The following is a 136,799-nucleotide window of genomic DNA, read 5'->3' as shown; positions in this document are numbered from 1 at the left end:
TAGCACATTCTTTCTCTGACCTGAAGACCCACTAACAAGGTGGGAATGAAGAACAAAGTAGGAACTCAAGCAACTCATAGCAATAATACCACCTCCTTAAAAAATAGGCAGAGGTCCTGAATAGACATTTTTCTTTTTCTTTTCTTTCTTTTTTTTTTTTTTTTTCAGACAGAGTCTGGCTCTGTCGCCCAGGCTGGAGTGCAGTGGCGCAATCTCAGCTCACTGCAAGCTCCTCCTCCCGGGTTCACGCCATTCTCCTGCCTCAGCCTCCCCAGTAGCTGGGACAACACGTGCATGCTACCACGCCCAGCTAATTTTTTGTATTTTTAGTAGAGATGGGGTTTCATTGTGTTAGCCAGGATGGTCTAGATCTCCTGACCTCATGATCCGCCCACCTCAGCCTCCCAAAGTGCTGGGATTACAGGCGTGAGCCACCATGCCGGGCGGAATAGACATTTTTCAAAGGAAGACATAGAAATGACCAACAGATGTATGAAAAATGCTCAATCTCACTAATCATCAGAGAAATCCAAATTAGAACCACAATGAGATACCATCTCACACCTGTAAGAAGGGCCATTACTTGAAAATCAAAAGATAAATGTTGGCAAGGATGCGGAGAAAGGGGAACTCCTGTACACTGTTAATGGGAATGTAAATTAGCATAGCCATTATGGAAAACAGTATGGAAGCTCATTAAAAAATTAGAATTAAAATCAGAGCTACCATCTGATCCAGCAATCCCACTACTGGGAGTACATCCATATCAGTCTGTCATAGAGATGTCTGCACCCCCAAGTTCACTACAGCACTATTCACAATAGCTAAGACATGGAATCAACCTAAGTGTCCAAAAACAGAGGAATGGATTATTTATTTATTTATTTAGAGAGAGCGTTTTGCTCTTGTCACCCAGGCTGGAGTGCAATGGCACAATCTCATCTCACTGCAACCTCTGCCTCCCGAGTTCAAGCAATTCTCCTGCCTCAGCCTCCCAAGTAGCTGGGATTACAGGCGCATGCCACCACACCCAGCTAATTTTTGTATTTTTAGTACAGACGGGGTTTTGCCGTGTTGGCCAGGCTGGTCTCGAACCCCTGACCTCAGGTGATCTGCCTGCCTCAGCCTCCCAAAGTGCTGGGATTACGGTCGTGAGCCACCGCGCCTGGCCGAGAATAGATTTTAATGTTTTCATCACAAAAAATAAGTATGTAAGTAAACTATATCTTAATTAGCTCAATTTAATCATTCTACAATGTGTACATATTTCAAAACGTGTGTACTATAAATATATAATTTTAATTTGCCAATTAAAAAATAAATTAATGCATTAAAAAAAGAAGCAAGGATATCAGTAGTATAAATATTACTAAAATTGTCCTGGAGTTATTAACCAATGAAAGTAGGCAAGTGAATGAAATATAAAATATAAAAATTTTAAATAAATTACATTCAAAATTATCTTCCGATGATGGGCTTGTATACAAATAAAACCTAGAGAACTGACAGAACTGACTAAGAATTATCACAAGCAATAAGAAAAGACATAGAATTAATTTTTTTAAAAGTCATTTACCCGCAAGTAAACAACACCAAGTTAAAAAAGATGATGGGCCAGGCGAGGTGGCTCACACCTGTAATCCCAGCACTTTGGGAGGCTGAGGTGGGCAGATCACTTGAGGTCAGGAGTTCGAGACCAGCCTGACCAGCGTGGTGAAACCCCGTCTCTACTAAAAACACAAAAATTAGCCAGGTGTGGTGGCGCACGACTGTAATCCCAGTTACTCGGGAGGCTAAGGCAGGAGAATCACTTGAACCTGGGAGGCGGAGGTTGCAGTGAGCTGAGATAGTGCCACTGCATTCTAGCCTGGGCAACAGAGTGAGACTCTGTCTCCAAAAAAAAAAAAAGATGATGGAAGAAGAGACTCACTTCTGCAACAGCAGCAAAAAAAGATGAAAGATCTAGTGATAAACCTAACAAGATATATACAAGGCCTATTCTTTTTTAAAATTTAAATGTGCCAGTTGTGGTGGCTTACCCCTGTAATCCCAACACTTTGGGAGGCCGAGGCGGGTGGATCACGTGAGGTCAGGAGTTTGAGACCAACCTGACCAACATGGTGAAACCCTGTCTCCACTAAAAGTACAAAATTACCCAGGTGTGGTGGTGCATGCCTGTAATCCCAGCTACTCGGGAGGCTGAGGCAGGAGAATCACTTGATCTGAGAGCCAGAGTTGCAGTGAGCCGAGATCACACCATTGCACTCCAGCCTGGGTGACAGGAGCAAAACTCAGTCTCAAATAAAATAAAATAAAATAAAATAAAAATAAAACAAATTTAAATGCTACTGAGGGACTGTGATAAAAACTGCCATTTGTTCCTCATGTCCCATCAAAGGGTATAAAGTTTCAGATAGAAAGGAAGAATAGGTTTTGAGATCTATTGGACAATACACTGATTATAGTCAATAATAATGTATTATCTATTTCAAAATACCTAAGAGAGTACATTTCAAATGTCTCACTGTAAGAAAAAAAATCAGTAATCAAGGTGATGGATATGTGAATTGGTTTGATTTAATCATGCCACATCGAATACATATATCAGAACAACACATTGTACCCTAGAAATGCATATAATAATGATTTGTCAGTTAGAAAACTGTAATGCAGCTCCTATGTTTTAGCTGGGTGTATAGACAACCAGAATTAAAACTGCTTTGCAAGCTTGCTTGTAGGTAAGTATGACCTTTAGGCTAAATGCTAGAGCACAGGGTTTAAGTAAAAGTGGAAAGTACTAAGGCTAGGAGAGGGCCTTAAAGACAGGAGGTAGGCCCCCTCCACTCTCTTCCTCCAGGCTGAGCATATGAAGGTGGAGCTGGAATAGCCATCCTGCCTGTAACGTAGACGCTGTGCTGAGGATGCTGGAGTAACAAAATGGAAAAATCTGGGTCTCTAAGGATGGTATGGAGCAACCATGGAGCCCTAGACAAACCTACATTCATGGGAAAGTGGCTCTTGTTTAGGATTTGTTAGTTGGTGCTTTCAATCAGTCACAGCTGAACTTAATTTTGATCCAGAGCCCCAATAAAAGACTTGAAATCAAGACAAGCTGACTCAGCTGTGTCCTTCTAAAATTACTCCTTTTTAGTTTGCTGATTTCACACCAATTATCAACTCCCATCCCTCCATCTCCCCATTTCTCACAAGAATATTTATTTCTATTTTTATTCTATTGTCTTTGAAAACATTTAAAAACAAATAACAATTTCTTAACTCATCTTCATGACTCAAGAATCCATCTTCCATATTGCTCTAAATTATCTTCCTAGATTAAAAATTTGACCCTAAGGCTGGGCGCGGCAGCTCACGCTTGTAATCCCAACACTTTGGGAGGCCAAAGCGGGCAGATGACGAGGTCAGGAGATCGACAGGATCCTGGCTAACACGGCGAAACCCCGTCTCTACTAAAAATACAAAAAAATTAGCTGGGCGTGGTGGCACGCGGCTGCAGTTCCAGCTACTCGGGATGGTGAGGCAGGAGAATGGCTTGAACCTGGGAGGCGGAGGTTGCAGTGAGCCGAGATCACGCCACCGCACTCCAGCCTGGGCAACAGAGTGAGAATTCTGTCTCAAATAAAATAAAATAAAATAAAAAATTTGATCCAGCCAGTCTTGTGTCTGAGATTATTCATCAGTGTTCCACCATTTACAAACTTCTTAAATCCTTCATCACCCAGCCCTTGGCTTTGTCTTCCACTTTCCCTCCCAATCTACCTATATGACCTCCCCGAGATTTCATCCAAATAGAATCCCTGATGGCCAGGCATGGCGGTTTACACATGTAATCCCAGTTCTTTGGGAGGCCAAGGCAGTCAGATCACTTGAGGCCAGGAGTTCGAGATCAGCCTGAGCAACATGGCGAAACCCTGTCTCTACTTTAAAAAAAAAAAAATAGGCATGATGGTGCACACCTGTAATCCTAGGTATGTTGGGAGGCTGAGGCATCAGAATTGCTTGAACCCAAGAGGTGGAGGTTGCAATTAGCTGAGATTGAGCCACTGCACTCCAGCCTAGGTGACAGAGCAAGACTCTGTCTCAAAAAAAAGAGAATCCTTTCCCAGTGCACCGGGCTCTTCATGCCTCTGTGGCTTTGCACACAGTTTTCTCTGCCCCATGCCTGCTCTGCTCTGAGTCACTCACGTATGCATTGCTCTCAGCTCATGCTAGTAACACTTCTAGGAGAATCTAGGAGAAGCCCTCCCATGTCTCTCTCTGCCCGCCCTAAACTGAGCAGATGACCCTCCTTCATAGTTCATTTCTGGATTTCCTTACTACCCTGCTGTAATTCCCAAATACAGTAGTCTCACCTTATCCATGGCTCTGCTTCCCTCAGTTTCAGTTACTTGCAGTCAACCCTGGTCCAAAAACAGGTGATATAGTACAATGAGATATTTTGGAAACACATTAACATAACTTTTATTACAGCATATTGTTATAATTGTTCTATTTTACTTTTATTTATTGTTAATCCTTTACTGTGTCTAATTTATAAATTAAACTTTTTCATAAGTATGTAATGTATGTGTAGGAGAAAACATAGTATATATGTGTTTGGGTACTATCCACAGTTGCAGGCATTCACTGGGGGTCTTGGAACGTCTCCCTCGAGAATAGAGGGGAACTATTATATCCCAAACATTGGTTTTTCATCCCTCTGCCCCATTAGAACATAAACTCCTTGAGAACAAAGACTGGACCTTGTTCATATTTGTATTTCAATAATAGAAACAATTGGGGTGACATAGTCAACTTTTAAAACAATTATTGAGCTAATTAATCAATCTCTAGAGCAGTTATTTTCATACCTGAGAATTCACAGGCCAATGTAGAGTACTGCTGTTCTCTATACCTAGTGTGGGAAATACTACCTTCAAGTTACATAGCATCACTTTAAATGATCAGTGAGCATTAGTTCAATTGTTTAAAAATACAAACACAAAAAGGCTGGGCGCGGTGGTTCACGCCTGTAATCCCAGCAATTTGGGAAGCCGAGGCGGGGGCGGATCATGAGGTCAGAAGTTCGAGACCAGCCTGACCAACGTGGTGAAACCCCGCCTCTACTAAAAATACAAAAATTAGCTGGGCATGGTGGTGCATGACTGTAATCCCAGCTCCTCGGGAAACTAAGGCAGGAGAATCGCTTGAACGCGGGAGGCAGAGGTTGCAGTGAGCCGAGATCACACCACTGCACTCCAGCCTGGGCAACAGAGCGAGATTCTGTCCCCCTCCCCCCGCAAAAAAAATATGAACACAGGGCCTAGTGTGGTGGCTGACACCTGCAATCCTAGCACTCTAGGAGGCTGAGTTGGGAGAATCACGTGAGACCAGGAGTTTGAGGTCAGCCTGAGCAACATAGCAAGACCCGAACTCTACAAAAAACAATTTAAAAATTAGCCAGGAGTGGTGGCATGTGCCTGTGGTCCCAGCTACTCGGGAGGCTGAGGTGGGAGGATAACTTGTACCTGGGAGATTCAGTGAGCTGTGATGGTGTCTGAGCTCTAATCTGGGTGACAGTGCAAGACCCTGTCTCAAAAAAATAAAAATAAAAAACACAGAAGCTAAAACTGAATAGTAGTAATGGGACATAAAGAGGTCACCCAGATAATCATGAACAAGTCTATGGGTTTTTAAACATTATCCAAATAAATTATTCAAGTATTTGAATATTAATTCGACATCCAATTATTATACAAATAAACATAATGTTGCATATCCCTTAAAAACATAACTTTCAATTTGAAAAGCAGGTTAATTATTATTTTTCTTAGAAGTCATATGCCCCTTATCCCAGAAAACTGCAAACTTTGCAGGATGTATGTGAACATGGTTTCATAAATGCCTCAACCCTATCATGAACCTGAAGTTAATTCCCACTTTAATGAAATTTCCTAAAATGCCTTCATCTGCAGCTTACTCTGGGAGGTCAGGCTAATTTAAATATTCTAGAACACTTGCCTTTCATCCAAAACAGAATCACTGCATGGCCAAGGAACCCTTAGGAAGCACACCAGTGAGTTTAATAGCCTCTTCAATTTTACTAAACTGCCTATGACTACCTGAAAGATTACCTCCAAGGCTAAAACCCCTGTGAGGAATTTTTTTGTTCCAGGCCCAGGCTGACTGGACCTTTGGCTTGAGTTTAACCCAGCTTCTCTGCAGAAATTCTTCCAAAGACACAGAAAGCGTTAAGCTCCTTGCTGCAGCTGTCCATCAGTACTCACCTCCAGGCCATTTGAGGTCTAACTGAGAAACTCAAAAGCTGAACAGTCTCTGGAGTAGAAGTGTGGAGAACCTACCCAAAAAGAAGTAGTTTACTCCCATGATGTTGGAAAACTTTTTAAGACATGAGATTACCACTGGGATTCTCTACAGACACGGCATCAGTGCCTCTTGGCTGGTATTTGCAAGGCCCACACTTTTTGAAATAAATTACCTAGTTAGAAATAATGTAAGAAAAAGCAAAACTGCCTCCTAGAAGAGTCACCAGAGGAGTGTTCAAAATTAATGCTGGGTCTCTTTGGAAGAAAGGAACCTCAAAAATGTGAAGGAATATTTTGACAGTTAACATGTATCTAATTACAGCACGTTTCAAAAGAGGAATCCGCATTTTACACAAATAATTTTCACAAATAAAATTACTCCTGCCGGGTGCGGTGGCTCACACCTGTAATCCCAGCACTTGAACCCAGGAGGTAGAGGTTGCAATTAGCCAAGATCACACCACTGCACTCCAGCCTGGGCGACAGAGACAAAAAAAAAAAAGAAAGAAAGAAAGAGAGACAGAGAGAGAAAAGAAACAGGAACATGTATATGTAAATGTTAAAAGAAAGCAAAATTGAGTGAAAAGAATGGGTACAAGTTATGGCTACATAAAGGAAAAAATGTGGAAAGACAAGAGAAGGGAGAAATTGAAGTGCAATAAAAAACAAAGTGACATAGGACAATAAACAAGCATTCATGCTAAATGTATCTTACTTCAGGATGCTATACAAAATTAACAGAATCCCAGCACTTTGGGAGGCCGAGGCGGAAGGATCACAAGGTCAAGAGATTGAGACCATCCTGGCCAATATGGTGAAACCCCGTCTCTACTAAAAATACAAATATTAGCTTGGCGTGTTGGCGCACACCTGTAGTCCCAGCTACTCGGGAGGCTGAGGCAGGAGAATCACTTGAACCCGGGAGGCGGAGGTTGCAGTGAGCCGAGATCATACCACCGCACTCCAGCCTGGCGACAGAGCAAGGCTGCGTCTCAAAAACAAACAAACAAACAAAGAAATTAACATAGGCTGGCCCTTTAAGCAACACACATTTCTTTCTCACAGTTCTGGAGTCTGGGAGGTCCAAGATCAAGGCCCCTGAAGATCTGGTGTCTGGTGAGGGACTGCTTCCTGGCTTGCAAACAGAGAGAGAAAAAGACAGAGAGAGAGAGAGAGAGAGAGAGAGAGGAAATTTATTAGGGGAATTGATCCATGTGATTATGGAGACTAAGAAGTCCCAAAATAGGTTTTGTACAAGCTGCAGAACCAGGGAAGCAGGTAGCATGGCTCAGTTCAAATCTGAAGGCCTGAGAAACAGGGAGACTGATGGTATAATTCTCAGTTTGAGGCAGAAGGCCTGAGAATCCAGGGGGCCACTGGTGCAAGTCCCAAAGGTGGGAGAACCTGGAATTCTGCTGTCCAAGGGCAGAAGAAGTAGGCGTCCGAACTCCAGGAGAGAGAGAGATGAATTCGGCTTATCTCTGCCTTTTTGTTCTACCTGGGTCCACAGCAGATTGGATGGTGCCCACCCACATTGGTGAGTACAGTTCTTCCTTACTCAGTCCTTTGATTCAAAGGCCAGTCTCTTCTGGAAACATCCTCTCAAACCTACCCAGAAATAATACTTTACCGCTATCTGGATAACCCTTAACCCAGTCAAGCTGACACCTAAAATTCACCATCACGAACATACAAATAAATATATATATAATGGAGAAATCCAAGTAAATTCTATGAATGGTACTGGTGTACTTACATTCAATGTTAACACTGGGAGAGGCTGGGGGGAAGGGTTCAGAGGACCTTCCTATTCACTTCTTTGGAAAACCTCCTGTGAATCTATAATCATTTTTTTAAAATATGAAAAATTTAATAAAAGGATTTTCTAAGTATTATAAGCTAATCACTCTAAGCACACCTTTATGGATTCTACAGACATCATTCTCTTAGGTATTCCTTTTTCTACTAATTCACATTTTACACACACAAAATTCAAGAAGGTGACACTGTGCTTCAAGAAAAAGGACATTCATATGAATTTTAATGAAGTTTACAAGACTGAGAAATGTCTTCCATATTTTAATGCCTCATTTTTTTCAGATGAGAAGTGATGTTCACCATTGCAAAAATAATCATATGGCTCTTACTCAAATTATTTTTATCAGACAAATCAGAAGTGGAAAACCAACTTGTGGTCAGAAAACCAATGGCTGACATGTTCAGTGGGAAGTCCTATTTAAGCGGTTGGAGTCACCCTTTTAAGCCTATTAAGCAGAATCTGTATTCACTGCTGTTAAGCTCACTTATCCTAATTGATAGAATTTGAGTGTTAAAGGAACTCTGGTTACCTACTAGTTCGATGAGATTTAACATCATATTTTTAAACTGTCATAAGACCAACTGTGCAGTGTGATGAGAGACTCTTTAGACAGATTAGAGCATCAGAATAGAAAGACCCAAAATAGACTCAAGTGCTATATGAGCAAATAGTAGAAGATAAAAAGCATATCTGTACAGATTTGTCGGGTTGCTTAATAAATGGTGTTGGGATATGTTTACCGTTAAGATACAAAAAGAAAAACAATTAAAAGGTATCGGTCCCCCACCTTCCTGCAGGCGTAGGGGAACATGGTAATTCTGCTCCATACAGAGAAAATAAATAGGAGGACTAGGCAGGGGCCACAATAACATGAGGGCTCATAATTTTGGATGCTTTTAAGAGAAATCTCTATTTTTATATGAAGTCTTCCAAATTTTAGCTGTTGGCAACTATGTCAAATATTTTTAAAACAATGTGTGAAATGAGCTGTATTTAGTTTCCCAGCACTGCCATAGGGAATGACCAAAAACTGGGTGGTTTCAAACAGCAGAAACTTCTTCTCTTATGGTCTGAAGTCAAGAAGTCAGAAGTCAAGGTATTGGCAGGGTTGGTTCCTCCTGGAGACTGGGGGAGAATCGGTTACCTGCTTCTCTCCTAGCTTCTCGTGGTTGCCGGTAGCCCTGGCCTGTAGACGCGTCAGTCCAGTCTCTACCTGCTTCATCCTGTGGCATTCTCCTCTCTGTGTCATCTGTGTTCAAATTTCCCTCTTCTTATGAAGACAGTGGTCCTTGGGTTACGGCCCACCCTATTCCAGTATGACCTTATTTTAACTTGATTACACTTGCGAAGACCTTATTCCCAAATAAGGTCACATTCACAAGTACCAGGGGTTAGGACTTAAACATATTCTTTTGGGGCTCGCGAACCCACTATGCAAGCAGAACAATCTGCAGGCCCAATCCGATCTAGGCCACCAGTTTACATTATCTATTTGGTGGCAAAATAAATTCCAAATAGGTTAACATCTTTTGTATTAAAAAGCATTCGAAAAAATATTTAGCTAAATGGTTGTACGCTCAAGGGATACAAAGGAACTTTATAAGCATAACTCCAAAATGCAAACTTTATACAGAAGATTGATAAATTTGACAGATTTAACCACAAAAATATAAATATTTCTCTACATTTATATTTTTGTGGTTCTCTACACACAATTAGACTTTCTTTCTATTAATTTATAACCCTCAAAAGAAAGATTGGCATAGGACTGCAATAAAAAATTAACAAAAGAGGAAAGTCAAATATTCCATAGGGATATGAAAACATGTTGAATGTTAGCAGTTATCAATGTGCCACAAACGTGAAAGCAATAATAAACCTTTTTCTCCCCATAAAGTTGATCAAAATTAAAAATAAATCAACAAATGTTCCCAGCGATAGCAAGAAGGTAGGGAGATAAAGGGACCATCATCATACACTGCCATTAACATTTAAATTATCTAACCTTTCTAGGGTCGATTTACCATCTGGTATCAAAAGCCTTAAAACTGTTCATCCTCTCTAACCAACACGATTTTTCTTCTAGACATATACCCTAAGTAAATAAGTGAGGAAGAAAAATGTTTGAACAAGGCTATTCATCTGTATTAGCTTGGGCTGCCATAACAAAATACCAGAGACTAGGTGGCTTATAAACAACAGACGTTTATTTTCTTCCAACTCTGGAGGCCGGAAGTCTGAGATCAGGGTGCCAGCATGGCTGACCTCCCAGCGAGGGCTCTCCTTCTGGCTTGCAGATGGCAGCCTTCTCATTGTGTCTTCTCATGGTGGAGAGAGAGTCTTCCTCTTCTTATAAGACCACAGTCCTGTTGGATTAGCATATAGTATGCCAGACACTCTTCTAGGAATGAGAATAGAGCAGATAATAAGATTAGAAAGGCAGTCCCTGCCCCCAAAGTGAGTTCATTCTAGGAGGGGGACAGATTGTGTATATGATGACATTTTTGTTATTTAAAAATAAAAGGGTACATACGTAGAAAAGCACATACATCATATTTATATAAAAATTGGAAAGAACAACAACTAAGATGTTAACTCTCTCCCCTGGTTGGTGAGATTATAGATATTTTTTCTTTTGTAAATCTGTATTTGTATGGCTTCTTTTTGAAATAAAGAATGAAATAATGCTTTTAAAACAGAGAAATATATTTCTACATCTCCTTTCCCTTTTTGTACATTAGAGGAAAGCACAGTTCTAATATTTACTCCAATTTTATTTCAAATTTGTAGTATCACTAGAAATAATAGAATTTTCTACCAGAGAAGCACATGCTTTAGGGACCTATCCCATTGACCAGTTTTAGCTCATATAAAGTCACTGAACACAGGCTGGTATAACTAGAAGCAGATCGCTGGGAATAGGTAAATCTTTCTTCTGAGAATAGAATTCAATTTGTGGTAATGACTGTGTGTTTTCACTGGCCCACAAAAAGCCATGAGGTTACCTTTGGTACTTGAAGCCTTTGATTTAGAGGCAGGTCTATGCCTACTTTTCCCAAGGGAAAGGGAATGCTACTTTGGCAAGGATTGTGGAAATGAAGAATGTTGATTGCTAGGAGCAGAAAAGTCAATGAAAAAAAAAACAATGGAAGAAAAGAGTGCAAAGTAAAGGCTATTAATGAAAGGTATCAAATCTAAAAGTATGTGGTAAGTGGACCAATTAGTGGATCATCTCTTAGATTGGCCCCAAAAAATAGTTTTTTGTGTTTTTGATTTTTGGGGAGGGGGAACAGGGTCTCACTCTGTCATTCAGGCTGGAGTACAGTGGTGTGATCATAGCTCAGCCTTGATCTCCTGGTCTCAAATGATACTCCCACCTCAGACTCCCAAGTGGCTAGGACTACAAGCATATGCCACCACAGTCAGCTAGTTTTAAAAAGTTTTTTGTACAGACAGAGTCTCACAATGTTGCCCAGGCTGGTCTCAAATTCCTGGCCTCAAGTGATCATCCCGCATTGGCCTCCCAAAGTGCTGGGGTTACAGGCATGAGACACCATGCCTGGCCCCAAAACTCAGTTTTAATGGATGATCCGAGAATGAGTCAAAGGACAGCTTTAATTCACTCATCTATACTCAGATGACTGTACTCAGAGAAATAAGAATAAAGAAACAAAAGCAAAAGAAGCAGCAGACATTCACCCAGAAATCTGCGTATTGTCAAATTTACAGAATTATGTAATAAAATATTAGTTTGGCTTTCACCAAAAACTGGATCAATTGTTTGTACTGATATAGATACTGATGTATACTAAATACAATAGAAAGTTGCGTAATAAGATGTAACCGACTCACATTCATGGATTATGCATTGTATAAATGCTTCATTGTTAGCAGAACCAAAGCTTCCCAGGAAAATAACTTCCAATTCCCTTTGCAATAAAATCCTACTTGTATATATTAAGAAACTTCTCAGACCTTCATTCTCTTTTGAATAACCTGAAAATAACTTTATTATTTTCATTTTTCTGCATTTCTTGTGTGAATTTCCACTAAGCTGAATGAAACAAATCATTTACTTCTCAATAGACGTGAGACGACCAATTGTTATCTCATATAAAAGGAAAGACTACATGTTGTTGATATCAAAGGCATTCAGGTTTTGGAAGTTATTTGTGAAAGTTTAAAAGAGGACAAAATAAGAAATTGCTACAAAAATCAACCAAGTTCATTCAGTTCCAGTGCATAATCACTGATCAAGTATCTGTTTTGCACTAGGCATTGTACTGTGTTCACAGAATTCTAAGATGAATACGATATATTCCCTCTAGAAGCATATGTATTAGTGGGTAAACAGACATGTAAAATAAATAAACATTTCTATGTAATGCACAAGTGCTACGATAGAGGCATCAGTTGAAATTGTAAGTATTCAAATAATGGAATTTTAAAAATCCATACACAACACATTTTCAATCAAACAAGAAGCAAGGGAGATATATAGTGGTTTTTTTTAAGTACTTGTAATAGACTGAACAATGGCTTCCAAAATGTCCATGTCCTAATCTCTGGAAGCTGTGAATATGTGAGGGTACACGGCGGAGGGGAGTTGCAGATGAATTAAGGATGCCAATCAGATTGCTTAAATTAGGAAGACTATCTTGAATTATCCAGCTAGGCCCATGTAAACATCCTTAAAATCTTTAAAAATGAAAGAGAAAGACAGAAGGAGTCAGAGTCAGCCAGAGGGTTATGACTATGAAAGAAAGGCACAAAGAGAGGTAGCACTGCTGGCCTTCGAAATGGAGAAAAGGACCACGAGCCAAGGAATGCAGGCAGCATGCAGAAGCTGGAAACACAGTGGAGACAGAGTCTCCCCTATAGCCCCCAGAAATGAACGTGGCCTGGACTTCTGTCCTCAAGATCAGTTTGATAATAAATGTGTGGGGTTCTTTTGTTTTTGTTTTGCTTTGTTTTGGAGACAGGGTCTCATTCTGTCACCCAGGCTGGAGGGCAGTGACACGGTCTCGGCTCACCGCAACCTCCACCTCCCAGGTTCAGGCGATTCTCCTGTCTCAGGCTTCTGAGTAGCTGGGATTACAGGTGTACACCACCATGTCCGGCTAATTTTTGTATTTTTTTAGTAGAGACAGGGTTTCACCAAGTTGGCCAGGCTGGCCTCAAACTCCTGGCCTCAAGTGATCTGCCCGCCTCAGCCTCCCAAAATGCTGGGATAACAGGTGTGAGCCACCACGCCCGGCCAGATGTGTGTTGTTTTTAAACACTAAACTTACAGTAATTTATGACAGCAGCAGCAGGAAACCAACACAATACCCAAGAGGGATGAGATCTACAGGATTCTATTTAGCATCCTAAGAAGTTTTCTGAATTTAAAATTTCTGAGGTCATGATCTACTCTAAGTTCTTTTTCACCTTTTTCATTGTGAGCTTTTGAAGGAAGCAAGGAGAGCATGGGGAAGGGAAGGAGAAACTCATACGTGTGTCCTAAGTACTGAGTGCTGAGATGGGACTCTTCCCCTAGATTATCTCATTGGATCCTCACAGAAAGTCCTGGAACGATGATTTTATTGTCCCATCTTCACAGATAAAGAAATGGAGATTCCGAGCATTAAAGATACAATGCTGATACACTTCTCTCAGACTGCAAAGCCCTTGCTCAATCAATACGCCAGGCTACTGCAAATAAAATCCTAGGCTCCAACACACCGTGGGCTCAGGGGCCTAGGAAAGACCACCATCCTGCCCAAAGGCCTCCTCAGTCTTTTGGTAGCAAAGACAAAAAGAGACTATTTTCTATTTAAATACCATATCTCATCAATACTAGGATTCACCTTTGACATAGTTTGTGATATGGTTAAACTGTGTGTTCCCACCCAAATCTCATCTTGAATGGTAATCCCCGTAATCCCCACATGTCAAAGGAGAGACCAGGTGGAGGTAACTGAAACATGGGGGTGGTTTCTCCCATGCTGTTCTCATGATAGTGAGTGAGTTCTCACAAGATCTGATGGTTTTATAAGAAGCTCTTCCCTTTTCACTCGGCACTTCTTCCTGCCGACTTGTGAAGAAGGTGCCTTGCTTCCCTTTTGCCTTCCGCCATGATTGTAAGTTTCCTGAGGCCTCCCCAGCCATGCTGAACTGTGAGTCAATTAATCCCCTTTTCTTTATAAATTACCCAGTCTCAGGCAATTCTTCATAGCAGTGTGAGAACAGATTAATACAGTTTGGATACTTGTCTCCCCAAATCTCATGTTGAAATGTCATCCCCATTGTTGGAGGTGGGGCCTGGTGGGAGGTGATTGGATCATGGGGGTGGATGGATTTCCCATGAATGGTTTAGCACTATCCTATTGGTGCTGTCCTCACCGTAGTGAGTAGGTTCTCATGAGGTCGGGTTGTTTAAATGTGTGGCACCTCTCCCCCACTCTCTCTCACTCCCGCTCTTGCCATGTGAGGTGCCTACTCCCCCATGTGATGAGCCTGATCCCCCTTTGCTTTCTGCTATGATTGGAAGCTTCCTGAGGCTCTGACCAGAAGTATCTACCGGTGCCATGCTTCCTGTACAGGCTGCAGGAATGTGAGCCAATCAAACCTCGTTTCTTTATAAATTACTCAGTCTCAGGATTTTTTCTTTTCTTTTTTCTTTTCTTTTCTTTTCTTTTCTTTTTTTTTTTTTTTTTGAGATGGAGTCTCACTCTGTCGCCAGGCTGGAGTGCAGCGGCACGAAGTCGGCTCACTGCAACCTCTGCCTCCCGGGTTCAAGCTATTCTCCTGCCACAGCCTCCTGAGTAGCTGGGACTATAGGAATGCACCACCATGCCCAGCTAATTTTTGTATTTTTAGTATAGACGGGGCTACACCATGTTGGCCAGGATGGTCTCGATCTCTTGACCTTGTGATCTGCCTGCCTCGGCCTCCCAAAGTGCTGGGATTACAGGCGTGAGCCACTGCACCCAGCCTCAGGTATTTCTTTACAGCAATGCAAGAACAGCCTAATATAACCCTCTTTTCTGTCTCCTTTTTTTTTTCTTTTGAGGGAGGACCTCACACTGTCACCCAGGCTGGAGTGCAAGTGGTGCAATCTCAGCTCACTGCAACCTCTGCCTCCCGGGCTCAAGCGATTCTCCCACCTCAGCCTCCCAAGTAGCTGGGACAACAAGTGTGCATCACCATGTCTGGCTAATTTTTGTACTTTCTGTAGAGTGAGTATTTCACCACATTGCCCAGGCTGGTCTCAAACTCCTGGGCAAAGCAGTCCACCTGCCTCAGCTCAGTGCCACAAAGTGCTGTGATTAAGGCATGCACCACTGTGCCTGGCTTTGTTTTTATTTTTAATTGAAATTACAATGCATCTTATGTTCATAATGCCTTGCAAGTATAATTGAAAACATTTTTTCCTTCTTAGTGATACGTATAATTACAATGTGTTTTACAATGGAGACTTCTCAGGGTCAGTGAGTTAGCATAGAATGCATCCCTAAGCTAAGCACTGGACTGTTTTCAATATCAGGAAACATAAATCCCTTGCCCTGCAGCACAAAGAATATGGTCACCCATTTTTTAAAATATCAACCCACTAATCAAAATGTGGGTGTTTTTTCTCAGAATTTACTCTGTGCTAAGCAGTGGGCAAGAATCCTTAAAAGGTCACAAAAGAAATGGAAGATGGAGCCTCTACCCTCAAAAAACCCACATAAGAGGTAAAACTAACATGAAAAGTCATATGACGTATGACATACTTAGGGCCCTAACTGTGGCAGCAACTACGCAGGGGGATACGATCGATTACATCCGCATTGTGTGTTTTCATTTTGCTTTGTTTCTTATTTTGTTTTTGTTTTTAGTATAGTCTCATCATCAAGCTTACTTCATTAAACTCATTAAAAGCTTATGTAAAAATACTTTCAGGCAGGGAGCGGTGGCTCAAGCCTGTAATCCCAGCACTTTGGGAGGCCAAGGTGGGCGAATTACCTGAGGTCAGGAGTTCAAGACCAGCCTGACCAACATGAAGAAACTCCATCTCTACTAAAAATATAAAAAATTAGCCAGGCGTGGTGGTGCATGCCTGTAATCCCAGCTACTCAGAAGCTGAGGCAGCAGAATCACTTGAACCTGAGAGAAGGAGGTTGCAGTGAGCCAAGATCACGCCATTGCACTCCAGCCTGGGCAACAAGAGCGAAACTCTGTCTCAAAAAACAAATACATACATATATACATATATATATATATATATTTTTTTTTTTTAATGAAATAACAGTGTAGTGACTAAGTTAGCATGAAGTAACTTAGTGTAGTGACTTGACCTGTGTCCCCTGATAAGATGTTGAAGTCCTAACCCCTGTGCCAGTGAATGTGACCCTATCTAGAAATAGGGTCTTTGCAGATGTAATCAAGATGAGGTCATACTGGTTAGGGTGGGCCTTAAATCCAATGACTGACATCTTCAGAAGAGAAAAAAAAGGGAGAACTGGATGCAGAGATATGGAGGAGGCATGAAGAAGATGGCCCTGTGAAGATGGAGGCAGAGATCAGTGTGATGAAGCTACAGGCCAGGAACACCAGGAATCACCAGGATTCACCAGAAGCTACAGAAGGCAAAGAAAGCTTCTTCCCTGGAGGCTATAGTGGGAGCATGCCCCCACCAACGCCTTCATTTCACATTTCTGGACTCCATAATGGTGAGACAATACATTTCTGTTGTATTAAGCCACCAAGCTGATGGAACTTTGTTATGGCATTAGGTCTGAGAATGGCCCATAGAGATAACCCACGTGAGACTGATTAAAATTAAATAAAGTGTTTTTGAAAGAAAACACTTAACCTCAAAAATAAATTTTTAAAACCTAAGGGACATGACTCAACTCTTAGAAATATCCAAATAGCAGAAAAAACCGTGAAAATCACACAAACAAAAATGAAAAATTCATGTAGATGTGAATTTATCCAAAGTAGGAAAAACAAATTGTGCAAAAAATAAAAAAAATTTAAACAATAAATAAAAAACTCCAGGGTGGTACCAAAAAAGAGCTCTTCCTCGCCTAAACTCAAGTACACATTAAGTCAGCAAAAAAAAATTTGCAACTATAGCAAACTACATTAAAAACTAATGCAGTCTTTTTTTTTTTTTTTTTTTTTTTGAGACGGAGTCTTGCTCTGTCGCCCAGGCTGGAGTGCAGTGGCGCGATCTCTGCTCACTGCAAGCTCCGCCTCCCGGGTTCACGCCATTCTCCTGCCTCAGCCTCCCGAGTAGCTGGGACTACAGGCGCCCGCCACCATGCCCGGCTAATTTTTTGTGTTTTTAGTAGAGAGGGTGTTTCACCATGTTAGCCAGGGTGGTCTCGATCTCCTGACCTCGTGATCCGCCCGCCTCGGCCTCCCAAAGTGCTGGGATTACAGGCGTGAGCCACCGCGCCCGGCCAAAACTAATGCAGTCTTATTAAAATTATATAAAGCTATATAATGAAACTATAGTTTTGCTAAACAATAGAGAATTGCTAACAGAAATTTACTGAGTATCTGCTACTTCTTTCTGGAATGTAGAAATGGAAGCGTATATACTCAATTTTTTAAAAAGGAAGAAAGAGGCTGGGCGCCGTGGCTCACGCCTGTAATCCCAGCACTTTGGGGGGCCGAGGCGGGCGGATCACGAGGTCAGGAGATGGAGACCACCCTGGCTAGAACATGAAACCCCGTCTCTACTAGAAAAAAAAAATGGAAAAAATTAGCCGGGCGTGGTGGCGGGCGCCTGTAGTCCCAGCTACTCGGGAGGCTGAGGCAGGAGAATGGCGTGAACCCGGGAGGCAGAGCTTGCAGTGAGCCGAGATGCGCCACTGCACTCCAGCCTGGGTGACAGAGCAAGACTCCGTCTCAAAAAAAAAAAAAAAAAAGAAGAAGAAAGAATTTTAAAGTAATACTGTGTGCTAAAGTACAGAGAGAGCAATATTCTAACGTGCAGGTGCGTGCAAAAACAATGCAGAATATTGGGCTAGTGCTAAAGAGAGACAGAGAAGTGACTGTAGCAGTGTCTGACAGACCTCTTACCTTATTATTATAAATACATAACAATATTTTTCCAATAAATCACAAAAATGGCTGGGCCAGCTGCAGTGACTTACGCCTATAATCCGAGCATTTTGGAAGGCCAAGGCAGGAGGACTGCTTGAGGCAGGATTTTGAGACTGGCCTGGGCAACATAGTGAGACCCTGTCTCTACAAAAAAAAAAAAAAAAAAAAAAAAAAAGGGTATAAAGTGCCAAGATACAATTCACGGAAAAAAAATTTTAACCATTAGATTCATTTTTTTCTAAAAGCAAAACCTCTGATAAATACTTGACATGCCTTAAGAAATACCGTGAAGATAATTCATCAATTAAATGTTTGAAAACATAGTAAAGCCATCATCAATCTGGAATTAATTCTGAGTGACTCAGAACTAGTTGGGACTATGAACATGGTGGAATACTAAGATGAATGTGAAAATGTCATATCAGAATATCACAGTTTAAACTAGAGCTACTTAAGTCTTTATGTCTCCCTAGACCATATCAGCATGGACATTCATGGAGGCACAGGAATAATAAAATTCAGCTGTCCCCACCTCTGTCTCCTGCCCTTGACATTACTAGGATTACTAGGTTCTTTCTTTTTTCAAGCTGTTCCATGGGTTGATTCACTTGTCACCCAAACATCCATGACTTCATTTCATGTTTGGTGGTTAAATGTGTTGTTAAACATTTGCCGATAATTTTTAGCTGTCCAAACTCTAGAATTACATGTGCAACATTTGGCTCTGAAACTCCTGCTTGGCAACCTTAAATCACCACCAAAAACAAGTCAGCCAGTTCACATATTATGGCTTCTGGGCAACGAAAAGATAGACAGGTAGAATCTGGAGGATGTCCAGCCTAGGACGTCTTAATTTCAAAAAGGTATTTAACATGGTAATGCATTAAGGTGCACTTAAAGCCACATGGACAAATCCACCCAGTTAGTGTTAATCAGCCAGAGAAGTGAGCCAGAATTCTGTACTCAAGCCCATCCTGCTCAGAATTTCAGTTAATGACTTAGATGAAGATTTACAGGATGATTATGTCAAATTTGCAAAGGAAGCAAAAATCAAGGCCTGGCGCAGTGGTTCACGCCTGTAATCCTAGCACTTTGAGACCAAGGCGGGTGGATTACCTGAGGTCAAGATTTCGAGACCAGCCTGACCAACATAGTGAAACCCCATCTCTACTAAAAATACAAAATTAGCTGGGTGTGGTGGCACATACTTTTAATTCCAGCTACTTGGGAGGCTGAGGCAGGAGAATCTCTTGAACCCAAGAGGCAGAGGTTGCAAGGCTGAAGTGAGCCGAGATCGCACCATTGCAGTCCAGCCTAGGCAACATGAGTGAAACTCAATCTCAAAAAAAAAAAAAAAAAAAAAAGGCCAGGCGCGGTGGGTCACACCTGCAATCCCAGCACTTCGGGAGGCTGAGACAGGCAGATCACATGAGGTCAGGAGTTCAAGACCAGCCTGGCCAACATGGTAAAACCCTGTCTCTATTAAAAATACAAAAATTAGCCAGGCATGATGGTGGGTGCCTATAATCCCAGCTACTCAGGAGGCTAAGGCGGGAGAATCGCTTGAACCTAGGAGATGGAGCTTGCAGTGAGCCGAGATCATGCCATTGCACTCCAGCCTGGGTGACAGAGCAAGACTCCATCTCAAAAAAAAAAAAAAAAAGAGAGAGAAGTATAGAGGAAGGCACCCGAACCAACTGTACCTGGAGAGAAGAAACTGAGGGACAAAAACTAGCAATAGAAATGCATTATTATTAATATTTAGCAGCAATAGTAGTGATAAGAATAGTAAATATTAGTGATTAAAATAGGAATAAAGGTAAAGTAGAAAATTTAAGGTAAAAATATTCAATTGCATAAAGACAAAACTTGAAGAAAACTAAAAACTTACATTTTTTTAATGTAGGTTTAAAATTAACTACATATTACTCAGGAATGGAAAACCCCATAGTGTGTCCTCACTGATATGTGGGAGCTAAGCTATGAGGACAAAAAGGCATAAGAAAGATACAATGGGCCGGGCACGGTGGCTCATGCCAGTAATCCCAGCACTTTGGGAGGCCAAGGTGGGTGGATCACCTGAGGTCGGGAGTTCGAGACCAACATGACCAACATGGAGAAACCCCATCTCTACTAAAAATACAAAATTAGCTGGGCGTGGGTGGCACATGCCTGTAATCCCAGCTACTAGGGAGGCTGAGGCAGGAGAATCACTTGAACTCGGGAGGTGGAGGTTGCGGTGAGCCAAGATCGCGCCATTGCACTCCAGCCTGGGCAACAAGAGTGAAATTCTGTCTCAAAAAAAAAAAAATGATACAATGGACTTGGGGGACTTGGCGGGAAGAGTGGGAGGGAGGCAAGGGATAAAAGACAACACATACGATGCAGTATACACTGCTCAGGTGATGGGTGCACCAGGATCTCACAAATCACCACTAAAGAATTTACTCATGTCACCAAATGCCACCTGTACCCCAATAATTTATGGAAAAAAAAAATCTACCTTTAGCTTAATGTGAAGACTCCTCAGAAAACAGCAGAATAATGGGAAGCTCTAATTTTTATATTAAATAAAAATATGTGCTATTCATTTTGCTATTTAAAAAATTAATTACCTATTTAATATGTACCATCTCCATGTCATACATAGTTTTTTTCGAAGTAAGAGTTTTAGGATATATTCATAGAAGTATAGTTTATTTATTGGCTGGGCGCGGTGGCTCATGCCTGTAATCCCAGCACTTTGGGAGGCTGAGGTGGGCGGATCATGAGGTCAAGAGTTCGAGACCAGCCTGACCAACATGGCGAAACCCCGTCTCTCCTAAAAATACAAAAATAAGCCGGGTGTGGTGGTGGGTGCCTGTAATCCCAGCTACTCACAAGGCTGAGGCAGGAGAATTGCTTGAACCCAGGAGGCGGAGGTTGCAGTGAGCCAAGATCGCACCATTGCACTTCAGCCTGGGTGACAGATTGAGACTCCATCACAAAAAAAAAAAAAAAGAAGAAGAAGTATGGTATATTTGTTAAAGGTAGTATAGAGTCATTATGTTCAGTATTCCTCAGAACATGTTTTCTGTTGTAATCACCTGTTAAGGAAGAACACTACCAAACTGTAGTGTCTCTAGAAGTGCATCGACAGCATTGAAAAACACAGATTTACAGCCAACAGATACCTTGAAGATCATAATTCCAGGATAAACAAATTGAGACTATTGAGATCCTATAAGACTGGAGTAATACTACCTGTATTTATTGGCGTTTGTTGCTAAAAAGGAATACGTGGGACTGGGTAATTTATTTAAAAAAGAGGTTTATTTGGCTCATGGTTCTTCACACTGTACAAGAAATGTGGTGCCGGCATTTGCTTCTGGTGAGGCCTCAGGAAGCTTCCAAACATGGCAGCAGGCAATGGGGGAGCATGTATGTCACATGGTGAGAGAGGAGCCAAAGAGAGATGCCAGGCTCTTTTAAACCACCAGCTCTCCCGTGAACTAACAGAGTAAGAACTCACTTATTACCAGGGGGAAGACACCAAGCCATCTGTGAGGGACCCACCCCTCTAACCAAACACTTCCCACCAGGCCCCACCTCCAACACTGGGGATGACATTTTAACACGAGCTTTTGAGGGGACGAACATTCAAGCTATATAATCACCATTATACACAAGCTTACCTGGAACCCAATATACTGACTGGGTCACATAAAGAATATGTATAGGAATTAAGATTGTTCAACCTAAAAAAGGAAGACCTAATGGTGGGGTGCTGAAAGTAGAAAGCCTGTTAAATGAATAGAGGAAAGATTTCAGATCAGCAGGGCAGACAGTAAGAACTTTACACTGGTAAGGATTGTTGGCAATGAGAGTGATAAATCTTTCAATGAGGGAGAGACTGAGGTCACCAGGAGTGTCCAGAGAATAAATGATCACTACGGGGAATGCTGCAAATGTCCTCACAACACTCAGTAGAAAAGTGGATGCAATCAAATTGGCAAATTCTGAATTTCACAAAACCCTGGGGACTGACCTTAAGTCACCAGCATTTTATGTTTGCACAGTAAGTACATTTACAAAATGAATCACAAAATGATATACAATTATCACCATTTCACTAAATATAGATATTTTAGCACCAGAACTTCAGCTCAGAATAATGGACTGTCCTCTAAATTGTCCTCCGAATAGAAATAATTTGATTTGATTGTTGTCATCCAACCATAAATTGGTAAAAATTTGTTCACTGTGGCAGACACTCTTCTACAGTGTGACATGAACTCTCCTCCCATAGAGTGGCAGGGTCTGTGTTCTTTGCGTTCAGCCTGAATAGAGCTTTATGACTGTCTTTACCAATAAAGCATGGCTCAATGGAGGCTCTATGACTTCTGAGTCTAGGTCATTAAAAAAAAAAAAAAAAAAAAAAAGATTTGGTAAACACTAGGCTTGATGACCTCTCATTCCTCCAAGCCCAAAAGGTCATAATTCACTCACAGATCGCCTATTGCAGATCTGAAATGGTGATTCTGGTGTTCACAAATCCCTCAAAGATTTGACGACATTAATCAGCCCTCCTGACTGATTCCTGTGATGATCAATCCATTGAGATACTTTTGGCTGTAAATACAGTTAGCCCTCCATATTCTTGGGTTCTGCATCCACAGATTCAAACAACCACAGATCAAAAATATTTGCGAAAGAAAATGCATGGTTGTGACAGTACTGAACATGTACAGACTTTTTTTCCTTAATCATTATTCCGTAACAATACAGTATAACAACTATTTACATAGCAATTATATTGTATTAGGCATTGTAAATAATCTAAAGATGATTTAAAGTATACAGGAGGATGTGCGTAGGTTGTTATGTGCAAATACTGCACCATTTTATACCAGGGACTTGAGCATCTGCGGATTTTGGAATCCGAGGGAGGTCCTGAAACCAATCCCCCGTGGATACTGACAGACAAATAAATATAAAATAAATCCTAATTAAAAATAACTTTGGCCGGGTGTGGTGGCTCACACCTTATAATCCCAGCACTTTGGGAGGCTGAGGTGAGCAGATCACCTGAGGTTAGGAGTTCAAGACCAGCCTGACCAAGATGGAGAAACCCCGTCTCTCCTAAAAATACAAAATTAGCCGGGCATGGTGGTGTATGCCTGTAATCCCAGGTACACGGGAGGCTGAGGCAGGAGAATCCTTGAACCAGGGAGGCAGAGGTTGCGGTGAGCCAAGATCGCACCATTGCACTCCAGCCTGGGCAACAAGAGCGAAACTTTGTCTCAAAAAAAAAAATAATAATAATAATAATAAAATAACTTTAAGTGAATCGTATTATCTCACCTAACAAAAAGTCCTATTATGTGACATAAAAATAGGTGGGGTAGTGGGTTGCAGAATGGTTTTATTAAACAAATCCACAGCAACTTCAAGGACTCAGATTCTCTCCACCATTCTGTTGGGTCATTACCAGCTGTGTTTATTTTTTGACCCAAAGACTCCTCCTCTCAACTCCCCCAGAACTGCCATGAGCCTGTTCCCCAGAGACAATGTGATCATTATCATTACAGCTGACTTAGACTCACCAGGACTTATGCTTGGGGGAAATAGGATCACTGTCCCTGAGAGCCTGGCCATGGATAGGAAAAAAGGCCCTGATCACATTGGGGTTCTAGTACAAAAGAAGAACTTCCTTGAAGGCAAGGAAGAAGAAAAGAAGGGCAATGGCTTCTCCACAGTCGAAAGGAATTCCCTTAAGTTTAAGGATTACTTCTCATTCAGTATGGCACTGTGAAAAGTGCTCCTCTCAAGGGGTCGGACAGAACTGTGTTCAAAACCCAAATCAAGCTGGGCGCAGTGGTTCATGCCTATAATCCCACCACTTCGGGAGGCTGAGGCAGGAAGATCCTTTGAGCCCAGAAATTCGAGAGCAGCCCGGGCAATATAGTGAAACCCCATGTCCGCAAAAAATAAAACATTGCCGGGTGTGGTTGTCCACATGTCTAGTCCCAGCTATGCGAGAGGTTGAGGCAGGAGGATCACTTGAGCCTGGGAAGCTGAGGTATTGAAACCGCCTTTGCAAAATTATGACTGAGACACTGAGACACTGAAAGAGATCTAACTTAACTGACTCCACCTTGCTTCTAACCTCCAAGCTGTCCTTGTTCATTCCTGGGTGTAGGCTGAACTAACTTTGGGAGAAATTTAGTTTATAGTTTAAACAAAGACGGTAGCAGCCCTTTCCTAAAGCAGACCTCCTTCTTGTGTGGGGACAAGATTGTAAGACTAACATTAGCCACAAGATTAGAAATTATGGTTTCGAAGCCATGCAGCTGGAGGCTACAAGATTCTGACCCTCCCTAAACTGCTCCTAAGATCAGTGCTTGAGATATTTTGCAGACACTGCACTTGATGGATCAGCTGGCACCACCCAGATCAATAAACTGGCTCATCTGATCTTGTGCCCCTCTGCCCCACCCAGGAACTGACTCAGCGCAAGAAGACAGCTCCAACTCCCTGTGGTTTCATCTCTGACCAATCAGCACTCCTGGCTCACTGGCTTTCCCCCATCCACCAAGTTATCCTTAAAAACTCTGCTCCCCGAATGCTCAGGGAGACTGATCTGAGTAATAATAACACTCCAGTCTTCTGCACAGCCAGCTCTGCATGAATTACTCTTTCTCTATTGCAATTCCCCTGGCTTGATGAATCAGCTCTGTCTAGGCAGCGGGCAAGGTGAGCCCCTTGGGTGGTTACAGTTGCAGTGAGTCATGATTGTACCACTGCATTCCAGCCTGGGCGACAGAGTGAGACCTTGTCTTGAGAAAAAAAAAAAAAATCCCAAATCAGCCACTTAATGAAAAGGCTCATTCTCCTCACATGCAAAGCAGGGATAACAATAACCACTTCCCATGTGCACATCAGGACTCACTGAGGAGCCAGGGTTACCGGCATCCACTGCCTGCTGATTATGCTGGGGTGTTGCCTGCAGGGAAGTGCTTTACATGCATCGGCCCAGAGACTCCCCACATCATGCAGGAGGTAGGCGCTTTGTTCTTTTCTTTTTTTTCTTCTTTTTTTTTTTTTTTTTTTTTTTTTGAGACGGAGTCTCGCTCTGTTACCAGGCTGGAGGCTGGAGTGCAGTGGCACGATCTCGGCTCACTGCAAGCTCCGCCCCCCCGGGTTCAAGCGATTCTCCTGCCTCAGCCTCCCGAGTAGCTGGGATTACAGGTGCCTGCCACCATGCCCAGCTAATTTTTGTATTTTTAATAGAGACGGGGTTTCACCATGTTGGCCAGGATGGTCTTGATCTCCTCACCTCGTGATCTGCCCACCTCGGCCTCCCAAAGTGCTGGGATTACAGGCATGAGCCACAGCACTCCGCCTGGTGCTTTGTTAGTTTCATACTGCAGATAGTAATCCGAGGTTTGGAGAAGTAATACAAGGCTTGCTGAAGGTCACACAGAGCAAGGACAGAATTCATTCTGACTCCAGAGCCCATGCAATGTCCAGGAGCCCCCACCGTGCCACCTTTTGAATGCTCATCTGTCTGCACTGCACGCAATGCACTGCCCTGGCCATCTAGGCTCGAGGTATCTAAACCATGAGAGAGAGACTGAAAGAGAAACGGCAGCACATCGTCAAGGAGTCAATTCCATTTTAAAACACTGACTGTGTGTGACAGCAAGGTTGGACAGCTCCATGGGGACACAGAGGGCCTCAGACACACGCCTGCCCTCCTAGATCTTCATTTAATTCTATGAGTGGCCATGGACAGATGGCATAAACAATTTTATATCTAAAAACTTCAAAGCTAATATTGTCTGAGATTCATATTGTGAATATATATCCTCATTTTTACAGAGAAATCCTGAGGCTCAAAGACACTGAATGACCTGCTGCTTCACACACAGGTGGTCAGTGTTGCCAAAGACCAGGACGAGCAGTCCAGGCAGCTGTCACATTTCCAACATGTGGAAAGCCTCGCCAAAGCATGAGCTCTGCTGTCTCCCTTCCATGCAGCGAGGCCACACGAGGCGGACGCAGATTTGTTCCAGCAGCTTCACCAGGGAATAAACAGCAGGCATAGGTACAAATAAATAAACCTCAGGCTTGAGATCCTCTCTTTATCCAAAATCAAACTCCAATTCTTTTCTTTCCTTTCTTCCCTGGGGCCATCTTGGTGTCGCCCATCTGCCTGGGCCAGAGGCCCGTACTTGTTCCTGCATTGCCAGGCCATTTGGTAACACGAGGAGCTGATGCCCCTTTCCCTCCTGTTGTTTTTTGTTTTTTGTGTTTTTTTTTTGTTTTTTTTTTTTTTGAGACAGAGTCTCATTCTGTCACCCAGGCTGGAGTGCAGTGGCACGATCTTGGCTCACTGCAACCTCCACCTCCCAGGCTCAAGCGATTTTCCTGCCTCAGCCTCCCGAGTATCTGGGATTACAGGCGTGCACCATCACTCCTGGCTAATTTTGTATTCTTAATAGAGATGGGGTTTCACCATGTGGGCCAGGCTGGTCTGGAACTCCTGAACTCAAACCATCCACCCGCCGCCTCGGCCTCTCAAAATGCTGGGATTACAGGCGTGAGCCACCGCGCCTGGCCTCTCCTGTTGTACCTTGTCAACCCCAGTTGCTGCTAAGCTAGCCTGTCTGTTTCTTCACTGTTTTCTTTACTTATGTCTGCTCTTCTAAACGTAGACAAACTTTTATATTTTATTTTCCTCCCCAGTTGTAAATAGCAGAATCTGGACAAGAACTCAATATTTCTATTTCAGATTACACACTCTTTCTATATTACTATGAAGCTTCAAGATATTTTATGCGGCTTTTGTAAGAAACATAATCCTACTAACATTGACTGAGTACCAGGCCCTCTGCTAGGAGGCAGGGAAACTGCATACAGCAACTCCAGCACCATCCAGCCTCGAGGGCGAGGCAGACTCGTAAGTGGGTGATCATAACAGCGAGTGCTAAATGATATATTGGGAAAATCACAGAATACTGTCGCAACACCCAGGGTGTGCTCTCACCCATCTTGAGAATGAGGAAGAGTTAACCCAGAACAAAGAAAGGGTAGTTGATGTTTAGTGTTTGGGCAGATGTATTCCAAGCAAAGGGAACATTATTGGTAAAAGAAGAAAGGGGATTGAGAGCCCAGAGTCTTCGGAGAGCTGTAAATATTCTGTCAAGGCACAGAAGCGAAGTTTGGAGTTTATGCTACCGACAATGGGAATCTCTAAAAGGAGTTCAGAAAGATCTGAAAATAGACTCAAAGATTTCTTCAACAAAAGGAGATGGGTGTCTGAAAATGATGAAGATGTGGTCCCTGACTCCAAAGAGCTCATCACCTACTGGGAGAGACAGATATGTAAACAAATCATTACAGAACAATTTGTTTCATTCTAAATGTAGCACACAAAAAGAGCTGGGGACAGTGAAGAGGAAGCCGTCAGCGCTGCCTGCGGAGAAGAAAGGAAGGCTTTGTGTAGGTGACAACTGAGCAAGATGACAGATGAGTGGGCGGAAACCAGTCCTAGCAGAAGGGGTGGACCCTTGGGGCGGGACCAGGAAGGGCACCTCCAATTCATTACCCAAGATTAAATGAATGGAACATTCGCCGTACTCTTTAAATTTCAAGAATTTCTTTTCTTTCTTTCTTTCTTTTTTGAGACGGAATTTTGCTCTTGTCGCCCAGGCTGGAGTGCAATGGCGCAATCTCGGCTCACCGCAACCTCCGCCTCCTGGTTCAAGCTATTCTTCTGCCTCAGTCTCCCGAGTAGCTGGGATTGCAGGCATGAGCCACCACGCCCGGCTAATTTTGTATTTTTAGTAGAGATGAGGTTTCTCCATGTTGGTCAGGCTGGTCTCAAACTCCTGAACTCAGGTGATCCGCCCGCCTTAGTCTCCCAAAGTGCTGGGATTACAGGCGTGAACCACCATGCCCGACCTAAATTTCAAGAATTTCTATTGCAACTCCTTTGCCTCAGGAATTTGTCCCCTTCCTAGTGGAGATAGTGAATGTTAAACTGTAACCTACATATCTCTTCTCAAGGATTTTGAATGTTTGTTTGTACAGAGAACACTCCATCTGGTATATCCCAGAAACAAAAGGAGCTTTTCAGTAAGATTTTCAGTGCACGGAAGCCGTGTTCATTTCTAGAGACTGCATTCTCAGAAGCTTTTCGCCCTAAGCACAAAATCAGAGGCAAGTAGGAGGAGTGGGGCTGCACCTGAGTGCAGCATTGCTGTACCCATCCTGTTTCCCAGACAAGCAGATTCAAAAATCAAGTGTCTTATTCACTGGGGTTAGAAAGAATCTATTTTTTTCCTTTGGCAGCATCAAACATCAGAAATAATTCCACTGAAAAGAATATTATACCTAATGTATTCTACTTAAAGTCCAACAAATACATTAAGAGCAGAAAATTGTAGGATACAAGATTCTCAAATTTTCAGTAATACAGCTCAATATCAGTACACAAGGTGAGGCCTTATGGACTGAAGGGTTGTGTCCACCCAAAATTCATATGTTGAAGCCCTAACCCCCCACTGCGATGGTATGAGGAGGTGAAGCCCCTGGAAGATGATTAGGTCATGAGAGAGAAGCCCTTGTCAATGGGACTAGTGACCTTGCCAAAGGGACCCTAAAGAGCTCTTATGCCCTCCTTCCTCTTGTGAGTGCACAACTAGCCGGCAAGCCAGAAGAGGACCCTTATCAGAACCTGACATTGCTGCACCCCAATCTCAGAATTCCAGCCTCCAAAATCGGAGAAATATATTTCTATTGTTTATAAACCACGCTGGGGTACTTTGTTGTAGCAGCCAAAACTGACTAAGATGAGAGGCCAAAAAAGGTGCTTTCCCTATTAACAGCACGACTCTGCCCGTGCTTACAAAGAACTGTGGTTGAAATGGATTCAGCTTTACAACATCTGCAGAAGGCTAAGTTACGTGCGGCAGTAGTGGTGGAAATGTTGAACTAGGAACTGTATTAAGGGGTTGAAAGTAAAGGGATGAGCCATAATTTATTCAGGAAAACGCAAATAAAAGTAGTGGAAATAGCAATATTCATGAAAAGATAATATGGCGTTTAATTTAAAAAGTCAGAGAGTGACTTGGTAATGATAAAAAAAAAGCCATGAAAAAAATATTATCGTGATGAACCTTTAGGTACTAAATAGCATAGTGGTAAATATATATGACAAAAACTCTGGTCTGGCCTGGTGGCTCACGCCTGTAATCCTAACATTTTGGGAGGCCGAGGTGGGTGGATCACTTGGGGCCAGGAGTTCGAGACCAGCCTGGCCAATATGGTGAAACCCCATCTCTACTAAAAATACAAAAATGAGCCAGGTGTGGTGGCACATGCCTGTAATCCCAGCTACTTGGGAGGTTGAGGTGGGAGAATCGCTTGAATCTGGGAGGCGGAGGTTGCAGTAAGCTGAGATCATGCCACTGCACTCCAGCCTGGGCGACAGAGTGAAACCGTGTCTCAAAAAAAAAAAAAAAAAAAAAAAAAACAACTCTGAGAATACACAGATAATTTAGTGTAACTGTGATCACTGCAGACTGGTAGTTCTTACTCTGAGCAATTTTGTCCTCCCATGAGACATTGGCAACAACTGGAGACATTTTTGGTCCTCACAAATTGGACAGGGTGGAGGAAGGTGCTACTGGCAGCTGGTGGGTAGAAGCCAGGGGTGCCGCTAAACCCCTGAAATGCCAGGACAGCCCCACAACCCACACAGAGAAGTACATGATGCAAAATGCCAACGGTGCCAGGACTGAGAAGCCCTGGTCTACAGTATTGTATTATATACTTCTCTCAAACTGACAGGTCAGGTAGACTCTCTCTATATATTTGTCTGTGTGTGTGTGTGTATACATCTATATATGTTCGAATATGTGTGTGTGTGTGTGTGTGTATATATATATATGAAGCTGGACTTAGTGTACAGAGATAACTTTCACCCTGCCCAAAATATCATTATAATATGTAGATGTATATAAACATCTATACACACGCGCACATAAATATATATTCAAATATGTATGAAGCCGGACTTGGTATACAAAGATAACTTTCTATTCTACAAAATATATGTATTCTCTCCTATTTAAAACCTTTATGATTATATTTAAGCTTGATAGCATGTTTTAACTTAACATTTATTGTAAGTCAAACACAACTTTATACTGATCAGCATAAATTGGCTAAAAGTTTTTTATTTCTTGAACATTACCAAATTCGATCTTTTTAAAAAGTAAGATAAAATGCCGATCTGAACTTTTAAAGGAGGAAACCTGATGAGATACAGGTTCCCATTTCTCAAGACCTGGCATTGTGGAATCTGTCAGAAGTTACGAACTGGTGCAGGGATGATGGAATCTACCAGGAGTTAGCCAAGTTCTCATAGAAGCAGAGGGAAAGGGGGAAATTCAAAGGGTGTACGCTTAGCCGGGCAGGGTGGCGGGCGCCTGTAATCCCAGCTACTTTGGAGGCTGAGGCAGGATAATTGCTTGAACCCGAGAGGCGGAGGTTGCAGTGAGTCAAGACCGTGCCATTGCACTCCAGCCTGGGCAAAAAGAGTGAAACTCCGTTTCAAAAAAAAAAAAAGGGTGTGAGCCCTGGTCACACACGGATGCTGTGGGACAGGGACAGTCATTTAACTTAGAGACCATCCTACTTCTTAAACACTATCTGTTATCTGTTCTCTCCAGAATCGGGCTGACAGGGACTACAACAGCTGTTCCCTGGATAAGGTGCCATTAACCTTTACATTCAGCTAAACACTTCCAAAGAGCACTGATGCCCAGACGTACATGCACTCAGGGAGCAGTGGGGGTTGGAGAATGAAGGCGTGGATTGCTATAGACATCTTATTGCTGTGGCCTGAATGTCTGAATGTTTAGTTCTTCCCATACTGAAATCCTAACCCCTCAAGGTGATGGTATTACGAGGTGGGCCTTTGGGAGGTAATTAGGTCATGGGGGTGAAGCCTTTGTGAATGGGCTTAGTGCCCTTATTATAACAGAGCCCACGGAGAGCTCCTTGCTAGCACCACATGAGGTTATAATCAGAAGGCACCGTCTATGAAACAGGAAGCAGGCCCTCACCAGGCGCCAGATCTGCCTTGATCTTGGACTTCCCAGCTTCCAGCAATGTGAAAAAAAGTTTTTGTTGTTGTAAGCCTTCCAGTTCATGGTACTTTGTTACAGCAGCCTAGTAAACTAATAGACGTGGTGAAATCAATTCACCTCCAAGCTGACCTGGCTTGGTGCTTCCTAATCATGAATGGGATCTCTGGTTTTCTCCAGTCAAATTTGAGGCTATTCTCACTCAGAAGCATTTCATCACGTATCTTCCAGGCTATAACTTAATTGATAGGTATAGATGTATTTCCACTAACAAAACTGCTAACTTTGGGGAAGGAAAATGCTAGAGTCACCTTAAGCCTCATGCTTTTATCAGACAGACACATTAATCTGGGTCTGTGTACAAAAATTGCTTCCCACACACTCTCTGGAGTCTCAGAGGACCAGGGAAGGAATCTGGCAGGAGACAAGCAAAAGGCGATACACAGTCCACAAAGTGGCACAGGGGTTCTTCCGGCCCTGAGGCCTGTTGACATCACATTCATCATCCCTACATGCCAGGGCTCTGGCGGGCTATGGAGAATCCTCTGCGAGAGGGAGGATGTTTGCACGAATAACTTTCCTTTTGAACTCTTTCGACATTAGGACCTTATGCCAGGCTGCCTCATTTACCAAACACTTAAAAGATCAGGACTGAAGCCGTAGAAGGGGCTTCACTGGGAAGATGTGTCAGCCACACCGTGCAGCTATGTTGCAGTGTAGTTGCATGAGCTGTCCCAGATACCAAGTATGGAAGTTAAAAAAATTAATAAATAAAAATAAATGAACAAATCAAAAGGAGTAGGTGTGGTGGGGAGGGAGGAAGAGCAAGCACATGGATCATGCACTTTGGGAAGAGAAAATAAAAGAGGAATGAGTTTTCTTTTATCAAGGAAATCTAAATGACATGTTCAAGACCGTAGCAACCAATCTAAGTGTTTCCATTCTCCAAACACACAGATGGACCCTGGAGTGAGAGGGTGGAGACAGCAGTAAATGTGTTTTTCTGTCTCGTTGGAAATGTTTTTCCCGTTGATCTAGCAACACTGTTACATCGGTACAAATGCCCACAACCTTAGGAGAGTTAGGTTCAGGCCCAAAGTCCATTTTCTTGGTTAATCATTATCCAGGACTGTTTAAACCAGGCCATTAAGCTATAACGTAACATGCAGCCACCTATATGCTTGGATATCTGTGTAGTCTGAAGTGCCCTTTCCTTTGCATTTCCTTAAGTATCGAATTAATTTGCCTTTAGAGAATGAATTGATATTTTTAAGCCTATTTGATTGTTGGGTTTTTTACTTAAAAACAGTCTTTATTAAAATAGTTTTATTAAAAAACATAGTGGCAAAATTTCAAATTATTTCAAAACGTTTCATGCTCTACTTCTCTGTTCCCAGCTCTGCTCTAGTCACCTCAAAGAGATTCAGTTTGACTTCACATTTTTTGTAGGCAGATGTATCCACCAGCTGACACTGAATAAAAGAGCCCTTTCAGTTACTGTCCCTCTGGGCCCAATGGTAAAGTCACCAGTCCCATGAACTGGTCACCTCCCTAGTGAAGCGGCTACGTTGTCTGGGGTCTATACCCCGAGGTTCGTCATTGCACGACAGGAAAATGTAGGACATGGACACACACAAGGAGTTTAGGAGCAAATGTTTAATAGGCAGAAGAGAAAGAAAAACAGATCTCTCCATAGACAAGGGGGTCTCCCAGTGGAAAGGACCAGTCAGGTTTGAGGAAGCCGTGTCTGATTTACATAGGGTTCACAGATTGGTTTGATCAGGTATGACGTTTAGATAGTGTGTGGGGAAGGCTGGTCGCGCCACGATAATTTTATTATGCAAATGGGCTTTCCAGTTGATGGGTGCCATCTTATCTGGTCTTTACTGCACATGTGACTGACAAAGGGAAGGGAGGATGGCGCCGCCATCTTGAACATGTCTACTCCCTAGTTCCTGCAGGCATTCACTTGCCTGTCCCTCTGGGCCAAATGGTAAAGTCAGCAGTCCCATGAACTGGTCACCTCCCTAGTGAAGTGGCTACGTTGTCTGGGGTCTATACCCTGAGCTCGACTTCATAGGCTGCTCTTTATTAAAAAATGATCTGGGCTGCTTTTCATGAAAAAGAAAACAAAGCCTTACTGAAGACTCCCATACCTTCGTTATCTGCCTAAGTGATTTCTTTTTAACTCTTGTATCATTAGCAAGGAAAATGTCAGCAAAGAGGAAACAGGAATACGCAGCAGAGTGACAATTTGCACTAAGATGAGAGCAAAGTTTAACCAAATGGAAAAGCCAAATCATTGGTTACAACTTTACTTTACAGTGGAGATTACAAGTTCTTTTCATTTATCCAATTAACCAAGTGCCAAGAGGGTGTTAATAAAATTACGTTGAATTATTCTGAAGGGTACAGAGTTGTACTCTCTGGTACAACTTTCCCTAGATGCCTAGGTTTACAACCAATTTAGACTAAAACTAATTTTTTTTTTACTTGCACTTTACTTAATTCAGCACCTAAATAGGATGTACATTTGCTACTTAAGAAATACCAGAGGTCAGACGCGGTGGCTCACACCTGTAATCCCAGCACTTTGGGAGGCCAAGGTGGGCAGATCACTTGAGGTCAGGAGTTTGAGACCAGCCTGACCAACATGGCGGAACCCCATCTCTACTAAAAATACGAAAAAAAATTAGCCAGGCGCGGTGGCGGGCGCCTGTAGTCCCAGCTACTCGGGAGGCTGAGGCAGGAGAATGGCATGAACCTGGGAGGCGAAGCTTGCAGTGAGCGGAGATCACACCACTGCACTCCAGCCTGGGCGACAGAGCGAGACTCCGTCTCAAAAAAAAAAAAAAAAAAAAAAAAAAAAGCAAAAAGCCAATCACTTAAAACTTTTTTTTTTTTTTTTATCATCGCCTCTGACCCCTGGAGAATTCCACTGTAAATTAATATCTCCTTTTTACTTTTTCTGTTTTCAAGCAGAAAAAAAAGAAAATATAAAACCAACTTATTATTTTTATTAGTTTGATATACAAACCCTGAATATGTACAATTATAGATTATTTATAAATGTTTAAAGGAGAATAAAAATTACCCTCATAGCCCAAGCATAACAATGTTTTTATTTTCCATGTTTTCCCATCTTCTTGTCCATGGTTAGTTTCAAGAGTCATATAAATGCAAGTTTATATTCTGCTTTTTTTCATTTGAAATCATAACAAATATTTTCACAAATATCCACAGATATAATTTCTACTTCTTGTATAATGGTGACTTATTTCTCTACTAGATATTTTGTTTACTCCTGAGGTTTTGGTATTGCACATAGGGCTGTAATTATTATATCTTTATGCTTACAGAACAGAAATATTTTGTTGCGTTTGCTGTTGTTTTTTCGAGATGGAGTCTTGTCTTGCTGTCACCCAGGCTGGAGTGCAGTGGCATGATCTTGGCTCAGTGCAACCTCTGCCTCCCAGGTTCAAGCAATTCTCCTGCCTCAGCCTCCCTAATAGCTGGAATTACAGGCACGTGCCACCACACCGAGCTAATTTTTGTAATTTTAGTAGAGATGGGGTTTCACTATGCTGGCCAGGCTAGCCTTGATCTCCTGCCTCAGCCTCCCACCAAAGTGCTGGAATTACAGGCATGAGCCACCTTGCCTGGCCAGAACAGAAATGTTTAACCAGAGATTAACCTTGTCACAAAGCTGTCACTCCAGTAATTGTGTGTTTATGTGTGTGTGTGTGATGTTACTCTGAAAAAATTTTAATATCCCTTCTATCCTTAAATTCCATGATTCCCTCCATCATCAGAAAAACCTCAAGTGATCTCACTTAGATACCAATCAGACAACTGATGTTCAAACCAGTGATATTTACAATAGAATTGTTCAAAATCAGGGATAGCAAGGATTCCAGGATCATGAAGACAAAATCAGAGCACAAGCTACTCTCGCTATCAGAAAAGACAAAAACAAACAAACAAAAAAGGACACCTCTACTAGGCATTTCAGACACAACATCCTAGATGATGAACTAAGTTGATGTCTAAGCTTCATAGGCCCACTATGGACCTGCACTATCTCTGGGCAAAATAGGACATTTTGAAAAGGCCGTCTTGATTGTTTATCTCCAGTGAATCAGGAAGAAGGAAGGAAGAGAGAAGCCTCAGTATCAGATAGAACTTAGGGTACTAAAGCTTCGAGGTGGATGAGTACATATACAAAAGTTCCTCTGGACATGATTAGACACTCTGAGATTCTGCTTTTCTGTGTGACCCAAACAGCACTGGGTTTGAATCTACCAGGAGACAAAAACCAGGCTGTGTTTGTTCTGCTGAGCAACTGTCTTATTCTAGGGAAGCTATAAATAATAAAAGATATAATTTGTAGAATCCCATTATGTTATCATGTCACTTCAATTCATTTAATCCTCACAATTACCCTAACAAGGAGTTTGTTAACCTGTTTTTGTGACATCCATCTACACTCATCATGTTGAGAATGAATTAAATTCATCTTCTCTGATAAACCTGCAGCCTATCTGGATTAGGGGGAAAAAGGAAAGCAAACTCAGGCTCATCCATACTGTGACTTGCAGGGAACTGTGAGTAATCCACCAAAGAAACAAAGCCAGATAGAGTAGTACATTTTCTAGATAAACACAGGTGTCACCTGACCAGATTGGTGATTTACAAAGATGAGGCTGGATGCAGCATAGGGAATAAACTAGAGAGGAGGAGGAACTGTTAAGAGACTGCTGTCTCCTCTGTTCTCTCCATTCACATCTAGTTTCTTATTGCACAATGACCCCGGGCCATTTGTATTACCCACCTGAATTTCATAGTTAACACATCTGGAAACAAGCTTGTCATTATCCTCAGGGAATCGTTTGTCCCTTGGACTTCCTAATCTGCGTCAGTGGCCACATATATCATGCTCTTAGTCACAAAGGCTCAAAACCTCAGAATCGCTCTTGGCTCTCAGCTCCTCCTTGCTTCATCCTCTTTCAGCCTCTCGTCAAAGCCTGGCTGTCTGTTCTTTCATAATAAGGTTCTTTATTTCAACTCCTACTGTTACCAAAACTTCTCTAAGTTTTAAACAAATTTGAAGGGGTGGCTGCTTCTATATAATGACTCTGGAAGTCAGAAAGAGGCAATTATTGCAGAGAACTCCAAAATAGACCCAGAGCTCACAACCCAGCCTTCTCCTTTGCACAGCCTCCTCCTTTGCTCATCTGAGTCTGCATTTTGCCTGATATGTATTTTAACTGGCTCCATAAGAAGACAAGGGGAGAAGAGGGAAGGAAAATGAGGGGGAAAAATGAGACAAACTCCCTTGTAAATTGACTGGGACCAAATTGATCCTGGAACGTTCTGTCTGAAGCAGGATAGTTTGTCTCCATCAGTGCTTTTGCGCAACATAAATTGAGTGTCTTTTTTAAGCAATTTTTTTTTGAGTGTTTACAATGTGTTTGGCATTGTTCTAAATTTGCTATATATTAGCTCATTAATCCTCAAAAAGCCCCTATAAGGAAGGCACTGTTACTATTCTTATTTCACAGATGAGGAAACCAAGGAGCAAGAAGCTTAAAAAGTCACCTGTGATCACACAGCTGATAAAAATAAAACTAGAATTTGAGCCAAAAACCTGCGTTTCAAGTCCTGAGCCCAGCACCCAAGTATCATTCTATTATTGCGCTAGTTCCTGAAATTTACATGACTCTCCTGCAGCCTCCTCTCTTCCTTGTTAAATCAAGTTTAGCCTAAAGCTGCCTCCGTACATATTTTAAGTTTGGCCTAAAGGTTTTTCTGTACATTGCAAACTATAACAAGTGGAGTTGTAAACAGACAGACTGTAGCCTACTCTTGTGCCAGTCACTGAGTTTTGGCCAATCAAATGTGGTCAACTGTTCAAACCATCTTCAAATAAGGCAAACACCAAGCTGTAACCAATCCCACTGTTTCTGTTCCTCACTTCCATTTTGTGTATGTCACTTTCCTTTTTCTGTCCATAAGTCTTCTGCCACGTGGTTGTGCTGGAGTCCCTGAGCCTACTTCTGGCTCAGGAGGCTGCCTGATTCACCAATTGTTCTTTGCTCAATTAAACTCTGTTAAATTTAATTTGGCTGAAGCTTTTCTTTTCTTTTCTTTTTTGAGACAGAGTTTCAACTCTTGTTGCCCAGGCTGGAGTGCAATGTCACGATCTCAGCTCACCGCAACCTCCGCCTCCAAGGTTCAAGCAATTCTCCTGCCTCAGCCTCCCGAGTAGCTGGGATTACAGGCATGTGCCATGACGCTCAGCTAATTTTTTGTATTTTTAGTAGAGACGGGGTTTCTCCATGTTGGTCAGGCTGGTCTTGAACTCCCGACCTCAAGTGATCCACCCGTCTTGGCCTCCCAAAATGCTGGGATTACAGGCGTGAGCCACCGCACCTGGCTGAAGCTTTTCTTTTAACATCCTCCATCTCCCCTACTTCTGGGCTACCTTGTTCACCTGCCTCCACATCCAGACGTCATTCAGAAGTGATGACTCACTCTCTCTTTGATCATCTGAACTCCTGTAGCAATTTATCTCTTAGAGTACTTCTTACTTTCAGTCTGGTATAACCTACTCCTATCCTCCAGCCCTGGAGGTACCTCCAGGTGTTTCTAGGTGTTCTCAAAAAAGGAACCACTTGTACTTACAATGGAGCCTACTGTCAGCAGCTCCCTCAGGCAAGGCACCCCCTCCCCACCTAAAGCAGGACTCTTCTTGGCTCAGGGTTCCTTGCTCTGTCCCCAGGCGGCTGCATCAAAGTGGCCAGAAGAAGCACTTCCCCTTTGATCCATTCATCCAGGGGCTAACCCTGTACCACTTGCTACTCTGGCCCTGGGGATACATTTGTGATCACAACCAGAAGAAAATTCCTACCTGAAGAGCTTTCATTTAGTAAAGAGTCAGGTAATAAATATAAGAATAAAGAAAATACGTAGTATGTTAAAAGACGTAAGTGCTATGAAGAGTAGTAAACCAGGGTAAGAGGATGGAAATGCCTTTGGGGGTAGGAGGAGTTGCAATTTTAAGTCAGTGGTCAGGGTGGACCTCTCTGAGATATTTAAGCAGGAGTGGCAGGAAGTGAGAGAGCTGGCCAAGTGGATATGCTCCAGGGAAAGGGAAGAGCTGATGCCAAGCCCTGCAAGGGAGCCCCTGGGTGTGGTGGAGGCCGGGGACATAGGGACAGTGGAGAACAGTATGGCCATGTGCACCCTGGAAGAACTGCTGCTCCAAGTTAACTAGGTAGTCATTGTAGGGTTTCAAGGACAGGAGTAACAGGACCTAAGTTTTAAAAGGAATCCCAGCACTTTGGGAGGCTGAGGAGGGTGGATCAGTTGAGGTCAGGAGTTCGAGACCAGCCCGGCCAACATGGTAAAACCCTGTTTCTACTTAAAATACAAAAAGTAGCTAGGTGTGGTGGCGGGTGCCTGTAATCCCATCTACTCGGGAGACTGAGGCAGAATTGCTTCAACCTGGGAGGCGGAGGTTGCAGTGAGCCCAGATCGCGCCACTGCACTCCAGCCTGGGTGACAGAGTGAGACACTGTCTCCAAAATAAATAATAAATAAATTAAATAAATAGGATGACTTTCCAGGCAGGAGTGCAATACCACTTGCACTGTGTGCTCAAGAATGTGAAATAAGACCCATCAACTGGTTGCAGGTTTTTCTCCAGCCATGGCCAGCTGTAAATGTGTAGGTAGAAGTAAGTGGAGGTTTGGATTTGCTAAGATGGAACAAAGAAGGGAGAGCAGTAAGGAGTCTGAGGGTGTAAGATCCTGCAGAGCACTCAGAGAATATTTTTTGGACCCCAGTGTGGGCTGTTAGGGCAACAATTCTTCCCACTTCTATTTTGATTCCTTTTTCCCCCTAGATCCAGACAAGTACTTTGACCCAGAGATGAAGTCTATCAAATTTCCAAGTGGTACTCAGAATCTCAATCTTCCTCTAATGATTACATTTTGTTGCAGATAAATATGTTCACTTTGCTGCACATGTTTAATTTTCCCTACAAGACTGCAAGTTTTGAAGGGAAGAAGCGCTAATTCTTATTCATCTGTTTCCTCTCAGCAGAGGGTCTCTCTGCACTGGAATCACTTGGCAGCTTTTACAAATCATGATGTCTGGGTCCACCCCTAGAGAATTGGCCTTGAGTGCAGCCTGGGGTACTGGGCTCTTAAGAAACCTCAGATAATTCTGATGGGCACCAAGGATGGAAGCCTCGAGACTATATTATAAAGCAATGTCTCACATATAGAAGGTACTTAATAAATAATTGTTGGGAAATATTAATGAATGGGCCTGGGAAACAGCTTCTCAGCTAGCCTCCTGAACTCAGGTATATTTTTCTCCAGTAAGTCATCTTAGACGCTCCCTTCTGCAAAACGAAGCTTCCTGGAATTCACATTAAAACTTCTGCCTCAAAAACATCCTGCATTTCTTTATCATCTGCAATAGTGGCTCCCACACTTTGGTCCACAGGCTGGACCATCTCAAGAACTTTAAAATATGGCAGGTTCTAGGGCTTCAAACCTCATGGAGTTTCTGATGTAGTCACTGAGAAGCCCAGAAGTCTGCATTCCTATCGGGCTCCCTTCAGGATCCTCATATATACTACGAGGGTGAGAATGCTCGATCTACAAGATAAAACCCAATCTCCTTCCCCGGTTGTCAGATTTCTCCACCATACATTCCTATCCGATTTACAATCCTTTATTTTTGTATAATTCCAACCCAAATCTTCTGCCACAGGAAAGGAAATTAACCCAATGTTCATTATGGTGCCTTTACTTCCTAATTTTGTTCATGTTGTGCCTTCACCTCAGCTGACTCTTCATCCCTCTATGCCTGTCTCAAACTCATTCATTTTCCTGGACCTGATTCAAATCCTACTACTTCCTCCACAAGGCCATCCAGTTCATTACAGCCCAGTGATGTAACCCATCTTTGCCTAACCAAAGCATCACTTACTGGCGTAATTACTGCCTTTGGTTTAACTTGTTATGAAATAATGTGTTGTGTGTCTAATGAAGCTATTAGCTTCTGTAAGATGAGGGTAATTCTTCCATACCCCTTTGTATCCTAACTATAGTAAGACAGTGAATGGATGAAGGAGTCTATAGCATGTACAAAAATTTCCTTAGCATTTCCTCAAGTCTTTTTTTAATTGTCACAATTGAATTATCATAAAATGACTTCAACTATCTTTTAGGAAAGGCATAGCTATCATAAAATGAAGCTGTGAAGGTAAGTTGTGTTTTGTTTGTTGTGTTTTTAATGTCTACCCTGTGATAATCACTATGTATGAGGTACCACAGATAAGCTAACACACCTTAGCTATTGCAATAAAAACTTTTTTGTAAACAGTAAATGTGAATTGGGTCACATATGCTTTCTGGAGCTTTTATTTTATATTCTCCTTGAGCAGTATTAGTCATTTTACATATTGTATTTCCACTAATTACACTTTCTGGTTCCTGTAATCCAAAGAATGCTGCTAATATTTTTCATTTCTGATTCTATGAAAATTTTAAAAGAATTTTAAGGTTTTTATTGACCTAATAACTCCGCAGTGTTCCACTGTAATAATACATACACCCTTGTTTAGGGGCTTAGCAGGATTTATAAAAGTCTAACTTTTTAGCTGTGATAGAATAAAAAACACCCAATTTAAAGGCTTTTAGTGTCATAATGGGAAAAACACACTACACATCACTATTTACCCAGGGGCTACTAGGGGACCAAATCTCTATTTTATAGGAAGATTTCTGGAGGAAGTTTTTATTGTATTAAAGGCTACTGTGCACAGAATGCTGTACAGATTTCTATTCTAGTTTTACACAAAGGTGATACTCGCAATCTATTACACATTATTACCTATGTCGATGAAAAGAGTCAAACTCTGTAAAATGCCTGAAGAGATTTATTCTGAGGCAAATGTAAGTGGCCATGGCCCGTGACACAGCCCTCACGAGGTCCTGAGAACATGTGCCGAAGGTGGTTGCGGTGCAGCTTGGTTTCATACATTTTAGGGAGGCAGGAGCCATCAAACAAATACATTTGAAAAATACACTGGTTTGGTCCAGAAAGGCAGAACAATTTGAGGGAAGTGGGGGCTTCCAGGCTGTAGGTAAATTCAATAAATATTTTCTGGTTGACGATTGGTTGAGTGTCTAAAGACCTGGGATTAATAGAAAGGAAAAGTTCAGGCTAAGAGGGGGAGACAGGCTGGGCACGTTGGCTCACACCTGTAATCCCAGCACTTGGGGAGGCTGAGGTGGGCAGATCACAAGGTCAGGAGTTCGAGACCAGCCTGGAAAATATGGTGAAACCCTGTCTCTACTAAAAATACAAAAACTAGCCGGGCATGGTGGCAGGCGCCTGTAATCCCAGCTACTCAGGAGGCTGAGGCAGGAGAATCCCTTGAACCCAGGAGGCTGAGATCACACCATTGCACTCCAGCTTGGGCAATAGAGTGAGACTCTGTCTCAAAAAAAATAAATAAATAAAAGATTGTGGAGATCAAGTTTCTTTTGAAGTCTCATACTGGCTGCCCTTAGAGAATAGATGACAAATGTTTCCTAATCAGACCTTTAAAAGGTGTTAGACTCTCAGTTAATCTCTTCAGGATTGGGAGGGCCTGGAAGAAAAAGATCTAGCTATGTTAATAGAGATTCTTTACAGGTGCACATTTTCCCTCACAAAGGATGGCTTTGCAGGACCACTTCAAAATATGGCAAAGCAACATGTTTTGGGCTAAAATAATTTTATTTTCTTCTTTGTCACATAATGTTATGCCAGAGTCAGATTGGAAAGTAAAGTCATGATATATAGGGTTAAATAAAACCCATCTGATGAGAATTTATGGTTTGGAGGGCATGAGTCTCCAGACCCCTTAAATAGAAATCTGAGCAAAATAAAAAAAATCAGAGTTTAGTCCTCAACTATAAACTTCCTGAAAACAGAAGTCATAATTTTCTTGTTTAGTGTTTTATCTTATTCAGTGCTTAACACAGGGCTTGGTCATAGTAGGTATGCGATGAACATTGGTTGGCTCACTGATTGTTAGGCATCGGTGGGTAAGAGCCAGAGAAGAGAGGGACAAGACAAGGAGGCGGCACGTGAGTGGAGACTGTGATTATCTCAAGTCCAGCTACTTGCATTTTACGGGCAACCAATTACAAATTGGCTTGACCATGGCAGCTGGAATGTACTTACATCTTTGTGTGAACTTTGAAAGCAGAATATTACATGTAAGTTGAGGAATCTGGATTCTAAGCACTTACCAGTTAGCTGCACAATGAAGAAAACTCTGTGTGCGTGTGTGTATACATGCATGTGTATGTGTGTGTACATGTGTGTGCGTGTGTGTGTGAGAGAGAGAGAGAGAGACAGAGATAAATCACTAGTCACAGAGTACTATCTTTGCTGAATATAAACAAGTTTAGGATGTGAAAGGTGGGCCCAGATAGCTGGGTTAAAACAAAGAAGGAGAAACAAATGGGTTGCCAACTTTTTCTGCACAAGAAAGAAAGAGGCATGTGGATAAGTAGAAGGAATGACCGAGAAAGGAAGAGAGAGGAAAGTCTAGCCAACATGCAGGAGGCTGGAGGGAGCTTCCTGTGAGAAATTCCAAACAGCAGGAAGGCTGAAAGCCTTTGGAAAGAATGTCTACTATTCAGCTTTAATCCCCATGGTTTGCTGTGGCATAAGCCTCCCCACTGCATCCCCAAACCTTCAGTGGTCGGCTGCAAAGAAACTTGCCTGCCTTGGGTCATGTACCCTCAAGGAAATGAACTACCAAATGCAGGATGATGGAGTTAAAAAATAAAGCAAAGAATAGAGGCAGGGGCTAAGTTCTATAGGTGGGGTGGTAGAAAAAGAGAACAGCCAAGGCATCGAAAAATGAGTCATAAATGTAAAATGATCCGCAATCAGGTGAGCAGGACCTGTGAGGCAGAGTGGTCTTGATAATGTAAACATCCAGGATTTGGCAGAAAACTTGGCCTTTTAATAAATTGGGATAGGGAATCACAGCTTATTTTATCAACATCTGGAAGGCAGAGTGACCTCAAATGCCAACTGGGTTCCAATTCTTTAGCTTCCTCCTCAAATGCCTGATCGCTGAAGATGTCCAAGTGCCAACCCTCAGAGCCCTGATTTTAAAAATAAAAGGCCAGTATTTCTCATGCATATCATGAGGCATAAATATTTAAGAGGGAGGTTTTTGTGATTTTACGGAGTGTTTTCAAGTTCTTTGCAACTCTGAACAAATGCTTTCTGCTCATTTTATAACCAGTTTGTTAGTGAACAAAATAGAAGGACTTCTCCGGAGTTTTAGATCTTTCTATCATAATCCTCAGTATCCTAATGTTTCATTCATTCATTTAATAAGTACACATTTAGCATCCACTGGACTGGAAATTGTTCTAGATATGAGTAATGAGCAGAAAACACTGCTTGCCCAAAGGGAGCTTAAGTCCAGAGCAATAGTTCCAGAACTTGGCTTCTCATCAGAATTGTCACAGAGCTTCACAAAAAGAAAGTCTCCAAAGAATCCACGCAGACCTACTCTACCAGGAATCTCCTTTCCATCCCTATACTTTTTGATTTTTCACTAAGCAAGAGTGGGTAGGTTGAGGAACAAAAACAGGCCAGATGGGGGAAACGGAACAGGAAGAATGCCATGACCACTTTCCTGGAGCTGTGATTCCAGCACATTATCTGAGGATTGGCTGAGTTCAGGCTAGATCTTCTCAAAACCCTGCCCATTAACCACAGCGAGATAGCATTTCATACCCACAGGATGGCCTCACGAACACGACGGGTAATAACGAGTATTGGCAAAGATGTGGAGAAACTGGATACCTCAAACATTGGTGGTGGGAATGCAAAATAGTGTAGCTACTTTGGAAAACAGTTTAGCAGTTCCTCAATGAGTTAAATATGGAGTTTTCATATGACCTAGCAATTCCACTCACAGCATACACCTAAGAAAAATAAAAACACATGTCCACACAAAACTTTGTATATAAGTGTTCATATCAGCATTATTCATAACCAAAAAGAGGAAAGAACTCAAGTGTCCCTCAACTGTTGAATCAGTCAACAAAGTGTTGTATATCCACGCAATGGAATATCATTCCGCCATAAGAAGGTACTGATAGATGCTGATAGATGCTGTAACATGGATGAACCTTGAAATATTACATTAAATAAAAGAAGAAAGTCACAAAAGCCCACATATTAATGATTCCACTTATATGGAGTGTCCAGAAGGGGCAAATCCATTAGAAAGAAAGGAGATTAGTGGTTACTAGGGGTTGTGGGGAAGACAGAATGGGTAATGGCTGCTCATAGCTATGGGGTTTCTTTTTGGGGTGATAAAAAGGCTTTAAAATTAGTGCATATGTTTGTACAATCTTACGATATACTAAAACCACTAAATTATACACCTTGAAAGGGTAAATATTATGGCATGTGAACATCTCAATTAAATACATACATTAAAAAATTTTAATAGCATGATAAAAAAAGAAAAACTCCTGCCTGCCCATGCTATGGAGGAAGCATTGGATGGGGAAAAGAAAGTTCTTAAATTATGAACTCCTAGATTTTGAGGGCATGGATTATGTGTTATTCATCCTTGTAAGAACAGTAATTATTATGCTTCCTAGCCCATATACTGCTTCTGTTAGGAAGGTTCATATTATCAATTAAGAAAAATGAGACTCAGACTCACCTAACTAATAAAGGAATTATTGGTCCATTTGACTGAAAAAGTGCAGATTTTACTTCAGGTAAAGATCGGTCTGCAAGGACCCAATTTCTTTTCATGCCTCAATTCTGTTCTTCTTATAAAACTTTGACCCATGACTTGATTTCTTCTTGTTCCTAAGATGATTTCCAGTAATTTCTAGAGCTACAAACTTCCTCATTTAAGTCCCTGGTAGCCTACTCAAAGTCCAGGAAGTGATAACCGATGACCTTTACTGTGCTGACTTTGGTATTTCACCATAATAAAATGAATCACTGAATCCAGGAGGAGAATGTAAAAAAAAAAAAAAAAAAAAAAGTTAAGGAGCAAAGCTAAATTTATTTCCTTGCCAGGCAAAAGAGAGTCCCTCATTCAAGCATGGCTAAAAGAAAAAAGAATGGATCTACAGAACCAAGAGGGTATTTATTCTACATTAGAAAGGATTCTAGGCTTTAAGTACCGATCATTTTTTGGAAGGGTAGAGGAGAACATTGAAAATTCCTCTTTTTGATGTGATCCATTTTTAAAACTGATGTGACAAAGTGCCACATCAAAGAGACTGGTTTTCAAAGAGATCTCAGGTGAGATATTTCAGGCTCTGTTTGGCTCATGTGGCACTTTACCATGTGCAAGCTTAGGGCTTAGCAGTTTTCTTTTTTTACAATGATAAACACATATTGTTCTAAACCAGTGAGGGTCCATCCTTGGGTACTGGGTGGGGCCAATCCCACCATCATGGCTCTCTGTGAGAAGAAAGAATGAAGAGATGATTGTTGGAGAGGTGGCCACACGCACCGCACTCTCTGTGAGGGCTTTGCAGCATTTACTCAGAAAGACAGTAAGACAATAAGGACCACCTTGACAACACGTTCTAAGGGAGAAAGTACTAAAGACACTAGGATTGTGTGAAAACCCCCAGGCCTCTTGGAGAGGGTTTTCTTGGCAAAAGACAACTATAAAATGTGCCAGGTTTTTTTTTCCTTCTTCTCTTTTTTGAGACAGAGTTTAGCTTTGTCGCCCAGGCTGGAGTGCAGTGGCATGATCTCTGCTCACTGCAACCTCCGCCTCCTGGGTTCAAGCCATTCTTCTGCCTCAGCCTCCTGAGTAGCTGGGACTACAGGCACCCACCACCACGCCCAGCTAATTTTTGTATTTTTAGTAGAGATGGGGTTCCACCATGTTGGTCAGGCTGGCCTCAAACTCCTGACCTCAAGTGATCCGCCTGCCTTGGCCTCCTAAAGTGCTGGGATTACAGGTATGAGCCACTTCACCCAGCTAAAATGTGCCAGTTTTACCTGAAATAATTTATTCAGTAATATATTCACCCCCTCCCCCACCACCACAAGCACTTTACTTTCTACATGTACAGATCAACAACTTAAAAAAATATATATTGAAATGCTGTCAAGTCAACAAGAAATTCTTTATTTGTTAAATCAGGATAATCAAGAGTTCATTTTCATAGGAAAAATTCTTTGTGTTGGCAACAGCATAAGACATCCTAAAGCAAGAGACTTTCTCAGGGAAAATTGTCCAGAGCAAATTCCAAATGAATAGAGCTTCACCACCAAAGGAGTATAAACAACCCAAATCTTCCATCTCCAGATTCTACAACAGCTATCTTGCCTCCTGTTTCCAAAATTGTTCCAAGTTTAAAACTGATTTCTCAATTATTAAATTTTTTATAGCATGTGGCAGACACGCTGAGAGTTAACAAGTATGTTCTCATACTGTGAGAGAAGGCCATTCACCAAGCTTCAGAATCAGATAACGAATCTTGTCTTTGCTGCTCATTGGCTATAAGGCTGGAGCTAACTGCCTAACCTCTGTCCTGTTCCCTTAAAATGCTGGTGACAATATCTTCCTAAAAGGGTTCCCATGAAGATCAACTGAAATAGCAATGCCTGTAACACACTTAGTCCAGTGTCTGGAAAAATCATTCAATAAATATTTGTTCCAGCCTAGCCAACATGGTGAAACTCCGTCTCTACTAAAAATACAAAAATTAGCCGGGCATGGTGGCACATGCCACCTATCTCAGCTACTCAGGAGGCTGAGGCAGGAGAATTGCTTGAACCCAGGAGGTGGAGGTTGCAGTGAGCCGAGATAGCGCCACTGTACTCCAGCCTGGGTGACAGGGTGAGACTCCATCTCAAAAACAAACAAACAAACAAAAAACAACAAAAAAAAATTGTTGCTATTGTTGTAACAATTCATAGAAAATGTGTTCCAAATACTTGAAATGCAGCCATTAGTTACTGAATACCCCCACATGACTCTAAATGTATATAGCTGAGAACTGAGGTAGAACCTTCCTCATTTATCAAATGCAAAAACTGAGAATAGAAGACAACATACCAATACAGGTAACACTATGGCAAAAGAAAATCCAAATTCCTGCCTGGTGCAGTGGCTCAGGCCTGTAATCCCAGCACTTTGGGAGGCCAAGGTGGGTGGGTCACCTGAGGTCAGGAGTTCGAGACCAGCCTGGACAACATGGTGAAATCCTGTCTCTACTAAAAATATAAAAAAATTAGCCGGGCGTGGTAGTGGACACCTGTAATCCCAGCTACTCGGGAGGCTGAGGCAGGAGAATTGCTTGAACCTAGGAGGCAGAGGTTGCAGTGAGCCGACACAGTGCCACCACGCTCCAGCTTGGGCGACAGAGTGAGACTCTGTCTCAAAAAAAAAAAAAAAAAGAAAATCCAAATTCCCTTGTATCAATTGTCTAGACAAGCTAAAAGTGACAATTCATAGGAACATTAATTCTCAGAGCCAAAAGAGAACACACTGACTAACCCCAGTGTGTAACTGACACAACTATTAAGGCCCAGAAAGTCAACAGAGGCCGAACATCAGGCCAAATATTTATTTACTGACCTAGTTATTTAAAACAGATCTCATAGCCTCTTCATAAAAGCAATAATAATAGCAAGCATGTATATACATTGAGAAACAAAAATAAAATCCTAAGTCCCTCGACTGACTGAACAGACCCCCTCTTGGACAATGGGACTCCAGAAAAAATTTAAAAACTGAGTTCCCAGCTATGACTGGGTAGGAGGTAGGACATGCCTAGTTATATCCAGTTCCTCAGTAACTACCATTATACTTTCTTTCCTAAGGGTTCAACAGAAACCAGCCCTTTCTAAAGACTTGCTGAACTCTGGCACAGCAACTGACCAGCATTCTTTCCTGATCAGAGACCAGTGAGCGCACTAAATGCCTTCCTGTACCTGCTTCACCTTTGGACACATAGGGCCTAATCATAATACATTTAAGTGTTAAGTCTCCATCCCAAAATCAACATGGGATGCAGGTAACATGCTTATTTGCTTACTACACGTGTGTACCCCCTTCATGAATATTCATATCTTCCCCAGTAACCTGTTGAATATGCACACGTGGTCAGCCCATTCAGCATAAAGTCCTGTCTCATCCTTCCCTTCTTTGAAGTGCTTGCTTTTGGCTTCTGTGGGAGACTTCGCTTCCCAGATGGTCAGCCTGCAACTTACAACATCCGGGCGCAGTGGGTCACACCTGTAATCCCAGCACTTTGGGAGGCCAAGGCAGGTGGATCACCAGAGGTCAGGAGTTCAAGACCAGCCTGGCAAACATGGTGAAACCCCGTCTCTACTAAAACACAAAAATTAGCCAGGTATGGTGGCACACGCTTGTAATCCCGGCTACTCAGAGGCTGAGGCAGGAGAATCGCTTGAACCCAGGAGGCGGAGGTGGCAGTGAGCTGAGATTACACCACTGCACCCCAGCCTGGGTGACAGAGTGAGACTCCGTCTCAAAAAAAAAAAAAAAAAAAAAAAGAATAAAGCTCTCCTTTCCAAATTTATAAATCTCATGATTCTTCAGTTGACAACATATACATTATATATATATGTGTGTGTTTGTGTATATGTGTGTGTGTGTATATATATATATATATATACACACACACCTATATGTTAGGTTAGTGCACAATTGCAGTTTTTGCTACTTAAAAGTAATTGCAATTTTTGCCATTAAAAGTTGTATGTATTTTCCAGGCACTGTTCTAAGTACTTTCCACATAGTGATTCTCTTTTCCATGTATTTACTTATTCCATATATTGGCTTGATATATGAATTTCCATATATGGACTCCATATATTGACTCATAGTATTGATGACAGCTCTTACAGAGGACAGCACCATGCAATGAACAGTCAAGAGTAGCAACATGACAGGATTGGGATGCAAACCCTGGCCATGTGTACAGTGTCTGTGTTCTGCTATTACATTCCATGTTCAGCATGGCCCAATATGGGAGCCACTAGTCACATGTGCCCATATTTAAAATTTGAATTAGCTTAATTAAAATTAAATAAAATTACAAACTCACTTCTTCAGTTGCACTAGCCACAGTTCAAGAGATCAATAGCCACATGAGGCCTGTGGCTTCTATTGTACAGAACAGATATAGAACACTTCCATCATCACAGAGAGTCCTATTGGACGGCAGTGGCATAGACAAAGCCTTGTTGTCTGTGCTCCTAACCATGACACTTTACTGCCTCGTGGACTCTAGCAGTGTACCTACTTTGCCTGTCTATTGTCATAGTTTCCCTTGAATTCAAAACAAATTCAAAAAATTTTTCATTCTTCTATTGAACAAGTAGTTTACTTAAGGCCTACATTTTACCCCCCTATTCAATACAACATACCAAAGGTGGCAGACAGGAAACACGTTCCCTGCCATTAAAAATTGAGAATCTACTTGAATAATGTGAGTGAATTCTCTGGTGCCTGCCACAATGGGGTGATGCTCTATTCCAGTGGAACAAATCCACGAGATCGTAGAAAGACATGATTATTACAGGCAAATTTAACTACTAAAAAATTACTTTCCAAATATTCTCTTGCACTCTTATGGCTTACGACTTTACATTTCTCCCGCAGAATCACTGACCCACATCATGGCTCAATCTATTTCATCTGACCAGAGCCTGTGTAAGTAATCTGTGACTCACCTGAAGCACTGTATTGTTTGCTATATTACAGGACCTTTTCACTAGATGTGAAATGAAATCATGGAACCCAAATACCTCCTACATACTTCCTGGCTCTGATGCTCTGTAACAGTGACCCCTCTGGGACAATGATTTTATATCAGAGTACGCCCAAAGTTAAACTCAGGTAGGAGACAAGAGAGAGCGACCACAGGCACAGGTGTGAGGCAGAGGGCAGAAAACTGAGTGTGGACAAGCCAGACCTTGCGTGCAGTCCAGTTGCACCATGTTTGTGGTCTTCTACACCTAGCCAAAGCCAATAAACCCCCAGAAGTAAAAGGAAATCTTGATGACCATCAATTTCTTTCCATCAGCATTTTTTCTTTCTACTCCTCTTCTTTACATCTTCCATTCTTCTACTTTGTTTCTTCTTTTTTTCTAACTTCATCATCATTTTAGACCTGAACGTGGTACCATGGTCTTTTCAGCATTCAAGCTTTTCATGATCTATTGAGAATTAGGGAAAGTATTCTTCCTTTAAAATTCCTTTCCTGCCTCCTTCTCCACTTCCTTTTCCTATCTTATTAAGAGTAGCTACCATAATGGGAATGGGGAACTTATATGCTGCAGCTTTATGTACTGTGTTTTATTCTTATCATCTCATTCAATCTTAGAACACCTCAGCTGGTAGGATTATAAGACACTAGCCAGTAATAATGTGAAAATATATTAACACTCAAGAAAAAAACGAAAAAAACAAGCAAAGATTTTTCATTTATTTATTTTTTTGAGACGGAGTCTTGCTCTGTCACCCAGGCTGGAGTGCAGTGGCACGATCTCTGCTCACTGCAACCTCTGCCTCCCAGGTTCAGGTGATTCTCTGGCTTTAGCCTCCCAAGTAGGTAGGATTACAGGTGCGCTCTACCACACCCAGCTAATTTTTGTATTTTAAGTAGAGATGGGGTTTCACCATGTTGGCCAGGATGGTTTCCAACTCCTGACCTTAAGTGATCTGCCCACCTCGGCCTCCCAAAGTGCTGGGATTACAAGACTGAGTCACCACGCCTAGCCAAGCAAAAATATTCTGATGACTAATCTCGTAAATAGTTTCTGATGCAGCAGGCGTAGTCATTCAACTTTACTTTTCTTTTCTTTTCTTTTTTTTTTTTTTTGAGACAGAGTCTTTGTCCCCCAGGCTGGAGTGCAGTGGCACAATCTCAGCTCACTGCAACCTCTGCCTCCCGGGCTCAAGCAATTCTCCTGCCTCAGCCTCCCAAGTAGCTGGGATTACAGGCATGCACCACCACGCCCAGCTAATTTTTGTATCTTTAATAGAGATGGGGTTTCACCATGTTGGCTAGGCTGGTCCCAAACTCCTGACCTCAAGTAATCCGCCCACCTCGGCCTCCCAAAGTGCTGAGATTACAAGCATGTGCCACCGCGCCTGGCCAAGCAAAGCTATTTTGATGACTAATCTCTTAAATAGTTTCTGATGCAGCAGGCATATTCATTCAACTTTAACTTGCCTCATTTCACCTACAGGATTGACTTTCATCTGTGAATGAAGATGACTTCCACTGAATCTTTAAAAAAATCATATTATAAACACTGATTGTTGTAGCTCTGTTAAGCTTAAACTTCCTACATTTCTCCTTACAAGTTTAATAATGTATTTTTTAAAGGTGTGGGTAAATACAGGCTCCATAATAATATCTACAAATGAACCTTTAGCATATCCATTCTTCAAATGCCTACAGCCCTTGGATGCTAACAGCCTCAGATAGAATCTGAGTCCCGCCTATGTTTGCCAAACAATCCTGGCTTATAGGGTAATTGAGAAATCTCCGGAACTATTTTCATTATTCCCTCAGACTAGATCTGTCCTCATGTAAGTATTAAGGCTATAAACAGTTTAATTTTATTTTTTTCTTATTAGCTTAATCAAATGTGCCATGTGAAAATTATTCTTGTGGGATGAACAGATATTTGATAAAGCACATATAGTAATTTTTAATTGTAGATCTTGGTGATGGGCATATGAATATTCACTGTATAGTTCTTTCAACTTTTTAAATTTGAACGTTTTTAAAGTAAAATGTTTAAAATCTCCTTTGTAAAATATTTATCATATATTCTACAGATATTTATTAACTCCTGCTGTATACCAGGCACTGGTATATGATGGGAAAGGAGCTTACAGTTTAAGGCAACAATCCTGCAGAACTGGCTTATGTTGAACTTGGAACCCAAAGCTGAGGAACAAATATTCTTTGTCTTTTTTTTTTTGAGACGGAGCTTTGCTCTTGTTGCCCAGACTGGAGTACAATGGCGTGATCTTGGCTCACTGCAATCTCTGCCTCCCGAGTTCAAGTGATTCTCCTGCCTCAGCCTCCCAAGTAGCTGGGATTACAGGCATGAACCACCACGCCCAGCTAATTTTGTATTTTTAGTAGAGACAGAGTTTCTCCATGTTGGTCATGCTGGTCTCAAACTCCCAACCTCAGGTGATCCTCCCACCTCAGCCTCCCAAAGTGCTGGGATTACAGGCGTAAGCCACCATGCCTTGCCCATATATTCTTTTAGTTGAAACAGGAAAACCCCTCTGAGCCTACCCAGCCTACAGGGGTGAGGGTCCCCAGTTATGTGCCTGTTGATAGTGAGCCAATCGAAGACTTTGAACAAATGATTGAAAAGCCAATCAGAAAGCTCCATTACCCACTCCCATATCCTCCACATCACTTCCAAAAGTCCTACCCGAAGAGGGCATACCACCCAATAGAACACTGACCAACCAAATATTGGCCTAAGGCTTCCTCATTTTATTCTGCAAAACCCACTGTCCTTTCAAATCTCTTTGAGTCTCTACCAGTTTCCTTCCTTGCAATTGCAGCTCACTCCTTTGCTACAGTAAGCTCTGAATAAGTAGCCATTGATGAACTCAACAGGCATCTTCATCCTTTTGATATTCCTCAACTATAGTCATCTACATGTTTAATTGAAATCAGTTGTGACAACTCTTCAAAAACAAATACGGTGCCTACATTTCTTTTCTCTATAATTCCATACTCCTTTGTACTGCAGTCTGCTTCTAACAGGGAAGGGGATCAAGTTACAGGTAGCTTGCCTAGAATGGCATATAACCCACTGTGCCTCCTTGTTCGAGAAGGTCATCTATACTGTGATTTTCCAGGCGAAAAATGTTGAGGACCACTGAGTATTCAACTTGACGCATCTATGGGTTGGTGCCTATATTTTGAACAAAATAGAATCAATTGCTCTGCGATAAACTGAGTTTCTCCTGGAATCTAGTTAGTGAGATCAACAGATGAAACTAGAGAGCTGGATTTTACACCACTTGTCTCTTAACAAGGACAGCAAATACATGAATTGTGCTTAATATATGCCACTGATACTTAACAGAAATAACTCACATATTCACAACAGCCCCAGGCAAAGCAGGCAACATTATCCTCATTTTACAGATAAGAAAACAGAGGCACAAAAGTGAACTTCCCCCAAGGTCACAAAGGCAAGTGACAGAACCAGGTTACAAACTCAGACAGTCAGCTTCCAAAATCTATGCTCTTATCCAATATGCTACACTTCCTCTACTTAGGGTTTTATATTATTTAAGGCATTTATTTCTATGAATGTCAGGGGAAAAAACATTAGCATAAAAAAATTACCAACTACTCTCTCCTCAATGGGACTATTCTGTAGCTTAAAAAAAATAAGATACCCTACATAAGCAATGACAAGGTAACCATTTATGAATGCCTGACTGGTAGCCTGGCTGTGGGGCTTCATCTTTTATTAATATGGAAGGGGAACACTGCTTTCCTTTGTATGGCCTTATAAAGATTTACTTAAAAAGAAAACTGCTTCATATACTAATATCGGAATAAGATTTGGTAAAGTTCAATCATAACTCTTGGGACACAGACTTCTCCACATGATTGGCACAGAAGGAAAAGTGCCAATTCTGCTTTTTTGCTAATGTATTTGGTCAATTCCTGAGATAGTCATTGTGCTCTGTTTCACGAGGAGCAAAGTTTTTATGCTTTATAGCAGATCAAAGACTCTGCCCTTTTCCTCTAACTTTCCTGCTCAGCCAATTATTTTCCACTTTCTGTCATTTAGTGGTAAGCACACGCTGAGCAAGAACTTCCATATAGAAGCAGGCCTAGCTGCACTAAATATACTGGATGTACTGGCTTCTCTACCTACATCTTAAGGGGTAGAAAAGTTAACCACCTGTGTTCATATGGCTAGTTGTCATAATAAATGTAAAGAGAATGTCCCTCCCCATTTCTATTCTGGAAAATGGCAATTTATTTTATACCTAGCTCAACATCATTAAAACAGAGGCAATCATTTTATTAGGAACCTTGAAATAGTTGTCTTAAGCCCTTATCAGCACATGTGATAGGCCTGGACAGCTTACGGAATTAGGGCAACTAAGGAAAACTGAAGGTGTCTAACTGCTACTTAAAATACATGTTAATGTTTCTCATAATGCAGGTCTGAGGATAAATAAGTTTTCTCACCTTTTGTTTAACTATTTTACCCTCTTTTGGAAAGTTATTTTTAATGGAAATAGAATTCTGGGTTGACTTTTTCTCTTTAAGCTCATTAAAGATAGTCCGTTGTCAGCTGGGCACGGTGGCTCACGCCTGTAACCCCAGGACTTTGGGAGGCTGAGGTGGGAGGATCACCTGAAGTCAGGAGTTTGAGACCAGCCTGGCCAACATGGCAAAACCCTGTCTCTACTAAAAATACAAAAATTAGCCAGGCCTGGTGGCGCCCACCTGTAATTCCAGCTACTCGGGAGGCCGAGGCTGGAGAAGCTCTTAAACTGGGGAGGTGGAGGTTGCAGTGAGCCGATGTTGTGCCATTGCATTCCAGCCTGGACGACAAGAGTGAGACTCCATCACAAAAAAAAAAAAAAAAAAAAAAAAAAGTCCATTGTCTTTTGGACTCTATTGTTTCTGATGAGAAGTTAGCTGTCATTGTATTGTTGTTCCTCTGGAAATTATGTGTCATCCTCTCATTCCCAGAAGCTTATAAGGTTTTTCTCTTTAAATAGTCTGATTATGATGTCCCTAGGTATAGTTCTCTGCATTTATCCTGCTTGGGGTTTGTTGGCTGTCTGGGATTTGTAAATTATTATTTCACCAATTTTAGGTAATTTTTTATCTTTTTTCAAATATTTTATCCTTTTCTTGCTCTCCTCTTCCTGTAGGACTCCTATTTGAGTTTTGTTAGACTGTTTGATAACTTCCTAAGTATTACTGAGGCTCCTAATTTTTTCCAACCATTTCTTCTGTAGGTCTTCAGAATATAATTTCTATTGATCTACCTTCAAGTTGACCAACTCTGACAGTTTCAGTCTCCAATTTGCTGTTAAACCTATGCAATCAAGTTTTAAATTTCAGATAGAGTATTTTTTGGTTGTAGAGTTTCCACTTGATTCTTTTTGGGAGTTTCCATTTCTCAGCTGAGATTTCCCATCTGGGCACACTTCTATTGTCTTCTTTTTTCCTACAGTCTGGCCTGGGGTCCCTTGTTCCAGCTTTTTAGCATTACTGATAATTTTTTACTAGATGCTGAACATTGTGGATGAAAAATTTTAGAAGCTCTGAACTATTATTACCTTCCTTCAAAGAGGGTTAAGTTTTCTTGTTGAAGGAAGGCTAGGTAACGGATTCCTTTGAAACTTGGTTGTAGGCATTGTTAAGTCTGGCCTATTTAAGTTTTCCTTACTCTTCTGGCACAGCCACCCTGAGGTCTTGATTTAAAGCTTAAGTGCTTACCAACCCCACTCTACTTGAACTCCAGCAACTGTCTCCCCAGCATTTCATAGCTGCTAATGTCTCTGTTTGGCTCTTCAGCCTCCCTGCTGTTGTTTTCTTCTAAGATTCTTTTTTTAGGCTTTTTTTCTTTCTAAGGTTCTTGAAGTTTTACTCTTTGCATGAATATTTTAAGGGTCCAACAATGGCCAGGCGCGGTGGCTCACGCCTATAATCCCAGCACTTTGGGAGGCTGAGGCGGGCAGATTGAGGTCAGGAGATTGAGACCATCCTGGCTAACACGGTGAAACCCCGTCTCTACTAAAAATACCAAATATTAGTCGGGCGTGGTGTTGGGCGCCTGTAGTCTCAGCTACTCGGGAGGCTGAGGCAGGAGAATTGCTTGAACCCAGGAGGCGGAGGTTGCAGTGAGCCGAGATCTCGCCACTGCACTCCAGCCTGGGCGATGGGAGCAAGACTCTGTCTCAAAAAAAAAAAAAAAAAGAGTCCAACAATGGCTTGAGGGAAATTGTATGAAATTCCTTGTTTTTTGTTATTTTTTGTTGTTGTTGTTTGTTTGTGATTCCTCACTTTCTAAGGTTTTGTCCCTCAAGTTCAAGATACTTTGATAGCTCTACACACTGGCTGTTGTCCCTTTACTTGCTAAGACTGCCACTTTCAGCTTCAAGTCTTTTCATGCATGCTGCAGTTTGGAAAATGTGCTCGGGGAAAAACCAGGGTAATCGTGGAGCTTCCTCCCTGGGTTTTCTGTCTGGAGCACTGTAACCCATCAAGTCCCGCCTGCCTAAGTTGGCTGCTCCCCAGTGTTTTCTTTATGTTTCAGATGTAGTGTTTTAGGTGGGATGGTTAATCAGCTACAAGATGGCTTTTCACAGCCAGAAGTGGAAGTCATAATCTGACGTTTGATATGCCATGTTTATTTGTTTACATGTTTATTGTCTTTCCCTCTCTTCTCCTAGCACCCTCCATCAGAATGTCGACTCTGTGAGGACAGGCATTTTGTTCAATTAATATCTCCTCATAAAAGGCGCTCAATAAATATTTATTGTATTCAGTCATCAATCACTGAAATCCAGAACAAGGGGAAGTAAAACCTATTGATACCGAGAAATGACAGGTAAAATAAAATTCAGAGTGATCATATGGTAGTCACTTAACAAAATGTGAATTTTGTTATGCTTTGTATAACCTCATTGTAAGCAAGACAAAACTTGCCTCCAATAAAACCAAGTCTTCTGTGGGAAGCTGAGACTAGCCCTTGCTTTCTATAGTGAGGCTGACTCTGAGGCCCAAGATCTGATCTTGAAAGGAAAATCCATCTTCAACAGCTCAGGCTGTTACAACAAAATACCATGGACTGGGCACCTTACATAACAGGAATTTATTTCTTATAGTTCTGAACACTGGAAGTCCAAGATCAAGGTGCCAGCAGGGTCAGTGTCTGGTGAAGTCTCTCTCCTTGGGTTGCAGATGACTGTCTTCTCGCCATGTTTTCACATGGCCTTTCCTTAGTGTATACAGGTAGAGAGAGAGAGAGAGAAAGCAAGTGAGAGAGAGAACACCCATGCACAAACATGAGTGCACTCTGGTGTCTTTTCTTATTACTATTATTATTATTTTTAAAGATAGGGTGTTGCACTAAAACCCAGGCTGGAACACAGTGACATGACCATAGCTCATTGCAGCCTTGACCTCCTGGGCTCAAGCAATCCTCTCACCTCAGCCTCCCAAGTAGCTGGGACTACAGGCACACACCACCATGCCCGGCTATTTTTTATTATTATTTTTAATAGAGACAGGGTCTCACTATGTTGCCCAGGCTGGTCTTGAACTCCTGGCCTCAAGTGATACTCCTGTCTTGGCCTGGGATCCCAAAGGGCTGGGATTACAAGTGTGAGCCACTGCACCTGGCCCGTGCTCTTCTTGTAAGGGCACTAATCCTATTGGGGGCCCTACCCTCATGACCTCATCAAACCCTAATTACCCCCGAAAGGCCCCAGCCCCAAATACCATCACATGGGTGTGTTAGCGCTTCAATATATGAATTTTAGAGGGACACAAACATTCAGTTCATAACAGTGAGGGTGGATCAGATCCCAGCTGGTGGTTGGGTGGGCCACCTCAGCTTTTTAACCTGAGGTCTCTTGTCCTATTTGTGTAGCCCCCGACTCCTCTCTTTTTTCCCATTCAGTTAGATATTTAGTTGTAGTATTTCTGCATGGTGTATATGATGTTTTAGTGGTTTAAAAACTGTGCACACTTTGGGAGGCCAAGGTGGGCGTATTACCTAAGGTCAGGAGTTCAAGACTAGCCTGGCCAACATGGTGAAACCCCATCTCTACTAAAAATATAAAAAATTAGTAGGGTGCATTGGCACGCGCCTGTAATCCCAGATACTCAGGAGGCTGAGGCAGGAGAATTGCTTGAACTCGGGAGGCAGAGGCTGCTGTGAGCTGAGATCACACCACCATGCTCCAGCCTGGGCAACAGAGCAAGACTCCATCTCAACAACAACAACAACAACAACAACAACAAAATGTGTACAAACCCAACCATAACCAAGAGAATTTTGGTTTTCCTTTATTATCTGAGCAGGCAGACTTACTCTGGAATGGAAAACATTCCTGCAGTTAATTTGTTTTTGCTCTGCTCTTGCCACCTTAAATCCAGAAGTCCTCCAAACCTAGCACAGCTTTTTTCTATCTCCAGAAATAGCATTTTTAATAATTCTGTGTTGCATTCATTCAGGTTGTTCCAGTATCTAACAAAATTTTCTTTCAAAAACAAGACTTTTGTAGTTGTTAAAGATTCAATTCCAACGTATTTCCTACAGCTGTCACATTCAAATAGGTTAAAGGTAAAAAATATATATAAGTTGCTGAAACGAATTCTACTGAAGTTTAAAATCTACAGCCTCTTTTTCTTCTTCTGGTACAGCAGTGCTTTTTCTTATGGGTTTCCAAATGAAGCCATTTTAATGAAAAAAAAATGCCAAGGCACAAAGCTGAAATGTACACCAATACTTTGCTTTGCTGTGACCTTGGAGCTCTCAATAAGTGTGTCTGCATATCCCTGAATAATTAACAAAATGGGTTTTTCATGGCTTTGATCACTTTCTAAGCTGGTCTCTTGATTTACCTAGGCAATGGCCTCTTTTTCATATGAGAATGCCTCTTCAGAAGGCAACAAGATTGTGAATCCAAACTTTGATCTATATCCTTTGATTATGGGAAAAATATGAATGTAATTTACTTATTAGAAACCATGTAATTTTTGAAGCCTCAGCTGGCAAGTACAGCCAAGGTGTGGTGTGTAGTTTATATTTATATATATGCCTTCAGGGTCCCACTCAAAGAGTTCTCACTTCCTAATCCTAACTACATATTTCCCTAGTAATGATAGTTGATGGCTGGTTTGTGATTGCTTTAAAAAGTGATTTAATTTTCATCAGTTTTTTTTTTCCTTACTCCTAAGGAAGTAGTTTTTCCCTGTTTAGAATTTAAAGACAATTGGTGGATTCCAGAAATTCAGCAAATGTCAACTAGAAAGGGAAATTTGAACTTGAGCTTTAGAACAATTTGAACTGAATATTTTTTTGTTTTGTGACTTATATACTGAAATACCTACACATTTATAGTGTTTCAAGTCATTTGTGACTTTTCAAGCTATCTACATTTGCCATGTAATGCGAAGATTAAGTGTGAAATCTGCATTTAACTTAATTAATATGTGTTATTAGCTCAAGGGCACGAAAGAGTTCATCTACAGACATCAAATATGTAATATTTATCAACTACTAAATTGTTATCCTTCATCACTAATTGATAGAGCCTTAAACTGTAACACTGTTGTTAAACTATTTGAGTTGAAAGGATTTCCCTCTCTATAGGAACTGGGTGGTAAGCCCTTAGCAGGGTGGGAATATATTTCTATTGTTCCCTCAGGAAGTTAAAATGCAAGACATATAAATGTTCATATGACTAAAATCTCTTAGGAAGCTCTGTGTAAAAGCAATAGATGTATTTTTTTCAATTTCATTTCCATATTAGCCTTAGGGTGAAAATTCAATTTTAATATCTTAATGTTTATTTCTATTCAGAACTTGTAGAAATGAATATGTCTGGACCCAGAGGTTAAGAATATAACTAAGGTAAATATAAATTTTAGTATGAAATTTTCGGTTGCATTTCTCACTACCTGACAGTTTAGGATTTTTAAAAAAATCTAAATAGATTATAAAATAAAGTTCTGGGGCAAATTCCCTAACAGCCCTGGTCTTTCCTGATACTGAATCAGAGATTATAACTTTATAGCACTCATTTTGGCAATTAATCATAGACTGCTTAACTGTTCACTGTATAACTGTCTTACCTTCCCAAAAAGATTATAAAAAACTTAAAGCGGAAGATGGCCGAATAGGAACAGCTCCAGTCTACAGCTCCCAGCGTGAGCGACGCAGAAGACGGGTGATTTCTGCATTTCCAACTGAGATACCAGGTTCATCTCACTGGGGCCTGTAGGACAGTGGGTGCAGGACAGTGGGTGCAGCCCACCGAGCATGAGCCGAAGCAGGGCGAGGCATCGCCTCACCCCGGAAGCACAAGGGGTCAGGGAATTCTCTTTTCTAGCCAAGGGAAGCTGGGACAGATGGCACCTGGAAAATTGGGCCACTCCCATCCTAATACTGTGCTTTTCCAATGATACTAGCAAATGGCACATCAGGAGATTATACCCTGTGCCTGGCTTGGAGGGTGCCACGCCCACGGAGCCTCTTTCATTGCTAGCACAACAGTCTGAGTTCTAACTGCAAGGCAGCAGCAAGGCTGGGGGAGGGGCGCCTGCCATTGCTGAGGCTTAAGAAGGTAAACAAAGTGGCCAGGAAGCTCAAACTGGGTGGAGCCCATCTCAGCTCAAGGAGGCCTGCCTGCCTCTGTAGACTCCACCTCTGGGGGCAGGGCATAGCTGAACAAAAGGCAGCAGAAACTTCTGCAGACTTAAATGTCCCTGTCTGACAGCTTTGAAGAGAGTAGTGGTTCTCCCAGCATGGAGTTTGAGATCTGAGAACAGACAGACTGCCTCTTCAAGTGGGTCCCTGACCCCCGAGTAGCCTAATTTGGAGGCACCCCCCAGTAGGGGCAGACTGACACCTCACATGGGCAGATACCCCTCTGAGATGAAGCTTCCAGAGGAATGATCAGGCAGCAACATTTGCTGTTCAGCAATATTTGCTGTTCCGCAGCCTCTGCTGTTGATACCCAGGCAAACAGGGTCTGGAGTGGACCTCCAGCAAACTCCAACAGACCTGCAGCTGAAGGTCCTGACTGTTAGAAGGAAAACTAACAAACAGAAAGGATATCCACACCAAAACGCCATCTGTACGTCACCATCATCAAAGATCAAAGGTAGATAAAACCACAAAGATGGGGAAAAACAGAGCAGAAAAGCTAGAAATTCTAAAAATCAGAGCGCCTCTCCCCCTCCAAAGGAACACAGCTCCTCACCAGCAATGGAACAAAGCTGGACGGAGAATAACTTTGACAAGTTGAGAGAAGAAGGCTTCAGATGATCAAACTTCTTCGAGCTAAAGGAGGAAGTTTGAACCCATCACAAAGAAGCTAAAAACCTTGAAAAAAGATTAGACAAATGGCTAACTAGAATAACCAGTGTAGAGAAGTCCTTAAATGGCCTAATGGAGCTGAAAACCATGGCACGAGAACTACGTGACAAATGCACAAGCTTCAGTAGCCGATTTGATCAAGTGGAAGAAAGGGTATCAGTGATTGAAGATCAAATGAATGAAACGAAGCGAGAAGAGACGTTTAGAGAAAAAAGAGTAAAAAGAAATGAACAAAGCCTCCAAGAAATATGGGACTATGAAAAGACCAAACCTACATCTGATTGGTGTACCTGAAAGTGACGGGGAGAATGGAACCAAGTTGGAAAACACTCTGCAGGATATTATCCAGGAGAACTTCCCCAACCTAGCAAGGCAGACCAACATTCAAATTCAGGAAATAGAGAATGCCACAAAGATACTCCTCGAGAAGAGCAACCCCAAGACACATAATTGTCAGATTCACCAAAGTTGAAATAAAGGAAAAAATGTTAAAGGCAGCCAGAGAGAAAGGTCGGGTTACACACAAAGGGAAGCCCATCAGACTAACAGCAGATCTCTCGGCACAAACTCTACAAGCCAGAAGAGAGTGGGGGCCAATATTCAACATTCTTAAAGAAAAGAATTTTCAACCCAGAATTTCTGATCCAGGCAAACTAAGCTTCATAAGTGAAGGAGAAATAAAATCCTTTACAGACAAGCAAATGCTGAGAGATTTTGTCACCCCCAAGCTCTTGTAGGCCTACCCTACAAGAGCTCCTGAAGGAAGCACTAAACATGGAAAGGATCACCGGTACCAACCACTGCAAAAACATGCCAAATTGTAAAGATAATCAATGCTAGGAAGAAACCGCATCAACTAACGAGCAAAATAACCAGCTAACATCATAATGACAGGATCAAATTCACACATAACAATATTAACCTTAAATGTAAATGGGCTAAATGCTCCAATTAAAAGACACAGACTGGCAAACTGGATAGAGTCAAGACCCATCAGTGTGCTGTGTTCAGGAGACCCATCTCACATGCACAGACACACACAGGCTCAAAATAAACGGATGGAGGAAGATCTACCAAGTAAATGGAAAACAAAAAAAGGCAGGGGTTGCAATCCTAGTCTCTGATAAAACAGACTTTAAACCAACAAAGGTCAAAAGAGACAAAGAAGGTCATTACATAATGGTAAAGGGATCAATTCAACAAGAAGAGCTAACTATCCTAAATATACATGCTCCCAATACAGGAGCACCCAGATTCATAAAGCAAGTCCTTAGAGACCTACAAAGAGACTTAGACTCCCACACAATAATAATGGGAGACTTTAACACCCCACTGTCAACATCAGACAGATGAACAAGACAGAAAGTTAACAAGGATATCCAGGAATTGAACTCAGCTCTGCACCAAGCAGACCTAATAGGCATATACAGAACTCTCCACCCCAAATCAACAGAATATACATTCTTCTCACACCACATCACACTTATTCCAAAACTGACCACATAGTTGGAAGTAAAGCACTCCTCAGCAAATGTAAAAAACAGAAATTATAACAAACTGTCTCTCAGACCACAGTGCAATCAAACTAGAACTCAGGATTAAGAAACTCACTCAAAACCGCTCAACTACATGGAAACTGAACAACCTGCTCCTGAATGACTACTGGGTACATAATGAAATGAAGGCAGAAGTAAAGATGTTCTTTGAAACCAATGAGAACAAAGACACAACATACCAGTATCTCTGGGACACATTTAAAGCAGTGTGTAGAGGGAAATGTATAGCCCTAAATGCCCACAAGAGAAAGCAGGAAAGACCTAAAATTGACACCCTAACATCACAATTAAAAGAACTAGAGAAGCAAGAGCAAACACATTCAAAAGCTAGCAGAAGGCAAGAAATAACTAAGGTCAGAGCAGAACTGAAGGAGATAGAGACACAAAAAAAACCCTTCAAAAAATCAATGAATCCAGGAGGTGGTTTTTTGAAAAGATCAACAAAATTGATAGACCACTAGCGAGACTAATAAAGAAGAAAAGAGAGAAGAATCAAATAGATGCAATAAAAAATGATAAAGGGGATATCACCACCAATCCCACAGAAATATAAACTACCATCAGAGAATACTATAAACACCTCTATGCAAATAAACTAGAAAATCTAGAAGAAATGGATAAATTCCTGGACACATACACCCTCCCAAGACTAAACCAGGAAGAAGCTGAATCCCTGAATAGACCAATAACAGGCTCTGAAATTGTGGCAATAATTAATAGCCTACCAACCAAAAAAAGTCCAGGACCAGACAGATTCACAGCCGAATTCTACCAGAGGTACAGGGAGGAGCTGGTACAATTCTTTCTGAAATTACTCCAATCAACAGAAAAAAAGGGAATCCTCCCTAACTCATTTTATGAGGCCAGCATCATCCTGATACCAAAGCCGGGCAGAGATACAACAAAAAAAGAGAATCTTAGACCAATATCCCTGATGAACATCGATGCAAAAATCCTCAATAAAATACTGGCAAACCAAATCCAGCAGCACATCAAAAAGCTTATCCACCATGATCAAGTGGGCTTCATCCCTGGGATGCAAGGCTGGTTCAACATGCGAAAATCAATAAACGTAATCCAGCATATAAATAGAACCAAAGACAAAAACCACATGATTATCTCAATAGATGCAGAAAAGGCCTTTGACAAAATTCAACAGTCCTTCATGCTAAAAACTCTCAATAAATTAGGTATTGATGGGACGTATCTCACAATAATAAGAGCTATTTATGACAAACCCACAGCCAATATCATACTGAATGGGTAAAAACTAGAAGCATTCCCTTTGAAAACTGGCACAAGACAGGGATACCCTCTCTCACCACTCCTATTCAACATAGTGTTGGAAGTTCTGGCCAGGGCAATCGGGCAGGAGAAAGAAATAAAGGGTATTCAATTAGGAAAAGAGGAAGTCAAATTGTCCCTGTTTGCAGATGACATGATTGTATATTTAGAAAACCCCATCATCTCAGCCCAAAATCTCCTTAAGCTGATAAGCCACTTCAGCAAAGTCTCAGGATACAAAATCAATGTGCAAAAATCACATGCATTCTTATACACCAGTAACAGACAGAGAGCCAAATTATGAGTGAACTCCCATTCACAATTGCTTCAAAGAGAATAAAATACCTAGGAATCCAACTTACAAGGGATGTGAAGGACCTTTTCAAGGAGAACTACAAACCACTGCTCAACAAAATAAAAGAGGACACAAACAAATGGAAGAACATTCCATGCTCATGGATAGGAAGAATTAATATCATGAAAATGGCCATACTGCCCAAGGTAATTTATAGATTCAGTGCCATCCCCATCAAGCTACCAGTGATTTTCTTCACAGAACTGGAAAATAAACTACTTTAAAGTTCATATGGAACAAAAAAAGAGCCCACATTGCCAAGACAATCCTAAGCAAAAATATAGAAGCTGGAGGCATCATGCTACCTGACTTCAAACTATACTACAAGGCTACAGTAACCAAAACAGCATGGTACTGGTACCAAAACAGAGATATAGACCAATGGAACAGAACAGAGCCCTCAGAAATAATACCACACATCTACAACCATCTGATCTTTGAGAAACCTGACAAAAACAAGAAATGGGGAAAGGATTCCCTATTTAATAAATGGTGCCGAGAAAACTGGCTAGCCATATGCAGAAAGCTGAAACTGGATCCCTTCCTTACACCTTATACAAAAATTAATTCAAGATGGATTAAAGACTTAAATGTTAGACCTAAAACCATAAAAACCCTAGAAGAAAACCTAGGCAATATCATTCAGGACATAGGCATGGGCAAGGACTTCATGTCTAAAACACCAAAAGCAATGGCAACAAAAGCCAATATTGATAAATGGGATCTAATTAAACTAAAGAGCTTCTGCACAGCAAAAGAAACTACCATCAGAGTGAACAGGCAACCTACAGAATGGGAGAAAATTTTTGTAATCTACTCATCTGACAAAGAGCTAATATCCAGAATCTACAAAGAACTCAAACAAATTTACAAGAAAAAAACAAACAACCCCATCAAAAAGTGGGCAAAGGATATGAACAGACACTTCTCAAAAGAAGACATTTATGCAGCCAACAGACACATGAAAAAATGCTCATCATCACTGGCCATCAGAGAAATGCAAATCAAAACCACAATGAGATACCATCTCACACCAGTTAGAATGGCCATCATTAAAAAGTCAGGAAACAGCAGGTGCTGGAGAGGATGTGGAGAAATAGGAACACTTTTACACTGTTGGTGGGACTGTAAACTAGTTCAGCCATTGTGGAAGACAGTGTGGTGATTCCTCAAGGATCTAGAACTAAAAATACCATTTGACCCAGCCATCCCATTACTGGGTATATACCCAAAGGATTATAAATCATGCTGCTATAAAGACACATGCACACGTATGTTTATTGCAGCACTATTCACAATAGCAAAGACTTGGAACCAACCCAAATGTCCATCAACGATAGACTGGATTAAGAAAATGTGGCACATATACACCATGGAATACTATGCAGCCATAAAAAAGGATGAGATCATGTCCTTTGTAGGCACATGGATGAAGCTGGCAACCATCATTCTCAGCAAACTATCGCAAGGACAAAAAACCAAACACTGCATGTTCTCACTCATAGGTGGGAATTGAACAATGAGAACACTTGGACACAGGAAGGGGAACATCACACACTGGGGCCTGTTGTGGGGTGGGGGCAGGGGGAGGGATAGCATTAAGAGATATACCTAATGTAAATGACGAGTTAATGGGTGCAGCACATCAACATGGCACATATATACATATGTAACAAACCTGCACGTTGTGCACATGTACCCCAGGACTTAAAGTATAACAATAATAAAAAAAGAAAACATACACACACACACAAATAAGTGGTAGCCAACATTAAAAAAAAAATAAAAAACTTAGCGTAAGGTTATAACACTGCCATAATACCTAGTCTCTAGGACTTAATTACTTCCTTTAAAATGTTTCTAAAATTAATCATAATTTTTAGTATGACGTTAGCAGGCACATATGCCAAAATTGCTCACAACAAAGATACAGGTGATTAGAAAATTATTGAAGTCTTTCTTTTCCTTAACTTGAATTCTTAAAAATGATGTCTTTTGGCTGGGTGCGGTGGCTCATGCCTGTAATCCCAGCACTTTGGGAAGCCGAGGCAGATGGATCACCTGAGGTCAGGAGTTCAAGACCAGCCTGACCAACATGGTGAAACCCCATCTCTACTAAAAATACAAAAAGTAGCCAGGTGTGGTAGCACGTGCCTGTAATCCCAGCTACTCGGGAGGCTGAGGCAGGAGAATTGCTTGAACCCGGGAGGCAGAGGTTGCAGTGAGCTGAGATTGTGCCATTGCACTCCAGCCTGGGGGACAAAAGCAAAACTCTGTCTCAAAACAAAAAAAAGATGTCTTTTTAAAAATCTAAAATGCATATATATCTTAAATTCATATCTTTCAAAGGGAACCATGCAAGTTTCTAATATATATATACATGTATATATGTATATGTATACATATATGTATACATATATACATGTATATATGTATATGTATACATATATGTATACATATATACATGTATATATGTATATGTATACGTATATGTATACATATATACATGTATATATGTATATGTATATGTATATATGTATATGTATATACACACACACACATATATATACACACACACACATATATATGTGTGTGTGTGTATATATATATATATATTTTTTTGAGATAAGGTCTCGCTCTGTCTCCCAGGCTGGAATGCAATGGTGTGATCCCAGCTCACTGTAGCCTCAACCTCCCAGGCTCAAGCAATCCTCCCATCTCAGCCTCCCAAGTAGTACCACCAAACCTGGCTAATTTATATATTTTTTAATGGAGTTGGGGTCTGGCCATGTTGCCCACGCTGGTCTCGAACTCCTGGGCTCAAGTGAACCTTCTGCCTCGGCCTCCCAAAGTACTGGGCTTATAGGCATGAGCTACTGCACCTGGCCTCTAATATAAATTTTAAAACGAACAATAATAAAGGACAATTGTCATCACTCATGGCCATATCTGAGTATTCTGGATTCTATAATCTAGAGAAATTTAGGTTACTGAACATCAAAATCACAAAGAGGCCACCTAACCACTTTTACTGGTGTTCTATAGGGTGGGAAAAGGATGTGATACAGAAGAAAAAAATAGCTAAAGCTTTTTGTCTCTGGTTTTGGGAGATAAGTAAAGAAGAAAGGGAGTCTGGTATTTATGTCTCTCTACCTCTTGGTTCCCACATTTCCAGGAAGATTTGATGTTTTAGAACAGCAGTATGCAAACTGGGGTAAGTACATGAAAGTCTAGAGGTTAAATACATGTAAAGTTCTCTTAAGTAAGCAGGTATGGATAGTTTAAAAGAATTAGTTCTCAGATCCTCAAGTACCATGTCTATTCTCTTCTGAAAGTGATCTTCCTGAGAATGTTCTTGGGGAGACATCATTCTGGTTAACTCTCTCTTCACAAGTATCCTTCTCTGTCACTCCATTGCTATGACATGCCATGTAGGCCACTGGCCACACCATACCCCCACAAATCTCAGCTTTGTTCTGGAGACAGATTTCCAACCCAGAATACTACACACAGCCTAACCAGTAAACAAATAGACATACAAATGAGTGGAATAAAGAGATTTTAAAGCATTCAAACTAAAAAAGAAAAAATAATCATGCACTTTTTCTCAGGGACCTATTGGAGGATGTGCTCCAACAAAAAGAGGGAGTAAACCCAGAGACAGGTGATCCCCAACATAGGAGAAATATGAAGGGAATCCTGGGAGTGATAATAAGATAACTCACTAAGTATCACCGGGAGTGATACAAAGAGTAACTTAAGGATATCTTAAGGTTAGTAGCTATAGTAGACTAGAGAGAAATCCATCCAAGTTCAAAGGAAAAAGCATGAGGACAAGTAGGGATGTTTCAAGAAGAAAGAAAAATGGATAGATTATCTGTTGTGTTTCAATGTACTGAGAAATAATTTCCAATTCTGATGAAAACTTCAAAGATGACCAATACATAGAAAATTAAGTGAATGAAAAACATGTGACAAATAATGAGACTGCAGTTGTACAAGAAAAGTTATACAGGAAAAAATAATCATAGCACAATATATGTTTTAGTTATAAAAATATTTACTGGCTTATAATAATTTGAATACCTCCAAGAATTGGGATATAACACTTTTGGGAGAATGAGAGAAGAAACAATATGTATGTGTGTGAGTGTGTGGTTATATAAAAGAATTAAAGCATTACATTTATGAAAGTTAGTCAACAGTTAATGCCCTAATGCTAAGGTCTAACCTAAACAAGAAAATCCAGAAATAGTAGTTTACACTGGTAATAGAGCAAGAAGATTTTAGAAATCAGATAGGGAGCTTTGAGTGTGATAGGCAGAATAATGGCCCCCAAACATATCCACATCTTAATCCCCAGAAACTGTGAGTATATTGCCTTTTCTGACAAAAGGAACTTTGCAGGTGTGATTAAGTTAAGGATCTTGAGATGGGGAGATTATCCTGGATTTATCTAAATGCAGACAATCTAATCACCTGAATCTTTCACAGCAGGTTATCTTTTCTGGCTGAAGTCAGGAAGAGGGAGAAAGATGCAAAGTCTGACAAGAGTTGGACCTGCCATTGCTGGCTTTGAAGATGAAGGAGAGGCCCTGAGCCAAAGAATGTGGATGGCCTTTGGAACTTAGGAATGGGGAAATGAGGATCTCAGTTCTACAACCTCCAAGAACTAAATTCTGCCAGCAACCTAAATGAGCAAGTAAACAGATTCTCTACAAGAGTCTCTAGGAAGGAACTCAGTGCTTTGAACATGTACATTTTAGCTCAATGAGACCTATGCTGCACTTACCATCTCCACCCTGTCAGATGATACATCTGGGTTATTTGAAGTCACTAAGTGTGTGACATTTGCCACAGCAGCCAACAGAAATCTGTTGAGGTACAGTGAAGAAGAGATATTTTAAATTTTGTGGTACTTTTTACATGAATACATTTGTTTTAAATATGTAACAGTTTTAAAACTTCAGTAAAGTAAGAATTTATGGATATTTTCTTGATGCGATTAAAAATATTTAATTAAAACCATCAGCCTCCTTCTGGCTTCTCTTCCATCAGGTACATTTACACATGAATTCTGGTGGCTTATGTAGTCCATGAAATGGGAGAAAGGACCCTGATTCCCAGTTCATTTTGATGTTCCCCTAAGCTTATACTGACATAGCTGTTGTGGTTTAAAGTTGTGGTTGCAAAGTTTTTGACATTCCTACTACTAAGGGGGTTATGAGCCCTTCCCTTTTATCTGGGCTGGCTTGTGACTGAGTTGACCAGTAAATAGTACCTGTGACCGTAGAGGACTTCTGTTGTAGGTTATAAAAGACCATGGTGCTCTGTCTCATTCACTCTTGGAGTCCTGAGCCACCATCTACAATGTCTGGCTGCACTGAGATCATCATGCTGCACAAGCCACATGTAGGTGCTCTGCTCAACCAACCCTCCTAAGTGGATTCTTCAGCCATCTTTGACCAGACACATGCACAAAGCCTTCCTGTGTAGGAAACTATCTTAGAACCCTCCAGCCCAGCCCACCTGTCAGCTGAATAACACTGAATGATCTTTGCCAACCCTTCTTAGAACAGAAGAACCACCCAGCTGATCCCTATCCAAATTCCAGACCCACAAAATCAGGAGATGTAATAAATTGTTGTAAGTCAACAATTTAAAGTTTTGGGACAGTTTGCTATGTAACAATAGATGCCTACAATATAATTTTATTAGAGGACAGGTTCTGATCATGGCTTTCACACCCTTAACATCAAATCTGGCCTTGGGGATCTTGGCTGAGCTCCAAAAGCCATGGTATTTGGTTCTCTATTGGAGGACAGGAGCCAGTCCCCAACCAAGGTCCTGTACCTGAAGACACTCCCAACTCTTGGTCTCATAAAATCCAACTATCTCCCCAGGAAGGGCCACTTTCTTTTTGCACCCCCAGAACAAAACTTGTTTCCCCTAATGTGCCTCATAAAACAATATTAGCTTTCCTCTAGGTCAGGGATATCCAGAACTCAAGGACTTCGAGACCAGCTATCTTGCTTAACAAAGAAAAAGGGGAAATTTCTCGTGGTTCCATGGTAGGAAAAATGCTACCACCAATAATCAACCAACTTCTCACCCCTGTAAAACAACATGCCTTATTCAGTGGTGGAGGGTTGAGGCAAAGAGGGGGTGTTTAAATGTTACCGTTAAAAAAATAATTATTGGTTACTTATTGTAGTGTAGCCAGAGAATGTGGGTTTCATATTTTGTAATTTTTAGAATCTGCTGAGATATTCTTTTTCTTTGAGACAGAGTTTCTCTCGTTGCCCGGGCTGGAGTGCAATGGTGCGATCTCGGCTCACTGCAACCTCTGCCTCCCAGGTTCAAGTGATTCTCCTGCCTCAGCCTCCTGAGTAGCTGGGATTACACGCACCTGCCACCACGCCCGGCTAATTTTTTTGTATTTTTAGTAGAGATGGAGTTTCTCCATGTTGAACAGGCTGGTCTCAAACTCCCGACTTCAGGTGATCCGCCCACCTCAGCCTCCCAAAATGCTAGGATTACAGGCATGAGCCACCGCACCCGGCCTGAGATATTCTTAAAGTCCTAAGATATGATCAGTTCTTTACGTCTTCCAAATGTTTATATTAAATATATATATGAATATGTTTTAAAATACCTGTTAATTACATTATTCAATTCTTGTAATAATAAACACTTGCATAGTATTCACTCTGGGCCAGGTGCCGTTTCAGAAATTTTAGATAAATTAACTCTTAAGTGAGAGCCCTCTGAGGCTGGAGCTGTTACTACTACCGCAATAAACTTAATCAGTAAAGTTAAGGCAGTGAGAAGCTAAATGGCACTGCTAGTAAGTGGCAAGGCAAGGGTTTACACTCAGGCAGTGTTATTTATATTCTAAAGGCCATGTGGCTTATGTAGACTTTATTTCAAGCCACTTACGTTATTTTGAAAGAGTTATAGCATGCCATATTAACAAACAAAAAGTTTTATTTGCTGACAACCCTAGCTAACTCTCAATGCTTAACATATTTATGATATTTCTCTCCTCTGCTACTTCTAGTTACTCCATTTTTGCTTACTTTGTAGAAGTTGTTTGACAATATTGCTGACATTTAAGTATTCTTGTATATTTCTTTATATTGGTGATTTCCTTATTTCGTTTTTTCTCCTTTGCTGCCTTTTTATTCTAAAGGTTTAAGAGTCAAAAAATGACTAGATTGCCTTAATTACAATGGTTTGAATGAGTTAGTTTGGTTTTCTTTTTAAATCTGTGTTCTCTTTATATCCTAGCCTAGTTTCTGGGAGGTGCAAGGCACTGAGTGACTCATTGGGACCTGCTGAGTCATTAGAGAGAGTGCCTGAGGGACAGAGGCCAGACTGCAACTTAAGCTATCTGGAATCTTACCTCTGCTGTCTTACTGGCTGTCTACATGGGGCTACATTTTAACTATGGCTTACAGGTAATCATTTAATGTCATGTCCTTTCTATCTTTCCCCCTCTAAAGTGGTAGTAATCATCCTTTATCTCTCCATCTCTCCACCAGGATATTGCAAAGATTAATTATTATTAAAAACAAAATGAAATTATCAATCCCTTCAGGAATATGTTTGCTGTATTAATATAAGAAACTATTTTCATGGTTTCCTTGATTTTTATAGCTGTGCTTATTGTGCCCCTTCTCAATGAAGGAGATATTCCAAATTTCTCCCAGACAGAAACTGATTTAAAATCGATTCAGTGGCTGAAGAACCCTGTAATTGTCCCAGCGGGTTCTTACTCTGCCAGGTAAATATTTCCAAGAACTAACATGCTAAGTTTGAGACTGGTTATTCATAATATAACTGTTAAGAGTTGTATTGTCTTTGAGTTTCTTTGGGGTTACCTTTCTTGAATCCCTATGATTTTGTGCATCCCACTCATCTGTGTCAGTGTATGTTCTTCAAGACTGAGGGATACGAGACCTGGCAGGAACAACCTACTTGCTAAGGAAGGACATTCAATGTGTACTTAATAAGATGTTCAGAGGTAGATTTTCCCAGACTGGTCATGGGTCCCATGCTCTTTCTTTCCTTCCACTCCAAATCTGCAGCATGTTTAGTTTTTGTCTTTAAGTTTCATGATTCATGGCCACCCAATCATTGCCACACTTCTAGACAGCAAGTCTTTACCTGACCCTGTACACGTCAGGAGTGGAGAGACTGCAAAGATGGCAAGAGAAAACTCTTCTCCCAGGCCTGTCTCCTTTCATCCAGGAATGAAAATCTCTCTCAGTCTTACATCTATTGAATCTCATGGGCTTTCTGGCTCTGCAAGGGTGGCTGGAAAAAATGAGTATCTTGCTTTTTCAGCATCTATATTGAGAGGCAGGCAAGGAAAAGGTGGATGAAGACCAATTAACCGAAGTGTCTGTTACAACTAACAAATTCTTTTTCTCTTTTCCTCTCTTCTACTCCACAGAAATCATTGCCTGTCAACAGCCTCCACCCCCACCTCCCCACCCCCACTCTTGGGAATGGACTCTGACAAACTCACCATCAGGAAAGTTGATGTTTCCCATCTAGGATGGAAGAATGGGATTCTGAACTTTGTCACTGTTTCTGAAACGTCATCAGCTCCTGTAATTGCATGGTTGGGACAGATCTATTTAAATTGCTTTGAAGTTTTCCCAGGAAATTCCCACAAAATTGTGCAACCCAAGGAATTGAGGTGGAAAAAATGGCACTGGCATCAATTTGCTTCTCACCACGACCTTGTGAAGGAGGCAGGTAGCCACTCATATTTATGATTTAAAAAATGAGGGATCAACAATTAAAGGGGTAACAGTTCTAGGTGCTTGGACTATTAGTTTTATCAAAAACACAGTCGGTATAGGTTCATTGACAGCTGGCATTCATCATCTGAAATTAGATCCCCCTTTGAAATTATTCTTTCTCTCATTTTCCTTGCTTTTACATAGAAGTTTTTTCTTTTTTTTTTCTGTAAATAGTTAGATAATGGCATGGGATGACACTGCAAATAGGCAATATACCATACAATCAATTCCATGTATTAATTCCAGAACAGTTTCCTCATTAATGGAAATACAGGATGCATTCTGGTATCATTATTGTTGACATTTCTCTTTGCTTTTATTATATTCAATAAAATATTGTATTCAACAGCTTACCTCAGAGAGAAGTTTGATGAGATTTGATTGTCCTTTAGTTTTATCTTTATCACCAAGACAGGACCCAAAACCTGTCTTCCTCCTAGTGTGGCAGGGCTGTTGCAATGAAGCACACAGACAACAAACACATCTTTCTAAAGCTCTCCTTCATCTGAAAGTAAAGATGACAACTTGATATGAATAAAACCCATAGAATTTTGGAAAATTTTGATGTTTCTCAATCTGCACTCTCTGATTGGGATTGATTTAACTGAGAGTAACAGAAACGTTGACGCTGCTTAAACAAATAAGAGGTTTATTTATCTTGCAAACACTATGAAGGTATTCATTTCAGGGCCCAGTGCAGCTGCTCCAGGGCCAGCTCATTTGACCTTTCAGCTTTTCTGTCCTGCATGTGTAACTGCTGAGCATCGGAGAGTTACATTAGCAAGCCAGGAGAAGAAGAAGAAAGATGAAGAAGGGAGGATAAGTGGCTATAGCAGGAAGTGGAACATTTCCAGAAACCCCAATAAATGTATATCTTGCCTGAACTACATCTCACAACCATCTTTAGCTGCAAGAGAGTCTGGTAACTGTAGTTTTTTCACTGGGCACACTGCCATTCCTGTAAAAATTACAATTTTCTTAATGAGGACGAAATAGAGACATGATGTTGCCTCAGCAACTAGCAGTGTACACCACACCCATCATCGCCAGGCAAAGTGTAGTGTCATGATTTCATTTGTTAGTCATCACTTTCAACATCTATTGCCATAGTAAACATAAGCCAAAATGATTAGATATCAAAAACTGATCTACCATATTATTTTGTTTTTCCAATAAGTAATAGCAGCCTTACTCATTCACCTTTGAGAAGAAGTTTATTTTATAGGCACAATTTTACATGTATTTCTATTTTGGGGTGTGGGAGTAAGTAAAGATCTGTGTCTTTGTTTGGGCTGCTGTAACCCAAAGCCATACACTAGGTAGCTTATAAACAACAGAAATTTCTTTCTAATAGTTCTGGAGGCTGGGAAGTCCAAGATCAAGGCACCAGAAATCTGGTGTCCATTGAGAACCCACTTCTTGCTTCATAGATGGCACCTTCTCTAGGGGCCAATGAGCTCTCGGGGGCCTGTTTCATAAGGGTGCTAATCCCATTCATGAAGGCAAAGCCCTCATGACCTAATTACCTCTCAAAGGCCCCATTTCCTAATACCATCACTTTGGGTATTAGGATTTCATCTTTTGAGTTTTGGAAGGTGTTAAACATTCAGTCCATTTGGATAGTAAAGTGAGCTTGAGAGGGACAAAACTCACTGGATTGTCAAAGGGGTCTTGGATTCACCTTGGGACTGCTGTGTTTCCCTGCTACACTGTCTGAGCACCTTGGCTTTACCCTTTAGAACCAAGGCCCCTCAACCCTGACTAAACCTGGAAACAATTTGAACTCAAGGCTGAAAAACAGCTTCTGAGTCAATGGGTGGCCTATTTTGGGCTCTGCCTGACTTAGCTGTCTGGCTGTGTCTGTAGGAACACTCTTGATGGCGTCATAGGCAACAAGTCAATGGTGTATTTAAACAGAGCTGGAGAAGTGCTCTATGCACTGCCTGGTTACATCATGACTCCAAGGCTCTTATCCCAGGAACTTAAATGAAATGGGCATACCAAACCGATGGACTCATTGTGGACTCAGCCTATTGCAACTATGTTACAAATTTGAACTTTTTTTTCCTTCTAGTTTTTTTTTCCTTCAAATCTTTTATTCTTTTCCTCTATTTAGGTTTTGTCTTAGAAATCTTATTAGAAATTTCAAGTTGGAAAGACTTTAAAAAGACCTTTTCCAGCTCCCCACCTGCAGGAATCCTAGGGCACCACATCCACATTTTTCAAATGTGGACACCTAAAGCTGAGACAATCATTATCTCACAAATCTGCCAGTTTTGAGTAACATGTAAGAAAGGTATTTCTTATTATTACACTGATAGCTTCAACTGGAAGATTTCATAATCTCATACCCACAGGGAAACTCTAAAATCCTATTTAACAAAATGACCAAAAAACCTGACGCACTGAGTGGGTATTACATTGCTGGCTCATCCCTTTTGCATCAGCTTTATTAATTCAGAATTATGGGATAGCTTAAGAGTCTCTATTAGAAAATTTGGAGAACTGTGTAAGAAGCATAGCAACAATTCTGTGTAAAACCTGAAGGTTTTCATGGGGTGTGAAAAAGAAAAAACTGAACAGTGTCATGTGCGTTTCTGTCACCTTTAAAATTAAATTGTCCTATGAGGACATACATCCTTATAGGGATCACTGAACATATTCTTCCTCATTTTCAACAGTGAAACAGGTTGTATCTCCTCCCTTCCTTTCTTCTTTCTAAGGCTTATGAGAATTTCAAGGAGGAGCGGTTAATCAATTTGATTTGGGATAAGGAGAGAAGACATTGTGAGATAAGGCTTGAATTACCTTTGGAGAATGAGTATTGAGTGTCTGGTTGGGTGGGATGGGAAAGATTGAATAAAGACAGATGAATAAATGCAATAATTTTTCTTGACTCTGCTTGGGTGGCTAAGTCATGATTACTCAAGCCACTATTATGCAAAGTAAATATGCAGCCTACAGGCAGCCACTAGTGTTCATACTTCTTTATCCCTTACTTTGGGGAAGGCAAAGCATTTGTTACTATTGACTCTGTATCTGCTGGTTTGAATCCACAGAGCTAGAGGCCTTTCAGGGGCTTGAACATCGCTAGATTTTTGTATCCACAGGTGGTGGTTGGGGGTGGGGAGGGTAGAGGGTGGTCCTAGAACCAATCCCCTGCAGATACCCAGGGACGCCTATATATTCACCTTGTGACCTAGTGTAATTAAATCCTAGTGTCCCTGGATGCCACCATACTAGACCCATGAAACCGAGTGAGAGATCCGGAAAAACCCTTATATCCTTATCTGTGCTTCCTAGAGCTTTCTTGGTGTGGGGAAATCCATTGCTTGTGATTACAAAGTGAGTCTTCCTTTTCAATTTAATTTTTGTTTTTGAGATGGAGTCTCGCTCTTTCGCCCAGTTTGGAGAGCAGTGGCGCAATCTCGGCTCACTGCAACCTCTGCCTCCCGGGTTCAAGTGATTCTCTTGCCTCAGCCTTCTGAGTAGCTGGGATTACAGGTGCACAACACCATGCCTGGCTAGTTTTCGTATTTTTAGTACAGACGGGGTTTCACCATGTTGCTCAGGCTTGTCTCGAACTCCTGACCTTGTGATCTGCCCACCTCAGCCTCCCAAAGTGTTGGGATTACAGGCATGAGCCACTGTGCCTGGCTCAATTTAATATTTACCCTGTTTGTAAGCCATAGTTAACCAAGGACAGGATTTGACAGCCCACAGTTCTCTCTAGGCAAGACAATTGGCCCTATTCATAAACCCTGATCTAGCAAGCTCTGCTTGGCTCTTACTATGGAAGGGAGCCTTTCCCTCCTACGACTCCTCCAAAACTGGTCAAGGTGAGACTGCCTGGTATTAAGGAGGGAAGAATATAGGCTGGCATTAAAGTGTTCTAGGAATCTGGCTACAAAACTCAGCTGTGCTCCGAGATGAATGCCCACCCAGATATTCACTATTATTGGTTCTTTGCCAGCATCAGTCCTGGGACACTCCCAGGGGTCTCTGGATTTGACTTCTGTAATCAAATCTTAACAAGCAAAAGGTCCTTTTCACTCTCAAATCCACTGGTTGTTTCCTGGGGTTTATGACTGATCTTCCTACTAGGACTGAATTATGTAACGTCATAAACCAACACTTCTCCATCCAATCTGCCGTTTCCACAAAGGAACACAAAGACCCTATGGAACCATAAAGTCTCACAGGTGAAGGTCTAGGAAAACTGTCCTGGAAAATTCCAACATGAGGGGGAGCCTGACTAGAGCCGCAAGGGTCAAAGCAGCTGTAAATCCATCAGCAAAATGAGCCATACACAAAGGGAAGGAAGAGAAGAGTCACATTTTGCTAAAAAGAGGATTCAAAAGGTTAGGTAATCCCAAAACTAGAAACTGAAATACAAAAAAAGTTAAAAGAATTAAACAACCATTAAAACAACAACAACAACAATGAATTGTAAATGAAGCTGAAGATTTGAAAGCAGAAAAGCCACTAGGCCAAAACAGCAGACATGAAAGCTAAATTCAACAGAAATAAAGGTTAAACTATTTTTGATCCAGAAAGCTGAAAGCCTAGGAAAAGCATAAGTAAAATCTGTGAGGCTTAAAAAAAAAAAAAAAAGGTAAAAATTTAAAGGTGGGAGTAAAAAAAAAATTGGCTATAGCAAACAAAATTACGTTATTATTGAAGTTCTGACGCAGGGCCAGTATTTTCTGTGTTATCTGGCAGCCTAGCAGCAGGTCTTTCATCTTCTGAGAGCGTCTGCCTGCTCTCACCCTCGCCCTCCTCACAGGTGGCCTTTCAGGACCACGAGCAACTACAGGGAACACAGCTTGGCCTCAACAAACTTCCCTGTTCCTCTATCTTGTTAAATGAATACCCCTAGAGAAGAGGTAGATGAATATGAAACATTTTCTAAAAAAGTTAAAAGTCTGTTTACCTGGTAATGGTGTACGTTTGTGAAGTCTGTTCTTTTGCACAATTCTTGATCCCACGATAATCTCATAGTATTTCGTTAGCACCATCATCAGCAAAGTATGACGTTATCATCACAGATTCCAAATTGGGTTTCACTGAAGTGAAAATTTGTGATACATTCTAAACAAGATCAGTTTAAAATTCATCTTTGAATTAGCCATGGTTTTTTTAAAAAAGAATTTGTTTACAAAGTATTCAAACAAAATAAAGTGGGTGTTTAATCCCAGATTTAAGAACTCTGACACAATTAAATACAGTGGATATAAGAACTCTTTCTTATCTATGAAAAAATTTCTAAATGACCCCTATATACACTTTAATGACCTGGTTGTATTTCAATGAAATATTAACAGTGATATGCTTTTTTAATGTCACAATCCAAACATTGTATCATTTAGCCTAGCCTTCTTTCAGTGAGGTTTCATTACTGTGTCAGTTTTTAGTCTTTTTGCTTAGTACAAGTTCTCCAAACTCACTCCAGCCTTCACCGGGAAGGCTTTCATAGATTAGCACCACTAGCTGATATCTTCTATTAGGGACATGATTCTGCTTTCCCATTTTTACTAAAATTTGCTGGTTCTCATCCTCCAGCCCCTGCGCAGTTCCTGGGACACCCAGAAATTTTCTCGTTAACCCCATACTAATTAAAATCAGGCACCTCTCAGGGTATTAAGTAGACTACAAGGCAGGTCTTGTGAACGAAATTTTTTATTTACACACTGTATCTAGAAGCAGATACATAAATTCTTATACAATTAATTTCCAAAAATGTGCAAGAAATTACTATAATTTGTTTACAAACCAAAACACGTATTAAAATCAATGGACTTTGGATAATTCATTCTGTGGTGTTCTCAGTACAAATGGTACACACCTGATTTGAAACATACAGAAAAAGTGTAAACTACCGCAATCTGAATTGCAAGTATTAATTTCATGGCACTCCAACGACTATGAAATTTCTTTCACCCAACATGTAAATACTTGTTACAAAATTCTATAAGAATTTTTCATAATCTCTGGATGTAGAGTTTGGATCACTTTTCAGAAACAGCAACTACACACTTCGCCATGTTATGACTGATTAATAAAAAGAATGTTTATAAAAACCCTTCTTTACAGGATTAAAAAAGTATTAAAAGAAACCATATTTGTGATTGCTAGTGTACCAACACTTTTAGAATTTTAAAGTTATTTACGGAACTGGCTATTGTTCCTTATTAGAGTTTTCAAGAAAACTGTCTATTGCTGGTAGTGTGATTTCATTTTGAAATTAAGACTTCGCATTTAATGAAAAGCAATTAAGATTTAAATGAAAATGTATTATTCCGATTCATTCATAAAGCAGTATCTCTCATATACAATGTGAAATGTAATTAAAACTGGCATTTCTGAAAGCATTGTTACAAAGATATTTTAGACTTGTAGCACTAGCAGAGACATTGCATTAACCTATGTTAGATTTTATAACTTTTATCCTGTTTCAGTAATACTGGCTCAAGAATTACAACGCATACTTTGGGTTTTGTTTCCTTTATGCCAATGATTTAGCCTTTTGGAACTGTTTTCTTCAACAGCAAGATGGTTGGTTGCCCCGTGTAGCTGGTTTCCTTAAAAACTATTTTTAGGTCTATGATCATTTCCTGTGACATATTTTGACCTTCTAAATTTTCAGATTATTGCACCAAGTAGAAAGAGTTTTCCTTAGACAGAAAGAGAATTAGATATTTTTCAAGTACTTTCTACAGCCTTCTTCTTATTTATAAAAATGCATAATAGTGTTATAGTAAGCCTAAAAATAGCTTCTGGCCTCCATCATATTTCGTGATGAAATATTTAATAGAAAACAATTCTGATTCATCTATTATGGCAAATGGATACAGCTTTCCTGTTTTCTTTTTCTTGCTTTGAGCTCAGATTTTTAGAAGCACGTATTTAAAAAGCACTCATAGGCTGTGTCCATGTCATCTATGTTAACTGCCAATAGAATCCTAAAATTTAACCAAATTGTGTCTAGACCAAACTAAATGATGAGTTTTCTCTCTCTCTTTTCCCTGTTTCCACTTTTAACTGGACTGTGTTAGTATCATATAAAGCCAATCTTTCACATTCTGTTGTGCTGCCTACCCCAAATGGTTATCTTTCTACACAAAAGTAGAAAATATCGCAAAACATCTTTCTGCTTGTAAATTTAACTTTTTGGCAAATAGTTTGATTTTATCATTATACTATCAGAATCTAACAATTTCAAACTAGATTAGAATAGGGCATATTAAAGTATATATTATGAATATACAAAAGCGCATCAAAATTTGGCTTTCTGAATTAGAACAGTATCAAGACTGTCCTCCACTAAAACACAAAATACAATTTTAAAAACATTTAGATGAAAATCTCAATAATCTTGACACTAAGCGGGTAGATCTTAAACACATGGCATGATGAGAAAACGAAGGGAATAGGTTATGTCCACATAAGACGGGTTCAGGGCAGTCCAAAGACCTCTGTGCACCATGATCTCACAAGGAGGACATGTAAATGCTTCTGGAGACACGGAGAAGCCATTTCAACATTTATTATTAATACACAGTGACTCTGTGACAAAACCTGCCATCTAATATAGATGCACAGGGACTTTTAACTCACCCTAGATATACTTTAAGTTGTTTTAAAAATAAATAGTTTTGCAAAAAAATAGTTTAAATGTCTTGCATTAATTTGATAACAAGCTTACAACTCTGCAATAGTTCTTAATCCAAATAGCTTATAATGAACACTTATATTATTACAGTATACTCCATATTCCATCTTATTAGGAGAAAACATATGAGAAAATGAGAGTCTTTTTAACAAGGTACAATCAACATCCCACCAAAATTAAGTACCTTTTCCCCTTTAAGTCAAAATACCATAACACCATAATATTATGGCATTGTGCCTTTTCTTGGTAATATCTCAGTTCTGACCCTAAAAAGCAAAGAGAAAAAAGTGAGGATTCAGATATGCTTGAATGACAAAGCCAGTAAGTTTGACCTAAACCTTTACCCTCATGTTTAAAGTGGGTAAGAGACTTTTCCTATCTCTTCCTTTAAGTGACAAAGGAAGAACCATCCCAAATTACATGTTTCATCTGAGATAGAAACATTTTCCTTTAAAGGTGTGTAGCTGAAAATTTTCTGGACAGGGCAATCCCAAAATACTACATCCATTGCAGAACTGTGAAATGAATAAACACTCTGCATTACAAAATAACTAAAAATTATTGAATATAACATCTCTCCCCAACAACCGACTCAAGGAGATAAAATTATTAGCAACGGCAAATTACTTAAGACTTAGCTAAATTTTAAAAACCTATTTTTAAATGGCAGTATATATGATAGACAATATGACTTCCACATTATCTAATATGGTTTAGAATTTTTCTCACATTGTGAGAAAAATTGCTCCACAATTTCCACAATTTTTAAACTAAAGTCATCACGGGTTCTCTTTATAGTGGGGGTAAGGATTGGTCAAATCCAGCACACTTTTATAGTAACTACATAGAAGAAAAATATAAATCCAACTTTAAAACAATGTTTTCTTTCTATTCAAATCAATTTAAAACTTTTTATAAACATTAATGTTGCAAGAGAATCCAGTCCATTTATGAAAATTAGTTGACAATCAAGTTCACCCAAGAAAATGTTGACTAAGCTAAAGAAATCACAGATAAAACATTTTACCAAAAGGATAGGTAACACACAAAAAAATGCTATCACAGGAAGCTATGATCATCTAATATTTCTTTAATAATAATTCTAGTTCCATAGGTTTTCATGTTATGCCAATTTGTACCCGAGTTTAATTACAGAAAAGGCAACAATTTCTAAATTGGTGGTATACATTTCTTTACAATTTTTTAATGTAAGGCCATTTATTAAAATAGACAAACTAGAAGATGAAAACGAAGGCAACAGAAAAATTCAACTTTTCACAACCAAAAGAATTAGCACAACCTTAGAAATAATTTAGAAAAAAGTGTTGTTAAAAGATATGTTGCAGATCTCCGTTCCATTACCCAAGATTATGTCAATTCACGATTCTAAATAAATCTTTTTAAAGTAAGAGATTAAAAACTCATCTTCAGTGTATATGTAAATTCTGTGTTTTATCACACAGGTATGTTTATTCAACACTGTCTTTTGAAAATGGACCATTTAAAAAGACATAGCAATTTCCATTCTGTTAAGTTTCATTCAACTTTACTTAGGGTTGAATACACATGAAATGTGCTTTTAATGCATAAAAATCACAGTGGATAGCAGCAAAGGACTGGGCGGGGGGGGCATTGAGGAGAATTTGATAATTCACATTGTGATTATTCTGCACATTGATGAAACATAATTCACACCTCTAAAACCTCAAGACTTCCCTTTTTTAAAGAACCAAAATAAACCCAAGACACCTTGCTGACACTTCCCCACCCCTAAACAAACTGATGACTCTTTTACACATAAAACTGAAATAGTTATGGCAGCAAAAGATTTTGATGGCAATGAAAGTTTGTAAACTGTATTTCAATCTCTTGTTCTTATTCCCAAAGTGCAAGATGCAGGGTTCTCAATCTTTCAGTAGTGCTTCTCCTGTAAATAATCCTTCATTTTGTTTGGCAAAGGCAGTTTCTGAATTAAGTCTATTCTGGTATACTGACGTATAACAAAACGACACAGGTACTGCAACGAGCGCACCTGCATGAACCGGGACACTGGGTTGGTCAGTCTGACGGGGTAAGTTGCAGATCCAGGCAGCCGAGACCTTGAATAACAAAAAGCTCCATTTTCAGAGTCCCTGATTGAATGCTCAATTAGATCAACTATGGACGTATGTCCTTCCACATCTGGCTGTTCATAAAAGCTAAACCTACCATTTGAGTGCTCAATTCTAGTGTGAAGTGTTTTACCATGGGAGCGAAAGCTCAAGCTTAAAAGGTAACGGTCGTCAGAACTGTCCCGAACAAGAAAAGAACCATCTGGCACGTTTGCTAGCTTCCCTTCTGCCTCCCAACGTGTGATTGGTCCCCAGTACCATCCTTGCTTTGCAAGTTTTTTCAGCTCCTCTGTAAGGCTTGTCACAACCATGGGACCACTACTTTGCACTGAGTCATAAACTCTTGCAACCCCAGGAGCAGAGTTCGGATCAAAATTCAAATGACAGCGCATACTTTCAGCCACGTGGGCTTCTGTGCCAGTGAGTCCACTGAAGTTCCTTTGGATTTGATTATTCTGCATTGGAGGTAGCAATGGTGAGAGTGGAGGGACATCATCGTGACCCGCTCTCGGGCTCTGCAACATGACTCCCGTGGTGCCAATCAACAAGCCATTCACGGACTGATCCACGAAGATCTCTGGGGCGACAACTAGGTCCTGGTCTACCTGACTCTCATCCTCGGGGAAAGCGCGCCCTCCCACTTGAGGAGGAACCGCAGAGACTTCCATGGGAGAAGAGCTGTCCAGACAATAGCTCCGTGATCCTTCCAAAGGATACATCCCCTCATCTAAAGGCACAGTATACTGAATGTAGTCCTGAGGCATAAGTCCAATAACGACAGGCACATGTTCATCCAGGTGAAGATGCAGGTCTCCATTATGAGAAGCCGAGCTCTTCAGTGAATTGGCTTGCTCCTGGCACGTGGTCTCAGACTGGAGGTCGTGGAAATCCTTCCGGACGCCATTCAGGGCTGGACTCGGGCTGGAAGAGTGAACCAAGGCCTTGACTCTCACCTCCATCTTGATGCAGGTCTCCTCGGAGTTTGTGGGCCGCAGAGGCCACGGCGCGGGACTGTAGTGATGGCTGCGGAGCGACGTGGACCTTATCGGCCTCTGAGCTCTCACGTCTTTAAAGACTATGGGTGCTGAGGAGGAGGAGAAGGTGTCCTCGTCGGCAGAGCTCCCAGAGGGTGTGCCCGCCTTGCCTTTTGACTTCTGTTTTGCAGAAAGCCGCCTTTTTAGCGTACCCATCAGGCTCTCGCTTTTTGATCTGTTTTTTCCGCCTTTTTCATCTTCACCGTTGATATCGCAGCTGGCCATATCTTTACCATAGCAGCTACCAAATAAGGAATCATCTTTTCCAAAGTCACTGGCTAGCGATGGTTGTTGTACTACCATGAAATCAGTTTCTTCTTTACTTTTATTCAAGTTAAAAGATTTCCGTAAGGTTTTAAGACTAATTTTCTTCATTATGACTAGTTACCTAATCCAAGGGATCAATATTTCTATCTGGAATATTATCCCCAAACATCTGGAGAGGCTGCAAGGCTGCATCTATGTATTTTTCCTGCTTCATTTAACCTTTGGAGCCATTTTCTAAAAAATAAAAATATAAAAAGAGTCATATTAAAAAATATTTCCACAAAAGTTTTGTTTTAGTCAGTTTTAATCCTTTAACTTCTGAACGAGAACACCCCAGTCTTTTCTTAATGTCAGCTCTGTTAGGACCGGGCTTTCTTTCTATTGCACCCAGCAGAGCAGATCACTGCCTACTACACAATGAGCATTTGGCAAGTATTTGATGATGTTTACTTTATTATTATTATTATTATTATTTTGAGATGAGTCTCACTCTTTCGCCCAGGCTGGAGTGCAGTGGCGTGATCTCGGCTCACTGCAAGCTCTGCCTCCTGGGTTCACGCCATTCTCCTGCCTCAGCCTCCCAAGTAGCTGGGACTACAGACGCCCACCACCACACTCAGCTAAGTTTTTTGTATTTTAATAGAGACGGGGTTTCATCGTGTTAGCCAGGATGGTCTCGATCTCTTGACCTTATGATCCGCCCGCCTCGGCCTCCCAAAGTGCTGGGATTACAGGCTGAGCTACCATGCCCCGCCCGATGATGTTTATAAAGAACAAGCCTGCATCTACCTTTTGTTCTTTTGGCACCTTGCTTTTTGGTATAAACTCTAACGTGTGGGCCAGTGTCCACATCCTTCCCAGCTGGACTCTAGCTAGACCTGTGCACTCCTTCAGCACTGACTCCGACTGCTCCTCCGCTGCCTGCCATGTCCCAGCCTGTGTCCTGGCACGACAGTAAAGGCGTTCCATAGAACTGCAATAACAAGCCTAGTCAACTCAACAACTGATGCATATTTTAAATACTTAAGCTTGTGTCAAAATAAACAAAAAGAATTTCATTATCTGTAATAAACTATCTAGAGATGTTCCTCTATACTCGAGAATTCCTTGAGAACAAGAATCATTTACCTTCAAGTTCCCAATGCACAGAGGAGGAAGAAGCTCAATGCGCGCAGGTTGAAAAGCTTCATCTCTGAAGTACACCCATAAAAACCCATGTGTCTAGTTTTGATCTATTTGGAAGATTATGAAACATATTTCCAGAATTATTATTGCTTACTCTTCTTTTTTTGCAATTTCCCATGGCAAATTTTTACTTCTATATCCAGAAATATATTTTCTAAACTTTTTTTGTACATTGTTCTACACTGAAATGACAGGATTTCAATTCTGTAAAGACTTTCTGAAAGTCATTTCACAGCAAAAAATCTTGGTTCCATAAACCACGTTAAGTGATCCTAACACTACTTTACAAAGGCCCTGTGTTTAAACTGTGTAGAATGTTTTCTTTCCTCCAACGTCATGTTCTGCCTTCTCTGCATATGACTTGACAAGGTGATTCGCTTGACTTGAGCGAAATGCTAATAAAGCCCAGAACAAGATTCTGACCTCCCAAATCAGCAGTTTAGCGCCACTCAGTTTCTTGGCACAAGACTATGGCTCTAGCTTTGATCCCATTCATGAATTCACTCTGCCTTTACTAAGCCCCTACTCGGCCTCTGCTGAGTCAGCTTGGCTCAGCCCTGTGTGGCAATACACAGATTGATGAATAACTGATGGTCACCTAATCCAGTAGGAGAGACAGATGTATGAACAGATAAACTGTAGTATCAACCCTTCAGTAATATAATGGTACACAAGGTGGGAACTGACAGGAGAGAGAGAACCTGACAATTGTCCCCTTTTAGTTACAGATAGGATTCGGGTGGTGTGCAGATGGAATCATTCTTACTAAAAACCACTCAGATTAGACAACCTATCAGGGGATCAGTACTATCATGTCCCCAAAAGGAAGAAGCAATTTTTAAAAGTCTACTGTCATGTACTATGTTTCTGAATAAGTTGTAAAAAATAAAAAACTTAAAATATTTGAAGCACCAGTTACTTTTAAATAATAAATGAAGTTGTATATTAGGTGAACTCAGTGTCTTAGTAGCATGTCTTCTACCCAAGCATAATGAACTATTATAACTGCCAGAATCAGTAACTGATTAACCCTACTAAATGTGAGATTCAAATAGTTGTGCTTCCCACTATCACACCCATACCCCAAAACACGAGAGACTAGCAACCACGGTAAAAGTACTTGGCAATTACCTGCTTGAAAATTATTCCTTTTTCAACTACCAATCCATATTAGTAAGCTATTAATCAATACTAATATTAAAGAAACAAAATTCAATCCTAGACATTACAAACTATAAAAGTTCTATTAGGCCATATGGTCTTTTATCTCTTCCCTTCATATTCTAGGCAAAGATTACTCTAAAATTTTTAAGAGTATCTGTTTTTCTGTTTGCACATCCAAAAATATATGCCATCTTTTTATAGGATTACCATCTGTCTCGTGCCTAAGTAAATGTTCTGAATTAGTTTTACTGCTTTTCTAATTGTAAAATTTTAAGTTTATACATATACTTGAAAATGTATATAAAGTTTCAAGGGAAAAAGCTTTAGACATAAACTTTATCCATATGGGTAAAGGATAACTTCTTCAAATAATTTCAACCTTTTCTTAAATGACTTGAGGTAGTCATGTCTGTCAGTCATCATAACACATAATGAAAAAATTAAAAAGATCAAACAACTACTTAACCTTCAATAAACAAAACAGCTTTATTATCCCCATTTTATAAAATGAGGAAACTGGTTATCAGAGAGACTGGAATTTGCCCAACAAAGTTAAACAATTTGCTACTAGCAACAGCAGATCCAGAATCTGAACCTGGCTGTTTATTTGCAAAGCTCACATTCTTCCCCTATGCCAACCTGTCCTACCTGTCATTCTACTGCTTACATCAGTGGTTCTCAAACATTCTGGTCTCAGAACCCCTTTATTCTCTTAAAAATTATTGGAAGACAGGAAGAAGCATTGTTTATGTGGGTTGCATCTCTTGAAATGTACCCTACTAGAAAATAAAACCGAGAGGCGGGGCATGATGGCTCACTTCTGTAATCCCAGCACTTTGGGAGGCCGAGGCGGATCACCTGAGGTCAGGAGTTGGAGACCAGCCTGGCCAACGTGGTGAAACCCCATCTCTACTAAAAATACAAAAAAAAAAAAAAAAAAATAGCCAGGCATGGTGGCGTGTGCCTGTAATCCCAGCTACTCAGGAGGCTGAGGCAGAAGAATTGCTTGAGACTGGGAGGCAGAGGTTGCAGTGAGCCAAGATTGCGCCACTGCACTCCAGCCTGGGCAACAAGAGCGAAAACTCTGTCAAAAAAAAAAAAAAAAAAAAAAAAAACTGAGAAAATTTGTTATTTATTTATTTATTGAAGACACAGAATCAGAGTCTCGCTGTGTTGGCCAGGCTAGAGTGCAGTGGTATGATCTCGGCTCACTGCAGCCTCAACCTCCTGGGTTCAAGAGATCCTCCCACCTCAGCCTCCTGAGCAGTTGGTACTATAGGCACGCACCACCACGCCTGGCTAATTTTGTCTACTTTTTGTAGAGATGAGGTCTATGTTGCCCGGGCTGGTCTTGAACTCCTGGCCTCAAGCAATCCTCCTACCTCAGCTTCCCAAAGTGCTGGGATTACAGGTATGAGCCACTATGCCCAGCCTAATTTTATATTTATTTTAAAATGACAATATACTCATTACATGTTAACATAAATAACATTTTCATGAATGATAATAAAAATCAGTGAAAGTGGTACCACATGACATTACTGTAAATCTCTTCTGCCTGACTAAAGGAAGACAGCTAGACTCTCATATCTACTTCTGCACTGAATCTGTTACAGTACAGTAGCCCTCTCTTATCTGCAAGGGATACATCCCAGGATCCCCTGTGGATTCCTGAAACCACATATAGTACAGAACCCTATATCAAGTATACTTTGCTTTTTTCCTATACACACATACCTATGATAAAGTTTAATTTTTAAGTTAGGTACAGTAAGAGATTAATAACTATAACTAATAATAAAATTAAACAATTATAGCAAAATATTGTAATAAAAGCTATGAGAATGTGGACTCTCTCTCTCGCAAAATATCTTACTGTACTGCACTTAGCTGTCTTCAGATGACTATCGACTGTGGTAATTGAAACTGTGCATAGGGGACTACCTGTAAGAAGAAAATTCAGCCTCCTCCAGATACATAGTTGGAAAAAGGAACAATATATTTTATTTAATAACCTTTTCATATAACTATGGATATTTTTCTTTGATACTATATCAAAACTCAATGAATAATAGTTTCTTAATGATAAATTGCCCTGTAAAATCTAAAACCATAACACAAAATTTTTTTACTCTATAACATTCAAACCCATTGGTCATGCCTATAATCCCAGCACTCTGGGAAGCTGAGGTGGGTGGAACACTTGAGGCCAGGAGTTCGAGACCAGCCTGGCCAACATGGTGAAACCCCGTCTCTACTAAAAATATCAACATTAGCCAGGCATTATGGCTCACACCTATAATCCCAGCTACTCTGGAGGCTGAAGGAGAATCACTTGAGCCCAGGAAGCAGAGACTGCAGTGAGCTGAGATCACACCACTGCACTCCAGCCTGGGCAACAAGCAAGACTCCATCTCAAAAAAAAAAAGAAACTTTGAATTTTATCACTGGCAATAATACTGTCATTTGTTTTTAATGAAGTGACAGACTCATGTTGATTATTTATGGGAAAATATCTGTTAAAACACATGGAATAATCATGTGTGTCTGTCGATCGTTGTTTTTAGTAAAAGTGGTTATTTCACAGAAAAAAAGGAGCTAGTTAGCTAGTGTAGCCAGCAATTCAAACAAGCGCTTCCCCTGGAGACACTCTTCCTTCTTCAGTATGTACTGGAAAGTGTCTTTGAAATATTCACATTTCATAAAAAGAATTTTAGAAAGATGTAAGCTCAGGGTGAAGATTTCATAAAATTAATTTTTATAGCTTCATCAATGGCATCCGTAAGTATAACCAATTTTTTTTTTTTTTTTTTTTTTTTACTGAAGTGCTTGGTTCTTACTAAAGAACATACGACTATTACTACATTTACTATTACAGTTTGGTGCCGCTGCCTTGACTCATGGTAAGGCATCATCAGTTTTATCATCCATCATTGCTTTCTGTACCATCAGTAAAAAAGACAAATGATGTTTCAGGATTATGATGAAAGAGGATCCACAGACCAGAGCCACAGGCTTAAATTATCTGTGAAGGCAATTTAAGAGAACAAAAAGAAAGACTTTAACATAAAGCAAAGAATCCACATAAAAAGTTAATAGCGTTGTAAATCTCTCTCTACACCATAAGCTGCATTGTCAATTTCTGAACCTGCATGGTTCATGTACTTTCATCTCAGTTTCTTAGATTCTACTCCACCGCTCCTAAACCTGTGAGAACACTATTTGCCATTCCCTTAGGAAAAAAAGGAAAAATAAAAAAGAGATACCAAAGTCTTCCCAGAAAGGGAGAATAGAAAAAGAAAGAATAGAACAGACCATATAATAAAAAAGAATTACAATACAAATACAACATGAAATATGGTAAGATGTAGGCTCCAAAATGTTTGTTATACCAATACATATAAATGGAGTAAATTCAACTATTAGACAAAATTTCCTTTCTTTCTTTCTTCTTTTCTCTTCTCTTTTTTCTTTTCTTTTCTTTTTTTTGTGAGACGGAATCTTGCTCGCGTCGCCCAGGCTGGAGTGCAATGGCACCATCTCGGCTCACTGAAACCTCTGTCTCTCAGTTTCAAGTGATTCTCCTGCCTCAGCCTCCTGAGTAGCTGGGATTATAGGCGCCCACCACCACACCTGGCTAATTATTCTATTTTTAGTAGAGACAGGGTTTTGCCATGTTGGCCAGGCTGGTCTCAAACTCCTGACCTTGTGATCCACCCGCTTTGGCCTCCCAAAGTGCTGGGATTACAGGCGTGAGCCACCACGTCCGGCCTAGAAGAAAAACATTTTAAGATCTGATTAAAAAAAAAAAACAACAATAATATGTTATATATGGAAAGGACACACTAAAATTATCTCAGAAAGTTTCAAAATATCATAAAATCTCTCCAGTATTTCCACTCTTTCCAACTATTCTCTTCTTCACTGTGCCTGCGATTTTCTTATGCTACCAGCTAGTTGTACTAAGTGTGTTCTACTTGAGATCAGGAATGTTTTCAGTAGTGGTCATGACTGTATCTCCAACACCAAAGACAGCTCCCGGGCATGGGTGATGCTCAGATGCAAACTTTTTTTTGTATTTAAATTCATTATGCAATTTAAACATATGAACAAATAAGAATATTTTTGAAAATTATTTATATAAAAATAGTGCAAATTGATTTAGAAATAATAAATAAATGCAGGTGGCTAAAAATGTTTTCTGCAGAATCACGTACAGGCAAAAAGACTAGGGAAACATTCCTTTAAAAAAAAACTATATAATAAATAATAGGCCAGGTACAGTGGTTCACGCCTGTCATCCCAGCACTTTGGGATGCTGAGGCAGGTGGATCACTTGAGGTCAGGCGTTCGAGGGCCAGTCCGGCCAACATGCTGAAACTCCATCTCTACCAAAAATTACAAAAATTAGCTGGGTGTGATAGTGTGTGCTTGCAGTTCAAGCTACTCAGGAGGCTAAGGTGGGAGGACTGCTTGAACCCTGGAGGCAGAGGTTGCAGTGAGCCAAGATCACACCATGCACACCCACACACCAACCTGGGTGACCGAGTGTAGGGCCCTGTCTCAAACAAACAAACAAAACGATGTTGGTGTGAATGTGGTAAAAAGGGAACAGTTCTACACTGTTGGCGGGAATGTAAACTAGAACCACTACGGAAAACTGGAAATTCCGTAAAGAACTAAAAGTAGCTCTACCATTTCATCCAGCAATCCCACTACTAGGTATCTACCCAGAGGGAAAAAAAAAAAATTGTACTGGCACACACATAGCAGCACGATTCACAACTGCAAAAATATGGAATGAGCCCAACGTCCATCAACCAATGAGTGGATAAAGAAAATGTGGTGTGTGTGTGTGTGTGTGTGTGTGTGTATGTATATATGAAGTGTGTATATATACGTATATATGTATGTATATATGTATGTATATATGTGTATATATGTATGTATATATGTGTATATATGTATCTATATATGTATGTGTATACACACACACACACACACACACCATGGAATACTACTTAGCTATAAAAAGGAATGAAAGAATGGCATTCACAACAACCTGAATGGAAGTAACTAACTTCCATTCTAAGTGAAGTAACTAACTCTGGAATGGAAAATCAAACATCGTATGTTCTCACTTATAAGTGCGAGCTAAGTTATGAGGATGCAAAGGCATAAGAATGATACAATGGACTTTGCAGACTCAGGGGAAAGTGTGGGAGGGGGTGAGGGATAAAAGACTACACACTCGGTACAATGTACACTGCTCAGGTGATGGCTGAACCCAAATCTCAGAAATCACCACTAAAGAACTTCCATGTAACCAAAAACCACCTGTTCCCCAAAAACTTATTGAAATAAAAAATACATTATAAAAAATAAGTAAATTCCACTATGCTACCTTGAAAAAAATAACTGGGCCTTTGTATAAAGATTGCTTTGCAAAGGCAATTAAACTTCTAATTATACTTAAAAGAAGTGCTAAACTAGAAATCCTAGACATATTATGTAAGGATATAGAGTGTATCATTTAGACTGATACAGAGTTCAGTCAATAGACATTTAAAGAAAACACACTGGTCCTACATTTAGAAATTAATGAAAGAGTGTATTTACTTGTTTTAATTTAAAATAAAATGTTTAAAGTACACGAGTCCCTAGTTTAGTGAAGTTTTTCAATTAACTGAAAAATTCAATTCTGAAAAATTTTGAAGAAAAAAAAGAGTCCTCTAACAGAAAAAAATGGAAAAAGGCATAGGCTGGCAACAAGGAAGCTAGAGTAACAATGGTAAGATGGCACTGCATTCAAGATAAACTGGTCAAACAAAATGAAAAGGGGCACATTATGAAAAGTATAATTCATAATATAATGAAGAAAAAAATCTGCCAAAAATCTTTGAACATAAAATGGAACAGCATTAAAATGTCTCTTTCAGCCCAGGAAAATGAAGTAAACAAAAATGAAGAATATAGCAAATTTAAATTACAAAATTAATTTATCTTTTAGACATATGGGATTCTGTACCCTAAAAACTGAGAACACATCTCCTTTTCAAGAACTTATGGAATAGTTACTAAAGGCCCCAATGAAAACCTTCATAAATTTTAAAAGTCAGAGAGAACTCCTTAATTAACCACAAGGCAATAAAAGTAAATAGGACAAACAAAAAAAAATTAATTAAATTAAAATCAAACATCTTTAAATGACTCAAGTCAGAGACAAAATCTCAAAGTGAACACAAATGTATACTAACATAATGAAAATGCTACATATCAGCCGGGCGAGGTGGCTCATGCCTGTAATCCCAGCACTTTGGGAGGTCGAGGCGGGCGGATCACTTGAGGTTAGGAGCTCAAGACCAGCCTGGCCAACATGCTGAAACCCTGTCTCTACTAAAAATAAAAAATTCGCTGGGCGTGGTGGCAGGAGTGAGGCTGAGGCAAGAGAATCGCTTAAACCCAGGAGACGGAGGTTGCAGTGAGCCAAGATCGCGCCACTGCACTCCAGCCTGGGCAACAAAAGCGAAACTCCATCTCAAAAAAAACCACAAAAACAAAAACAAAAAAACATATCAAAATATATGTGATTCTGCAAGACCCTAAAACTGGGTCCACAGAAAAATTCAAAGATTTAAACACTTACAAAACTACCTGGTAAGGAATTAAAAGAAATAAATTATGCATTCAATTCAAGAAGTCGCTAATTATAAACCCCCAGCCAGCAAAAGAAAAATCAGAAAAAATAAAGATAAAAGCACAAATTAATGAATTAGAAAATAAAAAGTAACAGCATTAAACATTACAAGAGTTGATTCTTTGATTATGCAAGAGAAAACTCAATTGGTAAACAACTAGCTGGCATAATCAAGAAAGGGAATGTGCTTATACAAAATCAGAAATAGAGCAATAACCACACATGCATGAGGAATCAAAATGTGTAAAACTACTTTGAAAATTCTATGAAAATTAATTTGAAACTCAGATGAAAAGGATAATTTTATAGCAAAATATATATCATCAAAATTTGCAGCAGAAGACACAGAAATCCAAAAGAAGCTAATAATTGTCAAGGAAACTGAGAAAGTGATCAAGGAGCTACCATGGCTCTTTTTCCTTCAGGAGAAAGAAAAAAGGGGAGGACAATAAAGACATAGGTCCAAAATTCACAACACACTTCAGAGCACACAGAAAACAGAAAGCTCCCAAATTTATTGTTGAGGTCAAAAGTATACTGATACCAAAATTTGACAAAGACGACCAAAAAAAAGAAAAATCAAACTGATCTCACTTATGAACATTGAAGTACAAACCGTAAATACCAGCAAACATTGGGAGTGGTAGGGAGAAAACAATTCAACTAGATAAGGTATATCCTGGGATTGCTAACGTGGCTCTAATTTGGAAGTTTATTAATATATATTACCTTAGATCAAAGGAGTAAAATAATATGATCATAGCTATGAGTCACAAGAAGGATCTGAAAAAATACTAAACATCAATTCCTGACACCCCAAACCCATTGTAAAATAGGAATAGACATATATATATATATATATATACACACAAAATCAGAGCTGTAATGAAGAAATGCTGAAAGCCAGCAACGAGGACATCAATTGTATTATTAATTAGAATTATTCCCAACATATTAGCCAATGAATTAGACAAGAAATAAATATAAATATTGGAAAGGAGAGGACAAAATTATCCTTATGAAATGATTAAACATCTGAAAATTCAATAGATGCAGCTGAACAACAGGTATGTTCTGAGAAATATGTCGTTAGGTGATTTTGTCACTGAGCAAACATAGAGTGGATTTACACAAACTGTGATTGTATAGCTTACCTAGGCTTTATGGTATAGCCTATTGCTTCTAGGCCACAAACCTGTAAAGCATGTTACTGTTCTAAATATTGTAGGCAATGTAACACAGTGGTAAGTATTTGTGTATCTAAACATATCTAAAGAAAGAAAGGGTAGAGTAAAAATATGGTATTATAATCCTATAGGACCACATTACACACTCGGTTCATCATAGACTAAACTGTCATTTTGCAGGGCATGACTGTATCAGGGGGAAAAAAAAGGAACTCAGTCAAGTGACCAATTACAAAATTCATACGTACAAGTCACTAGAAATTCTATAACTTTTTTATTTTTAGTTTTGAGATGGGGTCTCACTCTGTCGCCCAGGCTGGAGTGTGGTGGTGCCATCTCAGCTCACTGCAACCTCTGACTCCCGGGTTCAAGCGATTCTCCTGCCTCAGCCTCCCGAGTAGCTGGCATTACAGGTGTGTGCCACCACACCCGGCTAATTTTTGTGGATTCTATAATTTTAAGAAGCAGATAAGAAAACATAATAAAAGACTAGATCCTATTTATAACAGCTTCAAAAAAGGTGAAATAATAGCAAATGTAAAACTACATGAAACACTTTAAAACTCCTCAGAGAATCATAATAGATCAAATATACATAGACACATCTTGTTCTCAGGTAAAACAATCCAATCCTGTCAAAATATTGACTCGAGATCCCAAGAAAACATCAATAATGCTTTTTCAAGAAAGTCAACAAAATGACAGTGAACTTTGTTATGCAAACAACGAAAAGAGAAAAATTCTAAAAGACTAACTGAAGGAGAATGAGCTACATGACATATTAAAACATGCTGCAACAGCTTAACGCTAGAGGAGGGAAATGACAGAATAGAAAGTCAAGAAATAGACCAAGAGACATATGGGAAGAGTCTGTCATCAAGAAGACATCTTAAGACCACCAGGGATAGGTGAACTATCAATGAATGATGATGAGTAGGTGGGAGAAACTTTCGGGACTAGTGGGTCCAGCAGGGCTCTTACTTAATTTCTTGTATCAAAATGAAATCCAGAAACATCAAATATATAAATATTTATTTTTAAAAAATATAAAAGTTGGAGAAAAATATTTTTTAGAAGGCTTGCACTGCAGAAGGCCTTCTAATACATAACATAAAACCTTGAATCCATAAAAGAATAAATCTGACAATGCAAAATGTACAAATTTCTTGATAACCAAAAAATGGCATAAAGAAAGCAAAAAATAGAGAAAAACTGCAAATATATATGACAAAGGATTAATGTTGTAACATAAACTGTGCTGTTAGAAATCAGTAAGAGAAAGGCAAACAATTCTATAAGCAAACGGGCAAAGCACAGAAACAAACATCACACAAAAAGAATGATGAAAAGGAAGAAGAAAGGTAATAAGAAAGAAATCACAAAAGCAAGAGGGAGAACACAAATTCAAGCGGCCAATCAATAACCTAAAATATTCTCAATTCATTCATCATTAAAAAATCCATGGACCCGGTGTGGTGGCTCACGCCTGTAATCCCAGCACTTTGGGAGGCTGAAGCAGGTGGATCACGAGGTCAAGAGTTCGAGACCAGCCCGGCCAACATGGTGAAAGCCTGTCTCTACTAAGAATACAAAAATTAGCCAGGCATGGTGGCGCGTGGCACTTGCCTGTAATCCCAGCTACTCAGGAGGGCTGAGGCAGGAGAATTGCTTGAACCCGGGAGGCGGAGTTTGCAGTGAGCCAAGATCACGCCACTGCACTCCAGCCTGGGCAACAGAGGAAGACTCCATCTCAAAAAAAAAAAAAAAAAAAATCCAAAGAATTTTGGCGTAATGGAAATTGTTCTATATCTTGATTGTGGTGGTGTTTACGTAACTGAATGCATTTGTCAAAACTCAACAAAATACAACTAAAAAAGGTGATTTCACTGTATGCAAATTATATCTCAATTTTTAAAATTCATTGAAAAGGAAATTCAAACCAAAACAAGATAACCTCTTCATCTGAGTCTGAAAAACTTAAATTAGTAACACTTAATGTTGGGAAAAGCATCCTGAACTGAGCACTCATAACTCATGATTGAAGTAAATTGGTAAAACTTTGTAAAAGATGATTTGAAAATATTTATCAAAAATTTAAATTGATATACACCTAACCAAGTAATTATGCTACTAATGATTTGTTCTTTGGATATATACTCATGCCAAAAACAAAGACATATGGACAACAATGTTCCTTATTGCATTAATTGAAAAAAAAACAAAACAAAAAGCAAACATTACTTGATCATTGACCTAATATTGGTAAATACAGACCACATATTGGCCTACTATGTGCCAAGTCTTTGTTATAACCCTGTTAAGTTTGGTACTGTGCACTGTGGAACCAGACTGCGTAAGTTCACGTACTATATTCTGGCTCCACCACTGAATAATTTTGTGATCTTAGACATATCAGCACCCATCACTCAGGCTAGTTGTGAGGTTTAAATGCATTAATATATGTGATGTTTTTAAAACAATGTCTGGCTTATATTAGGCTACACAGATGTTTGCAGCTAGCAAAAGTAGTAGTACTAATATTCTCAATGTATAGATGGGGAAGCTGAAATACAGAGAGGTTAAGGAACTTGCCTAAAGTCACACAACTGATTTTAGAGCTCACTTCCCTACACGAAACATTTACTGCATAATTCATTTTGGCAAAAATGTGGAACCTAAATGTCAGGAAGCAACAATAACCATAAAAAAAAATCATCAGACTAGTTTAATAAATGATAATCAATACAAGGGAATGTTGTAGAGATAAAGCGAGATGCCCACTACACATTATTGGGGAAAGAAGCTATAAAACTAAATGCAAAGATCATCTCATTTGTATATATATTTATATGCCTAAAGTGCATAGTAAATGTTTCAAAATATATACAAGTAACAGCGATTACATCTCTAGTGAACAGTAAAAAGGATCAGGAAGTTGACTTTTATTTTCTGTATTAGACTTTTCTGTAACCATCGAGCCGATTTTACATTACTACAAAATGACCACTCCACCCCATCAAGTGTTCAGGTACAATTTAAGGTAAAATAAGGCACTCTAAGTAAAAAAACCCTGTCTCTGTGTTTCAGTTACTTGGTATCATGAAAAGCAGGTCCGTGATGCTCTCAGGGCCAAAGGTATAAACAACTTTCCTTAATCCATCTCCCATAAGCCTTCCCAAACTGTTGGAATTGTTCCTCGCTTTTAATCTCATGAAGCAAAGTATCAGCCTCATGCCTTGCCTCATTCCAAGTACCTCATTTCAGCCTTTTGCTTCCCTCTTCAAGCAATAGCAAAAACACAAGGATGAAAGATGAACTCATTACCTTCTAGGATCTTAGATTCTAGTGTAGAATACATTGGGGAACATCTGCAGGAGACTGTGAGAAGTGCTCTAAGAGAAACATATTTCAGAATGCCATCAGCACTCAGAGCCACACCTAACTCAGACCAGGAGGAATGAGGGAAGGCTTTCTAACATTAAGGCTGCTACTTCTGCTGCTGCTCCAACCGCCACTCACTTGGAGGTTATGCACTAACAAATGTTATGTTTAACTTCTTGAATCCTCATAAGAGCTCTACTTGGAAGACACTATTTTTATCTCCGTTTTATAGAAGAGCAAACTGAACCTTAGTTTAATAATTTGCCCAAAGTCACAAAAGAAGTTACCAAGGAATGGATACAAGTGCTGAACCCTTGGTGCATAATTCAGAAACTGCCATGTTACTTGAATGTGCACTCACTTAACATCAGGCATGGCAACACAGAACCTCATGATTAAGAGCATAGACAGGAGACGGGAGACGAGAGTCCACATTGCAACTACTATTTCCTAATGACCTTGGACATCCATGTCTCAGTCTCCTCATGTGAAAATGGGGATAAAAGCAGTATATACCTAGGGGATTCACTTCTGGCATGATGGAATGAGGTGGTTGGCCGGGCTTGGTGGCTCACGCCTATAATCCTAGCACTTTGGGAGGCCGAGGTGTGCAGACTGCTTGAGCCCAGGAGTTCAAGACCAGCCTGGGCAACACAGGAAGATCCTGTCTCTGCAAAAAAAAAAAAAAAAAAAACCCCACAAAAAATTAGAAAATTAGCCAGGCATGGTGACGAATACCTATAGTCCCAGCTACTAAAGAGGCTGAGGTGGGAGGATCACCCAAGCCTGGAAAGGAAGGTCAAGGCTGCAGCGACCTGTGACTGCACCACTGCACTCCAGCCTGGGCAACAGAGTGAGACCCTGTCTCAAAAAAAAAAAAAACCATTTATGAAAACTATATTTTAAAAAAAGGAATGAGGAGGCCAATAAATCTCCTTCCCCAAAAGTAACTATGAAGCTGGACTAAACTGTCAATAGCAACCATTTCAGTACTTTGAATTCATCACATTTGGTGACAACTGGAAATGGTAAGTGTGTACGTCAATTTAAAATACTATAAATATATTTTTTTCATTTCTTCTTCAAAGGGCATGAGACTGTTTAAGTTAATAACTGTTAACAGTAGTGTTGAGGTTATAACATACAACATATAGTAATTTATGTAAATAATAGCACAGGCTGGGCGTGGTGGCTCACGCCTGTAAACCCAGCATTCTGGGAGGCTGAGGCAGGAGGATCACTTGAGGTCAGGAGTTCGAGACCAGCCTGGCCAACATGGTGAAATCCTGTCTCTACTAAAAACACAAAACAATTAGCTGCGTGAGGTGGCACATGCCTGTAATCCCAGCTAATCGGGAGGCCAAGGTAGGAGAATCACTTGAACCTGGGAGGTGGAAGTTGCAGTGAGCTGAGATCATGCCACTGCACTCCAGCCTAGGCAACAGAGCAAGACTCTTGTCTCAAAAATAAAAATAAAAATAAAGGCATAAAGTTAGGGGAGGAAAAGGAGACATGAAGCCAAGTGTCTGTATTTTATCAGTATTAAGGTAGCATTATTTTGAAGCAGATTGTGGTAAGTAAAGATACATGGAGTGATTTGTGGAGCAATCACAAATAAAATTACTTAGACAATATTATTTAAAAAATAAAACGTCAAGAGAGGAATTAAATTGGCACACCAAAAAATATGCACTTAACACAAAAGAATGCAGTAACAGAGGAACAAATAAACAAAAATAAATTTTAAAAAGAATAGCAAAATGACAAACATAAATCCAATGGAATCAATAATCACATTAAGTGTGAATGGACTAATAAACCCTTACTCCAGGAGTCAGCAAACTTTAGTTCACAGGCAAAATTCAGCATATCATCCTTTTTGTGTATTTCATAAGCTAAAAAGTTTTTTTATTATTTAATGATAAAAAAACAAAAAAGTGACAAATGGAAATTATATGAAATTCAAATTTCAATGTTCATAAATAAAAGTTTGGAATAAAGCCACTCCTACTTTGTTACATATCTTTTATGGCTGCTTTCTCACTGCAACAAAGTTGCATTGTTAAGAGGCCATAAAGCATGCAAAGCCTAACACATTTACAATCTGACCCTTACAGAAAAAGTTTGCTGATGTCACTCTACTCAAAAAGTAGAAATTGTCAGACTAAATCTTTTTTAAAAAAGAAACAACTATGTGCTGGCTACAACAGACTCCCCTAGCACAGAAAGACACAAACCACTTAAAAAGGACAGGAAAAAATTTCCATGTAAATAATAATCATGAGAGCTAGAATAGCAATATTAATATCAGACAAAATAGACTTTTAGTATTACCAGGGGCAAAAAGGGGCATTTCAAAATGATAAAAGGGTCAATACATAACGAAGACACAGCAATTGTAAACACATATGCACTTAACAAAACCCCAAAATACATAAAGCAAAGCCTGAGAGAACTGAAAGGAGACACAGACAATTCAACAATAATACCTGAAGATTTCAAAAAGCCAATTTCATAAATGATGGAACAAATAAAGATGAAATAGCAAGGTATATAATACTTCAACACTATCAACTAACTTGACCTAATTAATATTTTTTCAAGGCTTCATTTTTCCGGATAGACCACAACAAGCCTCAATAGCCAGGTGTGGTGACTCACACCTGTAATCCCAGAATTTTGGGAGGAAAAGGCAGGAGGATCACATGAGCCCAGGAATTCAAAACCAGCCTGGACAGCATAGTGAGACCTAGTTGTTGCAAAAAATTAAAAAAAAAATTAGCCAGGTATGGTGGCGCATGCCTGTAGCCCCAGCTACATGGGAAGCTGGGGCAGGAGGATCACTTGAGCCCAGGAGTGCTGAGGCTGCATCTTGTCCATGATTACGCCACTGCACTCCAGTCTGGGTGACAGAGCAAGACTGTCTCCAAAAGCCTCAATAAATTTAAAAAGACTGATACTATAATTATACCAAGTATGTTCTCTGACCACAATGGAAGTAAATTAATGATATATCTACAACAGAAATAAATCTGGAAAAACACCGAATATTTCTAAATGAAACAAAACACTTCTAAATAACCAATGGGCCAAAGACTAAAAAATCACAAGGAAAAGTTAGTAAATATTTTGAACAGAATAAAAACAAAACATACACAAATTTATGGGATGTGGCTAAAGTAGTGCTTAGGAAAAAATGTACAGCTTTAAATGCCTATATCTCAAATCAATAACCTAAGCTTTCACCCTTAAGAAATTAGAAAATAACTAAACCCAATGAAAGTAGAATAAAATAGTAAATGTTAGAGTAGAAATTAATAAAATAGAAAACAGAAAAACAAGAGGGAAAAAACAAATAAAACCAAAAGTGAGTCATTTGAAAAGATAAAAAACAGACAAAGCTTTAGGCTAGACTGACAAAGAAATTAAGAGAGAAGACATAAATTAGCAAAATCAGAAATGAAAGAAAGGCTATCACTATCAAGCCTATGGAAATTTAAAGGACTATATGGGAATACTATAAATCACCTTTTACCAACAAATTAGAAAACTTAAGAGAAAATGGACAAAATCCTAGAAAGACACAAATTACCAAATCTGACTCAAAAGGAAACAGAGAATCTAAATAGACCTATAACGAGTAAGGAATGAATTGATAATTAAAAACCTTCCTATAAAGAAAGGTCAGGCTCGGGTGGCTTCACTGGTAAATTCCACTAAAGATTTAAACAATTAATACAAATCTTCACAAACTCTTTCAGCTAACAGAGAAGAAAGGAACACTTCACAAGCCATTCTGTGAGGCCAGTATTACCCTGATAACAAAGGCAAAGACATCACAAGAAAACTACAAATCAATATCCATCATGAACACTGATAGAAAAATTCTTTATTATTTTTAGAGACAGGGTCTCATTCTGTTGCCCAGGCTGGAGTGCAGTGATGCAATCATGGCTCGCTGCAACCTCCATCTTCAGGCTCAAGTGATCCTCCCATCATGGCCTCCCAAATAGCTGGGACTACAGGCACGCACCAGCACACCCGGCTAATTTTTTTATTTTTTGTAAAGCTGGGGTCTCCCTATGTTGCCCAAGCTTGTCTAGAACTCCTGGGCTCAAAGAGTCCTCCTGCCTAGACCTCCCAAAGTGTTGGGATTACAGGCGTAAGCCACCATGCTTGGCCAAAACTTCTTAACAAAACATCAGCAAACTGAATTCAGCAACATATAAAAAGCATTATATACCTTGACCAAATGAGATTTATCCAGGTTGGTTTAACATCAATAACCAATTGATGCACTACAGCATACTAATAAAGATGGAAAAAAACACACATGATCATCTTAATAGTTGCAGAAAGGCATTGACAACACCTATTGATAAAAACTTTTTATAAGCTAAGAACAGAAGGAAACTTGCTCAAACTAATTAAGGGCAACTATGAAAAACCTACAGCTAACATCATACTTAATGCTGAAGGGCTGAATGCTTTGCCACTAAGACTGGGGGCAAGACAAGGACATTTGCGCTCACCCCCTCTACTCAACACTGTACTGAAGGTTTGAGCCAGTGGAACAAGAAAAAAAATGCATACAAATTGGAAAGGAAGAAATAAAACCATCTTTATTCATAATTGACACAATCTTAGTTTTTGGCTTTCTTTCTTTTTTTTTTTTTTTTTTTTTTGAGATGGAGTCTCTGTCACCAGGCTGGAGTGCAATGGCACGATCTCAGCTCACTGCAATCTCCGCCTCCCAGGTTCAAGAGATTCTCCTGCCTCAGCTCCCAGTAGCCTCCCCAGTAGCCTCCCCAGTAGCGTGCGCCACCACACCCAGCTAATTTTTTGTATTCTTAGTAGAGACAGGGTTTCACCATGTTGGCCAGGATGGTCTTGATCTCCTGACCTCGTGATCCACCCACTTCGGCTGCTTTTTTGTGACAGGATGTCACTCTGTCACCAGGCTGGGGTGCAGTGGCATGATCACAGCTCACTGCAGCCTCGACCTCCTGAGCTCAACCAATCTTCTTGCCTCAGCCTTCCAAGGAGCTTGGACTACAGATGCATGCCACCACACTTAGCTAACTTTTAATAGAGACAGGGTCTCCCTATGTTTCCCAGGCTGGTCTTAAACTCCTAGGCTCAAGCGATCCTCCAGCCTTGGCCTCCCAAAGTGCTGAGATTATAGGCATAAGCCCCCACGCCTGGCCAGCTGACAAAATCTTATACGTAGAAAAACCCAAGGAACTCACACAACACACACACACACCCCCACACACCCACCCTACAAGCCTACAAACCTAGCAACAATAAAACGACTAGCACACCAAAAGTGAATTAAGAAAACAATTCTGTTCACAAAATATAAAATGACTGAGGAATAAATTTAACACATGTAGTACAAGATTCATACAGTCAAAACTACAAAACACTGCTAAGAGAATATAGAGATTCTAAATAATTAGAGATTCCATGTTTTTGAACTGGAAGATTCAATATTATTAATATGGCAATTCTTCCAAAATTGATCTATAGATTCAAACAATCCCTATCAAAAGCTTAGTAAGCTCTTTTTTATATTAATTGATACAATATTCCTAAAATTTATATTGAAATGCAATTTTGAAAAAGAACAAAGTTACACTATCCAATTTCGAAAGTGCTTATAAAACTATAGGAATCAAGACAGTGTGCTGCTGACACAGAGACTGGCATACACATCACAGAATAAAGGAGTCTGGAAATAAATCCTTACATTTATAGTCGACTGATTTTCAAGAAACGTCCCAAGACGAGTCAATGAGGAAAGTCTTCTTGACAAATGGTGCTGGGACAAATGAATAACTAAAAACAAAAATGTAAACCCTTACTTCACACCATAGGTAAGAATTAAGTCAAAATGGGTCATATACCTAAATGTATGAACTAAAACTATAAAACTTTTTTTTTTTTCTTTTTGAGACGGCGTCTTGCTCTGTTGCTCAGGTTGGAGTGCAGTGGCGCGATCTCGGCTCACTGCAACCTCCCACCTCCCGGCTTCAAACAATTCTCCTGCGTCGGCCTCCCCAATAGCTGGGATTACAGGTGCATGCCACCATGCCCGGCAAATTTTTGTATTTTCTTAGTAGAGACTGGGTTTCACCATGTTGGCCAGACTGGTCTCGAACTCCTGACCTTCAGATCCGCCCACCTCGGCATCCCAAAGTGCTGGGATTACAGGCGTGAGCCACCGCGCTCGGCCATGAAACTATAAAACTTCTTTAAAAAAACTTTGTGACTCTAGTTTGGACAAAGAGTTCCTGGACACAATACCAAAAGCACAATATATAAGAGAAAAACTCTGCTAAGTTAAACATCATTAAAATTTAATAACTAAAATTTAAAAGTGTTTGTGTTTCAAAACAAACCATTAAAAGAAAGATAAGCCACAGGCTAGAAGAAAATATCTGTGTATCATATCTTCTAAGCCACAGGCTAGAATATCTGTGTATCGTAACTGACAAGAGATGATACCAAGATATAAATAAAACCTAATTTTTTAAATGAGCAAAAGATGTGAACAAACCTTTGACCAAAGACAACACACAAATGGCTAATAAGCACACGAAAAGGTGCTTAATAGTATTAGTCATTCAAAATGTAAATTAAAGCCACAAAAAGATACCACTGCACAACCACTATCATGACAATATCATGACAAAGGGAGGGATGCAGAGAAACCAGAAACCTTATACACTGCTGGTGGGAATGTAAGATGGGTTGGCTTTTAAGCAAAGTTTTTTTTTTCCCCGATTGCAGGAAAGCGATGATTGAAGTGTGTGGCTAAATATAGAGAACAAAAAAATTTATCACACGGCAGGTAAACTTCAGACCCCTAGAAATCATTCTGTATCAGTTCATCCAGATCATCCTGTGTCTTTTCTTTTTCTTTACTGTTGCATTGACCTTGTATCTTGACTTTTTATTCTTTTTCTAGTACCTGAGGATCAGAAGTTTCTCCATTTTATTTTAGTCAAATTTATCAGTTTACCTTTACTATCTGCCCCTTCTATTGTCTTAAAAAAATTCATCTGACATTGAGATCATATATCCTCCTGTATTTGCTGTAAAGAAGTTTTGGTTTTCATATTTAAGTCCTTGATTAAATCTAGTACGATTTATGTGTGAGGTAGGTAAAGATTTACATTTTTCCACACATACAACCAATTCACTCAACACATTTATGGAAAAATATTAACCCTCACAAGAATCAGAGATATACAAATTAAACTATTAACACTATGATTTTCCAAAAGTCAAATCAGCAAAGATTTTTCTAAATGGTTGTATTGATTGCCTGAAAGTGTCTTTTTTAAAAAATTTATTATTATTAGTTTTTTGAGAGTCTCAGTCTGTCACCCAGGCTGGAGTGCAGTAGTGCAATCTCAGCTCACAGCAACCTCTGCTTCCCGGGTTCAAGCGATTCTCCTGCCTCAGCCTCCTGTAGCTGGAAATACAAGTACATGCCACCACTCCCAGCTAATTTTTGTATTTTTAATAGACATGGGTTTCACCACGTTAGCCAGGCTGGTGTCAAACTCCTGACCTCAGATGATCCACCTGACTCAGCCTCCCAAAGTGCTGGGATTACAGGTGTGAGCCACCGCACCCAGCTGAAGGATCTTAATACAGCCATAAAAATTAATTTGGCAATATGCAACTGAAAAGTAACGATACTCCTTGACCCAATAATGCTGTTTTTATAAATATTAAAGAAAAAAACATAAAAATATTCCCTGGATCATTATTTATGACAAAAAGTAAATTTAAATTAAAAAAATTGGAAACATCCTAATTTCCAACAGTATGAGTAAAGAAAATCCTGGCACATTTACACAATGGAACTTTAGAGAACCAGTGAAATTGATATTTATACAGAGTTATAAATAACATGAGGGGAAAATTCATATTGTTCGTTTGTTAAGTGCAAAAACACAGGAAACAAAATTATATGTATGTGGTTCAATTACATAGAAAGAATAGGGAGGAAAACTGGACCACAAAGTACAGCAGAACTGTTAACTGGATGGCAGAACTTTTGTAAACATTATTTTCAAAACATCCTATAATGAACATGCAGTGTTTTTATAAGAATAAAACCTGTGAGCTTGTTTGTTCTTACTTTTTTTTAAAGGAAATGGTTGAGTAAATCCATTAAAAATGCAGGGCCTTTTCTTGGCTTTCAGTTATACCATGACTGCCAAACAAAAAATAAATCAAAAGATGAGACTATTGGGTTTTTTTGTAGCTTTTTGTTTTTACTATTATTCTTTGGCTTTGGTAGAACCTAGACAGCCTCCTCCTCTTTACCTGCTCAAAATAACTTTTTGCAAATCTGACTTAAATTTTTTTTTTATACTGGTGTATATATATATACAGTTAGGAACCGGCTTTGAATATTCAAAGTCTAAATGACAAGAGTGATAAGCCTACCAGCTTTTCAAGACCCTCTTCCCTTCCTACTCAGCTTATATTCCACAATTCATCACTGTAATCATTTCCTTGTGTATACTTCTATTCCCTTCCACTACTCTCCTGAAAAACTCTCTTGGTAAAACCATATTAGTAAATTCAACTCCGCTTATGTCATGCCTGCACCCATAGAGCTAAATAAGGCTGGAGAAAAAGAGAACTGGTCTGATGGGTCTCACTTTGTAGTCAAGGCCATGACCCGCAGGTGGGTCCTTAATGCTGTCTGGAAATCAAACTACTTTTCCCTGGTCCATTCTTCTCCTTCCCGGCCTACCATTTCACACCTTCCCTCTCTTTTCTCCACCCCTGGAACACTCTCATTACCCCTGGAACACTCCCTCATTTAATATCGCAGCAGATGGCCCAACTTCCTATTTCACCAAGAAAAGGAACGACATCAGAAGACCTTGGACTCGGCTCCCATCTACCCACTCAGCACCATGTTTCCATCTACTCCATTCTGCTACCTTGCTCAAGGGCCCCCACCGTCAGCTGGCACACTTAATCTCCCAACAATTTCCCCACTCCACTGGCTCATTCCTGAAAATGTTATTTCTCATATATAAACAAACTTGTGGGGACCCCACCTTCCTCACCAGCTGCAGCCCCATCTCTCTGATTCCCTTTGCAGCAAAATGCCTTAGGAGAACTGAGTCTACTGATGCCCACGATTCCTCTCCAATCTTCTCTGACACCCACACCAAAGCCTTCTCTACCAATCATCGCACAGAGCAGCCTTTGCCTAGCGTGAATTCACAGTCCTAATCTTAGAGGCACTGTGTGTGACCACTGACCACTCCTTTTCCTTTCATATCATTTTACCTCTTTGCTCAGCACACCACACTCTCACGGTCCCTCAGTCTGACTCCTTTGCTAGTCTCCCTCTGGAGTCTTAACAGGAGTGCCCCAGCACTCAAGACTTTGGTCCCCTCTTCTCCACCTGTGATTTCACTCATGCTCATGACACTGCATAGCATCGATGTGCCCTACACTCCCAAATTCTCTCTCTTCATTTACAGACCAGTTATATTCAGCTCCCTTCAGGACACTGCCACTTTGATGTCTTGCAGATATCTGAAACTTCACAAGTTCAAAACTAAACTCGGGTTGTTCCCCACCCCACCCCCACCCCAGCCCCACTTGCAGGTTTAAATCTTCTCTATACTTCCATTTCCGGCTACTCTACATTCTTCCAATGATCAGATCAGAACATTCAGAATCACCCTTGGCTCCTTTCTTTCTCTCATTCCTCATCCAGTATGTCATGAAATCCCAATTTCAGCTACCTCCAAAACATATGCAGAATCCAACTACTTTTTGCCACTATACTAGTCCAAGCTACCATCCTCTTTCTCCTGCATTATGGCAATACCTCCTAATAAGTTTCCTTGCTTTCTTTCCCCTGCCCCATTCTATTCTCAACATGTCTCAGCAAACTGGGACAGATGCTGACACTGTGGCTACTACTGTAATAAGGTCCTTTATCTCTAACCCAAGAGTCTTATGTCTTCTGCCAGCATCCAACTGGTAGCTGGCTAACTGGTGAGCCTGCCTTTGAGCTTGTGTTGAAGGCAAAAATCTCAGACATTTCACACTTCTCGGCAACTGCATTCAAACATAATAAATATTTACAACTACATAAAAACAGAATTACATTTGCATAATAAATGGAATACAGTTGCTTTGACTTCTTTCAGGGCCCTTAGCTCTTACCACAATAACCTCTAATTGAAATGCAACAGGAACACTGCATGGCTACAAAGGTAGATTTAAAAAAGTTAAATATAGCCAAATTGAGAAAAATGAACTTAAAGTTGACAAATAATTTTAACTTAAATTAAGAATAAATTTATATTTACAACAAAAGTTCTAATAAATTTTCAAGTGATTCACTCCTACTTTATAGGCTATTGACACAAAAGTATGGGGTAGCACTAGCTTAAATTTGCAGGGGGATACTAAGTGAATCTCCATATAAAATACATGATAATCTCTAAATCATGTCCAGTTCTAAAAGCTTCTGACTCAATGAAAATAAAAATATGTACGGACTTAGATATCTAACCAGCAATGAACAACTTTCCCATGAGCATTTCTAAGCATCCTTCACTGTAATTGTATTCAATGCATTCTTATTCAATTATTAAACTGAATATGAAACAAATATTCATAACGTCAATCATGTAAAAATGCTTTTTGTGTTGGCTTATAAGAATTGATTAATGAGGCTGGGCGCGGTGGCTCACACCTGTAATCCCAGCACTTTGGGAGGCTGAGGCTGGCAGATCACTTGAGGTCAGGTGTTCGAGACTAGCCTGGCCCACGTGGTGAAACTTTGTCTCTACTAAAAAAATACAAAAACTAACCAGGTGTGGTGGTGGGTGCCTGTAATCCCAGCTACTTGGGAGTCTGAGGCAGGAGAATCACCTGAACCCAGGAGACAGAGGTTGCAGTGAGTCAAGATCATGCCACTGCACTCCAGCTTGGGCGAGAGAGAGACTAAGTCTTAAGGAAAAAAAAAAATAAAGAATTGATTAAATGACTGCACACCTCTCCTTAATTTTTTAGTTCAGATTTTAACAAGTTGCATTTAAGAAGTAGTAAATATATATGCCAATTCATCACTGTCTTTATACGTATACGGTCATCCCTCGGTATTCATGGGGGATTGGCTCCAGGAATAACAGAAGCTATGAATGCTCAAGTCCCTTATATAAAACGTCATAGTATTTGCATATAACCTATGTACATCCTCCCCATACTTTAAATCATCTCTAGATTATTTATAACACCTAACACAAGTGTTATATAAATGGTTATATTATTTTTTGTTGTCTTATTTGCACTTAACCAATTCAAAGAAATGTGATATAAGACATATTTCATCTTTGTCTCTAGTTCCTGGCACAGTTCCTATATCTTTGGGATTTCCTGAGATAGAAATATTTTTTATTGTTCAAAACAAGCCCCTTTCAATCACAACTGTTAATGCTAACGCTGTGATTAAAAGCGGCCCTCCTAGATGGCCTCTGGATGGGGCTGGTCACCCAGAGACCCAGTGCCTAGAGTGTGGAACTTTCAGCACCGACCCCCCGTCCCTATCCTGAAGAGAAATGAAGAGAAAAGGAAAGGATTAGAGATTGAGTTCTACAGAAACTCTAACTACAAGATTCGGGGACCTTGCACACACAAGGGTGAGCTGGGCAGGAGGCCACCCTAGGAGGGCACAGAAACTCCACGTCCCCCCGTGCTTGCTCCGTGCACCTCTTCTACTGGGCTGTTGCTGAGTTGTGCCCTTAATAATAATGTTTTCCTGAGTTTTATCCAGCAAATTATCTAATCTGAGGAGGTAGTGGGAACCCCTGATTTGTAGCCAGTCGGTCAGAAGTATGAGAGGCCTGGGACTTGTGACTGGCATCTGAGGACGGGGCAGTCTCATGGGACTCAGCCCGTTGCCTGTGGGGACTGTACTTACTCTGGGTAGGGTCTGAATTAACTGAAATGTTGGACTCAGTTTTCTTTTTTTGTTTTTAAGACGGAGGGTCGCTCTTGTTGCCCAGGCTGGAGTGCAATGGCATGATCTTGGCTCGCTGTAAGCTCCACCTCCCGGGTTCAAGCGATTCTCCTTCCAGCCTCCCAAGTAGCTGGGATTACAGCATGTGCCACCGTGCCTGGCTAATTTTTGTATTTTTAGTAGACACGGGGTTTTGCCACGTTGGTCAGGCTGGTCTCGAACTCCTGACCTCAAGTGATCCGCCCACCTCGGCCTCCCAAAGTGTTGGGATTACAGGTGTGAGCCACCGCACCCAGCCTGGACACTCAGTTTTCACACTGAAGAAGTGGTTGTTGGTGTTGGAAACACATCACAAGAAATAAATCAGCCTTTTATCTTTACCACTGTGTGTATCAGGCCTGAGACTCCTATGAAATAACTATGACACTTTTCAACAAATTAATATAGGTATCTTAACTCTAAATCAGTGGAGACCTGGGCAACATTGATAATGGAAATCATTTGCACACTGAAAAGACAGCACCCCAACTTACTACTAGTAAGATCCTTAATGATGTCCACATCTGCAACCTTATTGGCTAAGGTATAATTACAGTTGGTGGCTTAGAAACAGCTATTGTAATACTTTCTGATATATATATAATACATCCTGACCTCCAGAATGATAAATGTAAAATACTATCTTATATATAGTTCTTTTAATACCATTCACCTATATATGATTATAGCTGACAATGACAAATTAAAAAACAATTATTTAACATTTTAATGTAAACAAAATTATTTTAACTAAAAATATAGCAAATTCCCTAAAAATCTCACCACATTAATTGTCTATGAAAAAGAATGACCTCATGAATTATAAACTACCAAGTAGGTAAGATTCTTTCAGAATTTGACAAATTATGAACAAAGATGTTTTGTTTTTATTCTGTACTGTAGCAAAGTGTTTTAATAGTTTCTTCATTGCTTTAAGATTAAAAGTAATTTGTTTATATATTAAAATATCTTAAATGTAATGAACTACTAAAGCAAAAATATCTAACTTGTGAAAGGCAACATGCATGTAAAACTAACTGAAAAATAACACAACTGTTATGACTGCTCTCAGAGCCTTCAGATCAACACAAAAGCTCTAATTTAAAGAGCAATTTGCCCATTATTCAAATGCTTTCACATAGAACATACAAGATTTTGTCATTCAATTTGCAGTAGAGAATTTGAGTTTTCAGTTAAAATAATCTTTTCCCCATTTCTAAAGTACATCCAAATGAAGAATGGAGTTTTAAATAGCAGATTTGGGGAACAAAAAGTAATCCACATGAAATTTGTTATTAAATGTACATTAAGAGCCAACATAAACTTCATTCATTGATCATTAGCGCTGAAGGGAATCTTGGAAAGCAATAATTATTCAATTTAATAATATATCCCTATTAAGCAAACAATATAAAAATCTTACAAAATGAAAAGATTACTTGTATTATAAAACAATAATCTGATTGCCAAAAGTAACCATTTATTGTGGGTTCCCAAAGATGCGATCTCTTGATGCTTTTAAAATAGTCCAAATTAAAATAATTATGTTACCACCCACTACAGATCAGCAGGCATTTCATCGACTAAGTTAATTGAACTCAGTGACACAGATGTGGCTTCATGAGAGCACTAACTGAAAACACTACTTTTATTTAAAGAAAAAAATAGATCTGGTTTTCCCAAAAACGAAGGGTTTAATATTCACTGATGCTAGCAAAACAAACAAAAACTGTTGAAAAGAAGGGAAAAAAAAACCCTCCTGATTAAACATACACTTCTTTATCTCCATCATTCCCCAAAAACACAGGAACGAAGAAAATCACAAAGCGAATTACGGCAGATGACAACAGTGTTAAGTGGCTAAAACAAACTGGAGTAAACCAAAATCTAAGACTGCTGGAAAGGAAGACGACGAAAAACCAGCCTGAGAAAAGGTTTCACAAATCTGAACTGAGAGGCGGATGCTATTTGTTTAAAAAAGAGGGGGTGAGGAGAACAGTTAGAAAACAAAACTCCCACAGCCAAAAAGTAAACATTCAATAAAAGAAAAATTGAGGGAACTCCCCTCCAAAGAACAACAACAACAACAACAACAACAGACAAGAAAAATGGAGAAAAAAGCTAAGAAAATAAGTAGACGGATTTAGGAGTTCCTATGTCCAATGAAGAAGAGCTTAAGACAGAAAAAAAAAAAAGAAAGAAAATGAGAAAATGAAAGGGAAGAAATTATAAAAGTCATTTTAATAGTTTTTCTAGAACTGAAAAACATAAGTTTATAGACTGAAAAGCTCTGTGGAATGCTCAGCACATCCAAAGTAGAAAAGAACAATCACCAGACCCACCATGGTAAAATGTTAGTATTTAGGCAATAACACAAAAGTCCCCCAAAAGCTTCCAGGGGGAAAAGAAATGGCTTACAACTGCCTGGGAAACTGGCGGCATGTGACTTAACAGTAACACTGAAAACCGGACGACAACGGAGCAATGCCTGCAATATTCCAAGAGGAAACACACTTACAACTATGACCCCCACTGACAGTTCAATGACTCTCCTTGTGCCCTTGCATGCGTCTGGAATTCTTGCAGGGACTAGGCCTGGTTCTGGCCTATGGTGACCAGCGTGCGACCTGCAGATACACCCACATCCGCCATGGGGACAACAGACAGGAACTGTAGGTGAAAGCAGATTGGACCCAAAGGAAGAGGCCAAGGGAGGCGGCGTCCACAGCAGACTTTGTGAAAGCAAGACACAGACCTCTATTCATGCACTGAGATTTCAGAGTTAATTTGTCACTGCCAAATAACTTATTTGATCTGAACTAAAATATTAACCTGAAATTTTATACACAGCCAGGCATACACCAAATACTTAGAACATAGACATTTTCTGACACACAAGGCTCAAAAAAAAAGTCATCTTCCCCATCACCTTTCACAGGAAGTCACTATGAGGATGAGCTTCATCATATCAAGGCGGTAAACTAAGGAACTGAAAACAAGGAACCCCACTTGGGAAGGAGAAAAGAATTTCTAAGTTGACGGTAGAGGCTCCTGTGATTCGTCCTGTTTTAGATACTGTTCCTGCCTTCTGTATCTTTCTCCAATCAAACACACGTCACCCTGCAAGAGCCAGCTCAACTGTAACATCCTCCAGGAAGACACGAATCCAAACTCCCCAGTTCCCAGGATTAAATTAAAACCTTAAGCATCAACAGCAAGAAGGGCTGCATACACCAGAGTCCACTCTGAAATCGACTACTAATGTGGTGTGTGACTCTGGGCAGATGACACCCTGCTTAGACCCAATTTCCTCATCTGTGCAAGGACGAAGATAATCTATAATCAGAGCAGTTCCTTCTAGCTCTAAAATGCAGTAATTCTGCTGCAAATATATAAAATCACTAAAATCCTACTGAAATTCTCTGCACTGGTATTTGCTTACATTTTCTGCCAGTCTGTGATATTTGGCAATAATGTTATTTCCTAAATATGTCACTTTTCTTTTTTAACTTTAAAAGCAATGTCAACAAACAAAAATGACTATTGTCTGAGGGATGGTAATACATTACTGAAAACCAAAATTAAGCTTTAAAAACAAACACCATTATTATACACATCACAACAAACTTTAAACAAGTAACATACAGATACAGTAAAAATCTACCAGTAAGAATTCATCTGACTTTCAAAGCATGCTAACCCAGCTGCTTCAACCATCTAGCATATTATTGATATGGTCAGAACAATGTGTACCACAAAAATCACTGTAAGTGCCACCATAAACAGCACCAAATAATCAGCTACCCAGAGCGCTGGGTAAAAATACCTTGTCTAAAGATTAACACTGAACTATTGAAATTGTTTTTGATGGAAATCTTATCTAATAGGAGCCATACATTCCTGTCTTCAAAAAGGTATTTTAAGCACAAGTGTGTATATTAAGTATAATCTCAGACTGTCACAAACTGCTGTATATAAATGGATGCCTCTCCAGATGACCAAATTTATCTGCTGGAAAATTTCAGGATGGCATAATGACACCATTAGGACTTACTGATGTTCAGATTACTGCCTGCCTTCCAGGCCTTCAGATATATCCTGTCTTCTTTCTTTTCTTCTCTATACTCAAGAGTCCGATGCTATGGAAAATAAGATAATCATCACTCCCCAGTCTCCAAGTGTGATGCCCTTTTAACAATTTTAGAAAGTATTTTAGTGTGTTCGCTGTTAGGAGTGATAAAACAGTATCAGAACAAACATAATCAGAGCAGAAGGCTCTGCAGAGAAGGCAAGTGCGGCATCTTTTTTGTTCTCGGTCTCCCACCAATGAACTGCAATGACCCCACAGCCAGGTCAGGCAATTGCTGCTAACACTGTGACCACCTGTAATCCTTACCAGTCTAGCAGCTTGCACTAGCAATCCTTCTGAAGGCGCCCATTCACTTACTGCTTTCATTTCCATTTCTCTTGCTCTTTTGGTCTCAAACACTTTTCCCACATTAGGCTTCCTTAACAAAAACATTCAAGTCTAACACAGGTGTGGCTGATTAATCAGAATACTACTTTTGACTAGTCAGATTATGTTTTAAATTAATAGTAATAATTACTTTAAATAGGAATTATTACCATTATTATATATTATAAAAGAGGGGGTGAGGAGAACAGTTAGAAAACAAAACTCCCACAGCCAAAAAGTAAACATCCAATAAAAGAAAAATTGAGGGAACTCCCCTCCAAAGAACAACAACAAAAAAAACTGACAAGAAAAACGGACTCCTACTCAGTGGCCAGGCCCCCTGGGATGTGTCAGGGACACAGAAAAGAATTAATAGTAATAATTACTTTAAATAGGAATTATTACTATTACTTTAAAACATAATCTAACTAGTCAAAAGCAGTCAGATAAAGGAGTAGAATACTAGTGTTAAAGTATTAGCACTTGTTATATTTCAGGCACTTAATACACTAACATGCATTATCTCATTCCATTTTCTTTCTTTTTTTTTTTTTTTAAACGGAGTCTCGCTCTGTTGCCCAGGCTGGAGTGCAGTGGCACAATCTCGGCTCACCACAACCTCCACCTCCCAGGTTCAAGCAATTCTCCTGTCTCAGCCTCCCGAGTAGCTGGGACTACAGGTGTGTGCCACCATGCCCAGCTAATTTTTGTATTTTTAGTAGAGACGGGGTTTCACTATGTTGGCCAGGCTGGTCTCGAACTCCTGACCTCCTGCTCCACCCGCCTCAGCCCCGCAAAGTGGTGGGATTACAGGCGCGAGCCACCGCGCCCGGCTATCTCATTCCATTATCACACCAGCTCTGAGAGAAACATCATCATTATTATATACGTAAAGGAACAAAACCTTAAGTTTTTTTTTTTGTTTTAATCTACCCTATAAAATTGAAGTGCTGAAATTCAAACCTAGATCTGCATCCCCATGAGAGACTGTCTTCCTTAGTTAGCATGGAGGGCTTCTAAGTCTCTGGCTTTTCTAATTCCAAAGGAGATTTTCCTTCTGGCTTAATTCTACACCAGAAAACTGAGGATACCAGGAGATTTCAGATAACTGAGGTTTCACTTCACTAAGCTATGTAAGCAGGAGAAATGGGTTTTGGGATGGTGACTTTCTATACACTATACATGACTATACTTCCAGAAGTGAAAGAGATCTGGGCGTCTACACTGCCAGTCAGTCTGGTACTTGAGTCACTCAGACACACATCATAGCTCTACAGGCAGTGACAGTTGTCTCTCTGTGGGGCTGTTGGGGCCATGTAATGATAAGGACTTTGGTTTTATTAGTGCTATGATTTACTCAGCCAGGCAAGCAGACCAGCTCAGAAAAGGACAAACGACATGAAATACCAACAACTTTCTAACATGTACACAGCACATCTCTGCCTTTAAGGTGTAGATAACAACATGAAAACCGCAACTACTTTCTGTATACCCACACCCCTCCTACTCAGTGGCCAGGCCCCCTGGGATGTGTCAGGGACACAGAAAAGAAGGACCACAGTAGACACTCTGCCCTCATAGAACTTATTTGGGGGGGGTGGCGGGGGAACAGCAGAAACAAGTAAACAAAGTAATTACAGACAATAATAGAGGTTATGAAGGAACCACACAAGTCAATTACTTGGGATTACTGAAGGAGCCATAAGGTAGTCAAGGAAGTCTTCTCTGAGGTGGTGATGCTCTGAGGTGGTGCCACTGGCATTAAGATCTGAGAATGAACCAACCACAGGAGCCACCGAAGGCACTGTAGGCAAACAGAACTACTGTGTCAAAGGTGGCGGAGCAGGAAGCAGCTTAGATTGTTGAGGAACGGAAAGGCTAGGGCAGAACCCTGGTAAGGCAGAGATGGTTGCTCAAGATGAGAATTAGGGAGAAATGAAAACACATTTCAGAACTAGGCAGAAATGTTATAGTCGATGAGGAAGAGTTTGGATTTTTGGCTGGGCACAGTGGCTCGTGCCTGCAATCCCAACACTTTGGGAGGCAAAGGTGGGAGGATCACTTGAGCCCGTGATTTCAAGACCAACTGGGCAACATAAGGAAACCCCATCTCTACCAAAAATTAAAAAAAATCAGCTGGGCATGGTGGCATGCACTTGTGGTCCCAACAACTGGCGGAGGGGGTGCTGAGGCAAGAAGATCGCTTGAGCCTGGGAGGTCGAGGCTGCAGTGAGTCCTAACCGTGCCACTGCACTCCAGCCTGGGCAACCAGAGCGAGATCCCCATTTCAAAACAAAACAAGAGTTTGGATGTTACCATAAATACATATTCATTATAACTGTGAGATAAATTATTGTCCCCACTTTAGCCCCAGATAAGACTCAGAGGGCATACAGAACGTGTTCAACGTGACAGAGCGGGTAAATGGATGCCCCAACATGTCCAGAGTGTGCAAGGTGAGAACTGAAATCTTACGTGACTTTATCTAAGTATGTCTGTTCTCGAAACATCAAGACCAACGGCCACCTAAAAACAACTGCCCCAACGAAGTAAAATGTAAGGTTTGTATGGGTGGGTAAAGACCTGAAATCAGTTTAAGTAAACTGTGTCCTCAGCCCTAAAGCCATCACGACTTATTAGCTAAACCAACACGCCAAACAGCATAATAAATTACCCATAAAAACATTAATGACAATTTCACTTCAAAACAATATCAAACACATCTTACGTTGTTCCTCTTTTAACAGCTGAACAATTATTTCTATCAATCTAGCCATATAAGAAAGTTTCTCCTTTTTATGACATATACTAGTATTTGGAATTTCTCCCTTGTAAAATGAATAATTTTACAAAAGTACTTCGGCACCACAGATGTAAATATAATTTCCAGAATTGGAAGAGGTCACGAGTGCATATTTTTAAGAGAATAACAATAATTGAGTCCCAATAAGCCCATGATAAATTGAAAATATCTTAAAGTCAAAACTCACAGTGGGTTTATCTGGATGTAAGTCGAAGTGCATACTAAATGTGTATCGTTTTTGCTCCATCAAAAAGTCAAAAAGTCCAAAATTGGGGACCATCTATATGTTTGGACTTTTAAATAAGATCACACCTCTATGAGCAAAATAAAAGATATGATCAATAACCCAAAAGTTTCCTGAAAACTGGCCATAATGGAGAAAACTAGCAAGATTTTTCTCTAAGGAGTGTAGTTACACAAGAAGGCTTAAGAGGACACTTGCAGGCTGGGTGTGGTGGTTCGTGCCTGTAATCCCAGGGCTTTGGGAGGCTGAGGTGAGAGGATCTTGAGGCCTAGAGTTTGAGACCAGCCTCGGCAACACAGCAAGACCCCACCTCTCCAAAAAACAATCAGCCAGGTGTGGTGGCACATGTCTGTGGTCCAAGCTACTCAGGAGGCTGAGGGAGGTGGATCACTTGAGCCCAGGAGTTCAAGGCTGCAGTGAGCCATGATTGCACCACTGCACTCCACCCTGGGTGACAGAGGAAAAACAAAAAAGAAGATACTTGCTTTCTGTTTCCTAAAAAAAGGGGGGCCATTAAAAGAACACCTTTTCCAGTTCTAATGCAAGAATGAAGAAAAACACTGGAAGGCAAAATGACTAGAAACCCAGTCAGTACAGCACCATTTTCCACCCTACGCCCAGTCAATGGCTCTCAAATTCCTTCCCTGCCACTCCCTGCGGGGTGGGGGGCCCACCAAGAGAGGGGGTCATGGGATGACCCGAGGGTGTGCGCTTGGGTGGGAGGCCCTGCTGAAGAGAAAGGGGCAAGACTACCAATTTAGAGGGTAATTTAGAAGATAACGATAAAGGTAAGAGAGAAACAGTGTTTCAAAAGAGATGCTGAATGGAGTTCTAAAAAAGTATAGATTCGGGTGAATACCTGGCTGACCCTTACCCAGGCACAAGCGGAAAGCCCTGGCCAAACTCCAGATAGAAGTTCTTCTAGGAATCCTTATCAAATCCACTGTCCACGAACCAGGTTCCTCCAAGGCACCAAGGCAGGCTTAGGGAGGGTGTTTGAACCAAAGGGTTAAGGCCACATATTTAATTTAGAGCTGAATGGATCCTAGACCTTACCATATCCACGCGTGCACAAAACCCACTAGGAGGAGAAATTAGAAAGCCCACGGAAAAGTATTACAGACTTTTTTTCCGGTTTTTGTGAAACCTGGTGAGCAATGCCATTCGTGTTTTTAAGTAAGGCTGTCCACAGCATTAAATATTACAATTAAGATTCGTTCATTCAAGTAAGCTAAATGGATTTAATGTTGTGGTAGTTGGTTAAAAACAAGTCAAGATAAATTGCTACCTTCAGTGGTTGAGAAGATGTCAGATATTTTATCTTGAAGTAGAACGTTTACTTTTGTTTGATTCCAAATGTATCTTTATCCCAAGGAACACAGTAAATTTAAAATGTCTCTGGGAGACGTTCAGTGTGTAATTCACGTTATTTCTGTCATTACTGTGTTCTCTGTCCTCATGCACAGTGCATGCTGCCTTATCCGGGCAGACGTTGCAGAAACATTTGTTGAAATGAATTCAACATTATTTATTTTGCTACCGGAAGACTGAGTCCCGCCACATATTCCCACCTGGCCCTTCATTCCAAACAGTGGGGATGGGAACCCCAATTTCACATTCCAACTGAACGTTAAGTTGGCACACACACTACTGCACATATCCCAAGTTTTGTGCCAGGATCTGCCCCTGAGAAACGTCCATAATTCTGCTCCGTGAGCCACAAGGGTGTACCTGAAGTTGCCAACTCCCGAAGCAAACTGAAAATTCAGGCCCGTGTCGGTCCCAGGAGCGGTTTAAATTCCACAATCGTCCGGTCCCTACACCCGGGTGAGTGCGCAGCCGGCCGGCGGCACCTTCAGCCGCAGAGCAGCCCCGGCCTGCACCTCCACCAGCGCCGGCGCGACCTCGCGGTGGGGCGGGGGCGTCCCCGAGTCCCAGCGCCGCGCCCCAGGCCCGCCCTCGCGCCTGCGGCCTCGCCGCGCCCCGACCCCGAGCCCGAGCCCGAGCCCGCGGAGGTCCGAGGAGGGACCCGGCCGGGGCGCAGAGCCGCGCAGGCCCCGCGCCGCTGCCCAGGCCTCGCGGAGCCCCGGCCTCTCCCCGGCGAGCTGCGGGCAACAAAGGCGGCGGCCCAGGCCGGCGCGCCGCGGCCGAAGAGGCCGAGGGGTCGAGAAGAGCCGTCCGCGGCCGCGCAGGCCTCGGCCCTTCAGGGGCCGCCGCGCCCCGGCCCCGGCTTCCCGGTTTCCGCGTCCCCGCTCCCGGGACTGGCCCCGGCCCCCGTTCCCCGGCCCTGGCCCCCGCCCGCGCACCCGCCGAGACGGCGCAGGGCCTCGCGCTGACCCAGACCCGTCGCTGCAGCCCCGCGCCCGGCGGCCTCCCTGGCCCGGCCCGCGCCGGATCCGCCCCCTGCACTCCGAGGCGAAAACCAGCCGTGTCCCGGACCGCGGGCGACCCGGAGGCGGACGGCGAAGCCCTGCCCCTGCCTCCCGCCCGAGCTCCCCGGACGCTTACCCGGAGGCGGCCCGGCTCCGCTTCCTCGCCCAGCGCCGGCGCGACTGCCGCGCTCGCCTTCTCCTCTCGGCAACTCCTCCTCCCGCCTCCTTCCTCCTCCTCCTCCAGGAGGGGCGCGCGGCCGCGGCGCCTCGGCCCGAGCGGGGAGCGGGTGCGGAGGAGCCGAGCGGGCCGCCCCCCGTCCACTACTCGGGCCCGCGGCGCAGGCGGGGCGTCGGGGCGCGCGGGGCTGAGGCCGGGGGCCGCGCGGGGCGGGGCGGGGGCCGGGCACTAAGTGGGGGTTCCGAGGGGAGGGGCGCCGGGCCGGGGTCGTGGGGCGGACGGAGCGCGGAGCCCTGATCCCTTCCCCCACCCCCGCGCCCCTCCGCTGGTGCCTGCAGGAGGCCGCTCCTCCGGCCCCCAGAGTCCCTGTCCTGGTTTTTCCTTTGGTGCTTTCCCTCTGGCGGGGGTGGCCCCGGCTAACGCGGAAAGGAAAGTCTCCTCGTTCCCCGGCCCCGCGGATTTGGCGGCTGCGGTCCCTGTCCCCCTGTGGCGGGCGGTCGGACCCCCGCACTGCCCAGGTCCGCTGGGCTCGCGCGGGGACCCCGGCCTCGTCCCCGCAGGGAGGGGACCCCAGGACAGACGCGCGCGCACGCTGTGCAGAGCCACAAGTGGGGAAACCCTCCCCACACCTCGACTAAATTGTGAAAAATGCTTTTTAAAAAACCAAACATTCCTTGTTTCAAGCCATCCACTTTTCCATTTAGTCGTTTTCAGGGAGGTTTTGTACAAGGAATAGTTGTTTGTGCCGCCGAATTCCAAGGTAGTGTGGTATACAAGTTGCATGTTGGGATCTTGACTAATTTCTTTGGAAACTGGCTGAACATACTACTAATGTATAGCAGTACCACAAAAACTTGATTTTTGTGCATAAGAATCAATAGGAAAATTTGTATTTCTCTTACGATGAAAAGTGGTTAAAAAAATGAATATCATTAGTATTTCAGTAAAGCTTGGGGGGAGATAAATATTAAAATCTAATGAGAATTATTGTGGACTTTAAAAGTTGTGTTTCTTGAATAGTATGGACCTTTTTAAAAGAAAACCGAAAGGACAGAGAAAAAAGGGCTAGAAAAAAAGTCTAAAAAGCTGTTCAGGTATGAGTTGGTACCCGAATTATATCTCAATAAAGTTGTTAGTTACAAAAAAGTTCAAGTCCAGTAATCTTAATTCCTATGTCCAATATACAATCTGGATTTCCCCAAGAAATCTAGATTCATAACAGAAAAGTTGGATCTTTAGGTGATGCAAAGTTGATGTCATGTATCATACACTATCATTGTCATCTTCAGTTTTTACTTGAATTTATTAATAAAATACTACCATTATTGTTACCGTGATTGAAATGCAACACAATTCTCAAATATCTAATTACAGTGATTGGAGAATGTAGGTTGAAATAGAATTGTCAGAGAAGTTAGTGGGAAACACAACAAACAGTAATTAACGGTGGCTCATGCCTGTAATCCCAGCACTTTGGGAGGCCGAGGCGGGCGGATCACAAGATCAGGAGATCGAGACCTGCCTGGCCAACACAGTGAAACCCCATCTCTACTAAAAATACAAAAAGTAGCTGGGCGTGGTGGCAGCTGCCTGTAATCCCAGCTACTCAGGAGGCTGAGGCAGGAGAATCGTTTGAACCCGGGAGGCGGAGGTTGCAGTAAGCCGAGATCGCACCACTGCACTCCAGCCTGGGTGACAGAGCTAGATGCCGTCTCAAAAAAAAAAAAAAGAAAAGAAGCAAACGTTTCAATCCTACTGCCTCGGAGTTCCAGTGTCTCCCTATATTTTCTAAAATGACAACCAGTAGGAGCTGTGCAGCAGGGGGTTAGTGAGCCTTTCACGCAGCAATGGGGCTGTGCAGGATGGGGAAGTGTTGACTCTTTTAGGAGACACTTAAATGTATGGTTAAGACCCTGGGGTTCTGAGTCTGGCAGAGCTGGTGCAGAAGCACAGTTTTGACAGGTCATACAGCTGTGTGACCTCAAACAAGTTTCTCAGTTGGAACCTCAGTTTCTACTTTTGTAAAGGGTGAGTGAGGGGGCTCGATATTAATTATGTCAAATAGTTGTAAGATTACATGAAATAATGCACAAAAACCCCTAGGGGCCTAATCTAGGTAATAAAACTTCATGAGTCCGGCCTTGCATTCAGCTCTTTTGAATATGTCATATCCTTCAATTTTCATATCAATCCTATAAGGTCAGTATTAACATCACCGCCATATTTCTGATGAGGAAACTGAGACTTGCAGTGTGATAGTAGTAATTTACTCTCCCAAAGTCACAGCTACTGTGGGGCAGAGTTGGAATTCAGGCTTAGGCCTCTGTGATTTCAGAATATGAGCCCTTTACCACTACATAGTGATAACAATAACATAGCAACAACTTCAGGGTAGAGATATTAGTGTCTAGATATACTATTAAAATCTCCATGCATGGCTGAATTCCAAACACTTCTTGGCCATAAACATGTGATATCTTCTTGGCTGTCTGCCAATGAACCCTTTTTTCCATCAGCACTCACTCTCCGTTTGGAGGAAATCTTATCTTTGCCCTAACAACACCCAGCACAGCTAAGATATGTGCCCATGACTCACCTACTTAAACTCTTGCCTAGGCCAGACAGGGAGGCTTACACCTGTAATCCCAGCACTTTGGGAGGCCAAGGCGGGAGGTTCACTTGAGGCCAGCGATTCGAGACCAGCCTGGGCAACATGGCCAGATGTCATCTCTACAAAAAATTAAAATATTAGCAGGGCGTAGTGGCATGGAGGTGGGAGGATCACTTAAGCCCAAGAGTTCCAGGTTGCAGTGAGCTATGAACATGCCACTACACTCCAGCCTGGGCAATAGAGCAAGACTCTGTCTACAAAAAGAACCAGGCTGGGCGCAGTGGCTCACACCTGTAATCCCAGCACTTTGGGAGGCCAAAGCCAGTGGATTACTTGAGCCAGGGAATTTGAGACCAGCCTGGGCAACGTGGCAAAACCCTGTCTCTACTAAAAATACAACAATTAGCTGGGCGTGATGGCGCATGCCTATAGTTCCAGCTGTTCAGGAGGCTGAGGCTGGAGGATTGCTTGAGCCCAGGAGGCAGAGGTTGCAGTGAGCCACTATCATGCTACTGCACTCCATTCTGAGCAACAGTGCGAAACTCTATCTCAATAAACAAGCAAGCAAGCAAGCAAGAAAGGAAAAGAAACCAGAAAAGAAAGAAAAGAAAAGAAAAGAAAAGAAACTCTTGTCCAGATGCTTACTGTTGTGCAAGTGATATAATCATGGAAAGCTCCTGGAAGAGGATGGGATCACATCTACTGTAATAAGGTACCTGCACCAAATTGATCCTGGTGCCAGTCCCCAAAGCCTTCTAATAAATCCCTGTTTTGCTCAAGATAACCAATTTCTGTTGTTTACCGTTACAAATGCTGTCTGATAGATATGCTTGTTAAAAAATGGGGATAGCCACTGGTCATATTGAAAATCTATCCTCTTAACAGTGACAGGGGAGCACAGTTCCACTGCTTCCTCCTAGAGCAATAGCTTATAGAGCCAGAAGCACCCTTAATGATCATCCTCAACATCCTCTTTTTACAGACATGAAAACAGTCCAACATCCTCATTTTAAGGAGGAGGAAACAGACTGAGAGATCAAATGATTTGCCCAAAGTGACAAAGTTTTGACATTTCCCAATTTTGAGTCTTGTTTGATTTCTAATATTAAACCTCTTCCCTTCATCTAAAAGGGGAAAAAGAGAAGTCTAGACTTGAGAAAACTGGGTGGAAGCTGGGTGGGTTACAGTGTGCAGCCTTCCATCCTAGTCCTGGTGATTCAAGTACAGTCATACCTCACTTAACGAAAGTGCTATGTTCTGAGACAAGCATTACTAGGTGATTTCGTCCTTGTGCTAACATGATAGACTGTATTTACACAAACCTAGAGGTAGCCTACTACACACCTAGAATAATAGGGTATAGCCTGTTGCTTCTAGGCTACAGACCTGTACTGCATGCTACTGTACTGAATTATGTAAGCAAATGGTAACCCAATGGTATTTGTGTATCTAAACATATTTAAACATAGAAAAGGTTCAGTAAAGATACAGCATTATAATCTTACAATGGGATCACAGTCATGTATGCCATTGACCAAACCATTATTCGGTGCGTGACTGTACATCCTTAGTGCTAAAAGCACTCTCGGGGCCCTGTGAAAAGCTGCAAAGCAAGCAAAATTTACCACCCTCCACTTCCTTCCCTCCCTCCCATTGCCGTTCTGCTGTTCCTGCCTTCCTGTCTTGATGGTTTAGGCGCCATACTCCACACACACAAATTTCCCTTGCATGGTACTTGTCCTGGGTTACATAATGTCCTCCAAAGAAGCGTGTCCTTTCCAGAACCTTAGAATGTGACTTTGTTGGAAGTGGGATCTTTGCCACTGTTAAGTTGAAATGAGGTCCTGCTGGGATAGAGTGGGCCCTTAAATCCAATGTGATTGGTGTCTTTATAAGAGGACAAGAGACACAGAGACAGACACACAAGGAGAGGAGAGGCGGTAAAGACACATAGAGAGAACTCTGGGGAGGCAGAGACTAGACCAATGCATCTGCAAGTCAAGGAACACCAAGAATTGCTGTCAACACCAGAAACTGGGAAGAGGAAAGGAAGGATTTCATCAGAGCCTTCCGAGGCAGCATGGCCCTGGTGTCACCTGGATTTTGTAATTCCTACATCCAGAACTGTGAAACCATAAATTTCTACTGTGTTAAGCCACCTAGTTGGAGGTACTTTATTATTTTATTGTTTTATTTTATTTTATTTTATTTTAGAGACAGGGTCTCACTCTGATGCCCAGTGGCAGGATCTCAGCTCACTGCAACCTCCACGTCCTGGGCTCAAGCGATCCTCCCACCTCAGCCTCCTGAGTAGCTGGGACTGCAGGCACACCACCATGCCTGTCTAGTTTTGTTTTTCATTTTTTTTAAGAGATGGGGTCTCACTGTGTTGCCCAGGCTGCTCTCAAACTCCTGGACTCAAGCGATCTGCCCGCCTGAACCTCCCAAAGTGCTGGGGTTACAGGTGTGAGCCACCATTTCCAGCTGAAGGTATTTTATTGTGGTAGCTCTAGGAAATGACCACAGTGCTCCTAGGCCTGCCCACCTTTGGTGCCTGTTCTCTGTAATGAACTCACTGCAGTCCCCTCCTGTCTTAGTCCCTTTTCTGTTGCTATAACAGAATATGTGAGACTAGGTAATTCATAAACGACAGGCAGCCGGGTGTGGTGGCTCATGCTTGTAATCCCAGCACTTTGGGAGGCTGAGATGGGCAGACCACCTGAGGTCAGGAGTTTGAAACCAACCTGGCCAAGATGGTGAAACCCTGTCTCTACTAAAAATACAAAAATCAGCCGGGCATGGTGGCACATGCCTGTAATCCTAGCTACTCAGGAAGCTGAGGTAGGAGAATTGCTTGAACCTGGGAGACAGAGGGTGCAGTGAGCCGAGATGGCATTGCTGCACTCCAGCCTGGGCATCAGAGCAAGACTCCATCTTGGGAAAAATAAAATAAAATAAAAACATAAATGAGAGGCCTATTTAGCCCATGATTCTGGAGGCTGAAGGTCCAATATCAGGCAGCTGCATTTGGTCAGCTTCCGGTAAGGACTTCATGCTGTATTGTAACATGGCGGAGAAGCAGAAGAGGAGGCTAGTGCATGTAAGAAAGACCCAACATGATGGGCAGCCTCACTTTATTACTAGACCAGTCCTCCCAGAGCGAGAACTTGCTGTCCCAACATGAGTTTTGGTGCAGACAGACCATATTCAAGCCATGGCACTTCCCAACCAAAACTTCTCTTTGAAGAATTTTCCAATGATTGGGTGACCATAGATCCCAGTTTGTTCAGGACAATACCAGGTCATAACTGTTGTTCTGGCACAACTGTTAATCATGCCACCTTTCATCTCAAAATCATCCCAGTTCATGTAGCAAATTCCACCTCAGGGTAAGATCATGACACATTGACCTGACATCCAAAGCTCTTGGAGAAGTGGCCCCCTCCTGCTTCTCCAGGCTCACAATTCACTGCTTCTTTCTGCTTCACTTTGCCAGGCCAAGATGGGTAACTCAATCTCTAGACAGATCCAGCCATGTATCTTAATATATACTTTTCTGTCTGCCTAGAATTTTCTTCCTTCTCACTCCCTACCACCTAATTATGTTTATAAATAGAAAATCTTACTCATCATCAGTCAAGGTTCAGATTTGTCCCATCAGAAATGATGTAATCCCATTTGTGAACCTCACTTGGGTTCAGTCCTTTTTAGAGTCCACTTCACACTCTACCCTGAATTGCAATATTTCTTTTTTTTTTTTTTTTTTTTTTTTTTTTTGAGACGGAGTCTCGCTCTGTCGCCCAGGCTGGAGTGCAGTGGCGCGATCTCGGCTCACTGCAAGCTCCGCCTCCTGGGTTCACGCCATTCTCCTGCCTCAGCCTCCCGAGTAGCTGGGACTACAGGCGCCCGCCACCACGCCCGGCTAATTTTTTGTATTTTTAGTAGAGACGGGGTTTCACCGTGTTAGCCAGGATGGTCTCGATCTGATCTCCTGACCTCGTGATCCACCCGCCTCGGCCTCCCAAAGTGCTGGGATTACAGGCGTGAGCCACCGCGCCCGGCCGCAATATTTCTTATGTCTCCTCCTTTGAATGCAGATGTTTTGTCTTATTTCTCTTTATATTATTTGTATTAGTACCTTGAAAGATAATTTTTCACACAATGGACACTCAAGAAATATTTGATGAATAAATATGAGTATACCATTCCTCTCTGCATCTATTTAAGAGCATCCCTGTGAGAAATGGACTCTCAAATCCTTTAAAAGCTCCACTTCAAGATATAGGTGTGGCTGGTTTGTCCTTCGGGCAGTGACAAATGCCTGCTTTCCAGAGCATAATTATTGAGGGAAAGCGTCTTTGTTGTTTCAATCAGCTAGATTCTGCTAGATGGGAACAAGCCAGAGTCAAAGGAATGTCTACCACCCTGAACAATGAGCTCTGAGGATTTTTAAGACCTGGCAGAAAATATGTGGTGCTGTTTGTGTGGGTACCTGTTTGTTTACTCAGAAAGGTAAACAAAGGTATTTAGCAAACTATTTTTCCCACTTAGTCCCTGGTACAGTTAGCTGAGCTTAACATTCTTCTCTATTTCAGATCAAAGTCTCTCACTTATAGATAAGTTTATTTTATTTTATTTATTTTATTTTTTTCGGACAGGTTCTCACTCTGTTGCCCAAGCTGGAGTGCAGTGGTGCGATCTCGGCTCACTGTACCCTCTGTCTTCTGGGTTCAAGTGATTCTCCTGCCTCGGCTGCCTGAGTAGCTGGGATTACAGGCACCCGCCACCACAACAAGCTGATTTTTGTATTTTTAGTAGAGACAGGGTTTTGCCATGTTGGCCAGGCTGGTTTTGAACTCCTGGCCTCAAGCAATCCACCCACCTCGGCCTCCCAAAGTGCTTTAATTTACTCTTGGCTGCCCTCTTTACTTCTAGGATTCAGGTTCCCATCTGACTGCTTACTCAACCTTTCACTATAGGGTAATGTATTAGTTGGTTCTCATGCTGCTATGAAGAAATACTAGAGACTGGGTATTTATAAAGGAAACAGGTTTAATTGACTCACAGTTCCATAGGGCTGGGGAGGCCTCAGGAAACTTACAATTATGGCAGAAGGGGAAGCAAACATGTCCTTCTTCATGTGGCAGCAGGAGACAGAAGTACAGAGCAAAGAGAATAAAAGCCCCTTATAAAACCATCAGGTCTTATGAGAACTGACTCTCTACTACAAGAACAGCATGGGGAAACCGCTTCCATGATCTAATCACCTCTCACAAGGTCCCTGCTCCAACACATGGGGATTACGGGAACTACAATTCAAGATGAGATTTGGGTGGGGACACAGCCAAACCATGTCAGTAACCCTATAGATTTAGTGCAAAAATCTAGCAAATACTCATTATTATGACTCAACAGCATGTATTTTCCACTTTAGAAAATGTAGAAGGTATGTCCTATGATAGAGAATAATATCATCTACAATTCCCCCTATTAACCCAACAATGGAAGAATGTATTAGAATTCTTCTCTGCAATAACCAGACACAAGGATTCCTATGACCAGCTCAGGGTCTTGAACTGCCACCACTGCTTTCCCTCCCAGTGAGACTATCAGAGGCATTCAAACCAGAGTGACTCTATCTTGAATAGGGGCTAGGTGAAGTAAGGCTGAGACCTACTGGGCTGCATTCCAGGAGGTTAAGATGTTCTTAGTCACAGGATGAGATAGGAGGTTGGCACAAGATACAGGTTATAAAGGCCTTGCTGATAAAATAGGTTGCAGTAAAGAAGCAGGCCAAAACTCACCAAAACCAAGATGGCAACAAAAGTGGCTGCTGGTCGTTGTCACTGCTGATTATATGCTAATTATAACGCATTAGCATGCTAAGAGACACTCTCACCAGCACCATGACAATTTACAAATACCATGGCAAAGTCAGGAAGTTACCCTATATGGTCTAAAAAGGGAGAGGAACCCTCAGTTCCAGGAATTGCTCACCCATTTCCTGGAAAACTCATGAATAATCCACCCCTTGTTTAACATATAATCATCAAGAAGTAACAATAGGTGGAAGAAGCTAAGCAGCCCACAAGTTCTTTGATACCCTATGTCCCTTTCCCTTGAATCTAGGATTACTGTTGTGACTCACTTTTAACCAATAAAATGCTGTAAAAATGATACTCCATGACTTGTGAGGTTAGGTCATAAAAGGGGATGTGACTGCTACCTATTTTGCCTGATCACTCTTTCTGGATCCCTAAACTGACATGTAAGCCACGCATCCAAATGGCTTGAGGCTGCCATAGACACCTAAACTGTATATCAAAAGACAAATGTGCGTACACACACACACATACACACACAAAATACAAAAGACAAAAAACTTATTTAGGAAACCGGAAAATCACTTGAGTGGCAACTTACAGAAACTCAACATGATAAAAATCTTATAAGAATATCCTCAACCTAACTAGGGAACTGGGAATAAAATTGATACAACCCAGAGTCAGATAATACCAAGTGTTTGTGAGGATGTAAGGAAAAGATGAGGGCTCATATTAAAATTAGTGGTGGGATTACAACTTAAAAAATGCTGATGGAATTACAAAATGGTTTAACTACTTTAGAGAGTAATCTTGAAATATTAGTAAATTTGAAGGGTAAATACACTTTGACCAAGCACTGACACTTTTAGATGTATGCCATCAAGATCTGAAAACAAGAAATGAGTCAGGCATGGTGACTCATACCCGTAATCCCACTCCAAGGCAGGAGGATCATCTGAGCCTAGGAGTTCAAGACCTGCCTTGGCAACATAGTGATAGCCCATCCCTATAAAATATTTAAAAACTAGCCAGGCATGGTGGCGCATGCCTGTAGTCCCAGTTACTTGGGAGGTTCAGGCAGGATTATTACTTTAGCCCAGGAATTAGAGGAATTGGAGACTGTGGTAAGCTATGGTAATGCCACTGCACTCCAGCCTGGTCAAAAGAGAGAGACCCTGTTTTAAAAAAGATAATAAAGAAAACAAGAACTGTTCAATGAAGCACTGTTTGTGGTAGTGAAAACCTCAAAACAACACAGTGACGACAATGCAAATGTCTACAGCTGGATAATGGGATAAACCAAATGACTTCCATTTCAACAAAAACATGAGTAAACTAGATTATATGTATCAACATGTATATATATTAAAGACATTATTTAGTGAAACAAAAAACTAGTTCTAGAAGGATACATACAAAACCAAACCATATATGTAAGGTTTGAAGCATTCAAACTAATAATATACAATGTTATGGGTACATGCATATATAGAAAAAGTACAAGGCTGAGTGTGGTGGCTCAGGCCTGTAATCCCAGCACTTTGGGAGGCTGAGGCAGGTGGATCACCTGGAGTGGGGAATTCGAGACCAGCCTGGCTAACATGGTGAAACTCTGTCTCTACTAAAAATACAAAATTAGCTGGGTGTGGTGGCGGGCACCTGTAATTCCATTCACTAGAAAGGCTGAGGCAGGAGAGTCTCTTGAACCTGGGAGGCAGAGGTTGCAGAGAGCCCAGATAGCACCACTGCACTCCAGCCTGGGTGACAGAGTAACACTCTGTCTAAAAAAAGCAAAAGTATATAAACATGAATTGGAAAGATACACACTTTAAGGTAGGTGTTATCCTTGGGACAGAGACAGGAGAATCATCAGAGAGGCATACAAAGGGGATTTTTCCTTAAAAAGGGAAGGACGTATTCTTCCTTCAAGAAATAACCCAAAAGAAAACAAAGTGAAATGTGAACATTTGTTAAATTTCAGTGGTGGGTACGTGGCTGCGCATTCTATTAGTCTGTGTTTTTTCAGCATGTTTGAAATTAAAAAAAAAATTTATATGAGGATTCTGAAGTCAAACCCAAATTCAAACCCCTTCTCTACTGCTCCTAGTACTCAAATACCATTCTGCCGCTAAAGAAGTTACGAATTGGCAACCACATACACGTGAGTGGGGAAAGTCCTATTTCTTTTTTTTTCTTTTTTTTTTTTTTTTTTTTTTTTTTTTTAAGAAAGAGTCTTGCTCTGTCACCCAGGCTGGAGTGCTGGAGTGCAGTGGTGCAATCTCAGCTCACTGCAACCTCTACCTCCCAGGTTCAAGTGATTTTTTTGCCTCTGACTCCCAAGTAGCTGGGATTACAGGCATGTGCCACCATGCCCGGCTAATTTTTGTATTTTAGTAGAGACGGGGTTTCACCATGTTGGCCAGGCTGGTTCCAAACTCCTGACCTCAAATGATTTGCCCCTCTCGACTTCCCAAAGTGCTAGGATTATAGGCGTGAGCCACCATGCCCGGCCCTTTTTCTTTATTTGCTTTAAATCAGGTGAAATACAGCCCAGAGCTTTTATCTTACTGGCTTGGCAGAAACATTCAACACTTAACTATTATTGAAAATGGGGTTTGAGCCGGGCATGGTGGCTCATGGCTATAATCCCAGCACTTTGGGAGGCCGAGGCGGGTGGATCACGAGGTCAGAAGTTTGAGACCAGCCTGGCCAACATGGTGAAACCCCATCTCTACTAAAAATACAAAAATTAGCTAGGCGTGGTGGCGGGCGCCTGTAATCCCAGCTACTTTCTGGAGGCTGAGGCAGGAGAATCACTTGAACCTGGGAGGTGGAGGTTGCAGTGAGCTGAGATCGCGCCATCACACTCCAGCCTGGGCAACAAGAGCGAAACTCCATCTCAAAAAAAAAAAAGAAAATGGGGTTTGTTTTACTTCTCTAGGTTTACACATGAATCTGCTAATGTGATTCCTGCAGACCCAGGGCCTTCTCATCTTCCTCTCCTTGTGGTTCCCCTGACATCCTATTAATCAGGTCTAAGTGGTCCCTAAAGAGCAGGCTTGGAGGTGGGATTCTTTGCTGTGTTGGGAGCTTGAGGTCCAGCCCACTCTTTTCTTGCCTTTTGAAGCGTTGCACTTGTCTTTAGTCATTTCTGTCAGAACTGGGATTCAAACCCACACCTGCATTCAGAGACCAGAAGCCATTTCTGCTTTTGACTCTCTCTGTTTGTGATGCCAGAGGAGAGAGGGAAATTTTCCCGCAGGGAAGGTTCTAACTGGCTGACTTGAATAATAAATGTCGTCAGGGAAATGCGGTTCTCTGGCTGACCAGGCTGGGTCCTGTGTCCACGCATGTCTGTGGAATTAGGCATGGAGCGGTCCACTTAAACTCTAGGGAATGAGTTTCCCATAAGGTAAAGATGGCAGTGGCACAGGGCAAGCCAAAAAAAAAAAAAAAAAAAGGAAGCCAGTCACAGTTAAATAAAACCGGAGCTGGGCAGGAGTTAATGCTGTGAGTGCAGATTTTATTCAGGAACTATTGCAATAGTGGAAAGAGACCTCAGTATAGAACCAGGCTCAATTCTAAATACAGCATGGACAAGTGGTCATTTATAGCCAAAAAGCAGGGTGGGGTCAGTGGTTGGAAAAGTACTGAGAGGAAACATCAGACGTAAGGGGGATTCTGGCTAAACCAACTTGACAGGATTCTTGCTGAAGGCGGGCCAGGCTGATCAGACATCACCTGGGGGATGGTGGGGATAAGGAATTTGACCAGATATTCAGGATGAATGTCGTTTGTAAACTGACTTAACAGGATTCTTGCTACAACTGAGTGATGCAGACTGACAGAAACCAAGGATGTCCACTGATTGTTGAGGGCTAGAGGGCTAAGAGAAGCCTGACTAGAGTTAGGTGGAGAGAGTATTTGTCAACAGACATAATAGATCTTACCTCCAAGGGTTTCTCAGGGGATTAAATGATTATAGAATACCCTTAGCACAGAGGCGGGCTGAGAGTAAATCCTTAATAAATGGCAGCTGTTATTACTTTTCTTTCATGGGCCTTATTATGACTGTAATCATGTAATTGTTCACATGATTGTTTGGTAAAGTCTTTCTCTCATGGGAGACTTCAAAATCCTAAAGGACAGAGGTTTCTTCATTCACCACTGTATCTTCAGCACCTGAAAGTGGGCTGGTACTCAGTGGGTGTTTAGTGAAACATTGCTGAATAAATGAAGGATTTAATGATGTCATCGTATTTGGTTTTTAAAAAATATATGTGAAAATACTAATTTTGTGTGGGACCACATGGATGATAGAAAAAGACTGATGATAAATTTATTTCACAGTGTTTTTATTTCCGTTCACAAAATTTCCAGATGTGCTTAGTAAAATTATTGCCAGCTTGTGAATGAGAATCTGGATGAGTAATTTATTCGAAGATCATACATGGAACTAATTATATAAGAGTCACTAAGTTTGCCAAACTTTTCAGTTGCTTTTAATTTAGTCACTCTTTAACAAACTTTATAACACATTTTCAAATCAGATTTTTGTTTATTTATCTCAAGTCATGTGTAAAGTCCCACTCAGAAAGATTTTTAGGTTCTAGATATAAATAAGGTTTTAATTAGAACAAGAACATATGTTCAAGGTTAATGACTTACTTTTATTTATTTATTTATTTATTTATTTATTTAGAGAGGGTCTTCCTCTGTCACCCGGGCTAGAGTGCAGTGGCACAATCATAGCTCACTACAGTCTCATATTCCTGGGCTCAAGTGATCCTCCTGCCTCAGCCTCCCAAGTAGTGGGACTATAGGTGGTGCCACCATGACAGGCTCAATATTTTCTGTGGAGACATGGTCTTGCAATGTTGCCCAGGCTGGCCTCAAACTCCTGGCCTCAAGTTATCTTCCCACCTCAGCCTCCCAAAGTGCCGACATTACAGGCATGAGCCACCACACATGGCCTAAGGCTAATGACTTTTACAAAGCCTAGTTCCTTATGTTAAAGAGAACTAGAAAGTGACAGTAGTTCAAGTAGCGTCTTTGTTCAGGCTGCTATAACAAAATACCATAAACTGGGTAGTGTATAAACAATGGAAATGTATTTCTTAGAGTTCTGGAGGCTGAAAGTTTGTGATTGTGGCGTCGGCAAATTCAGTGTCTGGTTGGGTCCTCACTGGTTTGTGAACAACCATCTTTTTGCTCTGTCCCCACATGGCAGAAAAAGTGAGCGAGCTCTTCAGCGCCTCTTTTATATGTGCACAAATCCCATTCGTGAAGGCGCCTTCTTGCGCTAATCATCTGCCAAAGGCTCTACCTCCCAACACTGTCACATTGGGGATTAGGATTTGAACATAAGAATTTTGAGAAGACACAAACATTCAGACCATAGCAAGTGATGAAACAGATTTTACTCAGGAGCTATTGCAATAGAGGAAAAGAGACCTCAGTATAGAGCCGGGTTCAATTCCAAGTACAGCATGGATCAGTGGAGATTTATAGCAAAGAGCAGGGTGGGGCCAGTGGATAGAAAATTGCTAAGAGGAAACATAAGGGGTAAGGGGAGATTCTGGCTAAACAGACTTGATAGAATTCTTGCTGAAGACGGGCCCAGGTGATCAGACATGACTTGCGGGATGGTGGGGATGAGGAAGTGGATTAGATATGGGAAGTGATCAGATATCAAGGGTGGAAATTCTCTCTAAATTGACTTAACGGGAGTTTTTAAACTGGGCTATGCAGGTTTGACAAGGATGGAGGCTTGTCAAGAACAGAATTTAGGGGAGCTCCACTAAAGTTTGGTCAAGAGGAGAGTTTCCATCACTAACAAACCTTTTATTTTTCCACTATTATTTTTCAGAAGGTATTAACCCAAAGTTACAAATTGCTAGAATGGTGTAGGTAAAAGAAAAATACTTTTTTCTTCAACCGTTCTAGGTTCTTAGTTGGAATGGACCCCTGTAACAAAAGACAGGTTAAGAAGAAAAAAGCAGTTTTATTTACAGGTATAATTCACATCTACATGTGGGAAACCCAGGGAGTGAGTACTTCTCAAAGAGGTGGCTTTGAATTCCAACTCCTTCAGCATCTTCACCAAAACACAGTAAATTTTGAGAGAAGTGACAGGACAAAGGAAAAGCACTGTTAGTCTGTAGGGGTGGCAAACGGGGATGAGTGAAAATAAATGATAGATAAAAGCTAGTTAGAAAAGCTTATTCTTGTAGATTCCTCTTATACCATCTCCAGATGGTTGAGTTCAGTGGTTAATCTTCATTCTCCCTGGTAGAAAGGAAGGCGGGATACCCTTTGTCTTCATAAGCCTATGTCCTGCTTTTAGGTGAATACGGGGAGCATAGGGAGCTTTGCTACATGGGCTTCTTTTTAATTGCCTTTAGCTCAACAATCTTTCATATTTTGGGGTGTTATATTCCGGTCTCCCACATTGTCAATAATTATTTTAAAGTAGTTGTCCTACGATTTGCAATTCAGACACATTCTTTTTTTGTTTTGTTTTGATTTGTGGGTTTTTTTTTTTTTTTTTTGAGACAGAGTCTCTCTCTGTCGCCCAGGCTGGAGTGCAGTGACGTGATCTCGGCTCACTGCAACCTCCGCCTCCCAGGTGCAAGCGATTCTCCTGCCTCAGCCTCCTGAATAGTTGGGACTACAGGCATGCGCCACCACGCCAGGCTAATTTTTTTGTATTTTTAGTAGAGACGGGGTTTCACTGTGTTAGCCAGGATGGTCTCAATCTCCTGACCTCGTGATCTGCCCACCTTGACCTCCCAAAGTGCTGGGATTACAGGCATGAGCCACCGCACCCAGCCTCAGACACATTCTTGAGAATGAAATTAGTCAGTCATAGATTATGAAGTACTTTAAATCTGATGAAAGTCAGATTTATTTCATTAAGAGAGGAAAGAAGAACTATTGAAAGGAGCAGATATTGAAAATGGAGCAATGTGGTGTTATTTCACTTTGTGAGCAACCCAGAACAAACATATAGGATGTAAATAGTGATACATAGGCCAATCAATGATTACTGAGGCACTTAGATTAATAGTATAATTTATGTAGAAGTAACTTTACTCTCTTCAATTAACAGCATCCGTATCTAAGAAGTATGACATTTGTGCTAGGTCAGGTAAAAGTGCTGGTCATTTCAGTGTTTTGTACAATAATAAACATACCTTAGACATTGGTATATATAAATTTCCCATCCTGAGTCACATTTTAGTAGTGGCTCACCAAATGACTTAAGATCAAAAGTCACTCTCTTTGAACTAAGTACTGTACAAGAGGTTTCAGTGTGTGTGACTTTCCCCTGCCAGGACCCATTTTATTGTCAGAGTTGGCTCAGAGTTTTGGCTGAGGTTGGGAATAATAGGTGCTAAGTACCTTTATATTAAGTGCTTGGCTATCTTTGCCAGACTTTGCAGAAGGCTTGCTCAACAACCTGTTCTGCCTGAATTGGCCCACCCGCCTAGCTTCCCATAGAAAACAGAAGTTGTGTGTTTCATCCTGTAATGAGGGAGAGGTGGAACTGTTTCCTCCCCATTTTAAGGCAAGTGATGAGAAGGCTACAGAGAAACAAATTTGAGAGCTTGACCTATGCCCTTGGTGTTTGAGTGGTGCAGAGACTGATGTTAGATATCTAAATCCATTGTAATAGTTGGTCTCCCATGGAGCAATAGTCACTCCCCCTGTTAGAGTAGGCAGATAGTTAGACATGAACAGGAAAGGAAGCCCGTGGGGGAGGAAGCTCTGGGAAATCTCAAGCTCCAGAGACCATCTGAAACCTGCATACTAAGTATGAGCAGAGAAGAGGAGAAATATCTACACAGAGAGAAATACCCTGAAACACCCCTTAGGATGTCCAGTCAATGCTCATTCTGCAGATAAAATTGTCAGAATCTAGCTAGCTACATGTTGATAAGAAGGGCAAAAGGGCAAAAAGGGAAATTAATGAGAGATA

General features: G+C 41.0%; 1 protein-coding gene and 3 long non-coding RNA genes across 13 annotated transcripts, besides 10 other annotated features; 2 read left to right on the top strand and 2 right to left on the bottom strand.

Moving 5' to 3' along the window:
- Positions 24,241 to 25,440: an enhancer, noted in NCBI's record as "MED14-independent group 3 enhancer chr18:68051227-68052426 (GRCh37/hg19 assembly coordinates)". NCBI's record gives its function as "activates an origin of replication core promoter dependent on BRD2, BRD4, P300/CBP and CDK7 cofactors, and independent of MED14, by STARR-seq in HCT116 cells {active_cell/tissue: HCT116}" and the evidence as "EXISTENCE:reporter gene assay evidence [ECO:0000049][PMID:35650434]".
- On the top strand, positions 24,840 to 29,291 carry LINC01910 (long intergenic non-protein coding RNA 1910). The gene is made up of 3 exons (NR_110764.1): positions 24,840 to 24,960; positions 26,089 to 26,314; positions 27,002 to 29,291. It is a non-coding gene; the product is annotated as a long intergenic non-protein coding RNA 1910 (long non-coding RNA).
- Positions 41,766 to 42,476: an enhancer, noted in NCBI's record as "NANOG-H3K27ac hESC enhancer chr18:68034191-68034901 (GRCh37/hg19 assembly coordinates)". NCBI's record gives its function as "activates a minimal SCP1, AML or CMV promoter by ChIP-STARR-seq in primed H9 embryonic stem cells {active_cell/tissue: H9 hESC(primed)}" and the evidence as "EXISTENCE:reporter gene assay evidence [ECO:0000049][PMID:30033119]".
- Positions 42,477 to 43,188: an enhancer, noted in NCBI's record as "OCT4-NANOG-H3K27ac hESC enhancer chr18:68033479-68034190 (GRCh37/hg19 assembly coordinates)". NCBI's record gives its function as "activates a minimal SCP1, AML or CMV promoter by ChIP-STARR-seq in primed H9 embryonic stem cells {active_cell/tissue: H9 hESC(primed)}" and the evidence as "EXISTENCE:reporter gene assay evidence [ECO:0000049][PMID:30033119]".
- Positions 50,909 to 52,108: an enhancer, noted in NCBI's record as "P300/CBP strongly-dependent group 1 enhancer chr18:68024559-68025758 (GRCh37/hg19 assembly coordinates)". NCBI's record gives its function as "activates an origin of replication core promoter dependent on BRD2, BRD4, P300/CBP, MED14 and CDK7 cofactors, with strong dependence on P300/CBP, by STARR-seq in HCT116 cells {active_cell/tissue: HCT116}" and the evidence as "EXISTENCE:reporter gene assay evidence [ECO:0000049][PMID:35650434]".
- Positions 56,972 to 73,992, bottom strand: LINC01909 (long intergenic non-protein coding RNA 1909). The gene is made up of 4 exons (NR_126336.1): positions 73,925 to 73,992; positions 73,291 to 73,373; positions 72,927 to 73,109; positions 56,972 to 57,452 (listed from the first exon to the last, which is right to left on the bottom strand). It is a non-coding gene; the product is annotated as a long intergenic non-protein coding RNA 1909 (long non-coding RNA).
- Positions 60,603 to 61,195: an enhancer, noted in NCBI's record as "H3K27ac-H3K4me1 hESC enhancer chr18:68015472-68016064 (GRCh37/hg19 assembly coordinates)". NCBI's record gives its function as "activates a minimal SCP1, AML or CMV promoter by ChIP-STARR-seq in primed H9 embryonic stem cells {active_cell/tissue: H9 hESC(primed)}" and the evidence as "EXISTENCE:reporter gene assay evidence [ECO:0000049][PMID:30033119]".
- LIVAR (liver cell viability associated lncRNA) lies at positions 71,251 to 73,923 on the top strand. The gene is made up of 2 exons (NR_146458.1): positions 71,251 to 72,217; positions 73,216 to 73,923. It is a non-coding gene; the product is annotated as a liver cell viability associated lncRNA (long non-coding RNA).
- Positions 71,387 to 72,586: an enhancer, noted in NCBI's record as "MED14-independent group 3 enhancer chr18:68004081-68005280 (GRCh37/hg19 assembly coordinates)". NCBI's record gives its function as "activates an origin of replication core promoter dependent on BRD2, BRD4, P300/CBP and CDK7 cofactors, and independent of MED14, by STARR-seq in HCT116 cells {active_cell/tissue: HCT116}" and the evidence as "EXISTENCE:reporter gene assay evidence [ECO:0000049][PMID:35650434]".
- Positions 72,004 to 72,298: an enhancer, noted in NCBI's record as "tiled region #10196; K562 Activating DNase unmatched - State 9:DNaseU, and HepG2 Activating DNase matched - State 5:Enh". NCBI's record gives its function as "activates a minimal TATA promoter and a strong SV40 promoter by Sharpr-MPRA in K562 cells, with weak activation in HepG2 cells {active_cell/tissue: HepG2 | K562}" and the evidence as "EXISTENCE:reporter gene assay evidence [ECO:0000049][PMID:27701403]".
- Positions 73,993 to 79,231: 5,239 nt separating the features above from the next.
- On the bottom strand, positions 79,232 to 120,386 carry SOCS6 (suppressor of cytokine signaling 6). 10 transcript variants are annotated; one of them, XM_017026087.2, is made up of 2 exons: positions 120,139 to 120,386; positions 79,232 to 84,888 (listed from the first exon to the last, which is right to left on the bottom strand). In XM_017026087.2, exon 2 carries the CDS (start codon positions 84,760 to 84,762, stop codon positions 83,155 to 83,157), a length of 1,608 nt encoding a protein of 535 aa, XP_016881576.1. In that variant the 5' UTR covers positions 84,763 to 84,888; positions 120,139 to 120,386; the 3' UTR covers positions 79,232 to 83,154. The 10 variants fall into 10 exon arrangements, with proteins under 10 accessions (XP_016881576.1, XP_047293896.1, NP_004223.2 ...); XM_047437940.1 differs by having other exon boundaries at positions 120,170 to 120,386; NM_004232.4 differs by having other exon boundaries at positions 120,341 to 120,386.
- Positions 116,292 to 116,468: a silencer, noted in NCBI's record as "fragment chr18:67960199-67960375 (GRCh37/hg19 assembly coordinates)". NCBI's record gives its function as "represses an EF-1alpha promoter that drives an FKBP-Casp9 reporter gene in an ReSE screen in K562 erythroleukemia cells {active_cell/tissue: K562}" and the evidence as "EXISTENCE:reporter gene assay evidence [ECO:0000049][PMID:32094911]".
- Positions 119,651 to 120,550: a silencer, noted in NCBI's record as "silent region_9540". NCBI's record gives its function as "represses an Ori minimal core promoter by ATAC-STARR-seq in GM12878 lymphoblastoid cells {active_cell/tissue: GM12878}" and the evidence as "EXISTENCE:reporter gene assay evidence [ECO:0000049][PMID:35858748]".
- Positions 131,917 to 132,417: an enhancer, noted in NCBI's record as "H3K27ac hESC enhancer chr18:67944250-67944750 (GRCh37/hg19 assembly coordinates)". NCBI's record gives its function as "activates a minimal SCP1, AML or CMV promoter by ChIP-STARR-seq in naive H9 embryonic stem cells {active_cell/tissue: H9 hESC(naive)}" and the evidence as "EXISTENCE:reporter gene assay evidence [ECO:0000049][PMID:30033119]".

Source organism: Homo sapiens, chromosome 18 (genome assembly GCF_000001405.40).
Source record: "Homo sapiens chromosome 18, GRCh38.p14 Primary Assembly".
Lineage (NCBI taxonomy): Eukaryota > Metazoa > Chordata > Mammalia > Primates > Hominidae > Homo > Homo sapiens.
The sequence above is the reverse complement of the archived record's forward strand: the minus strand, read 5'-3'. Positions and strand labels throughout refer to the sequence as shown.

Coding starts and splice junctions, on each gene's coding strand:
- SOCS6 (XM_017026087.2), bottom strand. CDS start 84,762: ATGAAGAAAATTAGTCTTAAAACCTTACGGAAATCTTTTAACTTGAAT.